This window comes from Zingiber officinale, chromosome 3A (genome assembly GCF_018446385.1).
Source record: "Zingiber officinale cultivar Zhangliang chromosome 3A, Zo_v1.1, whole genome shotgun sequence".
Lineage (NCBI taxonomy): Eukaryota > Viridiplantae > Streptophyta > Magnoliopsida > Zingiberales > Zingiberaceae > Zingiber > Zingiber officinale.
In genome coordinates this window covers 7,392,959-7,537,137 of record NC_055990.1, presented here as the reverse complement: position 1 = coordinate 7,537,137, position 144,179 = coordinate 7,392,959, and the positions used below count along the sequence as shown (strand labels likewise).

Below are 144,179 nucleotides of genomic sequence, written 5' to 3'. Positions count from 1 at the left end.
TTTTTCCCCTATTGTTTACTCCATAATACGATGTTAATCGTATTAACATCGGTTTGTTTTTTAAAAAATATTTTTGACTGTTTCATGCTCGCCTTTGGAGTGTGGTATATGTTATTAGGTTATTGTACCATTTTTTTTGCGTGTTCATCTAAAAAATTGCATGCTTGTTCATACCTTTTGGAAACTTATATGCAATCATTACATCTGTCAAATTTAAGTTGTATTTTGTTTAAATCATGTGACTTACCAATTTAACTCATCTTATTCCACGGAGGGTTTGGCCAGGATAGACACAATTTGGTTTATCAATTTCACAGATAAAGTTTAAATTAAATTATTTTTCCAACTAGATAGTTAGAATCTGGTAAATTAGAATGATTTTTTTTTCTAATTTTTAGGGTCATTATGAAAGATGTATAAATAATATCATACTTTATAAGTCAATTATATCTTTTCACATCTATTTTCAAATTTAATTTTTAAAATTCATCTATCTATATTAATAATTAATTATATTTTTAAAATAACATGCATTATTAAATAACAAATAATATCATTTTCCATTAAACTCTACCCATGACTATCGATCATGATCGGTCCCAAACCTTGATAAAGGAGGAGGGTTATTGTCAGCCAGCGTCAAAACTATGACAAATATTCAATGAATAAATCCATTAAACTATTGTGCTAATGCTAGGTTGTTCCCTAGAAGGAACGCGTTGTAGGGTCCGACTATAATGTCTCGGTGAGAACCGCTACATCTCCAGAACTCGAGTGTAGTGTTAAATATGCAAGAGTTCATGTTACAAGATTCAACTATAATGTCTCAGTAAGAGTCGGTACATCTCCATGAGAACTTGAGTGTAGTATTAAATAGGCAAGAGTTTTCACACCATAGGTTGGATAAGAACAAATATGATAGGAAAACCAATAAACTAAGATTTGGAACATGCAACATAGGAACTCTCACCGGTAAATCAATGGAGCTAATAGATACGATGATTAGGAGAAGAATTAGTATTTTGCGTGTACAAGAGACAAAATGGGTAGACAAGAAGGTAAAGATGATAGAGAACTCGGGTTTTAAGTTATGATACATTATTGGAAAGAGTAAAGCAAGGAATGTAGTGAGTATTATTGTAGATAGTTTATTAAAGGATGAAGTTATAGGAATAGTTAGAAAAGGGAATAGAATTATAGCCCTTAAGATAATAATGACGAAAAAAACTATGAACATAATTAGCGTATATGCACCACAGGTAGGATTAGATGAAGCTACCAAATCAAGGTTTTGGGAGGACTTAGATAAAATATTTCACCAAGTGAAATAATTTTAATAGGAGGTGATTTAAATGGGCATGTCAGAGTGAAAAATGAGGAATATGAGAAAGTACATGGAAGTTATGAGTTTGGAACTAGGAATGAGAAAGGGAAAACTATATTATATTTTGCAATAGCATATGACCTTATATTAGCTAATACGTTTTTTAAGAAAAGAGAAGAACACTTAGTCACATTCAAAAGTGAGAATAATAAATCGCAAATTGACTTTCTTATGGTTAGGAAGAATGATAGAAAGATTTGTAAAGATTGCAAAGTCATCCCAGGAGAAAACTTAACCACCCAACATAGGTTAGTAGTGTTGGATATACGCTTCAAACATAGTATTAGTAGAAATAAAATATATACGATTCCTACAATTAAGTGGTGGAAGTTAAAGGATGAGAATCAACATATATTTAAGGAGAAGGTAGAAGTACAAGCATTAAGTGAAATATACGATGACTATAATACAACACGGGATAAGATGGTATCAAAGTTGAAAATAATAGCTAAGAGTGTACTCGGTGAGTCAAAGGGACATGCACCACTAGGTAAAGAATCTTGGTGGTGGAATGAGAAAGTACAAGAGAAAGTGAAGAAAAAACGAATAGCTTATAAAGAATTATATATTTGTAAGAACGAGAAAAACTTTAAAAAAAATATACAATAGCCAAGAAAAAGGCTAAGAAAGTAGTGAGTGAAGTAAAAAATGAAACTTTTGAACGATTATATAAAAAATTGGATACAAAAGAAGGGAAAAGAGACATTTATAGAATAGCTAAAGTTAGAGAAAGGAAAACAAGATATCTTAGCCAAATAAAATGTATTAAAGACGCATGTAATAGGGTATTAGTAAACGATGGAGAAATAAAAAAGCGGTGGAAGAGGTATTTTCATCAACTTTTTAATGAAGGTTTAGGCGACCAACTTAACTTAGGTAATTTAAGTAGATCAAATGAGCATAGAAATTTTAATTTTTATCGTAGAATTCAAACTTCAGTAAAACAAACTTTAAATAAGATGCATAATGGAAAAGCCGTTGGACCAGATGATATTCCGATAGAGGTATGGAAGTGTCTAGGGAAACAAGGTATTGAATGACTTATAAAATTATTTAACATGATATTGAAAACGAAAAAAATGTCTGATCAATGGAGGATAAGTACTCTAGTTCCCTTATATAAGAACAAGGGAGATGTACAAAATTGTGCAAACTATAGGGGTATTAAATTAATGAGTCATACTATGAAACTTTGGGAAAAAGTTATAGAAAAAAGATTAAAGAAGGAGACCACAGTGACAGAAAATCAATTTGGGTTCATGCTTGGAAGGTCGACAATAGAAGTTATACATCTTCTTAGACAATTAATTGAAAAAATATCGGGAGCAAAAATAAGATCTACATATGATATTTATTGACTTAGAAAAAACTTATGATAGTCCCAAAAGAAATTATATGGAGAATTCTAGAAAAGAGAGGTGTTAGCGTAACATATATTGAACTAATTAAGAATATGTATGAGGATGTAACAATTAGAATAAAGACTTCAGGCGGAGTGACTGAAACATTTCCAATAAAGATAGGGTTACATCAAGGATCAACTCTAAGTTCTTATAATTTTACACTAATTATGGACGAACTCACTGCGCACGTTCAAGATACAGTACCGTGGTGCATGTTGTTTACAGATGATATTATTTTGGTAGATGAAACACGTGAAGGAGTAAATGCTAAACTAGAATCTTGAAGGGAAACACTAGAAGGTAAAAGTTTTAAGCTTAGTAGATTAAAGACAAAATATATGGAATTTAAATTTAATAATATTAGAAGTAATGAGACAATTGTTAATATAGGAGAGGACGAGTTGCCCGGAACTGAGAGATTTAAATATTTAGAATCATTTTTGCAAAATGATGGAGGGATTGAGAGAGATGTCTTACATAGAATACAAGCAGGATGAGTGAAATAGAGGGGAGCGTCGAGTATTTTATGTGACCGTAAAATATCTCTTAAACTTAAATGTAAGTTTTATAAAACTACAGTTAGACCTGCTATGTAATATGGAGCTGAATGTTGGGCTATGACTCGATCACATGAGCAGAAGATGAGAGTTGCAGAGATGAAGATGTTAAGGTGGATGTGTGGACATATGTAGATGGACAAAATAAGAAATGAGAGCATTAGAAAGAAAGTCGGAGTTGCATCTATTGAGGAAAAACTCTAAGAGACACATTTAAGATGGTACAGACATGTACTTAGACGACCAATAAATGTTTCAATTAGGTGGTGTGAAACTACGATAAACATGCATATCAAACGAGGAAGAGGAAGACAAAAAAAAAGACTTGGTTAGCAACAATAAAATAAGATAAAATTTATTTAAATATAGATGATGATATAATAGGAGATAGAGTTTAATGACGTAAAAGGATTCATACATTCATACAGTCGATCCCACCTAGTAAAAAAATGTTTGGTTGTTATTGTTGTTATATCATTTTCCATTAAGATTTACCTTTAAAAAATCAACCCCTAGCGTCAATTTATTATCCTAGATAAAAAAAAGATAAAGACTGTAATAAAATAAATACTAATTATTATTGGGGGTTAAAATAGATATGTATATATTATTTACAATTATTTAATCGGTTTGGTTAAATTCCCTTAGTTTCAGTAACATAAATGGAAAATGAACCAGACATGAAAAAAAAAGACTAACTGCTTTTCAATCCGAAACCATACAAATAAATCTTAACAACAATAGTTTTCAGCTTAGCTTAATTCGATTAGGCTCATTTAGGGAGTTTAAGCTCAACGTACACTCCCATACCTTGGATTGGATATTTTTTTAATATCAAAATCGGGGAGTTATGGGTATAAGATAAAACCCACCTTTCAAATTGAGTATTGTGATAATAATAAATTGAACAGGGATGATTATTTCGATTATAGATCATTGTGAAATATTTTTTCTTTAAAAGATAAATTAATGTGTAAGACTATTCAGATTACTCAAGCTCTAAGAAACATGGATTGTAGAGCAGCTGATTTGTCATGCAAAAATGTTTAGGTTTATGCAATGGGCAGAAACGAAGTCTTTTAGCTGACATCATGTGTATAAAACGCAGCAGCAGGGGCAAATGGTAAATCAGTTAACCTGGATGACTATCTCTCACTGATCGATTTAGTCCCATTAATTTTTTTTTATCAGTCATCAAAAGAAATCGAAAAGTAACAAACAATTTAGAAGTCTATTTTGATTGAGCTCTCTGTTTAGAGAAAAATTTTATATAAATATGCTATAGTTGAGATCGAACTATTATCATATGGATGACAATCTGAATATTCTATCATGACATTATAACCTTGGGATGTAGTAGGAGCAAATGGAAGCTCCTACCGATACGATAGGTAATTATATAGATGGTGGTTTTAATAGATTGAGTTAATTTTTAATAGATATAAAATATTTTTATTGAGTGTTTGTCCGTATTTAATTTATTCTTGGTACTACTGTACCGATATTTTACTCTAATAAATAATGACAAATGACAATCTAATAGCAAAGCATAATTGGTATGGAAAAAAAGTAGGTGTTACTATATAAGGTATTGAGATTGAAATTCAATACGTCTAAGTTATGTCCTTTTTCATATCTTGATCATTTGTACTATTAGTTAGTAGCCATTCATAATTTATATTTTTTGTATTGGTTTAGGGATAGATTAACAGAGTACTGAGGTGAGGGAATCACCTTTACCACATAATTAGTATGGAAAAAAAACAAATAATATTTTATAAATTTGGATTTACATATTAAAGTTCATCCATGTTAATTAATTTTCTCGACGAGTATCATGTTGACGAAGATAAAGGATGACAGATGCATATTTCAATAGAATAAGAGATTAATTTTAATTTTCAACGGCGCATGGAACAACTTCTCCTACCATTTAGCTAGGTCACTATAATCTGACCATTTACTTTTTTTTCTTCTTCTTCATGTATTATGGAGATGGAGCACAATCACAACCATCCATTCCAATTAAGTAATTAATTTTTAACCATTATAAATTAATATTCAGTTTTACAATATTAGAAAAAAAATAATATTAAAAAAAATTAATAAATCAAAATATTTATGTTTGTGGGGATTAAAATTAATGGTAGAAATCAAATTAATTAAAATTATCATTAAATTGAATAATTAAGACAAATTAATTAACTAATTCAACCAGGATTTAATAATGATAATAATAATAATAATAATACATTTAATTGTCTTTGAAGTAATAATTAATCGATTTAAAATAATTTATATTGTTGCTATCGTGGCAGGTTCCATCATCGCGACGGACCTGATGGTCCCGGTCACAATGGACGGACGGGATCTATCATCGCGAATCCAATATGTTTACAACGATGGAGGAGATCCAAAGAAGGTCGTCTAAAAACCGAAAAAACAGGTCGTCGCCTGATCCTGATCCAAGGCCGGCCGTCTCCTGATCTAAAGATCTAAAGATCTAAAGAAGGCCGTCTCCTGCTACAAAGAAGATCTAAAGAAGGTCGTCTCCTGTTCTAGAGAAGGCTGTCTCGTGATACAAAGATGATCTAAAGAAGGCCGTCTCCTCCTGATCTAAAGAAGATCTAAAGAAGGCCGTCTCCTGATCTAAAGAAGGTCGTCTCCTGATCTAAAGAAGATCTAAAGAAGGTCGTCTCCTGTTCTAAAGAAGGCTGTCTCGTGATATAAAGATGATCTAAAGAAGGCCGTCTCCTGATCTAAAGGAGGCCGTCTCCTGATCTCCTGATCTAAAGAAGATCTAAAGAAGGCCGTCTCCTGATCTAAAGAAGATCTAAAGAAGGTCGTCTCCTGATCTAAAGAAGATCTAAAGAAGGTCGTCTCCTGTTCTAAAGAAGGCTGGCTTGTGATCTAAAGATGATATAAAGAAGGTCGTCTCCTGATCTAAAAAGGCCGTCTCCTGATCTAAAGAAGGCCGTCTCCTCATCTAAAGAAGATCTAAAGAAGGCCATCTCCTGATCTAAAGAAGGTCGTCTCCTGTTCTAAAGAAGGCTGTTTCTTGATCTAAAGATGATCTAAAGATGATCTAAAGAAGGCCGTCTTCTGATCTAAAGAATATCTAAAGAAGGTAGTCTCCTGATCTAAAGAAGGCCGTCTCCTTCCTAGATCATGCCGCTCCTCTCTCCCTCCTTCCCCAAAACAATCCCTGAGTTCTCCCTGTTTCCTGAGCACGCCGAGCATGCTTGCCTATGTCCACTACTTCTTCGCTTAGAAAAAACAAGCGTTTCGCTGTTTGGGTTTCCCCCTGTCGCATTTCTCATCTGATTCCCTCCTACGAAGTCCTGGTAGATCCGGACTCTTGGTCCACTGTGGAGTTCGATTGGGTTGACATTTACCTGCTAGAAATTGTGGCATAGCTCATTGATTGAAAAGGTGTAATCTTTAATCTTTCTCACCTTGTGTTTTTGATTGTATTTGCTTCGGTTTCGGTGCAGTGATTTCCTGGTGTTTCAGAATTAAGTTTCTGGGTGAGTAGACTACGAAGTTTGGAATCTGGCAACTGAATCAGGTACCTACTTTTTTTTTTTTTTCATTTATCACTAAAATGAATGAGGCATGTTATATATATTTAATTGCTTAAATCTCATAATTACATATGGATTTTACTTTATAATTTGTATTATCAAGAATGATCCTTAGAAAAGAAATGCTGACTGCTTGTTCATGTTTTCTACAACATTTTTGTTTTATGTAATAATTGTGCTTGTAGCGGCCTTAATACTTATATTCCATTTTGTCTTTCAATATGGTCAAACACTTGTAATCTACTGTTTGCTTGTTTTTTTTGATATTAGGTAATTGTTTAGTTTCTTTTAATTGATGTTTAGCTGAAAGAAACTGTTGAAAATAAAAATTGTATTAACTTTCAAAAACATAAAATATAACTTAATAAAAGAAAAATTCTACCCTATTATATTTTCTTAAATTCCCCTAAAAACATGGTATAATAAATATGTGGTGTAGCTTATTGATGCACAAGGTACGATCTTTACTCTTATTAAAGAGTCTCTCATCTTATTCATTTTTTATTATTGCTTCAGTATTGTGATTTCCCAGTATCACAGAATTAAGTTCCAGGAATTCAAATTTCTAGTTTAGTTTGTATTATTAGCAATCATTTATTATCAAGTCCTCTATCCAGTTCTATAGTAAAAGTTTGAGCCAGATACCTAGTTTCTTTTATCCTAACTTAATCAAATGAAATCCAATCACAGCAAGAACAAATGCTTTGATTTTTTTTTTTTCAAATCAGAGAAAACCTAAACTAAGAAAAACCAACAAGTTCCAATGTCTGCCCATTCTTTGTATTGAAAAAACACGCAACCTAAAAAAGTGTTTTGACATGAGTTCTCACTTCTTTGTATTGAAAAAACATGCAACATAAAAAATTGTTTTGACATGAGTTCTCACAAAAAGAAATTCCGTGATGTCTAGGCATAGTGGGATCCACTGCCTTCAAGCTTTCTCCAGGTTCAGAACTTATTCTCCAAAAGCATGTTTAGATGACACCTGAAATCAAGAATGTCAATTCCAATTTATAGATGTAAGTTTATGAGAATTATAAAAGACCAATCAATGCTACCAACACTATAAAGAGGTAAACTTGTTCTACTAGCTACAATCTTGATCTTCTAGTTTCTTTTATGTATCCATTTATTTTATTCTCAGAGAGATGCCTTATTTGTCATATTTAAGCTTTATTGTTTCATATTTTGTTCTTGCAGACAATATCTGTCTCACTTTTTATGAAACTGTGCCCTACCTAAACACAAAATTAGATCAATATTGGTGTGAATAATTACAACCAAAGATGCATTGTTTAACTACTTCCATCTGGTTGGAAATCCATATTGGTATTTCTAATTTCAGTAGCACTGTTTATCTTATCTCAAGATCGGATAACCTTATCTTTGTAATTTACTATGCATTTCCATCTTCAAGTTTATAAATTAAATGATAGTGGATATAACCTAAAAGCAAGGCCAGAACTTTATTGTATGTGAGCTAACTAAAAAAAAACATGGGTGGGTTACACCAATGACTTCCACATGACCTGTATGTTATGAGAGAGGGAATGGAGGCTATACGCTAAAAGGGACTCAAGAAACTATAATTTGCATTGATTACTTTGTTTTTCTTGGCCTTGGAAGCTTTGAAATCTGGTTTTGTCAATAAACAAGTGTGTTAGGAGTTTTAGATTATTGAAGTTATCTCTTGGTGGTTTTATATTTATTAATGTCTTCTAAAACCATGACTTGATATTCCTAAATAGCTTGTAAGTTGAAAATTGTCATGACATGTTTCTCTTGGTGATAGTTTATCTTGTTTGCGATATTTATCTGCTTATCGAGTCTCATTGTGTTATAGTAGACTGATAGGAGTATCATTCAATAGTATATCACTACTTCCTTTTCCTATTTTCTACCTGAGATCTCAAATGATATTTCTTTTTCTTCTCTTAAACGTCTGCTATTGTGAGAGTGCCTTTGTGAAGACTGCCTTAGCTGATTTCTTTCTTTTACATTGTTTCATATTCTAATTTGGAAGACATAAATAGCGAGTGATCCGGCGGTAAGAACAGTGGCCCCCCCATCGAGGGGAGTCAACGCCACGTGGAGGTCAAAAGGTTGACAGGCCGACCGGCCGAACGGAGTAAGCGACAACCCTGCGCAGAGTTGGGTGTCCGACGTTCCAAGTAAACAAGATCGTTGAGCCGAGCGGTCGGGCCGACCGCTCGGCTGAAGTATAAAGTAGCCATGCTGAGGTTTCATCTAAGCACCCGAGCACCCGATTTGGAAGCTCCCGAACGGATCCAGATAAGCGTCGGGTCGGACGCAACAGGAGGGCCGAGCGGTCGGATGCTCGGTATGTAGGAACAGAAAAGACAAAGGGACGAGGGAAACAACCTCTGACAGTAGACATGACTAGTGATCAGGCCATACTTGGGACCTTACAGAAAATTCCATTGTCCCATCAGAAAGGTGCTCAGACTGTGCAGCATGGTGTCAGGCAAGGTTTTCTGACGAGCCCATGTCGAGGTATGGCAGGAGGACACGTATTCACCTCGGTATGCGTGCTCGAGCTCCTCCACAGCCCTATATAAAGGACCCTCATTCTTCATCGGAGGTACGCATTCATGCATACTACGACCTTTAGAGCTGCTTTTTCCACCATTCGCTTGCCTGACTTGAGCGTCAGAGGGTCGCCGCCGGGAACCCCCTCCCGGCCCGACTTCTGTGCAGGTTCGCCCGAGCTTCGTGCCCTTAGTCGAAGATCCACGTCAGCCGTAGGAGAGGGCCCCGTGCCCAGCGTCCGTTGACTCCGCACTCGGACAGGATCAATTTGGCGCCGTCTGTGGGAACGCTCCTGCATCCGAACGGAAGCAATGGACGAGGCTGGATGACCGCACACAGCGATGCTCTCCAAAAAGGAGCTCGACGCTCTAATCAAGGCAAAAGCAGCTAAGGTCGTGGAGCAACAAAAAGAGAATGCGCAAGCCGAGCGGCTGAAGCAACAAATAACGTCAGCATTAGGTGGCCTAGCGGAGTCAATGATCCCCGAGCGGAGGTAATGATTCCCGAGCGGACGCCTCCCCTGAGACAATAATCCAACCGACATTCAAGGGGCAGCACCGCCGGGCGGACGAAGATAGATGGGGACTTGGATCAACCATGAAGCGCAAATTATCTCCAGCCTTTTCGGGGCAGGCTGAAAGGTGCACCAATATAATGTGTGCTGTATATTTTCCGTTTGACTGTATATTTGAAATGCAGGAAGCAAAATGATTAAAACGCAATTGGCATTATCCGTCGAGCGGCCGATCTCCATGATGTATAAGATCCGAGGCACCGACTCAATGACGAAGGCCCCGCGCCGTTCGGCCGGAGGTATAATAGCCGAGCCCAAGGCTCGAGTATGAAGGCCCCGCGCCATTCGGCCGGAGGTATAATAGCCGAGCCCAAGGCTCGAGTACGAAGGCCCCGCGCCGTTCGGCCGGAGGTATAATAGCCGAGCCCAAGGCTCGAGGACGAAGGCCCCGCGCCGTTCGGCCGGAGGTATAATAGCCGAGCCCAAGGCTCGAGTACGAAGGCCCCGCGCCGTTCGGCCGGAGGTATAATAGCCGAGCCCAAGGCTTGAGGACGAAGGCCCTGCGCCGTTCGGCCTGAAGGCAAGGTATATTAGCCAACTTAAAATTAGCCTTAAAGGCCGACGAGCTCCGTCGTTAAATATCGAGAGACGAATCGGCGTTTATAAATAAGCCGAGCGGAAGACCGACGAGTTCCGTCGTTAAATATCGAGAGACGAATCAGCGTCTATAAACCCTCCGAGCGGAAGACCGACGAGCTCGTCGTTAAATATCGAGAGACGAGCCGGCGTCTATAAACCCTCCGAGTGGAAGACCGACGAGCTCCGTCGTTAAATATCGAGAGACGAATCAGCGTCTATAAATAAGCCGAGCGGAAGACCGACGAGCTCCGTCGTTAAATATCGAGAGACGAATCGGCGTCTATAAACCCTCCGATCGGAAGACCGACGATCTCCGTCGTTAAATATCGAGAGACGAGCCGGCGTCTATAAATAAGCCGAGCGGAAGATCGACGAGCTCCGTCGTTAAAAATCGAGAGACGAATCAGCGTCTATAAACCCTCCGATCGGAAGACCGACGAGCTCCGTCGTTAAATATCGAGAGACGAGCCGGCGTCTATAAACCCTCCGAGCGGAAGACCGACGAGCTCCGTCGTTAAATATCGAGAGACGAATCGGCGTCTATAAATAAGCCGAACGGAAGACCGACGAGCTCCGTCGTTAAATATCGAGAGACGAATTGGCGTCTATAAACCCTCCGAGCGGAAGACCGACGAGCTTCGTCGTTAAATATCGAGAGACGAGCCGGTGTCTATAAACCCTCCGAGCGGAAGACCGACGAGCTCCGTCGTTAAATATCGAGAGACGAGCCGGCGTCTATAAACCCTCCGATCGGAAGACCGACGAGCTCCGTCGTTAAAAATCAAGAGACGAACGAGTGTTTGTAAACCCCCACGGTAGAATACAATAAACGGGGAACGAAGGGGCTTTCAGCCGAGCGTAAGGGAACGAAGGGGCTGTCAGCCGAGCGTCCTAGTTACGCGAAATACTTCGTGAAAAACCCCTCCTCGGGCGCTAGAAAGGGGGAAGCGAATAATAAGGAGGGAGCGCAAGAATGAAGAGAAGCAAATCAAAGGGTTACATTAAAGAAAATAGGGCCGAGCGGCCTAATTACAAAAAGGAGCAGTTTTTAGTCCGAGCGGCCGAATAACATACAAACTCCCTACTCTAAATATTCATAAAGGTCGGACGGGATGTTGTTGAGGAGAGCCGTCTGGTCTTGAGCTGGGATGGCAGCAAACTCGGGAAGTTGGCCCTTGGACTTCAAATAGGTTGTCGTGGCATCCATGGCAAGCTCGAAGGCCCGATACATCCGCTCGCAGACCTTCTCCGAAAATTCAGTGGAGCGGATGTAGTTTTGTCTCAGGGCAGCTACCCGGCTCGGTTCAGCTTCTTGATATTCCTTGAGAGCCGCCCGGGAAGCATCAGCTGCTGCCTTGTGTTCTTGTAATGCAGCCCCGAGCTTTGCCACCTCGTCCGAGCGGGCAGTCTTCTCAGCACCGAGCTGCTCCATAAGCTCCTTGACCTTCAGCTCCAGACCCCGAGCCTCCACATTCTTCTTCTCCAAGTCGGAGATAGCTGTGTTCTTCCGGGTGGTGGCCAGCGTCAGCTTCTGGTCAAGCGACTTGATTTTCCGCTCGGACTCGGCCAGATGATGGGCTTGATCAGCCGTCTTCTTTTGCTCGGCCGATAACTGGTCCCGAGTCTCCTTAAGCTGCCTTTGCAGCTCGGCATACGTCGGGCCCAAAGAGCCAGACGGACCGTTCGAAGCTTTCAGCTGCTTCAACTCTGCTTCCACCTCAGCCAGACGGCTGGAGACCGCTATTTCCTCGACCCATCGCTGCAATAAATACAACTATTGTTAACGACCGACCGGAAATATCATATAAACGACTTGGAAGGAAAAAATACTTACCCCAGTGGCCTGCTCCATGTGGCTATCGGCCAATTTGCTGAGGGGGATCATTGCAACCCGCGCCCGAACGTCCGCCCACATCTCAGCTAGTGGGCCCTTCATGGTGATTGTGTGCTCGAGCGCAGTGGGCCGATCGGCCTCTGGAAGCAGTTCTTCGGTGGGGAGATGGAGAGTAACTCGGATCGTGCGACCGCGACCAGGTGTTGTACCGGCGGTTGGAAGGGGGTCAGAGGTCGGCGCAGAGAACTGGAAATGAATGGCCGAACGTTGGGCTGAATGGCGAGCGGGCGGAAGGATGCTGATTGGAATAGCCTCCACCGGAGCAGCTGGCTCTTCCCAGTCCGAAGGTGTCTGGTCGGACGAGATGGTTTCGGTCACCGGCGCCTTGCCCCGATCAGATTCAGTTACCCGCTCGGATGGGTGGACCGTGGAGGTTGCCGACCGCACGGAGGTCTCCACTCGACGCCTCTTTTGTTGAGGCTGCTCTTCTTCCCGAGCGGAACCTTCCTCGGGGGTGGTTGGTTTTCCAGAAGGGGTGGCTCCATTGGCCACATCTTGCTGAGAAGGAGCGGCCGACTCAGCTTGAGTCCCGCTCTCTCCTTCGCGGGAGCCGACCGGCTAGATACCCAAAGCTTCCATTTCTCTGGTCGCCGCGGCTTCCAGAGCGACCGCCTTTCTCTTCAGAACACCGGCCATGACCGAGTCCATGATGATGTCCGCTGCAAAGAAAGGAACAGAAATCAGTTAGCAATCAAAGCAAATGTCCAACCAAAGTTCTTACCGAAGTCGGTCGGAAGAGGAGTCCGTATAGGACTCAAGCCGAAGATGTACATCACTCCCTCGTGAAGAAGCTTATTGATGTCAAGGCGCAGACCGGCTAGCATGTTTGCGGCGTGGAGGTAGTCCGGTCGGGTCTTGAATTTCTTCAGCTCGGGAGTGGGGGGCAAGTTGACTTGCCATTTTGTCGGGAAGGGGGCCTGATCAGGCATACGAATATAGAAAAAATAATCCTTCCAATGTTTATTGGAAGAAGGAAGTTTGTTGAAAAAGACCAAGCCGGGCCGAGCTTGGAACATAGCCTGCCTCGGCTTGCTTGGGGTAATAAAATAAAAGAAGACCTCCGATCGGAGGATGTCATGAATCTTAACAAAACGACAACACACAAAGGAGACGAAGGTATTGGGTACTAGACTTCCGGCGGCGAAAAATTACGCATACATCTAGATAAAAGGATGTACAGGAACGAAGATTGGCTACAATGGTCTCGGAAGACACAGAAAGCTACATGCGGCGCGGAAGGATGAAGTTTTAATTTCAAATCCTCCGGGATTTCAAATTATCTATCGAATATCAAGTCCCATTGCTCGAATCGGGATGCGTACGGTGGTGTACCATGGGCCGAGCGACTGATCTTCAGGATTGGAAGAACTAGCCATGGGCCGATCGGAAGGAATCAAAAGGGCAAAAAGGCAGAAGAAAAACAACAGTAAACGAAAGGAAGTTTCAAGGATCGAAATTGAGAAAGAAATGCGGAGGAAACGCTGGAAAGGAAAAAGGAAAGATATAAAATCTTGCTGCGGGGAAAGAGATCAAAGAAGAGGCGCCGGAGAGCGTCGGAAAGCAGAAACGGGATCGCCGGAGCTCCAAAACGCAGCGGGCGATGGTCGAAATTGCGGAGGCAAGTGAGGAAGAGAAAGGAAACGAAGAGTTTATATGGTGGAGGCCGAGCGGCCTCTACCGTTGGATCCAGGTCACGGGAATCAAAGCATGCATCAAGCCGTCCATTTCGAATGACTTCGATCACATCAAAACACCACGCCACCGCCGCCGTACGCCGATGGCAGTGCTCCACGTGGCGTTCAATCATTCGAAGCAGTTAATGAAAGCATGCTCAACCTTAATGTCGAAGATTGGCACATAGCACGAGGAGATCCGGTGAATGCCATGGATGGCTGAGCGGATTATACCAGCAAGGAGGAGCCGGTCGGCCAGACTAGACCGATTCTTAGTCCAGTCAGTCGGACTATTCGCCTCCTTCGACTAGACTTGAAGGGGAGGTAAGTGATCCGGCGGTAAGAACAGTGGCCCTCCCCCCATCGAGGGGAGTCAACGCCACGTGGAGGTCAAAAGGTTGACAGGCCGACCGGCCGAACGGAGTAAGCGACAACCCTGCGCAGAGTTGGGTGTCCGACGTTCCAAGTAAACAAGATCGTTGAGCCGAGCGGTCGGGCCGACCGCTCGGCTGAAGTATAAAGTAGCCATGCTGAGGTTTCATCTAAGCACCCGAGCACCCGATTTGGAAGCTCCCGAACGGATCCAGATAAGCGTCGGGTCGGACGTAACAGGAGGGCCGAGCGGTCGGACGCTCGGTATGTAGGAACAGAAAAGACAAAGGGACGAGGGAAACAACCTCTGACAGCAGACATGACTAGTGATCAGGCCATACTTGGGACCTTACAGAAAGTTCCATTGTCCCATCAGAAAGGTGCTCAGACTGTGCAGCATGGTGTCAGGCAAGGTTTTCTGACGAGCCCATGCCGAGGTATGGCGGGAGGACACGTATTCACCTCGGTATGCGTGCTCGAGCTCCTCCACAGCCCTATATAAAGGGCCCTCATTCTTCATCGGAGGTACGCATTCACGCATACTACGGCCTTTAGAGCTGCTTTTTCCACCATTCGCTTGCCTGACTTGAGCGTCAGAGGGTCGTCGCCGGGAACCCCCTCCTGGTCCGACTTCTGTGCAGGTTCGCCGGAGCTTCGTGCCCTTAGTCGAAGATCCACGTCAGTCGTAGGAGAGCGCCCCGTGCCCAGCGTCCGTTGACTCCGCACTCGGACAGGATCAGCGAGCTAAATATATTTTGAACTAAGTTGATATTAATTGCTTATACAAGCAGCAGCAGCAACAACAACAATAACAACCAAGCATTTTCCCACTAGGTGGGGTCGGCTATATGAATCCTTTTACGCCATTGAGCTCTATCTCCGATTATATCATCATCTATATTTAAATAAATTTTATCTTGCTTTATTGTTGCTAACCAAGTCTTTTTTGGTCTTCCTCTACCTCGTTTGATATACATGTTTATCATAGTTTCACATCGTCTAACTGGAGCATTTATTGGTCGTCGAAGTACATGTCCATACCATCTTAAACGTGTCTCTCGGAGTTTTTCCTCAATAGATGCAACTCCGACTTTCTTTCTAATGCTCTCATTTCTTATTTTGTCCATCTTTGTATGTCCACACATCCATCTTAATATCCTCATCTCTGCAACTCTCATCTTCTGCTCATGTGCTCGAGTCATAGCCTAACATTTAACTCCATATAACATAGTGGGTCTAACTGCGGTTTTATAGAACTTACCTTTAAGTTTAAGAGATATTTTACGGTCACATAAAACACTTGACGCTCCCCGCTATTTCACCCATCCTGCTTGTATTCTATGTAAGACATCTCTCTCAATCCCTCCATCATTTTGCAAAAATGATCCTAAATATTTAAATCTCTCGGTTCCGGGCAACTCGTCCTCTCCTATCTTAACAATTGTCTCATTACTTCTAATATTGCTAAACTTAAATTCCATATATTTTATCTTTAATCTACTAAACTTAAAACTTTTCCTTTCTAGTGTTTCTCTCCAAGATTCTAGTTTAGCATTTACTCCTTCACGTGTTTCATCTACCAAAATAATATCATCTGCAAACAACATACACTATGGTACTGTGTCTTGAATGTGCGCAGTGAGTTCATCCATAATTAGTGTAAAATTATAGTGGCTTAGAGTTGATCCTTGATGTAACCCTATCTTTATTGGAAATGTTTCAGTCACTACGCCTGAAGTCTTTATTCTAATTGCTACATCCTCATACATATTCTTAATTAGTTCAATATATGCTACGCTAACACCTCTTTTTTTTAGAATTCTCCATATAATTTCTTTTGGGACTCTATCATAAGTTTTTTCTAAGTCAATAAATACCATGTATAGATCTTGTTTTTGCTCCCGATATTTTTTCAATTAATTGTCTAAGAAGATGTATAACTTCTATTGTCGACTTTCCAGGCATGAACCCAAATTGATTTTCTGTCACTGTGGTCTCCTTCTTTAATCTTTTTTCTATAACTTTTTCCCAAAGTTTCATAGTATGACTCATTAATTTAATACCCCTATAGTTTGCACAATTTTGTACGGCTTCCTTGTTCTTATATAAGGGAACTAGAGTACTTATCCTCCATTGATCAGACATTTTTTCCGTTTTCAATATCATGTTAAATAATTTTATAAGTCATTCAATACCTTGTTTCCCTAGACACTTCCATACTTTTCAATCCAACGGCTTTTTCATTATGTATCTCATTTAAAGTTTGTTTTACTGAAGTTTGAATTCTACGATAAAAATTAAAATTTCTATGCTCATTTGACCTACTTAAATTACCTAAGTTAAGTTGGTCGCCTAAACCTTCATTAAAAAGTTGATGAAAATTCCGCTTCCATCGCTCTTTTATTTCTCCATCGTTTACTAATACCCTATTACATGCGTCTTTAATACATTTTATTTGGCTAAGATCTCTTGTTTTCCTTTCTCTAACTTTAGCTATTCTATAAATGTCTCTTTTCCCTTCTTTTGTATCCAATTTTTGATATAATCGTTCAAAAGTTTCTTTTTTTGCTTCACTCACTACTTTCTTATCTTCTTTCTTGGCTATTGTATATTTTTTTTAAGTTTTCCTCGTTCTTACAAATATATAATTCTTTATAAGCTATTCATTTTTCCTTCACTTTCTCTTGTACTTTCTCATTCCACCACCAAGATTCTTTACCTAGTGGTGCATGTCCGTTTGACTCACCGAGTACACTCTTAGCTATTATTTTCAACTTTGATACCATCTTATTCCGTGTTGTATTAGAGTCATCGTATATTTCACCTAATGCTTGTACTTCTACCTTCTCCTTAAATATATATTGATTCTCATCCTTTAACTTCCACCACTTAATTGTAGGAATCGTATATATTTTCTTTCTACTAATACTATGTTTGAAGCGTATATCCAACACTACTAACCTATGTTGGGTGGTTAAGTTTTCTCCTGGGATGACTTTGCAATCTTTACAAATCTTTCTATCCTTCTTCCTAACCATAAGAAAGTCAATTTGCGATTTATTATTCTCACTTTTGAATGTGACTAAGTGTTCTTCTCTTTTCTTAAAAAAACGTATTAGCTAATATAAGGTCATATGCTATTGCAAAATATAATATAGTTTTCCCTTCCTCATTCCTAGTCCAAACCCATAACTTCCATGTACTCTCTCATATTCTTCATTTTTCACTCCGACATGCCTATTTAAATCACCTCCTATTAAAATTATTTCACTTGGTGGAATATTTTATCTAAGTCCTCCCAAAACCTTGATTTGGTAGCTTCATCTAATCCTACCTGTGGTGCATATACGCTAATTATGTTTATAGTTTCTTTCGTCATTATTATCTTAAGGGTTATAATTCTATCCCCTTTTCTAACTACTCTTACAACTTCATCCTTTAATAAACTATGTACAATAATACCCACTCCATTTCTTGCTTTACTTTTTCCAGTGTACCATAACTTAAAATTAGAGTTCTAAATGATCTTTGCCTGCTCGCCTATCCATTTTGTCTCTTGTACACACAAAATACTAATTATTCTCCTAATCATCAGATCTACTACTTCCATTGATTTACCAGTGAAAGTTCCTATGTTCCATGTTCCAAATCATAGTTTATTGGTTTTCCTATCACATTTGTTCTTATCCAACTTATGGTGTGAGAACTCTTGCCTATTTAACACTACACCCTAGTTCTCACGGAGATGTAGCGGCCCTTGCTGAAACGTTACAGTCGGACCCTGTAACGCGAACTCTTGCATATTTAGCACTACACCCGAGTTCTGGAGATGAAGCGGTCCTTCCCGAGACGTTACAGTCGGACCCTGCAACGCGTTCCTTCCAGGGAACAACCTAGCATTAGCACAATAGTTTAATGGATTCATTCATTGAATATTTGCCATAGTTTTGACGCTGACTGGCAACTTAACGCAATCCTCCTCCTTTATTCGGGCTTTGGACCGATCATGACTGATCGTCTTGGGCGGAGTTGTAACACAACAACCTATTCAATTTTTTTTATTTATAGGTTGTAACACAACAACCTATAAATAAAAAAAATTGAATAAAATAGACGATATGAACTAAATAGTTCTATAGGTGAAATAAAAACAATGGGTGAAATAAAAACAATGGGAAATTGGTTTCAACTCTAAAATATATAGGAAACCAATGTTGCAATTATGATTTAATCATAATGTCCATGAAGTGCATAAGGGAAAGAAAATTTTGAAAATTTTATCCAATAAAATAAGGTTACCAAACACTTTTGCAAGTGCAATATTCAAAATGTCAAACAAGAAAAAGAAGTAAAAAAATATGAGTCATTAACTCATGGAAAAACTATCAACTAAACTTAGCTAAGCGATCAAAATTCAAGAATCAAGCCACACCACGAAAAAACTATCAGCAGAATTAGCCTAAAACACAAAAGTCAAGTTGGAGATTTTTCATTTTTTTTAGCAATTGAATGTTTATTAGTCCATCCTTGGGCTACAATTTGAGTAAATTAGTGGAAAGAAAAACCTCAATAAGGAAAATTACCAACAAGTTAATCAGAATCAATATGAAAAAAATGTAATTAAATATATTTCCATGATCAACATATATAGGAAAGAAATCACAAGAAAGTCAATTTAAGCACAAGTATCACATAATTTATTTACTTTTCGTAAATAAAATTATCGTTGTCCTCAAGGAGATGATGGACTCTGAATGCAATTTATCTCAACGTCACAAACTAAAGTGATTGTATTTCTTCCCTAAGTGTGGAGAACCAATCTAGGCAGATTATTGCAGATTTGTTGTAGATTTATTATAGACTTGATTTGATACTGTATAATTAGGAAGATTTGATTTGATAAAAAACCACACTAAGATACTTTACATGCTAAACAAATGCAACGAATAAGGAAAATCTAGAAGCAAGAAAAGACGGCTTGCATGATTTGTGGAATCAAATTGAAAATACAATAAAACTAATAATATTTAACACTAATACACAGTACTATAATTCCTCTTCTCCAATAAAATTGAAATAGTATTATAAAGAATTTTGCTACAATGTTAAAAGAAAATACTTAAACATCCAAAAATAAACTTGTTACTCCCCAAACATTTGGATCCATCAATTGAAGCAACAAAACGAGCTTATAAGCAAACCAAGCAATGATCAATATAGACATAGAAATTGAGATTAAAGGAAGTGTAGTTAGGAACACAGAATGAAAAGAGAGGACAGACACTGGCGAATGATGATTCCATTAGTGCAGTGGAGGACCCTAATAAGATTATTAGAAGAAAATAAGAGATGCAAGGAATATCAAAAGCAAGAAAAACATTAGCTGAAACATTTGTTCATACAACAATTGTAAGAGTGGTATGGAGAAGAATGGGAAAGAAATATTTTGTATGCGGTGCTAGAGCTACAAGATTTTATATTGCAAGAACCAAGAATTGTGAAGCAGATGATGTGCTCACAATCTAGACTCAATTCACAAGCTGCATTGATCATAGTTGAGTACATATCGATCACAGAGAAGCATATCCCAATAGCAAAACAAATCTTTTGCCTTTGGTCATCAACTAGGTACTAACCCACACAAGAGCTCGTGGATGCAAAAAGTTAAATATGGCAGCTAGCCTTAAACCCACACACAAGCCCAAAACTGTCAAATGCCCCACTCATGTGATATTATTGTCCATGCTAAAATATCAGAGAACTCCCAATTGTAATTTCACCATTGTAGCTACATAGTTGTCTTAATCTCTTAACATAAAATGTTGAGTAATTAGTAGTAGTTACCAATGATGGACAAATGATTTCATCTAAACTCATATATCTATTAGGTAATAGAATATATCAGCCATTCTAGCAACCTTTTACCATTAATAACATGATTTCAATATATCTATTAGATAATAGAATAGATCAGCCATTCTAGCAACCTTTTACCATTAATAACATGATTTCAATATATCTATTAGATAATAGAATAGATCAGCCATTCTAGCAACCTTTTACCATTAATTTCAAAATCTACACACTTTGTGATATATGAATGATCAGATTTGTTAAAATATAAAAGCCTTCAATTATGTTGTCTTAAGCATGCACAGATAAATTAATTTGTTAAAAGATAAATTTCAATTACTTATAATTATACACATTCAAATTTAAAATGTCACTAAAATGTCATTTCTATAAAAATCAATAGATACATAACCCATAATAAAAAGACACTAATCTAAAACTTGAACAGGTAAATAATTTCAATAAATAATTACCTAATAAAATTAGATTAGTAATTAAACTAAATAACTTATTAAGTTATACCTAGCACTGTAAACCACTAATTAAATTTCAAAAATCACCTTCACAGAAAATGTTGTTCAGTATTGTTTCCTCGTGATGGATCCAAAACTAGCTCGAGGGCTACAAGAAATAGCAATAACCTAACACAGAAAACTATGAGCTTTCATGTTGCAAGCTCGGTAGAGACACAACATAAAAACCAAGAACCATATATCTTATTTTAAAACACCTCCACTGTCTTCTTCAAGAGTCTGACTAATGCTTGATCCATCATAATTCCATTTAAGTAACTCAGGTACATGTTCTATAGACCTTCATCAATAAATGATCACCATGAATTAGAGGCTACAAGTAATAATACTTAGCTTAGCAAGGAGGATACTCTGAGCTTTCATGTTGCAAGCTTGACGAAAATATAAATAAATACCAAGGACCATACACATACCATTGTATCATAAATTCTATCCCTTTTATAAGCTTGACTAATCCTTGATCCATCATAACTCCATTTAAGTAGCTCAAATAGATGTCCTACAGTTATTGATATTGCTGAAAATGCTCAGTGTTTCAAAAGCTATCAAAAAATGAGAAATTTGTTTAAGAGGTCAACACTAATTTCCCTTTCCAAGATGCACTTTGGAAACATTTAGTTTGACCCATAATGTCATAGTATCAGGCACCCCAAACATGGATTCGTACCATATATAAATTATTTTTTAAATTAAACCAAGCTTCATGTTAGTGACTATTTTGGGGATCAACTGCTTATACAAGCAAAACAAACAAAAATATTGATTGCTTTAGATTTGGGATATGGAATATAAGAAGACTCACTCTCCATTTTGTATTTACAAGAGACAAAATGGATAGAAGAAAAGACAAAGATGAAAGATAACTCAGGGTTTGAGTAAGATGAGAAATGGTATAGATATTGTTGTTGATAGTTCATTAAATGAAGTAGTAGTAGTAGTAGTTAAAAGGGGATAAAATTATATTTCTCAATATAGTAGTGGTGAAAAAATTATTAATATAATTAACATATATGCACACCTCAAATAGGATTAGATGAAAACATCAAATCTGGATTTGAGGAAAACCTAAATAAGATAATACAAAAATTCACCAAATGAAATGATTTTGGTAGAAGAAGATATAAATGAGCATATAAGAGTGAATGACCTCCTTTCCTTGTTTGAAATGCTAATTTGCCTATGACTCACCTTCTAATCTCTGTCACAATTCATCCGCTATTCTCTATTGTCGTGTACTCTTTAGAAATCTTGAAATTTTGATATATACATATGTTCAAAATAATCAAACTCTGTACTCCCATTTACTCATATTCTTTGTTTGGCTATAGTTTTTTTTATTAATAATGATCGTCTCTCACATTTGTACTCTGTACATTTATATACATATAAATATTATGTGATTCTGATTATGATTAAATTATAGCCCTAAATTGTCCAAAATTTTAAAATTTTGACATCATCTGAACCAAGGGAGTTCGAAGAACCTTTCGATGTTGTTGGTATGTATGATAGACCTTGGCCTTTTAATGAGCTTGTGCCAAATTGTCTTGACGTTTTGAAGATTTAAAAACTCAACTTTCAATTTAGGTTATGGAATGAGGGCATGATTGTATTTAGGAGGCTCCCAACAGTGTAATGGTGATTTTAAGTGATTCTGAGATTCCTAAGGCCAGTTTTGGTTAAATTCACTTAGGCACTTAAAAAACACATCTGACTAAATTTATTGCACTCTTTAGATCATCCTGAGTGTAATTATGCCCTAGATTTCATGATCTAGATAGAAAGCTGTAAGTTTTTGAAATTGACACAACTTTAACAATCAAAGTTTATTATATATTGGGTAGAAAATTTAGCAATGGACTATTAGTGAACGAGCAGCCGATTGCTGATAAGGAAGGAGCATAATAGAAAACAACTACTTTTGTTTAGTGAATATGAAAGTTGTGCAGGCATTTTGGGTATTATGGATACCTAGCTATGCGGTTTAGTAAATTGTTATATATTATATTATTGGTACATTCGACTTCTTGTCAAGATTGACTAGTTGACCAAGCTCGGTTAACCAAGCTTGATTTGACTCGAGTTAGGTTTTAATTTTTCATTAATATGTTAGTTGGCGAGTGAGACTTCAAGTGGGTAAAGGTTGATTGAATATTTGATAATTGATCACTATCAAGGTTCTAAAATTTGCTAGGCGCTAGTCAGGCGCTAGACCAGCGCTTAACGCCTAGGTCACCTAGGCGGGGACTAGGCGTCGTTAGACGGATTCCACGGTATCAACATAAATTGCATAATAAATCACATTCTATAACTCCAATACAATAACATCAAATTTAAAATGAATTCAAAATTACACAATTAATAAAATATCGCAAATTTATTCTACTTCTTCTTGTTCTCCATAATTTTCAACAACTTGTTCTTCATCGAATACAAACTCAATATCATCATCAGACACAAACTCAAGGTTATATTTCATTTTTTTTTTAAAAATTGGGCTTTAAATTTAAAAGTCCAAACTAAAATAAATTATGAAAATCATGCACTATTTATGCGACACTTAGACGATTCAACCGATTAGTTAACGCCTAAGGCCGCCTAATCCCGCCTAGGCGTCATGACCGCCTAGACTGACTGACTAGCATGTTTTCGGTGCAACTAACGGGCGCCTAACTTCTAGGCGGCTCCTAGGCGGCCGCCTAGGCCGATTTTTAGAATACTGATCACTATGTTAGTTGGTTCAGCGAAGAGTCAAGTAAGTTAAGGTTGATTAACAGTCGATCAATATGTTAATTGGTTGAGCAAAGAGTCAAATAGGTCAAAGTTGAGGAAGGTTGACTAAGGTTGATTGGATACTTATGGTAGAGAAGTCCAAGTGAATCATGGTTGATTAGACATGTAATAGTTGAAAATCTAATAAGGAGTTGACATAAGGTGAGAAGTCCAAGTGGGTTGACCGAACACTTGGAGTTCAACATAAAGTTGACATGAGACGAGTGCATCACGGTTGATCAAACACTTAATAGTTGGAAGTCTAATAAGGAGTTGACATAAGGTGAGAAATCTAAGTGGGTTGATCGAACACTTAGCAGTCAGAAGTTCAACATGAAGTTGACATTAGACGAAAAGTCCAAGTGAGTATCGAATACTTAGACGTTGGAAGTCCCACAAAGAGTTGACATGAAGTGAGAAGTTCAAATGAGTCGCGGTTGACCGAACACTTGACAACAAGAAGAAATGGATCATAGAGGAAATTTTAAAATTTGAGACAAATGACAAGATAATCAAAATTTGATTAATTTAGTGCTTAACAATATTTTATATAAAAGGGCAGCCCGGTGCAGAAAGCTCCTGCCATGCGGGGCCTCAGGGAAGGATGCATTGTACGTAGCATTACCCTGCTTTTTACAAGAGGTTGTTTTCAGGATTCGGATCCGTGACCTTTGTCACAAAACGATAACTTTACTATTGCGCCAAAGCAAAAACTTTTTTTTTAACAATATTTTATATAAATTAGGTAAATTTAGGTATGCAAAGAATCTATAGAGCAAGTTTGCCAAACTTTATGAAAGTCCATTATTGACACAAAATGAAGATGAGCCTGAGAAGCAAAGGAAGACACTTGGCTCAAAATTCAGCAGATTTTGAAATTGAGAGATGCTTAATTTTTGAGATTGAGAAGGATGAAGAAACCTTTACCTCAAGGATTAAAGGGAAGGATAAATCAATGAAACAAGAAAGAGAGGAACTCTCAACATATGGTGTCAATAAAGAAGAAGATTATGTCATTCCTACAAGTCAAGAGAGTTCAAATTATGAAGGTATATCAATTTTATGTAATAAAAATAAAAATAGTGCAAATGTCTAAAATTAATCGAGAAGACATAAATGACATCCAAGACGAAGGAAAAACCAAAAGTAGTCGTCCTTGTCATATGAAAAGGTAAGAAGTACATTGTGCGCTTTTCATGCAATTAATGAAAATATTATAAGAATCAATGTCAAAGAGGAAGACATCAAATTAAAGATAAGGGAGAAAGCTCAAACTTAGGGGGGTATTTTGTGGTAGAAATAAGTTTATCAGGATAAAAGATATACTAGAAATAAGTTTTATGAATTTAGAGTTTATCATCATGAAAATATGATATATGATAATTCTAAAGATAAATTTAAATCATTTCATGCTAGTTAATAATCCCAAGAAGATTTGACATATGCTAAGAAATAGGAATGCCCAAAGCAATCATGAAAAATCATGAATTGATGGTTTAGAGGTTGAAAATAAAGTATTAGGTCAAGATTAAATAAATTAGAAAAGATTCTTACAAAGATTAAAAATATATTTAAACAAAGGAACATAACCTAGGTTTAGGTAGACAAGAATCATCAACCAACAAAACCTAAGGCTATGTTTCCTTCGAAAAATGGAAATGGAAAGGAAAAGTTGCACAAAAGAGGAAACATAGGTAAACATGGGAAACATAGCCTTAGGTTTCCATTTATTCGTTAGGTTCAAAACCTATGGGAAACATAACCTAGGAAAGGAATAGAGGAAACATGGGAAGAGGAAAGGAATAGATGGTTCGAAAAATGGAAAAAATTCATAGGGAATGGTAAGAGAAAGGAAAGAGAAAAGAAAATGAGGGAGAGAAAAGAAAAAGTTGCACAAAAGAAGGAAGAAAGAGAGATGGAGAAGAAAATAAAAATAAAAATAAAAATAAAAGTAAAAGAGAATGCACAGAAAGAGAGATGGAGACGAAAATAAAAATAAAAATAAAAGAGAATGCGTTGGCGAAGGAACGCTTTTGGGATGGTAATCTTCTACTGTCACTCGACATTCGGCGGAACGCCTCCATGGAGGTCGCTCACGCTCACCCTTGCGAGGGTCGTCGACCTCGCGAATGACCTTCAAGGTCACTTGCCCTCGTGGTGCCGTCAGAGGTATTTCCCCTTTGGGCATCGACCCTACGAGTGAGCTCCAAGGTTGCTCATGCTCGCTGGAACACATCCTCCTTGACGCTCACGACGCCCTCGCGAGGCCCCTGGCAAGAGTTGCTGGTAGGAAGAGGATGGTCGCCGATTGCAGTCGAGTGATATTGTGAAAAATAGTTGCACGGGCTGAAACATAGGAGGAAATTGCTTTTTGCTCGTTTTGGACGGATGCAAAAATGATGAAAAAACTATTCATCGATGGATTTATAAATCCGCTTGTCCATTAGGTAAAAAAAGAAAGGAATATACCTTCCCTAATTTTTTTTGGAGTAAATGAGAGAAAGGAATATAATCCATCTGTTTTTACGAAATAAACTAAGGAAAGTTTTTTACGATGAAAACTTTTCCGTAGTTTTTATTTCCTTCGTCCCAAGTAAGCAGAGCATAAGTTCAAGGAAAGCATGATCTCATACCATAGATTTTCATATAACTATGGAACTAACTTTAAATCTAAAGTGGAGTCAAGGTTGTAAGGGAGACGGGACTATCCTTAAAATTGACCTTGATGAGACAACAATAACTAAAGCTTCTAACAAGTGTCATTAGAAAGATATCTAAGTAGATTATTTATAATACGTACTTAATACACGCTCAAGGAGCTCTAATAGATATTGAGTTCCTAAAAGTGTGATCCCTTCACACTAAATGAGTATGAGAGCGTGCTAATCTTAATTAGAAGGGTAGTTAACATAATTATGATAACATTGATATCTTAAGGCATTTTCGAGATATAGAGATATCTTGAAAATAAAATTTTAAATTTTATATGTGAGGATTTTCTAGTGTGTTAATAAAATTTTGACTTTTTAAGTTGATCAAAATTGACATTATATGATAAAATTTAAAAATGTGCGGAATTTAAGATTTTTGGTATTTTTGAGGGAGTTAGGTCGCTTATGTCAAATTGTGATATTTGACTAAATGATAACACTCAAATTAGAAATCTAGGTACTTTTATATTATTGTGTCATATTTGCCATGGTTTGAATACCATATCACATGCCATAACAGTATATTACACATGTATCTTATCATGATAATATGTTGTTTATTTTTAATTATGAATTGATATTGCCATGTCATATAATACAAACATAGTTTTCTTTTGAAAGATATACATTTGATGTATATCATCATTAACATATATAGATTTTAATTAAGGATAAATGACATTAGTTGATATTTTTAAATAGGATGATCAAATTTAGAATATTTTGATAGAGATGCATGATTCTTTAATTTAGGGAAAATAAATGTTACGTAAGATTAATTTGTTAGTGTATTGAGATGTATTTAGGATAATAAACTAAATTTAAGATGCAATACATCAAATTGAGCTAAGTTTAATAATTACATGAATTTGATGGTGACAAAAAGTTGATCCATAAATCATGTTTGGAAATTGATTTAGAAAATCTTTTCAAAATTATTTTAAAAATCTTGGTGAAATTTATTGATTTATAAAAATCATCATTGATTAAGTTGATACAAAAGTATTTCTAACTTTTTGTCATTTTTTTGAAAATAAAATTTATGTTCTTAGAATTTTTTCTCTAATAGTATTTGACATAATTAATATTTATATGAAATTTTATGAATTTTTGAAAATCATAAAATCAACAACAACAACCAAGCCTTCCCACTAGGTGGGATCGGTTATTTGAATCCTGTTACGCCATTGAGCTCTATCTCCTATTATATCATCATTTATATTTAAATAAATTTTATCTTGTTTTATTGTTGTTACCCAAATCTTTTTTGGTCTTCCTCGTTTGATATGCATGTTTTATTGGTCGTCTACGTACATGTCCGTACCATCTTAAACGTGTCTCTCGGAGTTTTTTCTCAATAGATGCAACTCTGACTCTCTCTAATGCTCTCATTTATTATTTTGTCTATCTTCGTATGTCCACACAACCATTTTAACATCCTCATCTCTGCAACTCTCATCTTATGCTCATATGCTCGAGTCATAGCCTAACATTCAGCTCCATATAATATAGCAGGTCTAACTGTGGTTTTATAAAACTTGCCTTTAAGTTTAAGAGATACTTTACGATCACATAATACCCTTATAGTTTGCACAATTTAGTACGTCTCTCTTGTTCTTATATAAGGAAACTAGAGTACTTATCTTCTATTGATCAGATATTTTTTTCGTTTTCAATATTATGTTAAATAATTTTATAAGTCATTTAATACCTTGTTTCCCTAGACACTTCTATACCTTTATCGGATTATCATCTGGTCCAACGACTTTTCCATTGTGCATCTTATGTAAAGTTTGTTTTACTTCTAAAGTTTAAATTTTACGATAAAAATTAAAATTTTTATGCTCATTTGATCTACTTAAATTACCTAAGTTAAGTTGGTCGCCTAAACCTCCATTAAAAAGTTGATGAAAATATCTCTTCCACTGCTCTTTTATTTGGCTAAGATCTCTTATTTTTCTTTGTTTCACTTTAGCTATTCTATAAATGTCTCTTTTCCCTTCTTTTGTATCCAATTTTTGATATAATCGTTCAAAAGTTTCATTTTTTGCTTCACTCACTACTTTCTTAGCTTATTTCTTGACTATTGTATATATTTTTAAGTTTTTCTCGTTCTTACAAATATATAATTCCTTATAAGCTATTTGTTTTTCCTTCACTTTCTCTTGTACTTTCTTATTCCACCATCAAGATTCTTTATTTAGTGGTGCATGTCCCTTTGACTCACCGAGTACACTCTTAGCTACTATTTTCAACTTTGATACCATTTTATCCCATGTTGTATTAGAGTCATCGTATATTTCACATAATGCTTGTACTTCTACCTTCTCCTTAAATATATGTTGTTTTCCATCCTTTAACTTCCACAACTTAATTTTAGGAATCATATATATTTTCTTTCTACTAATACTATGTTTGAAGCGTATATCTAACACTACTAACCTATGTTGGGTGGTTAAGTTTTCTCCTGTGATGACTTTGCAATCTTTACAAATCTTTCTTTCCTTCTTTCTAATCATAAGAAAGTCAATTTGTGATTTATTATTTTCACTTTTGAATGTGACCAAGTGTTCTTCTCTTTTCTTAAAAAACGTATTAGCTAATATAAGGTCATATGTTATTGCAAAATATAATATAATTTTCCCTTCCTCATTCCTCGTTCCAAATCCATAACGCCCATGTACTCTTTCATATTCCTCATTTTTCATTCTGATATACCCATTTAGATCACCTTCTATTAAAATCATTTCACTTGGTGGAATATTTTGTAATATTTCATCTAAGTCCTCCCAAAACCTTGATTTGGTAGTTTCATCTAATCCTACCTGTGGTGCATATGCGTTAATTATGTTCATAGTTTCTTTTACCACTATTGTCTTAAGGGCTATAATTTTATCCCCTTTTCTTACTACTACAACTTCATCATTTAATAAACTATCTATAATAATACCCACTACATTCCTTGTTTTACTCTTTCGAATGTACCATAACTTAAATCCCGAGTTCTCTATCATCTTTGCCTTCTTGTCTATCCATTTTGTCTCTTGTACACACAAAATACTAATTCTTCTCCTAATCATCATATCTACTAACTCCATTGATTTACCGATGAGAATTCCTATGTTCCAAATCTTAGCTTATTGGTTTTCCTATCATATTTGTTCTTATCTAACCTATGACGTTAGAACTCTTACCTATTTAACACTATACCCAAGTTCTCATAGAGATGTAGCGGCCCTTGTTGAGACGCTACAGTCGGATCCTGTAACACGAACTCTTGCATATTTATCATTACACCCGAGTTCTGGAGATGTAGTGGTCTTTGTCGAGACGTTACAGTCGGATCCTGCAACGCGTTCCTTTCGGAGAACAACCTAGCATTAGCACAATAGTTTAATGGATTCATTCATAGAATATTTGTCATAGTTTTGACGCTGGCTGACAACCTAACACAACCCTCCTCCTTTATCTGGGCTTGGGACTGACTATGACCGGTCGTCATGGGCGGAGTGAAAATCATAAAATCACTTGTAAAAAAAAAGGACAACATGGTGCACGAAGCTCTCGCCATGCGGGGTCCCAGGGAAGGATCCATTGTACGCAGCTTTACCTTGCTTTTTACAAAAGATTGTTCCTAAGGAAAATCGACTATTTCACGAATCAATCGATTGCTACCCATATCAACAGACTGCTATGATGAGCTTTGATTGAAATGAAATTATTTCAGTCAGTTAAACTGACTCCTAGGTATCTTGGTTATCCATAAACATATGATATGCTTGGATAAATATTCATAGAGAATTTTCGGGATGAAAATGAGAAGGGAGAGTTGAAAGGAGAAGAATGAGGATTTAGGTGGAGATTTTGATTCAAAATTCAATTTTTAACCTCGTGATTTAGATTTTAAAATTTCCTAAAGGTTTAAGGCTCTAAAATATTATTAGTGCAATGATTAAAGTGAGGCATGCTTTGTGAAGAGATTCACTTTAAAAGCATGACTAAGTTATGAAAGGGGAAGAAGAATTGACAGTTTGGTGGATGAATGAAGAATTGTATGGTTAAGGTTGAACATCGGAGAAAATAGAAAGTAGGGAATCTCTATTGTGATATTGGAAACGGGGTATGAAAGAGGATAACTGAATTTGAGGCATTTTTTATTTATATTAAATTGGGTGAATGAAGGGTTTAAGTTAGACAACTTTCATTTATACTTTGGCATAAGTAGTAGAATATTGGATTAATGAGTTAAACTAATTTAAATATATTGTCACAATTTAAAAAGTAGAGATTGTAGATGCAATCAACCTTTAGTTAAGGTTGACAAGTTTGACCAAGTTTAGTTACTAAGCTCGAGTTGACTCGAGTTAGATTTCAATTTTTGATCATTATGTTAGTTGGTTGAGCGAGACGTCAAGTAAGTCAAGGTTGATCGGATATTCAATATGTTAATTGGTTGAGGGAAAAACCAAGTAGATAAAGTTGATTGGACACTTGACGATGAAAAAGTACAAGTGGGTCATAGTTGAACAGACACTTAGGTCGGAAGTCTAATAGAGAGTTGATATAAGAAGAGAAGTCCAAGTGGATCACGGTTGACTGGATACTTGGCAGTGAGAAGTCCAACAGAGAGTTGACATGAAGTGATATGTCCAAGTATGTCATGATTGATTGGACACTTAGCGGTCGAAAGTTGAAGAGGGAGTTATAATGAGGCAAGAAGTTCAATTGGTTCACAGTTGACTGTTGAATGTTCAACATGGAGTTGGCAAGAGCAAATTCTAAGTGGGTTATGGAGGATTGAATATTTAATAATGAGAGAAGTTCAAATAGGTCATGAAGACGGATATTTGACAATGACGATAGGTCAAAGTAATGTCGAAGTCTCGACGTGTCAAAGTTAATCATATGCTTGGCAATGAAAAGTCTCGACAAGTTAACAGAATGTTGAGTAAAAGAAGTCCGAGTAGGTTGAGGTCAATCAAATGGAAAGACGAGTATTCAGCCTTTGTAGGGCTTATCGATTGATAATGTGTATCAATCGATCAATGAACTTTAAACATTTAAATTAAGGTATGATGGATGTTTCAAGGGTTGCTACAAGGTATTTTAGGATTTGTTAGAATAACTAGGATTTCTCCATAATAATTAAGATCGGCTAAGTATGAGACATAGGATTTTCTACTATAATATTTTACTACAGTAACTATTGAAGTTTGATTAATTGATTGTTAGTGCTGCAGCAACAACTAATAGAATGTTAGGGAATCGATTATTTAACTCGGTCGTCTATTGAGTAATAATTATAGGATATTAGGAAATCGATTGTTCAACTGAAAATGGATGTCCATTAATTGATTGATGAATTCAAAACGGATGTCCATCAATCGATTGATGAATTTTATGAATTGATTGATGACACTTTTGAAACGTATTAAAGGTTTGTAATTCTATTAAGGTAACAATCGATTGGTGGCATTCGACAATCGATCTTTGAGGTAGAAAATAAAGTCGTTGGGTTAACATGCTAGAGTAACGGTCAAATACATAGTGAATCAATTGACTGGTGTGAGTTGACAATTGATTGATGGACGGGAATCAACTCGACATTCACCCTGTAAAAGAGGATTTCAAAGAACATTAAAGGTGCTGATTCTTGAGTGTTTGAGGACGAAGTATTGCTGCATTTTCGGATCAACTAGAGGTATTCCAAAGCGATCAACAATGAGCAAAAGCACTTATATTTGTATTTGACTTATAGGTGTTGTATGAGGTTTCTTCATCTTTAGAAGGTATCAGGCAAGGAGAATACACAGTAGAGGACCGCTAGCATTAGGTCTTGGATAAAGTTGCCTTGGGAGGCGGGTAACCAAGTTAAAATTTGGTGTATTGCGTTGTAGTCCATATTCTTGTCGCTTATCGAAGTTTTCCACGACAAATCTATCAAAGTTGATATGAAGCAAAAAGGGGCTATTCACCCCTCCCCCTTCTAGGTCATATCGATCCTAACAAGTGATATTAAAGTGAGGTTGCTCTTCATCGAATTAATCACTCGTACAAAGCTAGGAATAGAATTTAAAACCTCCCTTTTTAAAGGGGTCAAATAGAGTTAAAAGGTTGATTAAGATACACATCTGAGTACTTCTCCTATTCGGATTTGGAGGCTCTGATCAATATAATGTGAGGTTTGAAAATTTCTTCATGGACATCAACAATTGGGTTATCCTAATAGAGAGATTTGAAGCCCCAATGAATATCAAAGGAAGACTTCTCAAGACAAAGAAATGGACTTTGGAGCAAATCTAAATATCTGAGACAAACGACAAGGCAATCAAAATTTTGGTTAATTTGATGCATAATAATATTTTATGTAAATTAGGTAAATTTAGAAATCCCAAGGATTGATAGAGTATGCTTGTCAAGCTTCATGAATATCATTGACACAACGAAGATGAGCCTACGAAGGAAGATTTATTAGCCGGAAGATTTGGAAATCGAGAGATGCTCAATTTTCAAGATTGAGAAGGTTGAAGGGGAGGATAGATCAAAGTACAGCGGAACGAGAGGAACTCTCAACATCTGGAGTTGATAAAAAAGAAGATTATGCCATCTCTATAAGTTGAGATCCTAAATCATGAAGGTATATCAATTTCATAAAATAAAAATAAAAATTATATAATTTACTTTGAGTCCAAGTAGAAGAGACTCTATAGGAGCAAATATCTAAAATTAATCAAGAAGAAAACTCAAATGATACCCAAGGTGAAGGAGAAAAAAAAGTCGGCCTCATGATCTGAAAGGGTAAGGAGTATTAAGGATATTATTAGAATCAATGTCTATGGGGGGACATCAAATTAAAACAGTGTTATAAATGATGCTAGGCTGTGGCGAGGCAGTCAAGACCGCCTATCACGTGGTGCCTAGGCGGTTCATTTTTTTTACATAATATTATAAATAATCATCATTGTTTATGGAATATATATGTAATTAAATGATGTTTATGTATAAATAAGCTTCATACAACATAGCACAATTTATACAAGGTACAAATAAATATATAACTGCAACTAGCATGATAATTAGTAAAAGAGTTATCTTCATATTAATACTAAAAAAATAATATTACTACATTTATCAAAAGCTTTTAAAATTTAAAGTTTCAATCCAACATGACAACCTAGACTAAACAAAATTAATCTTCTAAATCATCTATACATGCACCATCAACCACATCCTTAATCCTCATAATCGGACTCAAAATCAACTTCTTCATTCTCCTCCTTCGATATATCTAAATCCTCATCGAGCTCTTTAATGGGGAGTTATTAATGTTTTGGAAGATATATAAAATGTCTTAATATATCTAGGGTTTTTTTAAATCTGGTTGACTTTTGTTTACCTCACCTTTGCCTTGACCACCACTTCTTCCGGTGTAGACAATGAGTATGATTAAGGGAACTACCCATCTTAAGAAAGGTATGGACGGACAAAGCATCCTTTGTCCTTGCCCCTCGAGCGCTTTAAGCAAGAGAGACGATAGGGAGTGAGAGTTGCCGGTTGGGCTTTGGATTGCAATAACCATGAGGGCCTTCTTCTAAAGAGTGAGAACTCCCGACATACACTGCTATTTTGAGGTAGAATCATACCCATTCTTTGTTGATTCTGCAAGGAGAGAAAGTTGTTGATGAAACACTTGTCTCTGAGGGTTCAAGGCCTTTGATTCGCCTACCCTAATAGAACTTGAGTCTAACTACTACCTGAGATTCAGTCTCGCATGACTAGAGCAATAAGAACAGCTGTGCTTGACCCTAAGGGTTGGTATAGAGCAATAAGAACAACCCTACTTTCCCCTAAGGTTGGTAGATCACACGATGTCACTCTCTTTCGAACTTGACTTCTCTTCTTGAGTCAGTTCTATTTCAATTAGGAACTGTACAATAGCTCAATTTGAGAGTCCCGTCCAAGGCCCTCTTTGCTTCCCATGATTGTAAAATGCACGAAGCGACTCGCTTAGCCTTTGGGGATAATAAATTGAGCCTACTCTTTTGTCAACCAATATACGAAGTTATAATAATAGGTACTGCTACATGGGCTAAGCTAGATGATGCCTTTTTTTCCTACTCTTTCCTTTCATTATTGGATATTGGTAAGGATTAAATCTAGCTTCCTTATTTGACCAATCACATTGTCCTTTTCCCTCTGTCTGCTTTGCCAATCGGTAAAACTCTTTCCTATCATAGGCTAGAAGGCGGGTCTTTAGAAAGCTTTAGGGTCCCTCGACCTTGGATGGTCCGTGCAATGTCAAACATTCCCTAAATAATATATCCTCGTCGGGCGACTACCCCGCTGTTCAGCTTCCTACTCATAGGCGCTAGAGGGTCAGGTAATCGTAACGGAGAAGGCAGAAGACTAGACCAAGACCATCTAACTCGGATGTGGACAGCGGTAGTTGATGGAGTAAGGGTGAGATTCAATGCCCAGGCAAGTGAGGACAAGCACATAGATTGAGAAGGTCTCTTGTAGATTGACTTATTCAGCAAAGAGGGGCTAGGTGGTGATCAGAATAGGGAGGCAGGCTTCAACACAGTCGAATATGACCTTGCTCCAACTCAAGAAGAGCGGAGACCTACAAAGAGGAAGTAACTCGCCGCTCAAGTGTTATTGCTCCTTAGTTGCCCGTCTTGACCGCTTCGGATGAGACTTGAAGGCCAATAAGAGTGTCACCGAACAGAACCTCAGCTAAAAGGTAGGTGCAGAGCCTAGTTCTTGATTAAAGGGGATAGGCTTAAAAAGCAAAGGATTCTCCTTCGCGAGACCTTTCTTTGACTAACTTGGCCAACTTGCTAGGAATTTTCACTCCTATGCGTTGGTCCTCTCATCTCCATTCCTTAACTTAGGTAGTTTGAGTGGGACCACACCTATTGACTACCCTCTTGATATGGGAAGAAGGATATTACATTGTGGAAGGCTGCAAACCTATCTTCTGTGTCTCCAAAAGGAGGAGCTCTCTCTATAGGTAATTCGAGGAAAGAGAGAGAAGTAATTGGAGAGTAGACAACCAGTTTTGAACTTACAAAAGATAGAGGAATTAGGCTCCTAATAGGGAAGGCTCTCCCTCTACCATCAGCTGGGCAAATAAGGAGAGGACGAGTGCCTATGCGCTATTTGCAAATCTCATGGGACATAGTCAAAGAAGCAGCAAAGCGAGTAGGAAAGTGTGGGAAGTTTCTAATTCAAATGGGTAGGCAGGCTAATTATGATCCGCACACAAGAAATAGATGCAAGATACATATAGTATAGGTAGATGTGCAAGCAACAAAGCAAGCAAGATTGTGGTAGGTGGGCAATCGAAGGGTGAAGAGTGAAAGGAGCAATAGAGAGTGAGGCAATGGAAGCAGGAAGTCAAGCAACTTGTGGATATGCTAAGGGCTAGTGGTAAGAGATATGAGCTGCCTCCGTCCAATAGCAGCGGTCAGTCCAATCTCGACCGAGCATAGAATTTCAGGAGTAGTTAGATTTCAGTGTAGCTGGTCCGTGACTAGGCTAGCTTTTCTGGCTGGATCAAGTTGAGGGTACACCAGATCCAGACTTTCTGGTCATAGGTCCTCCCGCCGTTACTATCTAACTTGGTAGGAATTCTCTTTATTCTGCTGTCCCTTCCTACTCAAGACAGGCGGGAAGAGAGGAAAAGAATGACTATTTGGTTCACTGCCCCTTCCTCTCTCGTCCTGCTATATCTTTAGAAGACGAGCCTCATGTACTCCTGCATGGCTTTATCTGCTTCGGACCATAATGGGATCTTGGGCGGAGGAGCAAGCAGTAGTCAGAATTTGAAGCTTTGATTAGGAGATGAGAGAATGAGATCAGTGGGAAGTCTTGAACATGCGAGCCCTATCCTTTTCCCCTTTTCCTTTCACTCTGGGCATAGCAAGGAGTGCTTGGACTCGGCACCACACCGGGGCATACACTTGAGTTTTTTGATCTGTCCTATTTATCCGTAGCTGGAAGTAGCCTCGTTGGGCTATCTGTCTAAGTGGCCATGAAGAGGATCCAAAGCAGTTTTCACTCTTCTACAGTAACTCTTGCCTCTGGTCTTCGCTTGCATGATTCATGAAGCTATTGTTTTCCTTGCTACTAGGGCGAAGGGAGGAATTCCCCGGATTGGACGGAACTAGCATAAACCAAAGTGGCAAACCGTAGAAGTCTCCCGAGTCCCATCATCGAAGTCAAGTAGACCTTGAATAGGTGCCATTAGCGAAGTCAAGAAAGGTAGACTAGGGAGAGCAGTGTGCCATCACTCTAGCAACGATGAGCAGTACTATAACTAGCTGCTACTATGAGCAGAATTAGCATCAATAGGAAGACAAATATAGCCAAGGAAGGAAGCACTAAGTGATCAGTCCCCTATCGACAGATGAATTGTCCGTGACTGATTCTTTGGTTTAAGAAATGACAAGGGGCACTTTACCTGCGATAATTCCTTATTAAATTGAACTAGTGATGAAGCCCTTAGCAAAAAGCTATTCCGAGCTTAGATTCTTGTACGATGTCAAGATTTATAATTTTTCATCGCCTGTACAAGAGTTTCGTTAGGAAGCAAAGGGGAGGAGAGGTGCTCCGCGATGAATGACGGGCCTAGTCCTTTGAATTTGAAAGAGTGCCTAGGCGATTTGCAAAGATTTCTCTTTACAGTTAGAATGAATTGACACTGTTGCTTTGCTCTCACGCGCTCAATGAAGCTCTTTCCCCTTGTTCTCCGACGATTGATGAAGGTCGGTTCCAGAATCTATCCTTGCACTTGCTGGTTGGGAAATAATAGGCAGCTTCGGATTACGGTCTCAACTATTATCACAGCCTTGCCTTGGGTCTTGGAGCTGCCACTCTCTTGTAGCATGGTACTCTACTCTTTCTTAGTGATTGCAAAGATCGTGTAGGGATTATATTGCAAGCTTTCCCTTCTTGCAAACCAGCTCAAAGAAAAGAAAAACAAAATAGAATAAAATTAGAACAAAGATCAGTGCTGCAAAAATTTAAAAGAGCAACAAAGACTAACTTCCTTCTATATTATACAGCTTATATCTTTGATTCGTGTAACCCCAAAGGATGCACCTGGCCTATGCTTACTCTAATAGAGAGGGCCATCGTACGCACCTAACATTCGGATCCAATGAGTCTTAACACTGAGAATTGACTATTTGTTGGTCTACTCCTTTTATGAGCTTAGCCCATTGCCGAGTCTAGTTATACTTAAAAGGGACCTAGGAATTGCCTATGTGCTATACAGAAAGGGTTCTTTTTCAAAGCTTGACGAAACTTGGGACTGGTAGTGAGAGTTGAGGAAGGGAACTTGGGACTGGTAGTGAGAGTTGAGGAAGGGAACAAATGAGACTAATGGCAATGAAGGGTGAAGGATAGTGTGACGGCCTTAAGGATAGAGGTCATGCATGCAGCTTCCGGTAGTACTGTCGTGCTCTTGCGAATGGAGGAGTCTGACTAAAGAGGTTAGCTCCTTATGGGACCTCAAAGGCGCTAAGTGAGAGTACTAATGATTCATCTTTCGTTGCGGTGAATGGGATTTCAAGGAGGATTCAGAGTAGGGATTTCCAGATCTAGACTGGAGTAGACCTTTCCATCAAGGTATATGAAGTATATGAAAGTGAGGTAGCCCCTGAATTTAGCTTATCGGAAAGTATTTACTAATGAAGTACCTATTACATGATCTACTCTTTCATCTCTGAGCCAACATCAGAAAACATAGCCAGAGCGAGAACTTGAGCATTTCCTTAAGTGCAGTGTGGAGGATCTTTGATTCTTCCATTCTGTGAGGCATGGTTGTAAAAGGCGGTAGGCGGTAGGTGGTGGTGGGGCGGTTAGTGACCGCCTAGGCTGTGGCTAGACGGTTGAATTTTTTTACGTTCCTACAATATAAAAAGCTTCTTACATGGTCATTTTTATAATGTTTATGCATAAATAAGTTCCTACAATATAATATAATTTATATAAGATACAAATAAATATATAAATGCAACTAACAAGATAATTAATAAAAATTCATCACCATATTAATAATAAAAAGTAATATCACTACCTATATCAGAAGTTTAAGTTTAAAATTTAAAGTTTCAATTCAGCATGGCAACAAGTCAACAAGGACTAGACTAAACATAACTAAATAAATCATCTACACATGCATCATCAACTACATTCATAATTCTCTCATCATCCGACTCAAAATCAACATCTTCATTTTCCACCTCCAATGTATCTAAATTGGAGCCAAAAGGAAAATAAATATCTATCAGTTTCATCTAGTCTCTAAAACCCATTAGTCTCTAATAGTGGTTACCGTTCTTATGCCATCAAATTTATAAATTTAAATATTCCCCCATCTTTGAAAAAATTTCTTTGATGCCGGTAGATTTGTCAGATGTTCTAGTGTTGCTAAAGAATAAGCTCTTCAATTTCTTTTGAGAAATGTGGTTCACTTGGTTTTGTTTTGATAGGGGCTTTAAGGTAGTATTCTTTTCATAAATTCCTGGTTATGGTGAGGAACTACATTTTCATTACTGAGTTTTTTTTTGCAAACTTCTAATTGTTGTCTAGTCCTTTATGTTTTTTATGCTTCAATCATATCAGCTTTCCATTTAGTTTTGCTTGCAATGATTTCTTTTATGTGGTGGTTATTTGCTTGGCATTTTCCATACAAAATCATTTCTTCTATGGTATTTTTCTATACACTTATTACTTGATATTATTATGGAAGGAACACTACGAGGTTACTTATTACATAGTTGGTTAGAGACATTTCTGCCAAACTGAAGCTAGCGAGTGAAACAAATCTGCACACTGCCTGCCTAAGCCATTACGGATCCGAAGGAAGTAGTTCAAGCTCCTCAATATTCTCTCTGTAATATTTGTTTCTTTCAATTATTATGTGATCCTGACTATGTTGGGATCAAATTATGGTTCTTTTGCAAGTTAAACATGAATACTTTTTAACAAGTTCATGATGATTATTGGGTGCTTCTTGAATCTGCTTATGATTACTAATGGCTCCTAATGTATAATAGAAATGATTCCTTGTTATTCAAATTGTAGACCTATGATTCATTGTTTTTTTTTCATATCATACTCAGTAGATTAGAATTCTGATAGGATAATAAATGCAATCATCAACCAATTTCTAATGTTTCTTGTTTCCGCTGCCTTTTGTTAGGATTCATATGGAGGACACAGAAGCAGCCTGGAATAAAGCAGAGAACTATGTGAATAAATTCTGAATGTTTATGTTAGTTTTTAAGTGTTTGTGTTTTGAGTAAATATGATTTATGTAGGTGGTCTGTTTTAATACTTTGTCTGAGTGTGGAGACGATCTTAAGTTTGATGAGTTTCAGCTACAATAGAGCATAAAGCTATCAATAGTTTTGGATCTTGAAGGATATTGCTAAGTTTGAAAATTTGATCCTTAAAATTATAAGAATTCATTTATTGTAATTTAGGTAGGGTGTATTTGAGTATGAATTTGTAAACAAGATCAAGATTTTTTTTATTATATTAGTAAGAACAAGAAAAATTTAAAAAATATATAATAGTCAAGAAAGAATTTTTTTTTATATTAGAGGGATTACTATATTGATTTTGAAAAATATTTTCAATTAAATATGCAGGTAAATAATATAAAGATAGAGATAGAATACCTGGAGCCAGAATAAGACTTTGAGATTTCATTTCTGTTTAAGACTGGATAATTATAATAATAAAAAATTATTAGCTTTCACATTAATGAAATAAAAAATTAATATTTATAAAAATTATTAAAACTTACCTTATGAATCCAATGAATCCACTCAAATATTACCAGCAACGCTGTTGCTAATGTTGCGAGGAATGCTCCCATTGACCCATCCCACTGCCAATTCTTACCAGAAGCCCCACAGTATGTGTACACCATACTGGCAACCAGTATTATCATAACAATACATTTGAAAACAAAATTGACAACTGCAAACAAAAATATAAAATAATTATAATATATTTATATATAAAATAAATTTTAAAATTTTTACCTTGCCAGTGCATATCCGGGACTTGTGCCTCCTTCTTCTCCGGCGGGATGCGTGCAGTCGCCGCCGCGGCCGCCTCAGTCGCGGCTTTCGCCGCCGTAATCGCAGCATTTGCCGCCTCAGTCGCGGTTTTCGCCGCCGTAATCGCAGCATTCGCCGCCTCAGTGGCGGCTTTCGCCGCCGCGGCCGCTTCAGTCGCGGCACTCGCCGCCTTAGCAGCCTCACTCGCCGCCTTAGCTGCCTCACTCGCCGCAGCAGTAGCCGCATTCGCTGCCTTAGCCACATCACTCGCCGCGGCAGTAGTCGCATTCGCTGCATTAGCAGCCTCATTTGCCGAAGCATTCGCCTTCTCCATCGTCTTCTCCGTCGCAGTCGCCGCCCCTGCGGCCGCCGCCGCAGCAGCCTCCGCCGCCGCCGCCGCAGCATTCGCCGCCGCCGCCGCAGCCTTCGCCGCCGCCGCCGCAGCCTCCGCCGCCGCGGTTGCTCTTCTCACCGCGTCCACCTCTGCCGCAGCCGTCTCAGACCCACTCTGTGCGACGCTCTCGGACTCTGTGGCAATATCTCTGTCATCCTCGGCCGCCGCGGCCGCCGGAGGCATCATCATGGCTATTCCGACCAACATCGTCAATATCGCCATTCTCTTCTCGGTAGTATCGAGGTTTTGTCGGCTTCTAGGTAGTTTCGAGGTTTTGTCGGCTTCTCGGTAGTATTGAGAAACACTTTGCGAGATAATTTGAAATGAAAAAAATGAATTTTGTTTAAACAATTTATAATAAAAAATAATATATAGGTAAGAAAAATTTTAAAAAATATATTATAGATAAATGATGAAATTCTCTTTTTTCAGACAAATTAACTTTTAATTAATTTTTAATGTAAATTATGTAAAATAATTTATTTGATAATTCTAAGCAAACAATAAAAAATTAAATCAATTTAAAAGTATGACATACATAAAAATTTAATTTAGGCATGATTTTGGAACAAAATATAGATTTCTTCTACCGAATTTATCAAAAATCTACTCGAAATATATTTTTATGATATTTTTTAAATTTGACTCTTATGATATCTAAAGTGCCAATTTAGTCTATTATATTTTTGAACATGTAAGCATGATTTTTGTTTTAAAATCTTCTATTTCCATTTTCCATTTTTTATTTTTCATTTTTATCTTGTCGAAATCTTCTAATCGACAAGATGTTGCTAAAATTCCTTTTAATTCATTATTTTCTTTTTCTAATTTACAGGAATTTTCGATAATACTTTTATAAACTGAAATAATTTATCAGGAGTAAAAGATTAAACCCGACTAACCTTGTCGATCTCAAAATATGATGTTCCCCCTGTAGAGCTGTTTTCTTCTAATGTTGCTCCCCCTTCTTCGATGCTTTCAATGCTTATCTCAGGTGAGCTTGCTTCGTCTTCTTCTTCGTGACTTGCCATTAGCGCAAGTCCGGCGAGCGCTTCGATCTTTGACTTGGATAACGTTTTGTCCCACGTTGTCTTTAGATTTACTTTGTCTGGACTAGTCTTTTGTCCTTGCTCTTCAATTTTGGGTAGGTATCTTTCATGCGCCCTTCTTCATTGCAGTGGTAGCATCTTACTTTTCTTGTTCTTCTTTTACCCTGCACTTAATTAAATTTATTAGATTTAAATAACTTTTTAAATTTCCTTACCATGAACATTGTTTCATCCTCATCGAGAGAAGATTCAGAATCTAGTTCGTCCATTCTTGCCTTTAAGACAATGTTGTGCTTTGACTCATTCAGATCCACACATCTTGTTTCATGAACTTTAAATGTTGAAAATAACTCTTCTAAAGTACTTATAGATCTTTAGAGATATAATAAGCATCTACTAATGATACTCATTCAATAGTCCTAGGAAATGCGTTAAGCGCATACCTTAGCGAATCTCGGTTGATTACCTTTTCTCTGAGATTCATGAGTTCGGTGATAAGTTCCTTGATCCTTGAATGAAGGTGTGTGACAGTTTCTCCTTCTTCTAACCAGAGGCTGCAAATCTGGTTCTGAACCAGGTCCCGTTTCACGAGTTTAGCTTCAGACGTACCTTCGTGTAGCTCCAGGAACTCCTCTCAATGTTCCTTTGTTGATTTGTAGGTGCCGATTCTATTGACTTCTTATGGAGGTAGCACACTCAGTCAATAGATAAAATTCGGCTCGTCCATTTGCTACAAAGTCTGCTTGCTCCTTGGTGCATTGATACTCTTTTTTGTCCTTTGGTGTTTCAAAATCATATTTCAATATTAGTAATAAATCAAAGTATGTTTGAAGAATCATCTTTTTTTTCCAAATCGTGAACTCCTCCTCAAACTTAGGCGGGTAGATACTCGGTCCGACCTGTTGGAGCAATCCCAATGGTCCGTGTGACTATGTGTTTTAGTGTTTGGGCAAAGGGTTTAAGTTAGGTTCACCCTTGTATTTGATATGTGTATTTGAGTTGTGCAGGATTGCAGGATACACATATGACTCAGGTTGATGGCTTTAGGTCGGGTGAAGGATCAAGCATCCAAGGGACCGTGGACAAGGCAACGAGGACAAGGGCCGAGGGAAGTGACTTCGAGGCATACGCGAAGGATGACATTGGGGACAAGCCGCGGGCTTGAATGCATCTGAGGGACGAGAGCCAAAGGAAGTAGGCTTAAAAGCAAGAGGTCAAGGCTGCAAAGAAGCATCAAATGAGTCGTAAGGGTGAGGGTCCGAGTGCTGAGAAATTGTACTCGGGTACCAGTCGACTGGTGGTTCCATCAGTCGACTGGTGTAATCGACTCGCAGTCGACTGGGAGCGAACAGAATGCTTCTATTCGCTTGGTCAGTGTGGAACAATTGACTAGTATTTTTATCAGTTGACTGGTATCGAGCCCTTGGGATGTAACAGTCGAATCTCCACAGAGGGCAATCGATTGATGGTTTTTACAGTCGACTGGTAGGCGGGGTTTTCCAACCCATGACTTATATAACCAAGGCTTGGGAGCTTGGTTATAGTTGACGAAATTAGTAGTGGTAAATCCTAATTAGTAGTCTACTAGTTCTCAAGTGCTTGTGAGTTTTGTGGTGAGGTTTCTCCACCCACAAGGAGCGATTTGAGATAGCCGGAGTTTGCCGGGGGCTAATCCACCTTACAGACAGCTGTGGAGTAGGAGCAAGATATCTCCGAACCACGTTAAATGATCGTGTAGCTTGTTTTGCATTCTTTTCTTTGTCTTTAGCTTTATTTTATTCATATTAGTTTATATTTTCACTGCACAAGTAACATTGTAGAAAGAAGCGATCATTTGGGGGCGTCATCTATCCAACCCCCTTCTAGCCGACCGTCCGATCCCCTACATGTGGTATCACAGCGAGGACGGTCTCCATTGGACTAACCGCCAAGGAAGCAAAAGATGACCGACTTGATAGCTCCTCCAAAGTTTGAAGGAGGAAGCTTATAGGACATCACGTATTGGATGATGAAGATGGAGGTTTTCTTTGATACGGATTGGGACACCATGATGGTGATCAAGGAGCCGTTCGAAGTCCTAAAAGACAAGAAAGGGAATAAACTCCGACCACGATATTGGACGAAAGAAAAAACCTCACGGTCAAAGGCAAATTCAAAGGTAATATCAATTTTAATTGATATTTTACCTAATGACATGATGAGTTGTGTAGGTGAATATAAGAACGCCCATGATTTGTGGAGCAAGATAAAGAAGGTTCCATGGGAAGAACCTTTGTCTACACAAGAGGAGGAGAAATCCAAAGAAAATGATGAAGTGGCTCAAGTTGAGGAGGAGTCAACGGAAGTTGAGCCATGCTCAACATTCGAGGAGGAGAAGGAAGATGAGGAAACATCCTGAAAGGTTGAAGAAGAAGCCAAGATGGATGAAGAAGAGGTCTTGGAAGTAGTCAACCTAGTGAGTATCTCCACCGAAGATAAGTCGAAGGATCACATTGTGTGCTTTGGATGCAATGAGATGGGACACTACAAGAGTAGATGTCCATTGGTTAAGAAGAAGGTAACTCCTAAACTCAATCAAGTTATTTTAAATACTAACAAGGGTTGTAGGAATGAAGAAGTCCAAAAGAAGAGGATGTGCATTAGATGCTTCACGTGTGGGGAGAAGGGTTACTACCACACCAAATGCCCTAAGAAGAGGGAGATCAAGAAGCTTGCGTATTTAAAGAAGTGGGAGAAGAAGAAGAAGAGCTCAAATCAAGGGGGAGCTTCAAGGGTAAGGTAGGTATATCCTAACTTGAAGTTTAATTCAAATTTAAACTCCTCCGTGCATGCTAGAAATAACTGTTATTATTTACCCATGCAAAATTTAGGTTTCAAATATTATGATAGAAATAGGGGCATTGCAGATTATAACCCTAAGGAACCTATGCATGATAAACTTAGACATGTTAGATTCTCACTACCTAAGGAGAAGAAGGTAATGGAGAACCAAGACATTAATCCCAAGAAGGGGAGACATATGCCTAGGAAGGGTAGATCTAGGAATGTCTAATGTGGACAAGTTAATTCTAGGGTTAGGAACCTAGAAAGGGAAAATCAAGCTTTGAAGGCAAAGCTTGATCATTTGAAGAAAATCCTAAATAGATTCAATATTGGATCTAAGGGTTTAGATATGGTTTTGGATAGTCAAAGACCCAAAAATGATAGATTAGGTCTAGGATACCGATCTAATGTCTCCAATGCTAAGGGAAAGTCTTATGTTAGGGTTGCATATGATTATAGTAAGGAGAAGCCAATAAATGGAAAGAGAAAGTCATTTAATGGTAAGAAGAAATTAACTAAGGACAAGGTGTCCAAGGTTAAGAAAGTTAGGTTTATAGGCCAAGTGTCACCAAAGGTGTACTGATATGGCCTAGCTATTGTGGATGACTCACCTAGGGAGGTGGCTAAGGCTAAGAGCTCTAGGGGAGCTCAAAGAGTCAATTTGGGACCCATGGCCAATGGATCTCAAATAAATTTTACTTGGGAGTCTAGGGGAGTCATGGAGTGTGTCAAATGGTTTGGAGACGGACTTGAGTCTCAAATCTAGGGAATTGACATACATGGATTGTGTTTCATGCATGAAAATATGACATTGGGGTCATATTGCATGATAATTGGTTTTGGATGTATAGATGCCAAACAAACCAATGCTAGGGATGCATTGTGGTTTAGTATGGGCAAATACATCAAGAGGAAACCAAAACTAGGATTTTAGGTCAAGGTTTAATTAAACCATTTGACTAGTTTTGGATTTTGTGTCAATCTTGGGATTGGTGATAGATACATTTTAAATGTATTTTTTCCCAAGTAGACATGGGTAAAACAGAACTCTCCACAAAATTTAAATTTTTTTTTTGATATCTATGGAATTATTGGTGCATTTCTGAAATTGGGTTCAGAATGTAGGATAGGCTGAAAACAGTGTGCCAGTCGACTGGTAACAGTAAATATCGAACACAGAATGATCCTGTGTGTTGTTTCGATAATGGCAGTCGACTGATAACAGTCTGAAACTGTTTTTCATTACTGATTTTGACTAGGTCAGCTTGTATATGTATATGAGATCCATGGGGGATGAATACACGAGTTTAGAGTCAATTTGGATTACAAGTTTTCAACAATTGGGATATTGTTAGAGAACTTTTTGGATGTTAGGCAAAGGGGGAGAAGTAAGGTTTAATTAGGAAAACCTTAATGCCTTTGAGTAGGGGGAGCCTTGTGATAGATTCTTAAAAATCCCTATAGTAAAATCCTAGCTCAATGGGGAGCATAAGTGTAGGGGAAGCCTTGTGATAGGTTCTTAAATAGCCCTGTGATGAAAATTCCTAGCTCAATGGAGAGCATAGGTATAGGAGGAGCCTTGGGATAGGTTCCAATGCATGTTTGTATTTTTGTTTCGGCAGTGTAAGTCCAAGGTGTAGCCTTGGCAATGTAAGTCCATTCGGCAGTGTAAGTCTAAGTATATATCCTTGGCAACGTAAGTCCATTCGGCGGTGTAAGTCCAAGTGTGTAGCCTTTACAACGTAAGTCCATTTGTTTTAGCATGTTTATTTGCTATTATGTTTTCCCTAACTTAAACGTATTGCCAAACATCAAAAAGAGGGAGATTGTTGGAGCAATCCCAATTGATCCGGTGATGAGGAGGGGCCTGTACGGCAGAGTGGTCAATGACATGGTGGAGTTCAAAGTCGAGGCGGTCTACACCTCGGGTGTTTGTCCAATCGGGCAACCCACTTGCCCAATCGGACTGAGGAATATCTGGTCCGACATTGCTATAGCCCGGCAAAGCACCGAGCTTTCGACGCTCAAAAAGTAAGTAGTGGCGAGCTGATGGCCGAGCGGCCAGCCCGCTCGGACTTATAGCGAAAACATAGCCATGGCCGAGCAGACACGGCTCCTTCGCTCGACAGGATGGAGCCAGGATAGTGGAATATTGGCTGAACATGGACCGAGCGGCCAACCTGCTCGGCTCCAGGGACAATAGCACCAGGACAAAGGCGGCTAGCTAAGCGGTTCTCCAGCTCGACCTCAGGAGGGATAGCCGACCGAGTTGGCTAAGATTGATCAAGCGGTTCTCCCGCTCGGTCCAGTAGTAGACAAAGGGAGTAGCTGGGAATATCCTCCTGGGAACTAGTGTCACTGACAAGTGACATGGTTGACGACATGGTCAGACAGAAGATCGTACAGCGGAAGCTTCCACTGTCTTGTCAAAGATATGCTCGGGTCATTACGGTATGGTGTCAGGGACGCCTTTCTGACACGTCTTTTCAAGGTATGCTTTGAGAAGCGTGCACACGCTCCCCGGGAGACCTATATAAGGGCCTCCAAGTTTCGATGGAGGTATGCTCATTCTACAGTAGCTACTGTTGCTTTGCTACTTTCATTTCTTTGCTTTCTTGCTGCTGTCGTCGGAGATCTGATTTGAACGTCGGAGGGCCAACACTGGGGAATCCCTCCCTGGCTCGGCACTGACACTTTGTGCTTGCAGGCTCGTCTCGTTGGAGGTCCATGCACGGTCAACAGGAGCGCCATGTCCCTAGCGTCCGTCGCCCTGACTCTCGGACAGGATTACCAACGGTCCGTGCAACCTTGTGTTTTGGTGTTTGGGCAAAGAGTTTAAGTTATGTTCACCCTTTTATTTGATATGTGTATTTGAGTTGTGCAGGATTGCAGGATACACATATGACTCAGGTTGATGGCTTTGAGTCCGGTGAAGGATGGAGCATCCGAGGGACCATGGACAAGGCAGCGAGGATAAGGGCCGAGGGAAGCGACTTCGAGGCATACGCGAAGGATGGTATTGGGGACGAGCCGCAGGCTTGAATGCATCCAAGGGACGAGAGCCAAACGAAGTAGGCTTAAAGGCAAGAGGTCAAGGCTGCAAAGAAGCATCAAATGAGTCATAAGGGTGAGGGTCCGAGTGCTTAGAGATTGTACTCGGGTACCAGTCGACTGGTGTAGTTGACTGGGAACGAATAGAATGCTTCTATTTGTTCAGCCAGTGTGGAGCAGTCGACTGGTACTTTTACCAGTCAACTGGTATCGAGCCGTTGGGATGTAATGGTCGAATCTCCACAGAGGGCAGTCAACTGATGGTTTTTACAATCGACTGATAGGCGGGGTTTTCCAACCCGTGGCCTATATAACCAATGCTTGGGAACTTGGTTATAGTTGACGAAATTAATGGTGGTAAATCCTAATTAGTAGTCTACTAGTTCTGAAGTTCTTGTGAGTTTTATGGTGAGGTTTCTCCACCCACAAGGAGTGACTTGAGATAGCCAGAGTTTATCGGGGGCTAATCCATCCACGGATAGGGATCGTCCACCTTACGGGCAGCCATGGAGTAGGAGCAAGATATCTCCGAACAACGTTAAATGATCGTATAACTTGGTTTGCATTCTTTTCTTTGTTTTTAGCTTTCTTTGTATTCATATTAGTTTATATTTTCGCTACGCAAACTAACATTGTAGAAAGAAGCGATCATTTGGGGGCGTCATCTATCCAATCCCCCCTTCTAGCCGACCGTCCGATCCCCTACACAACCATCTCTTTTGCTTTGATCAGTGGTTAGTCCTCCTGAAGTGGTTAGGTTCTGATACCACTTGTAGGTCCCTTGACAGCAAGCTAGAGGGGAGTGAATAGCCTATATAATAAAAAATAAAAAAAAACCTTTCTCGAACTTTACAGCTTGATAGACACTTGTATAAAAAGTAATAAGTAGTAAACTAAAGACAGAGGCACAAAAGGAATTACTTGGTTTGCAATCAGGGGATTGTTAATCCAAGGAAGTTAAAACTCACTAAAGTCTCATTCAGGCGGAGAAGCCTTTTACAGCAGTTAAAGCACTCAGTTGCAAATCTAGACAAAAGGAAGATTGTTTACAAATATTCTACTTTGATACTGGGATCAGGGCTATATTTATAGCCTTGATCGTGGTGCCTGTAAGAGTTTCAAGTGCCTGGATGTGGATAGAATTTTATCCTTGTCGCAACGACTCATGATAGCTGGTGTTTCGATAGACTTTCTGGTCCTAGAGCCTGGACCAGCTCCGGGCACCCAGATAAGGCTGAACTGCTATCCGTAACGCCACTGAGCCGAGGTGCCCCTAGGCCATCCCTGGGGTCTCGGCGCCCGGACCAGGTCTAGGCACTTGGACTGAAAAGTCAACATTATGTTGACTTTCAGTCCCAATCTTCCTCTCCGATTCCGCTCGTATTGGTTCGGGTCTTCCGCTCCGGCTCCACTCACTTGAGTGATTTTGGCCATCCAGAATAAAACTCACCTGAACCTAATTTTTGACCTTCTCGAGTAACCTTCTGCTCCGACTTCTCATCCCTCAGAAACACTGTGCACGTCCTTCTCGTTCAGTAGCGTACTCTTTCGTATCCCTTATCTCTCGGATGCACTGAGCCCGTAGGCTCTCTCCCATGCCATCATTCTCACTAGCTGTATCTTTCGCTCAACTTTCTGTGCTCTTAAGTTCCTATACACTTAGACACAAGGGTTAAACACCAACAGGACTTAACTTGACTTGATTGATCACATTAAAACTACCTTGGGGTACTTACAAACATGTCAGTTATCCTTTGACCCGGTTACATGGTCCGAACCCATAATGGGTCATTATATGACAAAAATAGGTGACCCCCATGTGAGGTTCGAAGGATAATTTGTTGGATGATGTGACGGTCAAAGTTTAAGGTTGGTCCAACATAGTGGCCCACTAGACGAAAGGGCCCGACTCCCCAACCAGATGCCTTAGGGGGTTATGCTCCCCTCCACATTTCGATCAGATAACCCCAATTAGACATCTCAGGGGCTTGACTCCCCAAGTGGGTTTTGCTCCCCTCTGCACTCCTATCGGACAACCCCGATCGGACATCCTAAGGGCCCGACTCCCAAATCAGATGCCCTAGGGGGCTCTACTCACCTCCACATTTCAATCAGATAACTCCAATTGGACATACTAGGGGCCAATTCCCTAATCATATATCCTAAGGGGCTCTGTTGTCAATTCTACAAGTGCTCGATAAAGTCATCAAGTAATAAAAAGATATCAATCCACAAAGACTATTGATCAAGCACTAGTGACTTCACAAATTAAGTTATCTAGACAATCGATTGTTGAGTTGGTCATGAACACAATTGTGTGTGTGAGAGAGAGAGAGTAGGAGAGAGAAGGAGAGTATGAGGATAAGAAGTGAGAAGTTGGCTTTTTTTGGGGGGGGGGGGGGGGATTCTAGGATTCGGGTTCACTATAATGCTAGTTAATGTCCTTATGAATTGATCATTTCTATACCTCCATGTTTACACTCTTGTAGGGATTCTAACCAAAGTACTGATGCAACCTCGTGAAGATTGCACCGGAGAGTTTACACCAATTTTCAATGTCATTAAGTAAGGAAGTAACTCTAGAAAGTCCTGTTAAAGTGATATCCTTTGTCACTAAGGGCTCTTGGTTATACAATCTCTTGAGTTATCTCAATTACTTCCTAACGTTAGATTAATATAATTAAGCGAAGAGGTAACATAGAGAGTCTGGTTAAAGGGATACCTTCTGTCACTAAGGCTCCCCGGTTATACAATTTTTAGAGTACATAAGTCATTTCCTAACATTAAGTTGGGAAAACCTTCCAAACTCTAATTAGATACTCCTTTTGTAGTGAAATGACCTCCTTTCAAGAGGATCATTCTTGAAAGTCCGCTTAAAGGGATACACTCTGTTGCAGGGCCTCACAGTTATACAATCTAGTGTTTCTCCTCTACAAGATGACCAATCCACCATAATCCATATGCACACACCACACACATATTTAAAACATTCTTACAATCCAAATGCAAGAAATGAGGAGAATAAATACTTATCGAGGAGATTGACGGTGTCTTTGGGATGTTTCCATGCTTTGGAGGTGGATACATCGTTGATTATGGCTCTTAGATGAGGTTCTAGGATTTTCCACAAGGGGAGAACCCTTCCTCAAGGAGAAGGGAAGAGCCCCATATCCAATATAGGCCAAAAGGAGAAGAAAATCCCCTTTTAAAGGCAGGGGCACAACCCCTGCCTATTCCGCCACACAACCATACCTCTAGGCATGGCCGTGGCGTTCGTGTCGCAGCCTAGGGCAGACATGGTTGTGCCTTGAGGTACGACCAGGTCTTGTCTTGTTTTGAGAAAATAAGGCACAACTGGATCGTGTGTCTCGTTGGGAAGAGAGGCATGATGGGGCTATGTATCTAGCTAGGAAAAGAGGCATGACCAGGCCATGGATCTTGGGTAGAGTGAGGCATGATTGTGATTCAAAACACACCCTGTCCGTGAGTTTGTCTAGACGCTTCCTTTGGCTAGCTCTGGGAGACAAGATCGTGTCTCCAAAGGACACGATCGTGTCTCTAAAGGACATGACTGTGTCAGCTGGTACATGTTGGACCTTGTGATTATTTTGATGTGATCAACCAAGTTAGGTTAGGTTCTGTTTGGTTTTAATCCCTGTGTCTAAGTGTACAGGAGCTTAGGAGCACAGGAAATCAAGTAGAAGACGCAACTAGCGAGAAGGATGTCACGGGAAGGGAGTCGATGGGCTCGGTGCATCCGAGGGACAAAAGGGTTGCGGAAGAGTACACCGGTGGATGAGAAGAACATACGTAATGTTTGAGGGATGAGAAGCCAGAGTGGAAGCTTACTTGAGGAGAAGGCCATAAATAGGATTCGGGTGAGCCCTATTCCGGTGGCCGAAATTACCTAGGAGATCGTAGCAGCAAAGGAGCGAAATGGAGCTGCAAGTGCTGCTGGAGGCGCCTTCAAAGGCTGTTAAAGGTGCCTCCGCGCCTTCTATGGAAGGCACCTTCCATGGATGGAAGACGCCTTCAATGAACAGTGCAAAGACACCTTCCAAGGATATGGAAGGCGCCTTCGGCCAGTCAAACTAGACGTTGGTAATGGATAAAGGTTTATCCACTGTGCCACGCTGGAGGCGCCTTCCTAGCCCTTTAGAGGCGCCCTCAAGTTTCAGATGAGATTTTCCAAGGGCTATAAAAAGACCCCTGGAATAGGAAATTAATATCACCTCTTGTTTTCATTTCCTAGCATATTCCTGAGCTTTTTAAAAGTGTAATATGCTTCTCCGCCTACACAAAGAAGATCTTTTAGCGCTTTCTTTTACCTTGGATTAACAACCACCTAGGTTGTAACCAAGTAATTCCTTTGTGTCTTTTTGATTTATTAGTTACTTAATTTTAGTTATATAAGTGTGCTACTAATCTGAGTTGAAGAATGAGAAAGAGTTTTATTTTTCTATTTCAGGCAATTCACCCCTCCCCTCTTGCCGACTCCGCTGCGCCAACAGTACATGGTTAAGCGAGCTTGCCCTCACACTTATTCTAGACTCTCGTGCCGTTCGACAGAGCTATAAGTGAGTCTGCCCTCATGCCTATGTTCCAGACTCTCGCACCGCTGAGCCGAGTTATAAGCGAGCCTCGCCTCATGCCTATGTTCCATGTTAGTGTAATTTCACCTGGGTCAAGATTGACCAAGTTGATTAAGTTTGTGTTGACTCAAGCTTGAGTCTTAATACTTGAGTTATGATGTTTAACAAGATATACAGATTGCAGGTGCAATTACCCATTAGAGGAGATTGGTGGTATAATTCCTCTCTGGTCAAGGTTCGACCAATTTAATGTAAAGAAGAGTCAAGTAGGTCAAGGATTATCAGATACTTGACTAAAAAGTCCTAACTGGAGTTTAGACAAGGAAAAAATACAATGGGAAGGTTTGCAGAAGATGTAAATCCAAGTAGGTCAGTTTGACCAGACACTTGGTATGGAAGTTCCAGTGAGTGAAGTCGGGTAGTGAGAAAATCTTAGTGACAGAAGATAGGTGATGGAAGAAATCTTGGTGAGTGAAGTTAAGTGAAAAGCCCTAGTGAGAGGCTAGGCAGATGGAAGTCCTAGTGAGAGAAGCCAGGCAGTTTGGAAGTCCTGGTGAGTGAAGTCAGGTAAATGAGAAATCCTGGTGAGTAAAGACAGGTGAAAATCCTAGTGAGTGAAGCTAGGTGTTGGAAATCCTGATGAGTAAAGCCAAGTGAAAAGTCAGGGTAAATGAAGCTAGGTAGTAGAAATCCAGTGGGTAAAGGTTGACCGGACACCTAATATTTAGAAGTCGAAGTGGGTCATCGTTGATCGGATACTTGGCACGAGGAGAAAACTCAAAGTGGGTCAAAGGATTGACTAGACACTTGGTGACGAAGTCCCAGTAGGTCAAGGTTGACCAGATGCTAGACACGTGGGGGTCTCAATAGGTCACGCTTGACTAGATGTTGGGATTCAAAACCCTAGACTTGAGTTAGTCAAGTAAGGATTGATCAATCAATCAGTCGATCGATTGTACCATAATAACCATGATTTTGCTACAATATTTTGATTCATAATGCATGCTTTTAATGATCTTCTCATAGGTTAAATCCATATTTACATCATTTTCATGCATTGCATTTATTCTTGGATTTAATTGCAAATTATCTTATAATTATGGTATTTGATGTTAATATTTCGATATATTCTTTGTAAGCATCAAAAGGGCCATAGACCTGATTAGATCAGATCGAATTTATGCTCAAATATGGGGCAAATCAAGGAGAGTCAATCCATAATTAATTTGGACCGTTCATCAAGAATAAGAGAGATCTAAATCATCCATCAAAGATCTGATCCATCCAAGCCAAGTGGAAGTAGATCACAGCCGTTGATGAAAATCCGAAGGTTTTGATCCAGATTTGAATTTATCCAGCCGTTAGATGAGATCTGGAGCATTTTCAACCGTTGATTGAGATCTAAGGAGATTTAAAAGTCGTGAGAAGCTACAGTGACAGTGGGTTCGGCGTTTCTCTTCTCGGGATTTTCTTACTGTTGATCTTCGTCTTCCTTAGCAACGCCTGATGCTTCCGCTTCACTTCCATATCTGAGAACCGGATTTCTTCATCTCCGGCAAACTTCGAGCTACCGGCGACCATCGTACAGAGGTTAGAGCGCATCAAAGGGAGTTTTCCTTGATCGTAATTTTGTACTTGTGATTCCCTATCTCGTCAAGGATCAAAGGGAGTCTCCTCGATCTGGGATTTTCATCCTCCAACGGAGACAACGGCGGACTTTTCTCGATGTTTCTGATTTCATTCCGTCCATCATTCCGCCTAGACTTGACCACGGTTCAGAACCGCCGGTTCGACGGTTCCAGGCAGGTCGACCCTTAACCTTAACCGCCCAAGACGGTTACGGTTCACGGTTCAGAACCGCCGGTTCACGGTTCGGTTCACGGTTCGTTACGATTCGTCACGGTTCAAGATTAATATGTTAAAAAAATTAAAAATTAAAAATTAAACATTAAACATTAAACATTAAACATTAAAAATTAGAAATTAAAATTTATTAAACAAAGGGCTTGCACTTATTTAAGTTGCCTACGTATCCCTTTAGGGGAATCAAAGCCCACGTAGTTCTTTTACATTTTTTATCCTTTTACATTTTTATTCACTTCCATTTCCTGTTCCTGTCGTATTTGTTCCTTCAGTATCAAAATCTTCAACTTCGTCATCTGAAAGCTGCATTCCTTGGATTCTTTTCTCCGCTCTGGTCCAATCGTCGAGTAATGCTTGGGCTTCCAAGGAGTCGGGAGACAAAGTTGATCGTCGTTCATCTAATATGTTGCCGCCGGCACTGAACGTCTGCTCCATAGCAACAGTTGACACTGGACAAGCTAAAATTTCTTTTGCGATCACGGAGAGAACGAGAAAGCTTTGAGCCTTCTGTGACCACCACTTTAAGATATCGAAGTTTTCGCTATCTGCTTCATTAAAATCAAAAGAAGTCGTAAAATAATTCTCAAGTTCCTGTGTGGAACTTGAGGATACCCGTGGACGTTTTGTCCGTTCTTTTAATAAGAGTTGTGCTTTTGTAAGTTTTAAATTACTACTAGTAGTTTGTTGAATTTCAGAAATATTAATTTGTGTTCCATATTTTGCATAATATTGATTATAAATATCATATAAATAAATTCTAACATTATATATAATATTAGCTGGATCAGGGGAAGAAGAATCTTTAATTGGAATTAAAACATCATAATATAAAGTTAACATTTCTTGTAAAACTTCTAATTTAAATCTAGGATCTAAAGCAAATGCAATTAAATAAATTTCAAGAATTAAATAAAAATATTTTTCCCATTTAGTTTTCATAGCTAAGATGCAAGGAGATAAAGATTCATTATTAATATGTTCATTTAAAACTAATACTATATTAGAAAAATTTTCTAAAACTAATTGAGCAGTGGGATAATAAACACCGGAAAGTTGTTCGGTTGCATCATTAAATACTTTTAAAATTTCACAAATACTACTGCAAATATTCCATTATTGTGAAAATAAATATATATTAGCATTAGTGTTTTGTGCAAAAAATGAACATAATAATTCTTTATATTGAAATGAATCTTGTAATAATTGGTATGTTGAATTCCAACGTATTGGTACATCACGTGGAAATTTTTTAGGTCTCATTCCATTAATTTTACAAAACCTACCCCATTGTTTCATTATAGATGGATGAGACCATAAATAAGAAATTGCAATTCTAATTGGTTTAATATAATTTTCTAAAATTTTTAAACCATCTTGAACACATAAATTTAAAACATGGCATACACAACGAATATGAAAAAATAAACCTCCAATAATAGGTTGACAAACAAATTTTAGATCATCTATACAAGCGGTATTAGAACTAGCATTATCTAATGATATTGAAAATATTTTATGAGTTAAACCATATTTTTCTAAAATTAAACATAATAATTGTGCGATATTATGAGCATTATGTGATTCATCAAAAACTCTATAAGCTAATAATCTTTTTTGGAGGTTCCAAGAGTTATCGATCCAATGGCAAGTCACACCCATATACGAATGTGTTTGCCAATGATCACTCCAAATATCGGAACATAAAGAAACTTTATTATCTAATTTACTAAATTCATCAATTAAATTCTTTTTTCCTTGTTTTACTATTTTTTTAATTGTACGAGTAAGTGTAGTCCTAGGAACACGTTTAGCACATGGATTAAGAGATTCTTTACAAAAATCTTCAAATGTGCATTTAGATCCAAAACTAAAAGAAAGATGTTATACGGAAACAAATTTAGCTAATGATTCTCTTAATTTATTATCCGAATATAAAAATAAACCGGAATCGGTACTACCGCTAGTTGAAGAAAATCTTGATAATTGTGTTTGAGAACGGTCGAGTCCATATTCCGTCGGGTGCTTCGTTTCTACATGTCGTTTCAACGACCCATAGCCGGCTTGGAATTTGTAGGAAGCATTGCAGTGCTTACATTTTGCACGCATTTCTCCCGACGGAATAGTGACCTTCTCAAAATGTTTAGTAAAATAGAAGACTTTAGAGGAGGAAGTTCCGAACCTTAGAAGTAATTGCATCGGTACTTCCTTGTGTTTCGGGTGTCGGATTCGGAAGATGCTCGATCTCATCATCGTTGGATTGACTGTTGGGGTCCTCCTCCCGCGGATTCATTATTTGCTTTCCCTTCCGAGCTCGAGATGATGCACCTCTGCGGCCTCCTTCCATTGTAATTGAAAATTGAAAACGAAAGCGTATAGAGAATACGAAATGAGATTAAGAGTAGAGAAGATGTGTGTGAAAATGATAAAATGAACTCTCTATTTATAGAGTTTTGATAGTAACGGACACTAAATCATAGCCATTGATCAAAAAGGTCAAATGATCCTAACCGTTGAAAAAAATACCTAAAACCCCTTCCCAATGGCTATGAACCGCTGAACCGGTGGTCCGAACCGGCGATTAACCAACGGCCGTTCAAAAAAAAAAAAAAAAATTTGCAGCTGAACCGCCGGTTCAACCCGCCGGTTAACCGGCGGTTCGCCGGTTTTTACACCCATTGAACCGGAACCGGCCCGGCAACTTGCCGGGCCGGTTCCGGTTCGGCCCGGCGAACCGGGTCAACGGGCAACCGACCCGTTGACCCGGTTACGGGCCCGGGCCGGGTCCGGGCCAGACCCGACCCGGGGTCGGGTCTAATTCCGCCCACGACTCCTGAGTCGATTTGATCAATCGATCAGGTGAGCAAATTCTAACTACAATACTCTGATTCATTGTACTTTGAGTTCGACAGCCGATCGAGAGCTTGAAGGGAGGTACCCTGGAGCTGTTAGCATCGTCTGTACGAGCTGGGAGCTTGTTTCTTCTTCAGAGAACGCTTGAAGGGAGGTTCCCAGGAACGCCTTTGTGTCACGGCAGAGAGGAGTTTGATCTTAGGTTTGGTATGTGGAACGTGTTTGTTTTTCTTTACCTTTGATTTCAAGATCACTTGCTCAAATCTTATGATATGATTACTTGCATTTGCAATTTGTTTTCTATTCATTATTGCATTTTATCCATTCCTTAGCTGAAAATAGAAACTCTTGATGTTTACATTTGAAACGTTACAATTTGAATCGTGTTAGGTTTAAGTTCACATAAATGGATCATGTTTAGTTGAGAACAACCCTTCTTTGATCTTATTTTTTATTGTACTAGTGCACTACTGAGAATTAGATGAATTCGATTCGTAATGTAAATCTAATGGAAGTGCCGAGTTTACCTTGTTGATGCAAGAATTTAATTTGAATCGAGCCTAGAGTACTCACACATTTATTAGTTATCCTTAGAAAAAATACAACTTGAGACTTCTTACTACAACTCTTATCTTTAGTTTCAATGAGTTCCAATCTTTATTAATTTTGAAGTGTCACATGACATGAAAAATGGTCGACATCATACCAACACCCAATCGATCAGTCTATCGATTGGAGGCTGCTCCCACGAAGAGCACAGTGTGCTCCCCAATCTTTTAGCTAATCGATTGGGATACTCCAATTGATCTGTCGACTAATTGGGGCTGGGTTTCTCGCGATGACAGGAGGATGTTGGAATCAATTGGTTAATCGATTCCGGGGTCTTCTATGAGAACACAGAAGTGCACTGGATCAATCAGTCGATCGATCCGACTACTCTCAATCGATCAATCGATCAATAGATTGGGAGATGACCATTACATATATTATGACTTTTGGATGGCTGAGATTGCTCAGATCTTATGTGGTAATCGATTGGGAGTAATCTCAATTGATTGAGAATCCTAGATCATGGAGTATAAAGGCAATGACGAGATTTAAACGCAACAACACTTACACGATTCTCTCCACCACTTCTTGGATGATTCAAGGCGAAGTGTTGTTCCACTTCCGAATCAACAAGGAGAGACTCCAACCAACAAGAAGATAGCAAGCTAAGCAAAAATTTCAGTGTAAAGTGTTTTTACTTTCATTGTGCTTGTATTCTTGATATATTTATCTGTGTGAGATTGTATGAGATTTCTCCACCTCTGATTGTTTCGAGAAGGAGTATTTTGATAGTGGATGTATGTGAGAGTGTGGATCTTTGTATTAGTTATCTCTTCTTGAGGTAGATACCAAGTAAATCCTTCTGTTAGCATTGGGAGGCTTGCTTCGAGTTTTTCCACTGCATCATCATCATCGAAGCGAAGAGAGAGAGAGCTATTCTTCCCCCTCTAGCTCCAGAGTGTCCTAACAAGTGGTATCAGAGTGAGACCGCTCTTCACCGGACTTATCGCCAAAGAGGGCAACGAGTTAGAGGAAGAAGAAGAAGTTGAAACCCTAATTTTAACAAGATAAAGGTTATCATAAAAAAGGAGCTCAACTTCAAGATGAATTTCTGAGATGGACTCAGATTTGACACAAGGATGCCTCCACCGTTCACATCTACAAGCTTTGATTCTTAGAAATCTAGAATCAAAAACTTCTTCATGATGAAGATAGAGCAATGGTTTGTTCTAATAGAAGGCTTTGAAGCTCCAAAAGATTCAAAAGGTAAAATTCTCAAGAAAAGTAATTGGAGCAAGGAGCAAATGCTAAGATGTGAGGCTAATGATAAAATAATCAAATTATTGGTCAGTTTATTATCGAGCAACATCATATGTAAAATTGGGGATTATCAAGATGCCAAGGAGCTTTGGAGCAAGTTGGCAAGAATCCACGAAGAACCCTCTACTACACCAAATCAAGAAAAATCCAAAGAGGGCAACTCATTGGATCAAGAAAAAGAGGAAGGAGATTCGGAGGTTGAGAGATGTTCATCATTCGAAGAGGAAGAAAGTGAAGAAGAGTTATCCTCAAGGGAGCACGAAGACAAAGGCAAAGGGGGTATACTCCTTATTTCACGTGCATAAGGATGAAGATGAAGAGGTCTCCACCTCTAGGATTAAGGGGGAGTTTCATTCATTGCCACCGAATCAAGAGGAAGCCTCTACTTCTAGGTTAAATAAATAGGAAGATGTTGTCACCTCCACAAGTCAAGCAAAATCAAATGAAGAACTAAGTGTCATCCCTACATGTGAAGATATACAAATTTCAAATTGTAATAATAAAAATTATATTATATGCTTTGAGTGTAGAGAAAGAAGATACTACAAAAGTAAGTGTCCTAAGTTGACTAAGAATAAGGGTCAAATGGCACACAAGGCTACGAAGAAGCCAAAGGAGGTCGATTCCGTAGTACGCAAAGGTAAGGAGCACATTGTGTGCTTCTCTTCTGATCAAAATGACTATTATCTAAGTTAATGTCCTAAGGGGAAGAAATCAGCCAAGAATAAAGGAGGAAACTCAACTCAAGGTATCATTTATTGAACCAATTCCTTTGAGTCATGATAAAAAGCATGCTAGTTCAAATCTTTATCATTTTAATACAATTTATCATGAAAATAAAAGGCATGATAGGGTTAAAGAAAAACATGTGGCATATTATGCTAAGACTACCTCACCTAAAGTTAGGAAGGTAGATAATAATTTAGGTAATAATTCTAAGGATCTTAGATATAGGCCTAGAAATAGAAATGCCAAAGGAAATCTAGAAAAATCCACATCTAAGGATTTAAGAATGGAAAATCAAGCCTTGAAGTCAAATCTTGATAAATTGAAAAAGACCCTAAAAAGAATGGAGAATATCTTTAAGGAGCAAAATGGACAAAACCTAGGAATAGATATGGAAGAGTCATTCAATGGCCATAGAGGTTTGGGAAACAAACCTAAAACCAAAAAAAATGAGCATCCATACCATAGAGTTTCATATAGTTATAGAACTAACCATAGGTCTAGGGGTCAAATCAAGATTAAAAGGGAGGTCAACCCTAAAATTAACTATAAAAAGGCCAATGTGACTAAGGCTTCTAAGAAGTCTAAGAAAGTCACAGGGAAGTATCCCTAAAGTTGACCTAGAAGAGTCTAACATGACCAAGGCTTCTAAGAAGCCTAGGAAAGTCATTAGAAAGGCATCAAGGGAAGTTATCCCTAGTGAATACCTAGAACATCCAAGGATCACCAATCAATTTTGAGTTCCTAGGAGTATGTTCTCTATACCCTAGATGAGTCTAGAGAGTGTCAACTTTAATTGGAAGGGCAGTTAACCTAATCTTGAAAAGTTGACACTAGGAGAGCATTTTCAAGGTAGTTGTACTCTTTGAAAATGAAAATGTCTAATTGGTTACTCTTATTGGAGGAGTAAAATGTGTCAAAATTTGAAGATTTGGACCTAATTAAATTGGCACAATTCAGTTAAAGGCAAAAGAAATGCGAAAGTGGGATTATGACATTTTTCTTAGGAAGAAAGAGGCAACTTAGGTCTATTCTTTAAGTTTAGCAATTGGTTTAAGAATAGGATTAATTTTGGCTTAGCAATTAATTAGGGATACTTAGATAGATAATCTATGTATATTATTTTTACTAAATTGTCATGTTTTGTTTGTCCATCATATGTCATGATATCATATTTTGTATTTATATTTGTTATGAAAAATAAAAATATCATATCATGTCATACATACATCATGTAGCTATAGTAGATTTTCTTTTAAAAATACTCATTTTAATGTATGCCATAAATCATCATGCATTTTTTAATTCTGTGTAATTAAGGATAATGACCTTAATCAGCAAGTGACATCCTAGGTGGATGATCAAAGTTTAAAATGTCTAGATAGAAATACATGATTCCTTAGTTTATGGCAAAATCAAAATCTACATCTCACAAAGATCATAAGTTGACTTGTATGTGTTTTAGTGCATATTAGATACAAGTGATATGTTAAGCGGATGAACAAAACTTAAGATGTTGATTTAGTGCATGTTTTTGAGTTTTAAATTCATCAAAACATATAGTTTATATGTTATCCAATCATTGGGAAAGCTAATGTATGAGTTAGGTGCAATTGACCCAAGGAACATGGTTGGAAATTGATTTTGAAAATGATTTTAGATATACTTTGAAAAACCTTGGTGAATGCTATCTTTTGATAGAAATCACTATTATATAGTTAGACACAAACTTAGAAGAAATATTGAAGTTTTCAAAAGTTTCTAATTTTGTGTCAATCTTTGAAAATAAGATGTATTTTTATTAAAAAAAACTATTTTTTCTTGATAGTATATGACATAACTAATGTCTACATAAAATTTAGTGAATTTTTTATAAATGTAGAATTAGTTAGAAATTTCTGAAATTCGATATGATTTTGAAATAAAAAATTTTAGAAACTTAATTGATCAGCCGATCGATTGAGCATGTTCGATCGATAAGCTAATCAATGGAACTTGGGTTTCTGCGAGCAGTAGCTTGTCAAATCGACTAGTTGATCAATTCAACCCCACCTTGATCGATCAGTTGATCAATTCAAGGGCATTTCCCATGAATAGAAGCTCGTGGAATCAATCAGTTGATCGATTGAATGGCTTTGATCGATTGAATCCCAACTTCAATCGATTGGAAAAGCTAATTTTGGCTGAAATGGTCCAATTCATGTCCATTAAGCCATGTTTAGTCATATTAACCATCTCTAACCCTATAAAACTCATTTATGAATATTTATGAGTAGTTTTCATGATGAAAACAAGATTGGAATGGTTAAGCAAGATTAAGTTGGATTTTAGGATGAGATTTACATTCAATATTGATTCTTGAACCTCAAAATTTCAAATTTTGAGTTTCCTAAAGTTTTAGGAACTCCAGGTCATTGATGGTACAATGACAGATGGTTAAAGCATATTTTGAGGGGAAGTTACTCCTTAAAGATATAAATTATTTTTCTTTGAAACAAATAGGAGGTTGTAAACTTTCATTATTATGAATGCTCTACGATGAGCATTGTGTGATAGAAGTATGCTCTAAGATGAGCATTGGGCATAATGAAGGGTATGAGACTTTTATAGTGATGTTGTGAATAACAAGTGAGGTTGTGAACAACATGAGATAACTCTTAAGGAAAAGGATTTTTAATGTCTGCCAAAGGGGGAGAATGCAGGGTTTAAGTTAGGAAATTCTCCATGCTCATAGGGAGAGATTGTGAAACCCTTATGTTAAGGGGGAGAATGAAAGAAACCCTCATTCATGTTTTGGCATGAAGAAGAAGTTGAGGTTATGGGTTTGACCTAACTTAAACGTATTGTCAAACATAAAAAAATGAGAGATTATTGGTGCAATTTCCCCTAGTCAAGATTGACCAGGTTGACTAAGTTTGAGTTGGCTCAACCTTGAGTCTTGATGCTTGAGTTTTAATGTTTGACAAGATATGGAGATTGCAGGTACAATTATCCATTAGAGGAGATTGGTGGTGCAATTCCCCTCTGGTTAAGGTTCGACCAGTTTAATGTAAAGAAGAGTCAAGTAGGTCACGGATGATCGGATACTTGATTGGAAAGTCCTAACTAGAGTTTAGGCAAGGGAAAAGTCCAACAGAAAGGTTGGCAAAAGATGTAATTCCAAGTGGGCCAGTGTTGACCAGATACTTGGTGTGAAAGTCCTGGTGAGTGAAGCCGAATAGTGGAAAATCCTAGTGAGAGAAGTTAAGTGATGGGAAAAATCTTGGTGAGTGAAACTAGGTGAAAAGCCCTAATGAGTGAAGATAGACAGATGGAAGTCCTGGTGAATGAAGCCAAGAAGTTTGGAAGTCCTAGTGAATGAAGCCAAGCAGATGGGAAATCTTGGTCAGTGAAAATAAGTGAAAATCCTAGTGAGTACAGCTATGTATTAGAAATCCTGGTGAGTGAAGGCAGGTGAAAAGTCTTGGTAAGTGAAACCAGGCAGCGGAAATCTAGGTGGATCAAAGTTGACCAGACACCTGGTGTTTAGAAGTCCAAATGGGTCATCGTTAACCAAACACTTAGCACGAGGAGAAAAGCCCAAGTGGGTCAAAGGATTGACCAGACACTTGGTGACAAATTCCTAGCAAGTCAAGGTTGACGAGATGCTAGGCAGAAGGGGGTCCCAACAGGTCACGCTTGACCGGATGTTGGGATTCGAAGCCCTAGACTTGAGTTAGTCAAGTAAGGGTTAGTCAATCGATCAGCCGATCGATTGAATCAGCACCCAATCAACAAATCGATCGATTGGAGGCCGCTCGCGCGAAGAGCACAATGTGCTCCCGAATTGATCAGTCGATTGATTGGGATACTCCTAATCTATCGGTCGATCGATTGGGGTTGGGTTTCTCGCGATGACGCGAGGAAGCTAGAATCAATTGGTCAATTGATTCCGGGGTCTTCTGTGAGAACACAGAAGCGCACTAGATAGATCAACCGATCGATCTAGATGCTCTCAATCGATCGGTCGATCTATTAGGAGATAACCATTACACAGGTTATGACTTTTGGATGGTTAAGATTGCTCAGATCTTACGTGGCAATCGATTGAGAGTAAGCCCAATTGATTGGGAGCCCTAGATTGTGGAGTATAAAGGCGACGGTGAACTTCAAACGCAACAACACTTACACGATTCTCTCCACCACGTCTTGGATGATTCAGGGCGAAGTGTTGCTACACTTCCGAATCAACAAGGAGCGACTCCAAGCAACAAGAAGATAGCAAGCTAATCAAAAATTTCAGTGTAAAGTGTTTTTACTTTCATTTGTGCTTGTATTCTTGTTGTATTTCTCCGTGTGAGATTATACAAGGTTTCTCCATCTCCGATTATTTTGAGAAGAAGTATTTTGGTAGTAGATGTGTGTAAGAATGTGGATCTTTGGATTAGTCATCTCTTCTTGAAGTGGATACCAAGTAAATCCTTGTGTTAGTATTGAGAGGGTTGCTTCGAGTTTTTCCGTTGCATCATCATCGAAGCGAGCTATTCTTCCCCCTCTAGCTCTGAAGTCTCCCAACATTCTAGACTCTAGTATCGCCCGGTCGAGTTATAAGCAAACTTACCCTCGCACCTGTCCTAGACTCTCGTGCCACTCGGCCAAGTTGTAAGTGAGCCTGCCCTCGCACATATTCCAGACTCTCGTGCCGCTCGGCCGAGTTATAAGTGAACCTGCCCTCACGCCTGTTCTCAACTCTTACCATATCTATGAACTATTCGAATGGGCAATGCTCCCAGCAAAAAACTCGAACAGCAAAACTAGGACCGAGCGTCCAAGCCAATGATACTAAAGAACACAAGTGTCTAGTCAGTTGAGCTTGTAATCTCCTTCGACTAGAATTGAATGAGAGGCTAGTGATACGGAGAATAAGGTGGGACCCCCGAATTGGGATTCAACATCAAGAAAATCGGCTGATGTGGCAGTCAAAGTCAAGAAGGGGTCAACTCTCGAGTCATATCAGTGTTATGCCCCAATAAGTCTAGTGTCACCATAGAGTCTCTGGCCGATTGGACCAAAGGATCGATCGGACACGCTAGGCACATTACTCAGTTGGACCGGACTCTATGTTCAAGTATAGCAGCCAAATGCAAGATAAACCTCCATCATAAAGTCTAATAGGACATCTTGTCCAGGCGCATGTCAAATCTCCAACATAAATCTAGTTGAACTTAACACCGATTAGATCCACAGGGCTCAACTCCCCACATTGCAGAGGTGGACTCCCAATCTACAATCGGGGCCTTGCTCCCTACTTAAATATAAGGTTCCCATCATAAACCCAGTAGGCCCCAATGTCGGTCAAACCTTAGGCTCCACAGCATGGCTCCCTAGGCGCATGTCAAATCTCCAACATAAATCTGGTTGAACTTAACACCGATTAGATCCACAGGGCTCAACTCCCCACTTTGCAGAGGCGGACTCCCAATCTACAATCGGGGCCCTGCTCCCTACTTAAATATAAGGTTCCCATCATAAACCCAGTAGGCCCCAGTGTCGGTCAAACCTTAGGCTCCAGAGCATGGCTCTCAGTATATTTCTGATCGACTAAAGAGCCAATCTAACTCCTTCTAAAAGACAACATTATCATAGAATTGTAACAACTTATTAAAGAATATGTCATTAGTCTCACATACTTCAACATCATCTTTTACCTCCACTGGCACTCAAACGGGCTCTACTGTTTCTGTTCAATCCTCTTACAAGAACCCTATGGTTTCCATGTCAAGATCATTTATCTTGACAGATGATCATTCGAGTATTGAACATGATGAGAAGCCAAGGAAAACCAGCAGACGTGTGAGAATGATTGATTTTAGGAAGAGGGTTGGGGACAAGCAGGAAGAGAAGAGATGACATATCGAAGAAAAAGGCAGGCATATTGTGCAACGATGCGTGAAAATACGAGAACAGGCGTTATAATTCAAGCTGACCTGAGAAACAATGTAGGTGAAACAGATTTATGGTGAAAGATTCTATCAAAATTGAAGCTTGCCCAAGCACGATCTGTTTAGAGATGTTTGTTCAACGATGGCTAGCAATGTATACAGATGTATAACAATCTTATTTTTTCAATTCTTGCCATTATTTCAAAGTTATTGCATACTCATTTTTACTTGCTGCACTGTACAGGCATAAGATGATGGCGTAACACCACTGAATATTTAGTTAAGAATATTAATTGATTTCTTGGGGATGAAATGTTGTTACCAAGCCAACCCGTCAAGGGACCAACTACTTTTACTAGTTTTTTTTTCATTCCAATTAACAGATGGCCAATCCAATCTTATCAAAATTTTCCACCTACCACTAGAATAAATATGAAAAGTGCAAATGAGCGTTTGTAGACAACCAAACATTACGAATAATTCAAGAACAGCGAACATATGATATGCCATACAAAAAAATTAAACCTTGGATGTATGAGAGTCCATCTCATCTCTTACCATCACCATGGCCTGCGAGGCAACAATTAATGTTCTGGCTGAAGTTTGATCATTTAAACATGCCCTGGGAGGAAACTAGTTTTTATTTTTTTAAAAAAAAAAGGTTGGCAGACCTGGGAGTCAACTAGTTATGTTCTGGCTGAAGGTTGATCATTGAAATTGAATTGATAGCTATCTAAAAAATATAAGGTAGGAATTTCTCTCTGAAAAATTATATTAAAAGCTACTTTATATATATATATATATATATATATATATATATATATATATATACACTTGTGTGCTTCCCCACTTTGGCAATTAGCAAAACCATGAGCACAAAAAAAGAAAGCATATAGAAATATTTCTCCCAACACAGCGATGGGTTGGTTTAAATGACTGCAAAAAATTGCCAATGAACCATCAAATCTTTATATACAATGATTATCAACACTAAGAGGGCCGTTAAAATAGAGAATCTACCTTTTTAAAATACAATGATTATGCTTAACATTGTATATATCATCAAAACCCAGGATCAATGAAAATTCCCTCAATCATCCGTTCGTATTAGAGTAACCAAGCAGCCAATATTCATACTGATTCATAACAGAAAGAATGGAAACATAGAGAAAGAGATTCATATTTCCGAATCATATCTGGCTTGGCGGGATCATGTCCAAGATCTTAAGCATGAAAGCATACGTAAAAGCGTCCTCCTCCAGTTTCTCAAACCTGCACTCCAAACAAATAGAAGAAAACACAATACTAGTACTAGGTTTCGTCATCTAGAAATACAAAAATTGAAAGATAGCTGGATATGTGAACTGTAAAAATACCAATGTCAACAGTTGACACTTGCTCATCTCTTCACTATTCCTCGAATTTGCTTTTCTGCTCCCTCGATTATAAAATATATACTATATTTGTATTGTACAAGTAGTTTCCTTACACTCTAACATTCTGATGCATAGAATATGATAAGTATTACAGTCAAATTCTCCCCTCAGGCTAAGGGGCACACGATGATTACATGCAATTTTAGAGCTCCTCTCCATCACAATCACTCAACCTCTGTTTCTTTCTACTGATTGCCAGTATTTTTAAAACCGCACTGGCACTTGAACTAGTGAATCATCAGGACTATAGATCAGTGATTTTTCTATTTAAATTAGCACAAAATCCAGTTCAATTGGATTTCCTTGAATTTCCTAAACCAGAAAGATTGACCAATGATTCCTGAGTCGTTAATTCAACCAGATGATCCAATCTAGTTGAATCTCAAAAAATACTGCCCGTTGCAACATCATCCTCATTTTTTTTCCTCTTACTTCCCCTCCTATAATCCTCCCCCTCTCTGCATCTTCTCATTTTCTTCACCGTGTAAAGAGAAACCAAACAACACTTTGTTTAGTACAAATGTTCCTTTGCTTCCAACATTAGAAGAGTTCTGTTACGATTCCTCCTCAATTATCAGAAATTGTTCTGTTTTCAAAACCATCAACATGGAAACAACAAATTTGACAAATGGACAGTTTCTTGGCCTTCTTTGTATTAAGGCTTTCTGCACAGAATAATCAGGCTGTATGGACCAAGAAGCAACTTATGACTAAAGTTATTCTTCCCCATTTTAACAGAAACGTTGACACAAATACAAACTCCATTGAGAAAGTTCCATTGGTATCTACAAATTTTAGTTTTAATTGAGACCAAGAAGCAACTTATGACTAAAGTTATTCTTCCCCATTTTAACAGAAGAGTTGACACAAATACAAACTCCATTGAGAAACTTCAGTTGATATCTACAAATTTTAGTTTTAACCAACTCATCAGGCTGCATCTAAGCTGATGAGTTCCATCCATATGCAAAAAGGAGAAAAAAGTCCCAATTGAGGCAACATGAAGATGTATATAAAATAATAAGATCTGCATGCCCAACTAAATTTTATGCAATAGAATATAGAAATAACAGAGATTAGAGAATCTATTTACTGGGTCTCATCTTTTCTCATTTTATGTTTTGCACATTATAGTCCTACACATAAAATTATTGTTATTGAGTGAATTTCAGTTCAAATAGGCTTCACCATCTACATTAAGTGCATAGGACCCCAAAGTTGAAGCTTCAAAATTAGTCTAATAGACTAATTACAACCATAATAATTTGCATCTCCTTATTTGAGTCAGCTAGATACAGACATTATGCTACCATCTTTATGCACGGCCAAACTAACACTAGCAATCCCAAAGTCTAGGGGTGTAAATGAGCTAAGTCAAGCCGAGCTTAACTATGTTTGCGCTTGTTTCTTTTATTATCGAGCTTGTTCAAGCTTGTTTATTAAAAAATCAAATTGAATTCAAGCCAAGCTCAAACTTTTTATCGAGCTCAACAAAATCGTTGTTGGCCTTATAATTTAGGTAAAATGTTGATCAAATGCATGAACCTTATATTATTTTTTATTTGTAATATATTAAAAATTCCTTTTATATATTTCAATAAAAAAATTAAAATAAATTTAAAATTAAGTTTTATACAAGTTAATAAATTTATTCATAAATTATTCACGAACTTTGTTCATGAATGTTAATGAACTGAGCTCACTAGCGTCCAAGCTTGTTTGTTTCATATATACTTTTATCATGCCTAACATCAAGCTTATTCACAAACATCCATTGCATTTACAACCCTGCCTAAGTCATTTAGATCATATTAAGGAGTTTCTTTTCTCACTTGTTTAACTATGAAATATATATTATTTGAACGTGCCTATTATTTTAACATATGGAGGTCTCCTTAAATAACCAATTTACACTAATATGTTTTTACATCCATCCCAACATTCTCATGCCCGTTACTTTCCATAGACTTAAGAACGCATCAGTGCTGCCAAAGAATGCATCAGTTGATAAAACTCCATTTTAACCCTCTAGCCTTTTTTCTATGGATGATGACTTGATAGATGTAATTTTGACAAAGATAACATTATGATATTCTTCTTAACCAAGAGTGTGCATCATCTGGATAATTTTGAAAGGAATGAGAATAGAGAGGGGTTAATAAATCCAAGTAATTACCAAGTAATGCAGACACTTATATAGTTACAACTATTAATTATCTGATTAATCTCTTGAGGATATGAATTAACTAAATATATATACGTATATATTCGCATTTTAGTTGTTATTTTTAAGAGATTTGATAAGTTGTCTTTTCTTATTTTCTAGATGTGCTATCATCTATAAATTGGTTGTACAATACGTTTTGATTAAGTTGAATAAAAATTTAGCCCTAATTTCCCCATAGTATTTGATTACCTAAAAATCTTAGGGACAAATGCACAAACATTACCTCCTAGCTATTGTTTGTACAAACTCGTACATCGCTTTCCACATGCTAACCATATGACAACTTCCAACCACTACCCATACCGCCCACACTATCTACCAATTATTGTTTGTACATGTCCATGCATGACTTTCCAGCTGTTGCTGTATGATATTTTCTGGTTATTACCCGTACCATACATTGAGAAATTGAAATAGCTATGAATGACTTTGTTCCTTCTCCACAACATTTGGCTTCACCTCTCATCAAAATTCCACTCTCTCCAACCCAAGTGGAATGTTGGACAACGGTTAAATCCTTATTACAAGTTATAAACCCACTGGGAACAATTATTGCCACGATGATGATATTGGAAAGAATGATTATTTATCTAATTATTTAATTCAATGAACAACAAAATAGGAGAAAATTTTCTCCTCTATGGGACAATGAGGGAAATCTAGGAACTAGTGAGGGAGATTTATTTAAATAAGGAGAATACTTCAAAGATGTTCGAAATAGAAACTATTCTACATGATTTGCATAAAGGAGACTTGATGGTGACCCAATATTTCAACAGTCTGTGTTATTGGCACCAGATTGATATTTGCAAAGAATATTCATGGAATTGCCCTAAAGACAGTTAAGTATAGACAAATAATTGAAAAGAAAAGAATGTACAAATTTCTATTCGAGTTCAACAAAAACGTTGATGAAAGTACAAGGAAGCATTTAGGGAATGAGGCCACAACTCAACCTTCCAGAAGCCTTTTAATAGATTCAGAAAGAAGAAAGCTCGGAAAAGGTGATGCTGGGGACTCCAACCATAACACCTCAAGTCAGAAATTTTCCCTAGCTACTCGTGGGCCTCATAATCAAGCCATTGAGAATTGATAGAAAATGCAAAACTCATATTGTGAACATTACCACAAGCTTAGTCATACCAAGGGAACATGCTAGAAGATTCACGGGAAACATAATCATAGGTAAACTCATATACTTATCCCACATTAACTACTCGGTTAGTATGATAAGTCAATTTATAGACAATCCAAATGAAAAACATATGAAGGCAATCTATAAGATCCTAAGATATTTAAAATTAACACAAGGAATGACTTAAATTTCGATAATTCAACAAACAAAATCATTAAGATATATAGTGATGCTAATTGGGCAAGATTAGTAGTACATCAAAAATCTAACTTCCGACTACTACACATATCTATGAGGAAATTTAGTTACATGATGTAGCAAGAAAGAGTTGTGTCAAGAAGTAGTATAGAAGCCAAATTTAGAGCAATGACACATGATGTATGTGAAGAGATGTGACTACGAAGACTCTTGAAGAACCTATAAAGAATATGAAGATGTTCTGTGATAATTAGCCACCTATCACTATTAGTATTGCAAAGAACCCAATATATCATGATAGAATGAAGCACGTGCAGATTAATAGACACTTCATACAGGTAAATATAGATAAGAGACTAATCAAGTACTACATTTGCCAACTAGTCTTCAAACAAACATCACTGAGGCTCTACCAAGGAACCTTAAAGACTTACTTCAAGCAAGGGTTAATTAACAACAAGAGCCCACCTTAAGGGAGAGTCTGGAATATTAAAGAATATTCACGCTTCCTTATATAATTATAGTTGTTAATTAGCTAATTAATCTCCTAAATGATCCTTGAAAATATAAGGTAGTTATTACTCGATTCTCTTCATATTATCCTTGACATATATTTCTGTATTAATTGGTTGCTGTTTTTAGGAGATTTGATAAGTTGTCTTTTTTTTCTCAATGTGGTATCATCTATAAGTAAAAGGATGTACGATAAGTTTTAATTAAATTGAATAAAAATTAACTTCAATTTCCGCACGAGACTGTTATAAAAGATTAGAGCGCTGCTTATAAAAATAGGATCACAAACACTACCTCCCAGATTTAGAGAAATGACCAGCACCAAGTTCACATTTAAACAATAGAGTATTGTTGTCAGTCTTCAATTCCCTGAGCTTGGCAACAAATTTTGCAGGTTCTGAGTACATTACGCGTGGATCTGTAAAAGTATAAATGTTTAGAAGACATGATATGATGCAAGAACACATGAGAACTAATACAAATCACATTACCATTTAAACCAGCAGTAATAAGAATGTGTGGGTAGTGTTGTTCTTTTATCTGTAAAGATTGCATCAATGTTAGTATAAACTCAAAGGAAAACACAAAGGCAGTGCAAATTATAGTTTCCTGGAAACATATACATTACTGGATTCAGGTCTAGAGTTTAATAAGATGCAAACATGCTGTTTGAAGGATTGGGACTTGGGAGGGTGTTTTGAATAGATAAATAGTTGGACACCACAGCTCAAGTAAATCAAACATGATTTACAATGACAAATGTTCAGTTCACCAGTTGCATTTTATATAAAAAAGCAAACCACTCAAACAGCTTCAGACTCTTTAGGCAACCATTTGAACAACAATTAGCATGTAGCTTGCTCACTAGCTCACCAGGCGCTCAGAAGGTAACACAAACCGCCGCCTAGTTATTCAAAACAATAAAATTTCGAGTCTTCAATCTACATGTAGGCGCTAGGTGCAAACTAACTCGAGTGTGTGGCTCAAAAGCTCAAAGTGAACCATTGTCATACCTAGTGGGGGGATACAAGCATACGACAACTTAATTTTGCGTGGTTTGAAACTCCCAAGTTCCTACTCCACGGCCTAAAATCCTATCACAATCACCACTATCTTTTTCCTTACCGAACACCTTCCGAAGGTGGAGAAACCTTTTACAATATCTGTTCTTACAAGCAACACAAACAAGAATACAAAAGATACAAATGAAAATAATACAATAGAAATAAATAATTTAACAAAAGAATTTTTGTTTTGTTCGCTTTCTTATTGCTTTTGATTGCTCTTTGAAGGTTCTGGAATGCAACAGCACTTGTCCGCAAACCCTGAAGCATTAATGTGTCAAAATCTTCATGAAACCCTCTTTTGACTGAATGTCGCTCATTAGTCAACTACTTGCACTTCATCAGTTGAACTGATGAATCTCTCAAAATTCAAGCATTGCTCTAACTTTATCTATTCAACTTCTTCAAACTCTGCATCTCAGCTACTAGTCGACTACCTATCTCTTTAACAGTGAACTTTCACTGACCTTCATTAATTGACTCTCAAAGTCGACTCTAAAAACATTTTGTAATGTCTCAAAATGAGCCTAGTCAACTGTATCATCAGTCGACTGTGCCAATTAGTTGTATCATCAATCGAGTTGGAACACTTATAGTTGACTACTCGTACCACAAACTTGTTTAAACTCCAAAGGAATCCTATGGCAGTCGACTGTCCATACCACAAATCTATATGAAACCCAAATTTATGATTTTAGGTTTATCAATGGACTGATACCTTAGTTCTATCCATATAAAGGCTGACATCTCACCTTGCTTAATCCAGTTGACTTCAAACTTGCCTAAAATTCACTTCTCTAGGACTTCCACACTGTCTGGCATCCGATCAACCTTAACACCAAGACTTCACCATTGCCAAATATTGAGTCCTCCTTGACTTGTTTGAACATCCATTCACATGCCTAACATTCAGTCCTCCATGATCTATTAGGACTTCAACTACATGTCCAACATCCGATCCTTCATAACTTGTCAGGACTTCCCTTCTCATGCCTAGCATATGATCCTCTATGACCTGTTAGGACTTCACCTCTTATGCCTAACATCTAACTCTCTCCATGACCTATTAGGACTCCACTCATTATAAAGTGTCCAATTAATCATGACTCACTTGAAATCCAATTCTTGCTCAAATGTCAAACATATTGATCAAACATCAAAATTCAATTCGAGCTTGGTCAACCTTGACCAGAAGTTGATTGCACCAACAAAAAAATCTTGGTTGACCCAACAAATTAATTCAAAAAGAAAGAAGTCAGAACCTTTAGGATTCCCTTAAGAAGAGGGAGAAGCTTGTGTCTCATCAATAGCTGGAGAGATATAGAATCTACGTATTTTTCCTCTCAATTTTCCTGCATTTTATTTTTTAAAACTTTAATCAAAACTTCTTTTGGTGGCAGCTATTGCTCTCTTCACTTTGTTGATGAAAGCAGCAGCTATGGTAGTCCATGGCCAGTTACAACTCCAGAAACTCTTGGTTTACTAGTTTCAACAACTTGAAAGTTATTAATTTATTCTTTAGCGTATTCTTTCATTTTCTTTAACAATTTGTTTGCAACCAATTTGATTGGAAAAGTGCAATTCAGTAATAGAAAAGAATTCTTATCAATCCTAGTTCCAATCCTTAACAATGAATTCAGTTGAGAAATGAGAACTGAAATTCCATTTCTTATGTTTGGAATGATAGAATTGGCTTGGTATTATACTATAGAAATTTTCGGAAACATTATTTGTAGAGAAAACTTGAACATCCCAAATTTTTGGGTTAATTGTATTAATTTCCATCTTTTATTCTTCAAACATCTGATACAATATTAGATAGAAACAGATAATTTCATAAACGTTATGGTACAAAAAAAACTGTGAGGATTTACACGTTTACTTGACATGTGGTATTAGTTTCCAATACCTCAAACTCAAAACAGATGTTTAAAGACAAAAGTCTCAATCTGATAGATTAACAAATCATGATGATGATGTAGCATCACTCTAAACATCGAAAAAGAGCCAGCAATAGTGAAAATTGCCAAATGAAGTGCAAAATGTTCAGCACTTACATTATCAACCGGAGAATATGATTTCATATAGAAGTAGAATTCTTCCCTTCGTGGATCACCCCATTCCTACACCAAGCATCAACACTTTCTGAGGCAATTGAGGGATAAAAATAACATTACTAATGATAAACATTAAAGTAAAACAAACACAATAATTTTTTTACACCAAGAAGAAGGTATAGACAAAAAGACTCCAAAGAGAGTAGGATCAGAACATGTAAAATAGAACAAATTTAGTGTAGTAGTAAATCGTGTCTCACGCATATACTTTTTAATAATATTAAAAATTAAACAAAATACAACAACAACAACCAACTCTGAAGTTATAATCTTAAGTTCCTGGAAAGACAAGTAATCAATTCTAAAGTACTAATTAGGTAATTGTATAACAACAATAACAATTAAGCCTTATCCCACTATATGGATTATTTTACCTCATTAGACTCTATCCCCTACTATATTATCATTTAAATTTAAATAAATTTTATCTTGTTTTATTGTTGCTAATCAATTTTTTTTTATTTTCCTCTTCCTCATTTGATATAGACATTTGTCATAGTTTCACATCGCTTAATTGGAACATTTATTGATCGTCTAAGTACATGTATGTACAATCTTAAACATGTCTCTGGGAATTTTCCCTCAATAGATACAACCCCGACTTTCTCTCTAATATTTTCATTTCTTAAAAAGACAACTCATCATCTCCTATCTTAAAAAAGATCCGCTTATATTTTGTCTTTATTCTACTAAGACTAAAAACCTTCACTTCTAGAGTTTCCCGTCAAGAGTCGAGTTTAACATTTTCTCTTTCACGTGTCTTATCTACCAAAACAATATCATCTGCAAACAGCATACATTGTGGTACTATATCTTGGATGTGTCCAATGAATTCATGCATGGTTAGTGTAAAAAGATAAAGGCTTAGAGTTAATCCTTGATGTAACTCTATCTTTATGGGAAACGTTTCGGTTAATCCGCCTGAAGTTTTCACTCTTGTTATTACATCCTCATACATATCCTTAATTAGTTTAATATACGTAAACTAACACCTCTCTTTGAGTTCTCTATATAATTTTCCTTTGACTCTATCAAGAAGTTTTTTCTTGGTTGATGAATACCATAGTCTTTTTTCTATTACTTTTTTTTTTCAATATTTAATATTATGACTTTTTAGTTTAATACTCCTATAGTTTGTACAATTTTGTACATTTCTTTTATTCTTATATAAGGAAATTAAAGTACTTACCCTCCATTGAGCAAACATATTTTTAATTTTCAATATCATATTGAATAACTTGTGAGTCATTCAATACCTTATTTTCCAAGGCACTTCTATACCTTTATCGGAATATCATCTAGCCCAAGTTTTTCCATTTCGTATCTCATTTAAAGCTCGCTCTACTTTTGAAGTTTGAATTCTACGATAAAAATTTAAATTTTTATACTCATTTGACCTATTTAAATTACCAAAATTAAGTTGATCATCCAAACCTTCATTACAAAGTCGAGGAAAATACATTTTCCATTGCTCTTTTATTCCTCATCATTTACTAATACCCTATTACATTCATCTTTAATATATCTTATTTGGATAAAATATCTTGTCTTCCGTTCTTTCGCTTTAGCTATTCTATAAATACCTCTTTCCCTTCTTTTATATCTAATTTTTGATATAAGAGTTCAAAATTTTTATTCTTCATTCACTGCTTTCTGGGCCTCTTTCTTGGTTACTGTATAGTGTTTTAAGTTTTCCTCGTTCTTATAAGTATATAATTTGTTATAGGTTATTCGTTTTTCCTTCACTTGTTCATGTACTTTCACATTCCACCACCAAGATTCTTTACTTGATGGTGCACGTCCCTTTGACTCACCAAATATATTCTTGGATATCATTTTCAACTTTGATACCAGCTTATCACATGTTGTATTCGAGTCGCCATATATTTCTCCTAATACTTGTACTCTTACCTGTCCTTAAATATGTTTTTCTTGTCATCCTTTACCTTCCACCACTTAATTTTAGGAGTTGTGCATATTTATCTTCTATTGATAGTATATTTGAAGCGTATATCCAACACTAGGACACTACTAACCTATGTTGGGTAGTTAAATTTTCTCAAAAAATGACCTTGCAAGCTTTAGAAATCTTTCTATCATTCTTCCTAACTATAAGAAAATCAATTTGTGATTTATTATTCCCACTTTTGAATGTGACTAAGTGTTTTTCTCTTTTCTTAAAAAATGTCTTTGATAGTATAAGAACATATGCTATCGCAAAACCTAATATAGTTTTTCCTTGTTCATTTCTAATTCCAAACTTATAACCCTCATATACCCTATCATATTCCTCATTTTTCACTCCTACATACTCATTTAAATCTCCTCTTATTAAAATCATTTCGATTAACGGAATGTTTTGTAATACCTCATCTAAATCTCCTCTTAGATTTGGTGTGTTCATCTAATCCTACTTGAGATGCATAAATGCTAATTACATTAATAGTTTCTTTCGCCACTACTATCTTAAGAGTTGTAATCTTAACCCCCCTTTCTCACTACTCCTATTTCATCCTTTAGTGAGCTATCGACAACAATACCTACTTCATTTCGTGCTTTACTTCTTCTTGTGTACCATAATTTAAAACTCAAATTCTTTATAATCTTTACCTTCTCTCCTACCTATTTTGTCTTATGTACACACAAAATATTAATTTTTTCCTAATCATCATCTCAAATACCTCCATTTCTTTACTAGTGAGTGGGTTCTATGTTCCAAATCTTAGACCATGAATTTTTCTATAATATTTATTCTTATCTAGCCTATGGTGTGGGAACTGTTGCATATTTAACATTACACCTAAATTCTCATTGAGATGTAGCGGTCCTTACCGATACGTTACAGCGGACCTGCAATGCAAACTCTTGCATATTTAGCACTACACCTGAGTTTTCATGGAAATGTAGCGGTCTAAGATATCAATGCGTCCCTTTCGTAGAACATCCTAACATTAGCACACTACACTCGACTTCTAATAGAGATGTAGCCGTCTTTGTCAAGATATTATAGTCGGACTTCGCAATGCATGCCTTCCTGGGAACATCCTAACATTATCACAATAGTTTGATGGATCAATTTATTGAACATTTACCTGAAAGTCCAAGCTAGCAACTTAATGCACAACCCTCGCCCTTTTTCAACCGGGCTTGGGATCGGCTTTGGTGGGGCTATTAAAAAATAAACAAAAGAAAATAAAACAAACAGAAAAAAGAACATGTTAATATAAGACACCAATAATTATAACTAGACATGGGTAGGGACACTATTTCCAATATAAGAACTTCTAAAAGAAATGCTCACATGGATAAAAAGGAAGGTTTCGAGTAGCATCTATTAATATTACCAAAAACATTGTGAAAATACTTCTACGAGAGAGGTTTTTCTGCATTTTGTGACCATTTTCTAATGATCCGTGCAAATGAACAAGTTTATAATAGAAGTATGACCAAAGAGCAAATTTGTCAAAAACTAGATGGCAGAAATAAAGAGAGATGAATCAGACGCAAATCATCAAATGGCCTAACCATAGAAAAATAACAAATAACAATACCTCCCATTCAGATGTAGTCAATGGAATTGTTGGATCAAGCATAGTAGTCACCACGCCAACAAAGGGCACTCCACCTATGGCAACCTTGAATAAATCAGGCCGCATGTTCACAACCGCTCCAACCAGCAACCCACCTGCACTTCTTCCATTGATGCATAATTTTTCTTTTGAACAATAGTTATTTTCTATCAAGTACTCAGCACAAGCAATGAAATCAGTGAAGGTATTTTTCTTCTTCAACAACTTCCCATTCTCATACCACTGTCTTCCCATTTCACCACCTCCACGTATGTGAGCTATTGCAAATACAAAACCCCTGTCCACCAAAGACAACCTTGATGCCTTGAAGTAGGGATCTATACATACCTGAAAAATCACAAAACATTCAACAATCTAAACATAAAAATGTCTCACTTGATAACTAGAATAACCACAAACAGCCTATTAAATAATTGAATCATATCAAAGTGATCATCAGCCAATAAATTAGCATAATATAAACCAACAATAAGAATAAACAATCCATCATGTAAATTATATACACGTTTCAAATATAATCTAAAAAACATAAAATTAAGTTGTTATCAGTGCTACCTTCCACAGAAAATGGACAAGTCCACACGTCTAACATCCTTAAAGGAGATAAAACAATCATGCATAGCACAAATCCTCAGCAATATCTGAAAGTATTTTTTGTAATGGATGAGAGAAATAATCCAGTAACAGGATATTAGGTGAACATAAAGAATAAAGCAAGCATAGCAAGTAACATAAAATAACTAGCTATACTACAAGTACTATTGTGAAATGGCAACCAAATCATAAAACAGAATTTCATAAATCGTGAACAAAAACCTAGAGATTTATAGGATTTCCTTGTGGAAAGCAGTTAGTTACCTCATACGAACCATATCCATACAGCAGCATTGGGTCACTTCCATCAAGTTTTACACAATCTTTTCTATATAAAAGTGAAATAGGAATATGGGTACCATCTGAAGCGACTGCCCATTTCCTTTCAGTCACATAATTTGATGCATCAAAGCCACCTAACACCTGCAGATGGTAGATGAAATACTCTTTGTGATAACTAGGGAACACGTTGCATAAATAGGAGAACAAAAAGAAAACATGTTCCCATTTACTTAATACGACTAGCAGTTTGCAGAATAAAAAGCAGGACTACAATACGGAAGAGAAAGGTTCATCTAGAAATTAAGATACAAGTAGTGAATCTATGTGAGCCTTAAAATGTACAAACTTCAATATCTTTGTGATCAGAGAAAAATATTGAAAAACCACAACCATAGGTCACTATACAAACTTTCAGTTTATTCAGAAAATATAAAAGGAAGCCACAGAAAAAGGCACAGAATGCTTCCACAGAAATATTCCTACAAGTTTTAATACCATTATTTGTTTTAGCAGAGATAAAAGGATGCTACTTTGTCCATTCATCTAGGTTTTATCAAAAGTTCCCTTGTTTTGAATTTTTGTAGTAGCCTGATTTCCGTAGTACTAAAAAGCATAGCAACAAATTCCATCAGAGAAAAGACAAGTCAAACCCTTGTCACATCTGAGTTTTTCATAAGTTTGTTATTTGTTTGGTAATCTTAATTAATAATCCAATTTTAATTATCTGCATTGTTGGCAGAGATCAAGGTTTAAAGCATGGTTCCTTGGCAGAGTTTTGATCATTGGAAAAACAGTTTCAATATAATGCAGTGCCGCCGACACTCACTCAACATCCTTCAAAGCGTGCAAAAAATTTACTCAGATGAATTTTAATTATAATGGCCTTCAACTTAACTAGTTTACCTCCAAATACATGCCAATATAAATTAGAAAATCAATAGAATTAAACAATAAGATACGAATATATAAGTAACTCAACTAATAATTATATCTTACAAATACCAAAATAATTGTGGTTCATCAATTAGAAAAATTGGTTCTTGTAGCATTCTAACATCTGGTATCGAAATTGATTTCTCAATCTCTCTAAATATATATCATTTAAAGAATGCATCTCTATTTCTCTGACTCATTCCTTCTCTATACTACTGTTGGTGCTCCAATTGGTATTTAGTACTTCCCTTTTGCTCTTTTTTTTATACTGTTTCAGCTCCTCTCTATGACCAATGGAATCAAAGGATGGTCCTAAGAAGAGGATCTTCCTATCTCGATCGATACTGCATGAGACAGCACAATGACCTTTACCTATGTGGACTCAATATTAAAATTAGTGTGCAGCGGAACAATAAGTTTCTGCTGTGTTGATCCAAACTGAAAGACATTTGAAATCATGGTATAGATAGCTCTTGTTCAATTCCATATTATAAATTAGTTTAGTATTAAATAACAAATCATTGATCCAATTCAATTGAAATACTTGAACATTTCCGAGTATTATTCTAACTAACTTAAGCAATACCAGAAATCAGTTACTTCATCAGAGCTCCAATTCTACACCTTGATGATCTTCATATATTCCGTTAGAAGTGCAATCATGAGAACCTGAATCAAAATACTTCACAAAGGTTTTGTCTTGCTAAAATATTCATGTTCCTCAACTTTCACTAATGTAGTTGTCATTAATAGTTGCTTCTACTTTTGTTTTCTTCTATAATAAAGAAAAATTGAGAAATAAGAAAGAAATGTATTTCATAACTACTTATTATGTTGTTTCAAGTATGAAGTTATATCACTTCTAACAATTGGTAATCTACTATCTCATTCTTCTTTGTCTCGGCCTATTTCAACAGCGACAAAAAGAGAAGTTCTGTAGAACTCATAAATATCAATCTATCCAAACAAAAAAATGTGGAACCGCCACATTAACGCCCCCCATGCGACGGCTCCACGTCGATAGACGAAGGTTCATCAGGAGCATAGGTGTTAAGTGCATGGTAGGACAAACACAAGCGATGCATTCCCTGGGACTCGAACCCTGCCCACTACAGGCAAACTACCATGCATTTACCATCTGTGCCAAGCCTGGAGCCATTAGCCTATCCAAACAAAGATAGCCCTACAGTCTCTTTGCTCATTTGATCCTACGATGAAACATGTGACAATCAAACATGTTTCTATTTGCCTAAAAAAATGAAAGAAAAAAAAAACAATCACAATTCTTCTTTAACAATTTCTAAAGCATCACTCTTAACCAACATTTGTAACAGCTAAATATACATGGCTCGCAATAACAAAATAATGTAAAAATAATACTTCCATAAAAGAATCCTAGTTTATCCCATAAGAAACAATCATCTAGAAACAGACATTAGTGTTTGAACTATATAAAAAAAGTGCACTACCTTTTCAATCTTCTTTAGAACAGAAACACCTGTCTTCATGTCAAAGTCATAGATAGACAGAGGAGTTCTTAGAGAACTAAATGAAAATCGTAAAATGCTCGACGAAAATTCTGATTCTTCAGCATCTGCTGAATATACTGGATCAATGAAGTCAATTTTTCTACCATCTTGGAGTGCTCCAATTGCTTCCCCAATGGATGGAAGATTGTATACAGTTATTGTAGGTAAACCATTTTCACGCTCATAAATGACTATATGATTGATAAAAAGTTGAAAATCCTGTAATTTCACACTGAAATTATAAAAAGAAAACAGAAGTTAAGCAATTTGTCTTGATCTAATAAACTAGATGGAAAAAGAAAAATCAAAAAGTAGAAAAGGAATATAAAAAGTGTGCTACAATAAAAGATTAATTTTATATATAAACTTAAGCACATTGCCAAAACCCAGCAGCACCATAAAGAAGCAATAATGTAATATCATATACAGCACAACAATGTCAAGTAACATAAGGTGCATAAAATTTTGAATTGCTAAATTACCCATCCTCAATGTCGACACTCTACAATAGCATAACTACCTAATCTTGTCACCGCAACTGTTTCAGCAAAAGCATAAGGTCATCTCTAGTTGGATCAGGATATTAGTAGTCTTCCAGAAGGACAAGTGTAGCAATTCCAAAAGAAAACTCATAAAAACCCAACAATAGAATATGCTCTTTAGCTGCATCAACTTAAATAAGAAAATTGATAATTGGGATTGATTAAATAGAAACCATATTAGTCTTTATAAACGTGTGAAAGAGCACACATGTAAATGATGCATCTCTAGTAGACCTCAAATGCTATTTGGCTTAAAAAGGTAAATGATGCATTTTTCATTATAAAGCATTTGCTGATATCCTATTTGACATCCAGATAAGGAGAGAACAAATCATTGACAAGTTGACTGTTTAATATTAGAACAATTGAACGCAACTTGACATACAAGTGAAGAAATATATGAAATGATGATTTCACATAAGTGATTGTTAAGAAGTGTTCGAGCATCCACAAAGAGTTGATTGCACAAAATATCTATATTTCAAGATTTTAACAAATCACATTCAACTACTTGACAAGGATATGACAATCAATAAATATAGTAAGCTTACAATTCTGACAAATAATCCAATCTGGTTCGATTTTGTAACAAATCCATTACATGTTAACTGTTCATCCACTCTTGGTTAAATAGATAACATGCAATCCCAATATGGAAAAAATATAAATCATATGGCATGTCCCCACAATTGCCCGAGTTGGTAGTTATCCCTTATAAGGGTAATATTATATGAACTTACTTTCACAATGCAGGCTCCTGGGGAACGGTCGGACTATATTAGATCTATTGTACGCAATCTTAACCACAAAGTCACATGAAAGAAACTTTACCATTGCGCCACGACTCCTCTTCTAATTTGTAATAAATATTTTTTTTAAGAACATGACTAACTCTATATGTTACATTTGACCATTAAAGTTTCCAAAATTCTTGTTTACATTCAAAATCTTATTTTCACCAAAATACACATGACAACAATTGTCAATCTTTTGAGTCAATGCTTATTTTTCATTCTATCTTTGAAAAATATATAAATAATACTATGAAAATATTATATCCTAAATATGCCGTCATTATATTTTCTAAGAAATATTATTTATAAATTAACAAAAATATATTCTATTTATGCAATAAAAATACTAAATAGTTTGATTGTATATTAACATTAGTATATAAATATGTAAATTATATATAACAGCGTACAAAATTAAACCCAAAACATGATATTGTAGTTTAATAAAAGTATGAACACTAAAATAGTTTATTGTGAAATATGCACATTTACAAAATATGTATAATACTGAAAAGAACCAAAAGATTCAGATGAACACACAAGTATTAAAAACAGTTCTACCAAGTGAATCTATGCTACAATTACATTTACTTGAATTTAAGTAAATAAACATGGATCATCAAAAGAAACTAAGATAAGTGCATGGAACACAAAACAAAAATCAGCAATCAGTCTTAACAATTACCTTTCTCTGTGAGGAAGCAGAATTGTTGTTTCATTTACATTGTCAATTGGACAAACAAGTAGCTCTGAGTTGTAAAACTCATTACTTCTCCTCTTGATAAAGAAATGATTTCCTCGGTGACTAGCTGATGTATCAATCCCAGAAACACGAGGTGTTAAAGACACAAGGCCATTTTCTAGTTTTAAGATATTGAGATAGTAGAGGAACCGTGTAGTTTTGCTTTCAGAAGCTATAAACAAATATTGCTTGCTTTCAGAGGCTTGGAGATCAATAGAAAAGGTGTCATCCTTTTCATGATATAGGCAGACATCATTAGACTGATCATTTCCGAGTTCGTGAAGCCAAGCCTGATAAAATACTAGAATATGAGAATCGAGAAATTTAAAAGCATCTGTAAATCTAGATTTCACTCAAAACATCTAACCATAGTTCATAAGAGCATAAACTGACACTCTAGTTTAGTCTGTACAGCAAAGGTAAGAATTAGCATATGATGGCAACGCCGACAAATTGTAATTTACCTTCTTGTAGGAAAAAGAAAATGCTAGAGACCACTAAATTGGAAAGTAAAAAAAAAAAAAAAGGTTGTCATAGAGAAAACTAAATAGAAGGTTAAACAAACAAAAGACTAAATAGAGAAATCATCATTATCAACCATTGTACTTGTCCCAAATATTTAGGGTCAACTACATTGGGCTTATCCCTCAATTAAAATGCAAGACTATATAACAAACAATATTCCCCTTTTTTAATTCTTTGGCTAAAATTTTCTTTGATCCTCCTCTACCCCTTATATTTTCCACTTTAATCTATTCAACTCTTTTAACTAGAAAATTAATGTACTTTATTTCGTTTCATTGAGAGTTAAAGCTACAACTAATTGCACCAAATACTAATATTGTTTTATTTTATCTTCTCTAGGATCCCGGGATATTCATCTTGAAATTTGCAATCTCTTGTGCATTATTTTCTAATAATATAATACTCTAGTTCTTTAGTACAACATTTTATACCACTAACATAAAAAGTTTTTCCTTTTATCCTAAGGGGAATATAATGATCATACAAGATTCAAAAGGTTCCTCTTTATTTCAACCACCCACTCTTTATCCTATGAATACTAGGATGAAAACCAAGAGCTAATACAACAAGCATTGATAGTGATAGAGGTATGATATAATCTGGTACTTTTGTGATTCCAGACACATTTAAGTTGGGTAGTTCAGACTAATCAAGGCAAACACTTTTGCCAATTCAGGTTGGTGCAAGTATTTGACTGTGTTGTGTTTTCTGGTCAATGCTAAGGGTGTCAACTAGACGTGTCTATGTTGACCACAGCAAGACGTGTGATGGCCAGTAAGAAGTCGGGTCAGTCCTAGACCAAATTGGTCGCGATCTTTCATAGCATGAGCCTCACCAGAGTGGAGTTGAGCCGAGAACGATTAGTGCCTTTCAAGCTTTTTAAATATTTGATTTTTCTAAATTATTTTAAAATTTTCTAAAAAAAATAATAAAAATGTAAAATTGATATTAAATATAATTAAAAGTATTTAATATTTATAACTAGTATTAATAAATTGTAGAAGAAAATATTTGTAGCTAGTATTTAATATTCTATTAAACATTATTAAAAGCATTTAATATTTATAATTAGTATTAATTAATTATAAAAGAAAATATTTGAGTAGACTTAGCCGACTTGCCATGCTAGGGCCCAATCCCATGTCGGGTTGGGCACAACCAATTCAAACCTAGACCCATGAGACCATTGCCCAACACAAACCCGCACTTGGTGTCATGCCCAACCCAACCCATTTGCATTTGTGCTGAGCACAGCCTAAATGTGCCAGTCAAACCATGGGCGATTAGCCCAATTGACACCTTTGTTAATGCTAATTGTTTATTTGGTGTATAAAATTTCTAATTTTCTGTTTCTATAGATATTTAGTTAATATAATTGTTAAATAATTTGATCATAAGATTTATTTAATTGAGAGTTGTTCAGGCTTTAATTGTGTTTTATATTTATCATTAGTATGCATACCTATTTAATCCAAAAACTTAAACCCAATTTTTTTTAGCACAATGGATTAAAATCTCCAACCTACATATGATTCGGTTATAAACAAGTTAACCCATTTAATTAAATGAATTATACTGACTATACAAGTCAAAAAGGAATCATGTGACATGATTCATTTAATTAAATGGGTCTTACAAAGTTTGCATGACATGACCTGTTCAAAACCAACAATTTTATAATAGGGCCAACCATGGAGTTTATTCCCTATGGGTGGAGTTTATAATAGGGCCAACAATTTTACAAGTCATAAATGGATTAACCCATTTATAACCTGATCCATTTATTTGTGATCATAAATGGGACCTCATTTATAAACCAAACATGTTTAGCTTAGACCCAAATCCACCAAAAAATGTGGGTTAGCTCATGTCGTGTAAATAGATCGTATTAACTTTTCCCACCCATGCATATATTATATACACAAAACTCCACCGATTTTGTGTCACGTTTAGATATTTGACAAGTATACCCACCTAACTAAACATGTAAGTTCAACATAGTTAAAATGAGATTGAATTTGTGCAGTAGGTAAAATCACAAGTACCCAACTAACTACTATGAACTATCCTTATCTTCATGTAACTATAGAAGCTTGTCGAACAGCGTAAAATGTCCCACACTTGATCATGTTTTTTTTCCTATTTGTGTGCCCTTATATTCTTCGTGTTTGTGTGATTGTCACATTCTAATAACTAGTTAAATAGCAGTATCACATCCCAAACAACTAATATCTGAGAGGTCATCACTTTCTAATTTCATGTTAGTTTGAGTAGAAATGAGATGATGAAAAGATACAAAATAATGTCAAGACATGGTATGAACTTCAACCAATGACTTAAAGAATAAGAACCTAGTAATATCATGCACACAAGGGCATACATAGGCTCAAGCATTCACACATATAAAAGGGCGTGCTCAAGTAGGTAGAAACTGACTTGATGTCCAATAGGATATGCAAAAAAAAATCTTAATGTAATCACCATCTACATTGATGACTGTGCTAACTCTTTGGTTATTTAAAAAGATAAGTTGGCACTTGTAACTTTTGACTATGAATAACACTAGGAGTTTTTTATTATGGATTTGGTGATTAATAGATGCTTCCATATCATTCAATCCTTTTTTTGCTAACCTACCACTCAGTATTCATACAGACACTTCCTCTCTTCTTTATTTTCCATCATTCTGATCATTCACCATTATACAACTAGCCAGTGGAATTATAATATTTGATATTGCGCAAAATAAGATGCAACACCAAGTGATAAGCACCAAGCAAGACCAATTTCAGGGGAAACAATTTACTCCTTATCCTGAGCAGTAAAGTATGACATTAATTCGTGAGTTGAGCTTCCATTAAAAAAAATGAGTACGGCAAATTGCAAGTGTAACGAACAAATATTTACAGTAAAATGAAAATGAAAATAACACAAACACCAAATAGTAAAAACCTTGTCAGGTCGAAGGATCTCATCCATTGTTATGTAAACCAGGTTACCATCACCAGCCCACTCGATGTAAGATGTTATGCTAGTTAAAGGCTTCCCTAAAAGAGTCCCTTTCTCAATATCCATGATATAGACAGTAGATATCTCATCGCCTTTAGTGTCTTCTGCATAGGCTACTAACTTGTTATTTGGGCTGACCTGAAAGGAACCAAAAGTTGACAATGATTAGAAAACCAGAGTGCAGCATAGTTTTATCAGATATTTATAGATCAATGAATGTGCATACTTTAAAAGCACCGATGCTGTAGTAATCTTTCCCTTCAGCCTTAATATTCTCATCCAAGATTACATGCTCTTCAGGAGCTTCAGATTCCACGGACATGATGTCAGTCACAGAAGGAACAGCATTATCTTTTATAGGCCGCCGGCAATGCTGAACATATTCCTTCCCTTCTAATGTTCTCTCATAGTAATAATATCCACCTCTCCTAATTGGGACTGTAATGTCATCCTCCTTGATCCTTCCTCTTATCTCAGAGTATAATATATTTTGATACGCTTTCACATCTGAAAGTGATAGTATGTCAGCAGCTCAAAGTATGAAATAAGGAATATCATGGTCAGCATTTATCTTTGTGATAATTATCACAAAAGTATGACAAGACAGGCAAGAAAAAATTCAGGAGAATTTGATGATTGTGCCCAGATTTAGTTGGATGGTTCATACCCTACAAGATTGTGCTCATGCCAACCTAGTAAACACAACTAACCCAAGCCCAGGCTGGGCCTCATCTTGTTAGAAATCTGTCATGTCAAGCATGGCACAAGCCTGTTAAACTCAAAAACTTAATATTCTTTATTTTAAAACCATTATTTAATTATTCAATATTTTAAAAGTATATCAAAAATAACAAAGTTGTAAGTTCTATGAGGGATGAGGAGTGATTACCTCATCCACAACACTTCTCCAAAACCCCCAATGTATTTGTGCTGTCATTACAATACAAATGATTTCATCACAACATATGATCAATTTATAGTATTCATACAATCTCGATTGCACAACACATTAATGGGCCATGAGGCGAGGTCTGTTAATGAGCTATCTCTCACTCTCGAATCTTTAGTCCAAGCAAATCAAAGTCGAGTTGTGGATGTGAGGTGGCAATCAGTAGAGATGGACCCAGAACACATGATCACCATCATGAATCAGATTTTCTGTGTTGAACATGAAACATGATGAGGACATGAATCTCAACTAAGATCGTAAAGAGCATACCAATTTTGAATGAGGATGGGGGAGGGATGTTGTGAAAGACAGCAGGTGAGGGTGGATATTTATAGGCACTGTGAACTCGCCATTTGCTCAAACAAAGCATGACCCAGCTTCACAGGAGGGGGCCAAGGATTGAGCAGTGGCCGGACCCAATTGACACCTTTAATCTTGCACGAAGAGAAATCTAAAATTTTTTTTAGAAAGTAGTTTTCTGCCTTTTAAGATCTGGAAAAAAAAAATCACTTTTTTTGTTTGTTTTTCCAGCCCCATCGCAATTTGCTCTGCTCCTGCCATGATTTGCCTAGGACTCCATTGCATGTTCAACGAATGTTCAAAAAATACCAGATTTCCAATTTCTCTATCTCCCAGATCAAGATCAGTGCGATAAACAAAATGGATACGCATCCGCACTGGGAGCGAGACAATAAAGACTCACCGGACATTAAAAGTTCCGTGTATGCATTCTCCTCTTTCAGGTAGCCAAGAACCTCCGGGTCAGTTCGGGAGTCATCGCGAAGCCAGTAGTAGTTATCAACTCGGACGTCGCCAAACATCTCCATCTCGTGCCTCACCTTCTTCGCCACCGGTGGTTTCGCCATGGATGGATTGGGGGCAGAGGAAGAGAGGGTGGAGAAAACTCTTTGGTTTTCGTGTGAACGCTGAAGGTAACCGACAGGAGAGGGATGGGAGGCAGCGAAGAGCAGAAATAGGGCGGCGCAACGGCGGGTGAGAAGAGGGCAAGGGCCAGAGAATGATCGCAGGCGGAGCATTCAAATGCGACGCCGATTCAACCAGGGATAATCTGGTCAAGGCAAGTTCTCATACGCATGATTTCTATAATAATTTTATATAAATTATAAAAATATGATTATGGAAATAAATATATTAAAATAATTAAATAAAAGAATTTATCTTCTAATGAGTAAAAATTAAAAGGCGGAAAATACTATTATGTAAATTGTAGCAGCTTATAACACTGTTAAATTAAAAAAAAATTATTAAGTTTGTCAAAAAAAAAATCAAAATCACATTGACTGCTGCAGCTGTTATAGAAGTTAACTATTAATTACTATAATAATTATAATAGTCATTAATTAGTTGTTATAATTATGACAGTCACTAATTAATTCTTCGATTAGCTGCTATAATTTATAATAGTGACTATATAATAACATTTTTAAAAAAGAATATTTTGGTAAAAAAATATAATGGAGTTATCTTTTTTTTCCTAAATGATACAATTAAGGATGTTTATTATAACAAATTTTATTATAGTATATATATATATATATATATATATTTTGATGAATGATGATATTAATGAAATTAAAATTTTAATTAGAGTATAGATTTTTCTAATCTAATTATAAGAGATTAAAAAGAGAAGAAGAGAGGAAATTAAACTTCAAGATCCAGACTTCACTTTTTTACCCAGTCTTCTTACTTCTCTAAATAAATTAATGAAAAATAATTGTATAAAAAAATAAAATCTTAAAAAAATATCATTCGTCTTCTTTTTTTTTTCTTTCTTTTCTTTATTAGAATTATATATTTTTTGAATCTTTATTAAAACAATCTTAAAATATATTGTTTAGGTTTTAAATTAAAACAATCTAATCATAATAAAGAGTGTTCATAATGAGATGTTAAATTTGAGGACCCAAAAAATTAGGGGCCTTAGGCCGTAACCCTCGGTGACATGTCTTAGAACCGATCCTGACACTAAGCACTAAAGAGTGTTCATAATGAGATGCATACTAAGGCAAGACAAAGGGTGATATGAAACAGCTTAAATAGTTTAGTGCATCTAAGAGATCAAAGGTCTAGCTAATAAGGTAAATTCTAAGGTTTGGTGCATCAACGACAATGAAAACCTAAAAGTTTGGGAGATTCTGTGAGTAAAATGTAACCTTGGAATTTATATTTTAAGGCGTCGTCATCATTATAGATAATGTGTTTAGCTGGACAGAGTTGGACTATTTAGCGGCTTGAATATAATTTTCAATCAAGGGACTATTTGTCATAAGTCATAGTCTAGATTGAGCTTGATTTTTGGGATTTTTTGTAGATTCATTCAATCGAAAAGTTGAATCCAATCAACAAGAAGTTCAATCGATCGGTGAGTGACTGAATGCAAGGATTCAAATAATATATTTATATCTTAGACCAATAGTTGATTAAAACAATCAATCAACGGCCTAGAGAGCCATTGTCTACTTAACAACTATATTTTGTCTAATCAGTTGACTAAAGGGTGTTTTAAGTTGATGATTGAAGGCAAACAAAATACAGTTGTAAGAACTGTTTCTTATATAATTCCTTGGAGGACTTTGAACTAGTTATGGGTTGCATGAAAATATGCTAAAAATCCTTCCTAATTTTGCTTAAAGCTTTTAAGGGCTTGGATAAAGTTGAAGCCTCAACTCAAGCACCTTAGTAATCTTCTTCTACATTAGCTTTACATTTCATTTTTATTGAGAGGATTGATTCAATTGTTAAAAAAAATTGGAATTTTGTAAATAAATTTACCTTATTACTTACTCCTTGTCAAAGGATGATTTATAGTGGAAACTCACGAGGGCGATACACTAGACGTGGCACACATGCACTCCATAGTATTTGTACATGCGACTTAGTTACATCAGTGAGTAGGAGAATAACATTCAATGAAGGTACTGCTAGGATCATTCCTTGAACATGTTCTTACCATCATCCTCTTAGCCTCTAGGCTCAGCCAAATAATCATCCAAAGCTTGTTGCGAGACTTTCTAGTCTTTTGTTGCTTGGCAAAGCCATATGGTTTTCAGAAATGCTTGGCCAATAATCATCCAAACTGTCGTTCAGAACCGTGGCCAAGTCCTCATGGATGCAAGCAGGCAAGGGGGTCTTAAGCATGTTGGTTTCCAACCAGCGTTCTATATGCAGAATTAGGTAGCATGATTGTAGAATTTGAGAAGCAAGCATTCAGAGGGAGACTTGAAAGATATAACATGATCATTATTCTAGAGTTTTTACATTCTTTGGAGAAGATGAAGGGCTGAAAAGTTTATATGATGGCCAAAGTAACCTTAATTGGGAACTGCTTGTTTTGGAGTTCCAGAGGCTCAAGGCAAGGTTAATGTTGGCCATTGGAAGGGCATGCAAACTAATCCACTCCATGCATTCATACGAATCTTCCAGAAGCTAGTTGCTCTTCATGACTGTCTTCTAACTGCACAAACTAATAACTGAACATGTGCACTGTGATCTAATTCATACATGCAACTGTCAACTTTGGCACTTTCTTTCTCTCCCTTATTTTATCAATTGAGATTCAACCACTTTCCTTCCATCATAAGGTAGTCTTCCAATCTTGACCAATTACTTCTTATCCATCTCAGGTCCAATTCACAAGATTTACTTTCCACATAGACAACTAAAGCAAAGCACCAGCTGAAGGCAACGCACCGGGCTGCTGACAAAGATTTGTGTCAGATAGATTTGAATAACAAGCACAAAATAAAGTTTAGGTGGCTCAATGCCTTTTGATCACATGGAGCAAAAGATAGATGATCAAAGTTTTTCACATCTTCTGGCTTTATCTGAACACCTTTAGGGCTAATGACATGGTGATGACTCTGCACCATGAATCCGAATGCATCTTATAAATTTGTCCATCTGGATCAAGCAAGAAGGCATCTCTCGCACTAGTAGAGAATTGAGGAGCTTCATCTCATCCAATGGAGGTACTCAACAGCCGCCGCGTAGTTGGAATTCCTCTCAAGAATCTCCAACATGCCTCTGCAACAGATTGCAGAAGATTAACTCTTCATTCGGCTTCGTGTGGCCGTTCACGATACAAGCCAAGTATGTTTCATCTTGTTTCTTTTCCCCCTTGACTGCTTGTTAATTTTTCTATTTATAAACTCTCTTTCAGAAACTCAAAAGGATTTTCTCTTTCTTTTTTTTCAGGAAAGTCTGAACATGTGGTCGACTGGATGAACAAGTTCAGCAAGAAGGCAGAAAGTATTTGTGATCATGGTACTCAACTTAACTAGCTAGTTCAGTTCAGTTCATCTCATGCAATTCAGTTCCATCATTTGTTTTCTGATGTGCATTGCAGTGAGTTTAGGCGCCAACTTTTCAGAAATTCTGAAGGGAAAGTTCAGCCTGGGGGCTAAGATCCTTCAAGCCGGAGGTCTCGAGAGGATCTTTCGGAAGAATTTCTGCGTCGAAAAGGGGGAGAAGTTGAGGAAGGCCTTCCAGTGCTATCTGTACACCACTGCTGGTCCTATTGCAGGGCTGCTCTTCATCTCAAACAAGAAAATTGCATTCCACAGTGACAGATCTCTCAGGCTCACTTCTCCAAAGGGAAACTTGACCAGAGTGCCCTACAAGGTACATGAATTTAATCGATAAATGAAGAAACATGTAAGCAATCATTTAAGATGAATACTGACAGTGATCAAATTGAATTGCTGAGCAGGTTTTGATTCCAGTTGGGAGCATCAAGAGAGCCATACAAAGTGAGAACTCCGAGAAGCCAAGTCAAAAGTACATCCAAGTAGTTACAGTAGATGACTTTGAGTTCTGGTTCATGGGGTTCCTGAGCTACCAGAGATCCTTCAAGTGCTTGAAACAAGCAGTTTCAGATTCTCAAGTTGGATATCTGCAGCTGACTCAGTGATCAAGTGGCCTGAGACTGTACCTTGAATCTTTTCTTCTTTTGGTAGATAGAGTGGAGAGTCTCACAGCTCCTTGTTGTTATGGGACTGAATACCCTTCATTCATCTAGTTTTGTATAAATAGATGGGATGGAGTGTTATTTCACTCTTTCAATGAACAGAGGAATTGACATGGAAACATGAATTGGGGAATCGTATCACTCATGGCCTAAATTAATGAAATTTAACAGGAAACTGTTCTAGACGTTGAGTAAAGTTGCAGATGGAGATTAGCACTTGGTGCAGCATGCTCCAAAAATGCTTTTACACATTTATACGGCCAGTAAGATGGGACCCCTGAAGTAGGGTTTGACATTAAGAAAATTGGTTGATATGATAGTCAAAGTCAAAAAGGAGATCAACTCTCAGGTCGTATCGATATCATGTCGAGATAAGTCCCATGTCATTGACGAATGCTCTGACCAATCGGACCAAAGGGTCGATCCGACACGCTAGGCACATCATTCGGCTAAACCAAACTCTATATTCAAGTATAGCGGCCGAGCATAAGATAAACCCTCGACATAAAGTCCAATCGGGCATATTGTCCGAGCGGATGTTGAATCCCCAACATAAACCAGGTCGCTCAAAGGTTAGTCGGACCTTAGGGGCTCAGCTCCCCATTTCTTCAAATGCAAAGCTCTCAACTTACATCCACCCCACCCAGCGCGGTCGGACTTACGAGATCCAATTCCCCACTTCTCATGAACATAACTCCCAGCATACAGCCGGTTCAACCCCAACGTTGGTCGAACTTATGAGCTCAGCTCCCCATATGAGCATGACTCCTAGTCTATAGCTGGTTGGTCTAGAGCCGATCAGACTCTCTCTAGGAGACAGTATCATCAGAGAATCGTAACAACCTGTTAAGGAATATGTCATTATTCTAACATATAGATGCAACAAAATCTTCTTTCAACCATGGAGAAGCTATCGTACATCCTTAACTGTTTGACATATTCTGACACTAGACATTTTCTACCACTTCATTAACTATAAAGGCTATGAGGGGCGGTATAAAAAGGGCAGTCATCTCCGTTGTCTAAGTACGCGCATGAAGGCATACGCATCCGCATACTCGCGCATTTATACTATTGTTCTACTGTTCATCATCTCTTCTACTTTTCGCGCGACTATTATACTGACTTGAGCGTCGAAGTGTCTACGCCAGGAACCCCTCCTTGGTTCTTGCTCTAGCGCTCCCCTTTGCTCTCTTTGTGGTGTGAGCATCAAGGAGTGCCAAGAAGGAGTATTAGATGTCATCTCTTCTCTAACTCAGAGTTTTCTCTCAGTCGACAACAAAGTCATCTGCCTAGCGTGTCATCTTCACCGCTTTCAAATAAGATCAAATTTGACATCGTTTATGGGAACTTCACCTAAATTTGAAGCGCAGAGATAGAAGAAGTTAGATGACTTACTACAATTACCATGTCGCAAGAGGATTTGGAGTTAGTGATATCTTTCCGAGCGCAGAAGTTGGTACAACAACAACAACAAGTAGCCGCATATCACTTACCACATGTCTCGGCTGTGTCGATGGCAAACCCTCACACTAAACTAGGGACCCGAGTGGAAAGCCAAACTGGGTTCCAACCAATTCATCCAACGGCTAGCTTCGTGCAACCACCTGTTCAACCAATCGACCTTCCACCCGTGACGCCTTCCCCGATTGCATATCACCGGACACTGTTCCACACTCCATTCGATGAAATGGGCCGAATAGAGAGGCATCAAGTGTCATCTTTTGGAGATGCACCTGTCTGGGACCCACCAAAGGGGAAGGCGCATGTCCTAAATGGTTCTCTCGAACGGATGAGTATATCGTTCTCACAAGAAATCTTAGAGGACAAGCTGCAAGCCACTTCCGCCCTTTGACAATCGGAGAATACGGAGGAGTGACTGACTCTGAAGATCATCTACTTAGATTTGAAAACACAATCTTCCTTCATCAATACATGGATGTTGTTAAGTGTTGAGTATTTCTTACCACTCTTTTCGGCTCGATACAAAGATGGTTCAGCCAGCCCCCAGCTGAGTCCATTTGCTTCTTCAAAGATTTTCGCAAAGCCTTCTTGCACCACGTTGCCAGCAGCAGGAGATATCAGAAGATCAACCTGAGCCTGTTTATACTTTAGCAAGGGGCCAAAGAATCCCTGCGAGTATACATCAAACGATTCAACCAAGTGGCACTAAATGCTCTGTCCACCACTTTCAAAATATTAATAAGCACATTCTCCCAAGGCCTTTTAGAAGGAGAATTTTTCCAAGTCCTCGTCAAAAATCCCTCAAAGGACATTGACAATCTGCTGGAGAAAGCGGTCAAATACATTAATGTAGAGGAAGCTTAGGTTACTCAAAAGGAGACAACTGTCTCAACTCCGATCGGCCAAGCTAGTCGAAAACCGCTACCACCTCTAGAGCGCCCCAAAGACTCCAGCCTGAATCTTTTGCCAATCCGGAAAGAAAGGGCAGTGCAGGAAGTAGATTAGTCATCGCCTAAAAGACATAGACATTTTTGTGACCACCATTAATCTCCTCATCATAATACCATTGAGTGACATCAGTATGCCAAGAGGCTTCGTCGAACGGCCGAGTCAAGAGAAGTGAATAAAGGATCATCCTCGTCCTCCTCTTGAGAATCTCCTTTAAGAACATAGTAAGAAGAGTCTGACAGATGCTCAAACCAAATAGCGGATTGACAAATTTGAGGATCAAAACATCTGAGCGGCATCTTCACGTGAAGTCTCATCCTAAACAAAACGTTGATCAACAATAATTAAAAGGAACAACACCCAACTGGCAAGTCAAATCTGATCGACGAAAGTCAAAATAGGCGTCCGACTAGAAAGCCCAAAGGACCAAAATTTTAAATCAATCGATAGTGTTGGAACAACTCCAGTTGTAGGAATGCCCTGATAGCAGCTCTGCCATGCCACTTGGCTCATCCATCCCCGCTCGATGGATTAGGATTATCAGCTCAAGCCATCTCAAAATAAGTATGAACTTAAGTTTTTAAATTTAAATTCTAGAATATCTCCTTATCAAACAGGAAGTCCAGATCTCCAGGGCATCTGGGTCATACACCATGCCCCTAGTTCTCCAAGGCATTCGGGTCATACACCATGCCTCCTCAATTCTCTAGGGCATCCAGGTCATACACTGTGCTCCTAGTTCTCCAAGATATTAGGGGCATACACTGTACCTCTTCAGTTCTCTAGGGCATCTGGGTCATACATCGTGCCCTAGCTCTCTAAGGCATTTGGGTCATACAGCTTGCCTCCTCAGTTTTCCAAGACATTCGGGTTATACACAATGCCTCCTCAGTTCTTCAGGGCATTCAGGTCATACACCATGCCCTCATCTCTCCAAGGTATTCAGATCATACACCGTGCCTCCCCAGTTCTCCAAGGTATTCAGGCCATACATTGTGCCCCCAGCTCTCTATAATATTTGGGTCATACATTGTGCTTCCTCAATTCTCTAGGGCATTCGGATCATATATCGTGCTCCCAGTTTTTCAAGGTATCTGAGTCATACACAATGCTTCCTCAATTCTCTAAGGCGTCCGGGTTATACATTGTTCCCAGTTCTCCAAGGCATTCAGATTATACACCGTGCCTCCTCAGTTCTCCAAGGCATCCGGGTCATACACCATGCCCCAACTCTCCAAGGAATTCAGGTCATATATCATACCTCTCCAGTTATCTAAGACAATCGGGTCATAAACCGCACCTTCCTAATTATTTAAGACATTCGGGTCATACACCATTCCTCCTAAGTTCTCCACCATTCATCCTCAACTCTCCAGGTCATACACCATGCCCCCAACTCTTAAGGCATTGGGGTCATATATCATGCCTCTCCAACTCTCCAAGACATTCGAGTCATACACCGTGCCTACAATATCAAATCTCAGACTCTTATGTCGTTCGGTCGAATTATAAACGAGCTTGCCCTCACGTCTGTTCCAAACTCTCATGTCTCTCGGCCGAGTTATAAGCAAGCCTACCCTGGCTCCTATTCTAGATTCTCATCCTGCCCCGCCGAGCTATAATTGAGCCTACCCTCGTGCCCGTTCTAGACTCTCGTTCCACTCAGCCGAGTTATAAGCGAGTTTGCCCTTGCGCTTGTTCCAGACTCTCTTGCCGCTTGGCTGAGTTATAAGCGAGTCTTTCCTTGAACATATCCCAGACTCTTGTGCCACTTGGCCAAGTTATAAGTAAGTCTGTCCTCGCACCTATTCTAAAATCTTATACCGCTCAGTTGAGTTATAAACAAGTCTACCCTTGCGCTTGTTCCAGACTCTTATGTCGCCTGACCGAGTTATAAGTGAACCTTCCTCACTCCCATTTTAGACTCTTGTGCTGCTCGGCCGAGTTATAAGTCAACCTGCTGATGACCATCATTTGTTCACATTATTTAAGATCCTATACTTGAGTTTTTAAGTTAATTATGTGTTAAATCTACATTTATATCATGTTTCATGAGTTAAACTTATTTTTGGGCTTTAATGCAATATATAATTTATTTGTGAAAGTTGTTGGGTTGTAAGGTTGCAAATAAAGTCCCACATTGAAAATACATAGGAAAAATCATAGATTTATAAGGGAAAGATATCGCTATTGGTATGAGACCTTTTAGGTATAGCTCAAAAGTAAAACCATGAGGGCTTAGGCCCAAGGTGCACAATATCATACCATTGTAGATATATAAATTCTTTTTGGTCCAATAATTAGTATCAACGTCTAGATTACCAGAATATCTAACCGCCGACTGTACATAAGAGTTATGGTCTAATTAAGCCATGTGAGTAGAATATTGACCTCGAACAAAGGAATTAGGGGCTCCTATGTCTGAAGCAAGAGGACCAGACACCAGGCAAGAAGTCCTAGTTGCGGCTAGGTAAGGAAGTCCTAGTAGGTCGGGTGGACCGAGGGGCAGAAAGACTTGATGGGTCGAGAATCAAACGCGGGAAGCCCGTGGTCCTTCATTTGAGGGGGGATTGTTGGGTTATAAGGTTGCAAATAAAGTCGCACATTGAAAATACATGGGAAATATTGTATATTTATAAGGGAAAAATATCTCCATTGGTACGAGACCTTTTGGGTAGAGCCCAAGAGAAAAACTATGAGGGCTTATGCCCAAAGTGAAAAATATCATACTATTATGGTGATATCTAAATTCCTTTTGGTCCAATATAATTATGGTTAATCATTTAAATATGGTCTTTGTAGGTAATAAAGGAGCCATGGACTCAAGTCATATCAATCCAAATTGGGCTCAATTATGATATTAATTGGGGAGATTAAGTTTTGAAGCAATCTAAGTCGTCCATTCATGATTTGAGGAGATATAGGCCATGCATCACGATCTGGTCCATCCAAGTCAAAGGAAAGTAGATCCTATCAATAGATTAAGATCTAAAACCTTTGAACCATATCTGAACTGATCCAATCGTTGATTAAGATCCGGAAAAATCTCAGTCATCCACCCAAATCTGAGATTAGATTAAAATTCCGTGAGAAGCTACAGTGTAGGGGCCTTCATCAATTTGCTATAGTGGGCGCGAAGCAGAGGAGATCGAGATCAGGATCATTTTCTACTTTCCACCTCCGATCATCACCGAAGCTCCATCCACCACCTAGGGGTTAAGGTTTTTTCTTACCTCGTCCACTCCATCAAGCTTCAGTGATCCATCATCTCCACCATTGGGATCGTGATTCACGGGCGTGAAGAGGAGACGGGTAAGCAGAGAAAGGAAGAAGATGACTAGATTTCTAAGCTGAGGTTTTCGTCCATCTCCGGCGATATACTTTCCATGAAGGGCTTTTTCTTTCAACTCTAGTGATTTTCCCGGTGACGTCGCTTGTTCTTCGATCACCATCGCTGAAATGCATCCATCTCACATCCATCTTAATCAGACTATCCATTCGACGCCAATCTTCATCACCGAGCGTTCTTTCTAGCTAATCCATTCTGATACAAGTTAGGGGAAACTCTAGCTTGATCTGTGAGCATCATTCTAATCTCCATGTTTCCCTATTATTCATCTATTTTTATGCAATGGAGTTGTTGATAAATGTTTGGTTTGATCCCTCATGCATTTGTATTTGAATTTGTTTTACTATTGGTTTTTGCTGATTTGCATTTTAGTGACTTAAATATTACTGCTCTTGTTTGATTTCTATTTTGCAGTAGCTTAGGCTAGTCTAGATGTCTTGTTCTTTCATTAGTTCTTATTTGTTGCAATAGGATTGATCCAATTTCGGTTACGTTTATGATACAATAGTCATGCATTCAAGTTGCTTCAATTTCCTTAAAATCTTGTTTACATAGCATTGTTGGTTAGATAAGATGTTGCATGAAGATTATGTTTGCCCTCATTCATAAATAATTGTAATCCTAAGATTAGAATTCACCTACTACATTCCTTGTGAAATACGATCCGAGTTGTCCTATATGTTGGGTCACTTCGGAGCTAGAGGGGGGTGAATAACTCGTAGCGCTCGTTCGATTGCTTCGTAGATGATGATGTGCAACGGAATAAACTCGAAGCCAAGCTCTCCAATGCTAACAAGTAGATTTACTTGGTATCCACATCAAAAAGAGGTGACTAATCTAAGGATCCACACACATAAGTACTTTTCACTAAGAAAGAAACTCCTTCTCGGATAAAATCAGAGGTGGAGAAACCTCGTACAATACTCTCACAATAAGATACAACACACGCAAGAAAAAAATACACAAGAATACAAATAAAACCTTCTTCTTGCTTGATATTGTTGATGTAGATTGCCTCTTGAACCCTAGAAGTGCAACAACACTTGTCCCCAAGAGCCTCTAAGAACTGGCATGAAGAGATGTGAGCTCAGTGAAGAATATCGGGAGAAGTCTGCGGAGAAAAAAACTCGCCAACGGCTTTATACTCTGCTCTCCTAGGCCTCTCAATCGATTGGGTCTGCTCTCAATTGATTGTCACATTAGATCAGCATAATCGCAGTCGTCCAAACCTCGCTACCTGTGCAATGGTCATATCCCAATCGATCGGTTGATCTATTAGGGAGGCTTGAATCGATCGACCGATCAATTCAGAGTACCTCTGTGCTCTTCGCTAGAAATACCCGGAATCGATTGACCGATCGATTCAGGCTTCCTTGCAACCTCATGAGAAATCTAACCCTAATCGATCGATTGATCAATTGGCGGTACCCAATCGATCGGCTAATCAATTGGGAACCTCTCTATGCTCACGAGAATGTCTCTCAATCGATCGGCCGATCGATTGGGCCCCTTTTTCTAGCAACACTCTCCCAATCAATTGACTGATCGATTGAGCTCTCGTTCAATTGATCTCCTGATCAACTTGACCAACCCTATCTTGTCTAACTCAAGTCTAAGGTTCTCAAACCCCCAACATCCAGTCAACCTTGATCTGTTGGCACTTCGTCATCAAGTGTTCGGTCAATCCTTTGACCCACTTGAATTTTTTTTCGTGCCAAGTGTCCAATCCTCCTAGACCCACCTAGATTTTCATGTGTTTGGCTTCACTCACTAGGACTTTCTTAATGCCTAGCTTCACTCACTAGGGCTTTCACCTGGCGTCACTCACCAGGATTTCCATCTGCCTAGCTTCACTCACTAGGGCTTTCATCTGGCTTCACTCACCAAGATTTTCCATCTGCCTAGCTTCACTCACTAGGTCTTTCACCTAGCTTCACTCACCAGGACTTTCCCATCAATTGTCGGTCAAGACTAACCCACTTGGATTTTCATCTTCTGTCAACCTTCCCGTTGGATTTCCCAATCAAGTATCCGATCAACCTTGACTTACTTAACTCTTCTTCATATTAAACTGGTCAACCTTGACTAATCTCCCCAAACGGACGATTGCTCCTGCAATCTCCATATATTGTCAAAACAATTTTCATATATTGTCAAATATCAAAACTCGCATATTACGACTCAAGCTTGAGCAAATTCAAGCTTAGTCAACCTTGACCTAGGAAAATTGCACAAACACTATACTATATTAGTGTTATTTTATTTGTGCTCATTTCATGAAAAAATTAGGTTTATCAAATTTGGCATTGTTGCTGGGGAATGTTAATAGTGTTTGATAATTTTAGCACTGGTTTCTATTTTTACATAGTTTTTTTTAAAAAAAAATATGTTGTTGAATGCTTTAATGTTTAGATATTTATGTCTTTGATTTTATATTTTATTATGCCTTCTGATCTTGTTTATTAGTGTTTTAGTGTATGAACAGAAAATTTATTTCACCATAGATCCATATTATCAGTATTTTGAAAGTATGATGGAGAGTCAGTACTATCAGCCTAAGCAACCTCAATACTACCATCCTGAACCCGATTATTATCAGCCTTCGACTCAATATTATTTGCTTGAATCTCAATACTAGCCACCCATAGAGTAACAAAATAGGTATGAGTCATTTCTAAATATCTACAGTTCTAATTTAGTGGATAATTTATATTTTAGGTATGAGGATGCACAAGGGCAATTTATGAGTCATATCTAACATTTTAGAAGCCACAGAAATTTCATGATGATTATATGTCTACCTATTCACATCCAATCCTGCAAAGTGAGCCAGCTCCTTGGGGGGCATTCCAGGACTATAGTGCTACTTATAGTCAAATGAAGACATCATTGCAGGAAACTAAAGAACTCCAGCAATAGCTAGCAGTACAAATGCAACAATAAATGATCTATAGTTACCGGACTCAACAACGAGTTAATGTAGCATGTCAGGCTTTATAGATACAATTGGATAAACTCACAACAAATATCGCCTAGCGACAAGCACAATTATCTAGTGAGGAGATGGATTGTAGAGCTTGTGACAACCCTGATCCTAATTCTAAAGCTCTATAAGACTCCTCTGATTTTGTGTGTTGTGATGATATAGTTGTAGTTGATCCGAACTCTGATAACATTATTATTGTTGCAGATATTGTTGATGCGGGTATTGTTAGTGATGTTGAGGAGGCAACTGAGTTTTATTATGCATTTGTTGATGAGGAAAGTGTAGGTACTTGCACGGTGGAAGCAATACTCCAGGAATCACCTTTTTTAGTTGTACCATCACCTGAACCAGAGCTTGATGATGAGAGTGTAGGAACTTATGCTGTGGAGAGAAACCCCCAAGAATCACTTTCTCTAGTTGTACATTCACCTGAGCTAGAGCTTAAGCCAAAGCCATTACCTAATTAGGATGAGGCGATATTCATTGCTCTAGGTACATTCCAACATGACAACGTTAGTATCTCTTGTGATCTTTTACAAAATTTTATAGAGGTACGTAAGATTGATTTTATTAGATGTGATGCATTTCTCAATACATTTTATGTGAAGATTGATTGTATTTCATTTCTTTCTTACCCTGCATGTGTGCGAGAGTTGCTATATTTTCTTGGCCCTGCAGGTCCAACAAAAATCAAGTTTCTGGAATGGATACTCTAACTGAACCTGCTCCGACCTCTAGGAAGAATTTTTCAAGAGTACATTGTGGGAAAAGAGGTGTTCACCTCAACGTATAGCATTCCACTTCCAGAGTGGATTTTGCACTTTAACCAACTTCAACCACTAGGAAGAACCATTTCATTATCGGTGTGGATTCTACTACTGAATTGCTTATAGTTATCTGGAATAAAGGGGAGTTTGTTCTTTATTTTTCTTTTTATGTATACTTTTTTTACTTTCACACTTTACTTTCATATATTGCTTTCATACTTTGCACTTTGTTTGGTCTAAATAGCATTTGGTTTTGAAAAAAATTCTCCATTTGTGTTTTAGTAATACCTTGAGAATCGTAAAAGTTTTTTAAGTTTAACCTTCAATTTTTAGGTCAATGGATATGATTGAATGCTTACTTGCATGCTATTGGTTAGTGTGGTGGTGGATTCTATTTTAATTAATTGAGTTTGATTGCCAATATTACCTAGAGAGGACTACTATATGCCTATACTTTATTCTCTTTTTGTGTGATAGAGCACTCATGACAATTGAACTCTAGAACTTGCTTTGCTTCATTTTGAAATCACAATAACATTTATATGCATGAACATGATGAAGGATATTTCTTTCCTATTCTTTGATTTATATTCCCATTCTTTGAATTCTTTTCCTTTTGAACTCTAATTAAATAAATCTTTTGTCACTATACATTGCTTTCATTCGATTGAGAGTTTTGGTTGAATTCTTGATGAGTTATATTACCGAGATGGACAAAGGTTTAAATAGGGGGTGAATTACATATGCTTAATGTACATAGATGCTTCCTATTTTAAGTGTGGGGGGTAAACATATTCGGTTTGAATGAGATTGTTCAAGTGTGGTTGAGTTATCAACAAGACAAATGTTGTAAAAATAGATTTTCCAGATTCAAAGAAAGAAGCAAGGGTGGAGTTGATTTCAAAAGTATGGAATGGGAAATTAGGGAGTGGTCGGCTGTTAAAGTTTGAATAGTTCCTCAATCAAAATTATTTGTATTGAAGCACTATATTTTGTTGATCAGAGGGCAATGGTGTTCTGTTTTCCATGAAGCTGACATTTTTAAGCCATTGAAAAAAAAGAAAAAAAAAATAGCTAGCTGAATTGGAAGAAAAAAGAAGACAGTAGGTTAGCAGGAGTTAACTTGGTTGAGTGTTAAGCCTAGAAGATCTTAAGAGTGGAGGTGTCATTAGTGAAGCCATTGAGGGGTCTCAAGTTAAACAAAAATTGACTTCCAGATTTAATAGTTTTTTAAATGTTGTTGGAAATGTAGTTTATCAGATTTTTAAGAATTCAGCAGACTTAAAAGTTTCCAGTGGATTCAACCGAGATTTTTATGTTGCAACTTCCTTAAAACATATGTTTGAAACTTGTTAAATTGAATAATTAAAGAACTGTAATTCTAGATTTGTTGAGCAGAGTTATTGAATTCTACTATTGAACTCGCCAAACTGGAACTTGTTTATTTCCCTGGTTGTTATTGTTGTTGAAGAAATTGATTTGACATTTTGAGGGAGCCCAACATTTGTGGTGAGGTCAAAATAATTCTTTCAATGAAGCATACTTGGTAGATACTGGAACCATTCATTATCCAGAATTGAAATATAGTAAAATGCATTATAGGGAAGAAACTTGAAGGAACTATTGCGTATCAAGTTGTTTATAGGTTTTTAATTAGAAATTAAGCTCAAGTGAATCTTTTGGGCTTTAATTGTCATTTGTTATACTATTCCTCTGAAAGTACTAGAATTTCCAAACTCTGAACTTCCAAGAATCAGAGTTCTGAAACTAAACCTATGGAATCTGATTCTAAAATGCAGAAATTAGAATTGTTTGAAAAGGAATGTGGGAAATAGTTGCTTCTTTATCTAAACATTTTTTTGTAAGCTTCTGATAAACCAGAGATAAAGTGGAGCACTTGATTTTCCACTACCATTTGGGTTCCTAATCTCCTCAAGCCTTCCAAAGCATGCAACTATAATGGATATGAATTCTGAAAATTGCTAAGCTTATTTCAGTGCTGAAACCAGTGAATTAGCATGCTTTATAAGAGGTCTACATGGATTATATTTCTGGGAAGTACTATGAATGCTGAAATGATGCGCAAGGAGTTCGAGATTCTATCAAAAACAGATAGTATGACACCAAGTCTTTGCTGCTGAAAAGGTTTTAGAAAAAAAAAATTGAAAACTCCTTTGAATCTGATTTTTTTAGGAAGTTGCTGAAGTTGCCAGAATTTGTATTCTGGATTGCAGTGCAGAAATTGAGAACGATACTAATATGTAGGAGTGAGCATCCTGTTAATTCGATATATTGGTATTAATTTTGTATAATTTTTTTTATTATTTTAAAACAAATTTAGTTAATTCGGTGTTAACCGAAATAATCAATTTTTAATTTAATCTGATTGATTCAGTTTTAGTAAAACTTTAATTTGATTTGGTTAGCGAATATTAAATTGGTTTTCGGTTAATTCAGTTAATTTATGACCCGAATTAATTGAATGCTCACCCCTACCAATATGACATGTTCCACCATTGTCTTCGTGTATTTAGCTTCATTAAATATGTATGCATTAAATGGTCTTCTTCTTTCATGTTGCCTACTCATAAATGCTTTGATACTCTATTGTTGAACTTGGGAACTAATAGGTTTGTGTTTACAACACCTAATGCATCTGTAGTGTGGTTTGTAGGAATTAATTTGTTGGTTTACTTGAGATACATCTTAAGTTGAGAAGATCATGGGAGTATAGATGTCATTATGTAAGTCATTGTGGAGTTTGAAGTTCATAAGGAAATTATGAACCAAAATTGACAGGAATTTAGAATTCTGTAACTTGGCATCTGAAATCTCTGCATGCCAAATCTTCATGTTATTTCTGATCAGCAATAGCTTCAAGTTAAACTCCTGTTAGCCTAGCATCAAATATTAACCTTTGATGAGCTGAAATCTTGATGATATAAGCTGAATTTACTTCAACTCTCAAATGCTGAAACTTAATCCATCAAGTTGAATTTGTTTGTGCTGTTGAAAAGTTGAGTTGTAATTCTGGAAGTAAAGTGTTGGAATTTGTTAGTTGAGCGACTAATGTTTGTGATGATTCGAAACCTTTCTACCAGTGAAGTGTACTTGATAAATATAGGGTACAATGTGCTATCTGGAATTGGAAAGATGGGAAAATAAAGAAAAGAAACTAAAGAAATTATTTTGTGCCAAAGTCAACTGCAGTTCCTTATTAGAAACAACCTTAAATGAACATGTTGCAGTTTTGATGTAGAAGGAAGGAATTTCTGGTTCAAGAAACTAGGATAGCACAAGGAAAGTGTACCAAGCTAAAGGGATAGCGTGCCAAATTCTTTGGGTAGTTGTCCAATTGAAGAAGAGCTTGACTAAATTTTTTATTTTGCCAATAACAATGGTGTTCTTCACCCTCCAAGTGCTCATGACCTATGAGCATCGAATTGGGAACTCATCAGGTTTATTCTTCCAATACTCTCACTTTCTCATTAATTTTTTTTTCCCTTATCCATTTTGTTTACTTCACTTAGTATCTTTTTGACTCCATTTAAATTCATAATAAATCCTTTTAACTCATGCTATGCTATGTTTTTATAGTGATAGAGAAATAGAAAATGAGCAAGCTTATGGTAGTAAAGTATTGCGAGTTGTATTGAATGAGCTCCACTTATACACATGATTGTGAGAGTTAGAGTAGGTACATTTATCCAATGAGATTGCATCTTGCTTAGTTATTTCAAATGGATTAAAATCACCATGCTTATTGATTATTGTAGGGAATATATTCATGATTGTTTTGATCTTTAGATGATCTTAGTTAATTACCTTTTATGATCTTCTAAGTATTGTTAGAAAATTATATGGGAGATGAATTTTAGTTGTTTCTTTGTTCTATTTGCTTGTCCGGGATGTGCAATAATAAGTGTGGGAGATTTGATAACCATCATTTTGTCACATGCTTTAGGATCATATACTTGAGTATTTGAGTTAATTGTGTGTCAAATCGACATGTATATCATGTTTCACGAGTTAGACTTATTTTTATACTTTAATGCAATATATAATTTATTTGTGGAATTATGGTTAATCATTTGAATGTGGTCTTTGTAGGCAATGAAGGGGCCATAGACTCAAGTCAGATCAATCCAAATTATGCTCAATTTTGAGATTAATTGGGGAGATCAAGCTCTGAAGTAATCTAAGTCATCCATTTGAGATCCAAGAAGATCTAGGTCATCTATCATGATCTGATCCATCCAAGTTAAAGGAAAGTAGATCCGAGTCATAGATCAAAATCTGAAGCCTTTGAACCAAATCTGAACCGATCTGACCGTTGATTAAGATCTAGAAGAATCTCTACCATCCGCCCAAATCTGAGATCAGATTTAAATTCCATGAGAAGCTACAGTGTGTGGGCCTTTGTCAATTTGCTACAATGGCCGCGAAGCAGAGGAGATTGAGATAGGTGTCATTTTCCACCTTCTACCTTCGATCATCGCCGGAGCTCCATCCACCACGTAGGGATTAAGGGTTTTTTTCCTACTTTGTCCACTCCATCATCTCCACAATTGGGATCACAATTCATGAGTGTGAAGAGGAGACAAGCAGAGGTGGTGCAAGGAAGAAGACGACTGGCGATTTCTGAGTTGATGTCTACATCCATCTCCAACGATCTACTTTCCGTGGAGTGAAGGGCTTTTTGTTCCAACTCTAGTGATTTTCCTAGTGATGTCACTTCTTCTTCGATCACCATCGTTGGAATGCATCCATCCCGTGCCCATCTTCATCAATTTGAGCTACAGTGATTGACAGAGCTACAAATTGGGGTTTACCATTCCCTTCAGAATTCTATTTCCATCAGCCCATCCATTCCGCATTAGTCTTCAGCAGATCATCCATGCAATGCGGATCTTCATCTCCGAGCATTCTTCCTAATTGATCCATTATGATACAAGTTAGGAAAAACCCTAGCTTGATTTGTGAGCATCATTCTGATCTTCATGTTTCTATATTGTTCATCTATTTTCATGCAATTGAGTTGTTGATAGATGTTTGATTTGATCCCTCATGCATTTGTATTTGAATTTGTTTGACTATTGGTTTTCATTGATTTGCATTTTAGTGACTTAAACATTACTGCTCATGTTCGATTTCTATTTTGCAGTAGCTTAGGCTAGTGTAGATGTATTGTTCTTTCATTAGTTCTTATTTGTTGCAATAGGATTGATCCAATTTCACTTATGTTTGTGATACAATAGTCATGCATTCAAGTTAGTTTAATTTCCTTAAAATCTTGTTTATATAGCATTGTTGGTTAGATAAGATATTGCATGAAGATTAGGTTTGATTAGATTGCACAGTTCATATTTCCATGAATTGCTTGTGTTCATAGTTTAGTTGTTTACCTTTCTGTTAGTTGCATTTAATTCCATTCTTGTTTCTTAGCCCTAGCAATTGCAATAACGAAAACCCAACCCCCCATTCATAAATAAATGTAATCCTAAGATTAGAATTCACCTGCTACATTCCTTGTGAAATATGATCTGAGTTGTCCTATACTACATTAGTGTAGAAAGGAGTTTCAGCATTTTATTTATACCCATTTCATGAAAAAATTGGGTTTATCACCTGCCCTCGCGCCTATTCTAGACTCTTGTACCGCTTGACCAAGTTATAAGTGAGTCTACCCTCATGCCTGTCCTAGATTCTTGTGCCACTCGGACCGAGTTATAAGAGAGTCTGCCCTCGTGCATGTCCTAGACTCTCACGTCGTTCGGTCGAGTTATAAGCGAGCTTATTTGCACGCCTATTCCAAACTCTAGTATTGCTTGACCAAGTTAAAAACGAGCGTGTTCTCGCGCCTGTTCCAGACCCTCGTGTCGCTCGGACAAGTTATAAGTGAGCATGCCCTCATGCCTGTCCTAGACTCTCATGCCGTTTGACCGAGTTATAAGCGAGTCTGCCCTCGCGCCTATTATAGACTCTCGTGCCACTTGGCCAAGTTATAAGCGAGCCTGCCCACGTGGCTATTTCAGAATCTCATGCCAGTCAACAAAGTTATAAGTGAGCTTGCCCTCACACCTATTCCAGACTCTCGTGCTGCTCGACCAACTTATAAGCGAGTTTGCCATCGCGCCTATTATAGACTCTCGTGCTACTCAACCGAGTTATAAGTGAACCTACCTTTGCGTCTGTTCTAGACTCTCATATCATCCAACCGAGTTATAAGAGAACCTACCCTCATGCCTATTCTAGACTCTTGTGTTACTCAACCTAGTTATAAGCGAGTATGCCCTCGCGCCTGTCCCAGACTCTCGTGCCAATTGGCAAAGTTATAAGCGAGTTTGCCCTCGCACCTATCCTAGACTCTCATGCCGTTTAACCGAGTTTGCCCTCGCGTCTATCCCAAACCCTTGTGCCACTAAACTGACTTATAAGCGGGTTTGCTTTTGTGCATGTTCTCAACTCTTACCACAACTACCAACTATTCGGATGGGCAATGCTCCCAACATAAAGCTCAAACGACAGAACTAAAACTGAGTGTTTAAGCCAATAACACTAAAGAACACAAGTGTCTAGTCATTCGAGTTTGCAATCTCCTTCGAAGACTTGAAGGGGAGACTAGTGATACGACGAGTAAGGTGGGACTCCCGAAGTGGGGTTCAACGTCAAGAAAGTTGACTGATGTGGTAGTCAAAGTCAAAACGGGGGTCAATTCTTGGGTTGTATCAATGTCATGCCGAGATAAGTTCAGTGTCACCGATGAGTGCTTTAGCCAATCAGACCAAAGGGTTGATTGGGCATGCTAGGCACATCGTTCAGATGGACCAAACTCTATCAAACTGACATATTGTCCGAGCAAATGTCAAATCCTTAACATAAACCATATCGGCTCAAAGGTCGGTTGGACGTTAGGAGCTCAACTTCTCACTTCTCCAAATGCAAGGCTCTCAACTTATATCCGCCTGGCCCCAGTGTGGTCGAACTTACAGGGTCTTGCTCCCCACTTCTCATGAGTGTAACTCTCAGCATACAACAGGTCGGCCCCAATGCTGGTCGGACTTACAGGCCCAGCTCCCCACATGATCATGGCACCTAATCTATAGCCGGTTGGCCCAGAGCCAGTCAGACTCTCTCTAGGAGACTGCATCGTCTGTTAGGAAATATGACAGTATTCTGACATATATATGCAATGAAGCTTTCTTCCAACTATGGGGAAGCTATCGTACATCCTTCTCTACCCGACATATTCTAACACCAGATATTCTCTGCCACCTCATTAATTGCGGAGGTTATGAGGGGTAGTATAAAAAGGGGTTCTCTCTGTTGGCCAAGTACATGCATGAAGGCATACGTATCTGTATACTCACACATTTACGCTATTGTTCTATTGTTCATTGTCTCCTCCACTTTTCGCTTGACTACTATACTGACTTGAGTGTCGGAATGTCTGCGTCAGGGATCGCCTCCCTGGTTCTTGCTCTAATACTCCCCTTTGCTCTCTTTGCAGTGTGCGTAGGAAGGAGTGCCAAGAAGGAGTGACAATTGTCATCTCTACTCCAACTTAGAGTCTTCCCCCAATCAATGACAAAGTCATCTGCCCAGCGTGTCATCTTCACTGCTTTCAAATAGGATCACACATCTTTTGTTTTCATGATCTACTACACCGCACCATACATGCTCCCACACAATCTATAGTTTTGTATATACATTAATTCAAAATGAGTTAATATCTATCTATTCACCATTTGGTTTCATGCATGAAAGGAGGCTTTTATGATGGTTTTATACTTATTTTTTTAGATGACACCAGGTAACTGAATTTATGCTATTAAATTATACAAGGAGGTTAAATCATGCATAATAGAGGATAAACCATGCATCAATTATTAATCTGCCAACCTTGTTCATCTTCTGCAGGGATGAACCACCCTCCTCCGAGCTCACAAGTGTCTTCATTTACCATGCCCCTATGGGCATAGCTGAGGTGATAAATGAATGGAGATTTGTCACTTGAAATTGAGGGGTCAAACCTTGAGGTTGATGAGGCGTAAATCCTTGCACCTAGTATAATTCACCCTCATCCACTTACCTCCTTAGTCATTGTGATTTATCTCCTTCATGTTGGTCTTGTGGCAAGCCGACGGAGGCGCTGGGGTAAGCGCTTCACTTTTTGCCACAAGTGTCCTCACCAATCTCAGCACCAAATTCCCAAAATAAACACCACCAACATAAGCTCCAAGTGCCTTCATGATCTTCTCTGTTGTTCCTGGAGCCAATATTGAAAGAGGATTAGGAGTAAAATGACACTAGGGAAAGCAAGTAGAGATGATATGAGCTCATAGCACAGGAGTCTGCAGCATGGAAGAAGAGCTCACGACTCTTCATGGCTATGTCGATGCCATTCCATGCGCAATATAATCGAAAGTTCATCTAATCAAAGGCATCAATGTGGTTCACAAGCTTGCGGTCGAACATCTCTTGGGTCATTTTGAGAAGAATTGCACAGCAGTGGAGGAGGCAGCAGACGTTGGAGGGGCCGGTGGCAATCCTACCATTGTGTAGCAGAAGCTTGAGACCAGCTCAAAGCCACGGGGACCTCCATTATCCTTAGTCCTTGCCCTTTGTTGGGCTTTTAAATAGGGATGATTTTGAGCATAGACCGGAGTGTGCATAAATTGTGTTTCTAATTTACTTAATAAGCTAATCAGGAGGAAGGCCATCTACCTTCCCGATAGTCGATAGAAGTCCAAACATTTCACATTTCATTGTGTTTCACTCCATTAGTAATCTCATTTCCATTCTGTTCCGTTCTAATTTATCTATACAACCTAACACACTTGCGTTTCTATTAATTTTAAAACCTTGTTAAATGGGGTAAAATAAAACTAAATTTTTCTACAAGAGATGATAGGGACCATATAACAAAACTTTCAAAGAGAGCCTTATCAGTGAATATTCTGATCAAATGCCGTAGATGATTAAGTCATCAGTCAACGAATGATACAACTCTTGTGTTCTCCAGAGCTTGCTAGTGTGGATGACGGGGATGGATCTAGGTGAGGGCCGAAGGGGGTTGAAGTGCTCGCCAAGATTTGCCGGAGAAGGACCCAAGGAGGAGTCCGTGACATGAGAAGTTCGGCCTCTGATAGTCAAAGAGGAGGTCAATGGAGAGTGGTGGAGACCAGACGGTGGCTCTTTTAGATCTCTCAGGTGGCGATCGGGACGAGGAGGATCAGGAGGTCATCGGACTGGCCAAGTGGAGTTGGATCGAGTCGAAGAAGCTGTGGCAGATCGTCGGCCTGGCCATCTTCAGCAAGGTCTCCCTTTACAGCATAAACATCATAATGCATGCCTTCGTTGGCCACCTCGGCGACCTCGAGCTCGCCTCTCCATCTCCTTCGTTGGCCACCTCGGCGACCTCGAGCTCACCTCCATCTCCATCGCCGCAAGGAATTTTGGCGACAGAAGCGCAAGCAGAAGAAGGTTTTCATCTATTTTTTTTTATAAATAAAATACATATGCCTCACTTTACTTGCAAACTAAAAGATTCAGCCCAAGCCTAATAGGTCATCTATTTTTTTTTCTTCGTTGCACTTGGCTGCTCTCCCTCTTCGTGATTCCGCCTCACTCCTTAGCTCTTCGTTCGTTGCACTTGCCACCGCCTGTTCATCATCCGTCGTTCGCGGTTTGTCATCCGCTGTCCGTCAGTTCGTCGCCCGCCAACTGCAGCATCCACCCACTAGGTCCGCCGCCTCCTTCTCTCGTTTTTTCCTCTACTTTTGTTTTTTTCTTGTGTTGATTAATTGATTAGTCATTGGATTGCGTGTGACTTTGTTCTCTTGATCTCTTCTATTTTAAATTATTCTATTGACTATCAACTACCAAGTACCAAGTATGAAAATCAATATTATTCAATGCTATTCGAGATAAATAGTAAATTCATTGTGTTGTTTTCTCATCTTCTCGCTTATTTTACGGAGTTATTGTCTTATTAGGAAGGCCCCCACCAGGCCAAGTATGAAAATAAATATTATTCAGTACTTTTTTATTTCAATTTAAATTAGGGGTTTTAGGGTTAAAATAATTGTGAATATTAATTTAATTACATAATGTATATGACTTTATTTTTAATTATTTATTTATGTAGATTATGGAGAAGTTTTTTAAACCTAAACGTTTTCGTGAGGGTTCTTCCAATGATCCTAATATTAGTGAGGCTGTGGAAATTCAATCTCATGTGGAATTATATTTAAATGATATTGTTAGTGATCTGGGATTACAAAAATCAATTGAAGAGTTTGATATTTCTATTCGAGATCAAGTACGACGAGAGTACTTGACTAGGGGTCGTGTTAACCAATTGAGTATATGTATCCAAAAAGATATTTTGGTAATCAAGAAAGGAGTTTCCAAGATAGTTGGTATAAAATATATACATGGCTAGAATATAGCATATCAAAAGATGCGGCGTTTTGCTTTTGATATTATCTTTTTAAACCATCAAATAAAGGAGGTCGATATAAAGAAGATGCCATTGTAAAAATAGGATTCATTAATTGGAAAAATGCTTTAGAAAAATTTAATTTACATAATGGTGTCGTAGATAGTTGTCACTGATAGGTCCCTTGGCGGCCAGCTAAGGGGGAGGGGGGGGGGTGAAAAGCCCCTTCACAAATCAAGCAAAAAACCTTTCTCAACTTATAACTTAATTAAAATAACACTTGCAAAAACATAGAAGGAAACAAACTAGAAAGACTAGGCTCAGCAGATTTATTTAGTTACAACTGGGGAGGTTGCTAATCCAAGGCAGATTCATGTGGAGAAGCTTCTTTACAGCAATGAACGCACAAAACAACAAAGCTAAACAAAAAAGGAAGTGTGTACAAGTGTTACTAGGATATTTCTTGTTTTTGTTAACTTCTGGGAGCAGGGCTACTTATATAGCCCTGCTCGGGGCGCCTGGAATGAGATAAAATTCTATCCCCGACGCAACGTTGAACCGCCAAGTTGATCTGGATGAGTTTCAGGTTCCGAACGTTCGGAGTCCGGGTGCCCCAGACTGGTTCGGGCGATCGAGCCCCAGAAGTCAAGCTTTTGCTGACTTTTGGCCCAAGCCTCCTTCTTCAGTTCCACTCGCAACGGTCAGGGTCTTCCACTCCGGCTTCGCTCGCTTGGGTGATTTCGGTCATCCGGAATAGGGCTCACCCGAACCCAACTTCCGGCCTCCTCGAGCAAACTTCCACTCCGGTTTCTCATCCCTTGGAATCGCTGCTTGCTTCCTTCTCGTCTGCCATCGTACTCTTCCACAACTTTTCATCCCTCAGACGGCAACGTCTTTTACTCCTCGAGCAATCTTCCGCTCTGACTTCTCATCCCTCAGAAACACCGCACGCTCCATTCTCATCCGTCGATGTACTCTTCCATAGTACCTCATCCCTTAGATGCACCGAGTCTATCAGCTTTCTCCCGTGCCGTCGTTCTCGCTAGCTGCGTCTTTTGCTCGACGTCTTGTACTCCTAAGTTCCTGTACACTTAGACAAAAGGTTAAACACAATATGACCTAACTTAACTTGTTTGATCACATCAAAACTACCTTGGGGTACCAACAATCTCTCCCTTTTTGATGTAAGCAACCCAAGTTAAGTTAGGGTAAACCAACATAAAGTAAAAGCAAAGAATTTACAATTAAGTGTAAAAAATTAAAAAGCAAAGCTACCTTCCCCTAGACTTAATCTTCCCTTCTCCCCCTTTGATCACATAAAAAATGAGGTACTTCAAAAGTCTAAGGGTAACTTGTCAAGAATTTTAAGTCGTTTAAAAAACTCTGAATTTTAAAAGGATGCTTTGCAAAAAACTTGATAACAAAAAGTTTTAAGGTGTTCCAAAAAAAAATTCTAAGTTAAAAAAATTACAAAAAAAATGTTTGAGTTATTATTCTGACATCTATTTAAAGTATTATTTAATCATCATTAAATACTTTATCAGTTAGTCAATTAAATATTTTATTTCATTAATTGGCTTCCAAGCTGTGGCGAGGTACTAGGCCTTATTGGTTATTGGAGAAATAACTTCTTTCCAGACAAAACCTTTTAAAGAAATTAAACATTTAATTTTCTCTCTGAAAGCCCTAAAATAATTTTGAAAATCTTGAAATATTTTCTTAAAAATGTATAGAGCATGCATGTTAACAAAAGAAAAATACATTTTCAAGATTTATAATTTAAAAAAATTCTTATTTAGATAAATAACTCAAAAACTTTTCATAAAAATTTTCTTAGTTAGCAGGGATAACTCTTGCGAAATAATTAAAAATTTTAAATAACAAAATTCAAATGTTACAAAAAAATTGAGATTTTTTTCTATAGATAAATATTTAATTCCTCTCTCTAAAAAAATTGAGATCAAATTAATTTTGAACAATAATTAACTTAGAAGAAATTTTGTAGTAAAAAATTCAATTGTAAAAAAAAATAATACAAGCATGATCTTAGAATCCAAAATAGATTCCTTACTATCGGATTAATAAGAAAATTTTAAGTTTTTGCCAATTCTCTAATTTTCTCATTATGATATTTAAATTTCCATTTTAGTCTATAATAATTTCTAAAGTTCGAAGCAGATAATTTTGAACATGCATAAATTTTTTAAGTTTGTATATGTTCTTTTAACATTTCATTTTCTATTTTTAATTTATCGAAATCCTCTAATCGACAAGTTGTTGTTAGAGTTTCTTTTAACTCATTATTCTCTGTTAATAATTTTCTATTTTCTATTTTTGATTTACAATAATCTTTCGACAAGATTTTGATCAAATTAAACAATTGGTCAGGAGGTAGAGACCGTACCTGACTTTCCTTATCGACTTCTGATGCTCCCCCCTGTAGAGCAGCTTTCCTCGGAGGTTGCTCATTTATGAAGAACTTTCTTTATCTTTAGGTAGATACTCGGCTATGAGAGCAGTTTCGGTAATTTCCTTGTTTTTTGCTTCTGATAACGACTCGGAGTTCATCGAAGAGTTGGATTTGGCTACTTTAAGTTCTTCGTAGAGTTTTAAAAACTTTTCCCAAAGTTCTTTTGAATTCTTGTAATTAATTGTCGATTCTGTCGACATCCTGGGCAGGTAGAACACTCAGAAGGTGGAACTCAGCCTTACTGTTAGCCACGAAGTCATTGCGTTGCTTGTCAGTTCATCGATGCTTCTCGGTTTCTTTTCCTTCTTTGCTTTTGGGCATATCAAAACCATACTTAATTGTTAGAGAAATATTAAAATTGGTTGTAAAATAAACCTTCATTCAACGTCTCCAAAAAGCGAACACCCCCTCGAATACTGGTGAGTAGATGCTAGCTCCGGCCATCGTTTTTGCTTCAATCAGCGGTTAGTCCTCCTGAAACGTCCTGACTCTGATACCACTTGGTAAGACCCTTGGCGGCTGGCTAGAGGGAGGGGGATGAATAACCCCTACACAAATCAAGCAAAAAACCTTTCTCGACTTAAAACTTAATTAAAATAACACTTACAAAAATATAAAAAGAAATAATTTAGAAAGACGAGGCTCGGCAGATTTACTTGGTTACAACTGGGGAGGTTGTTAATCCAAGGCAGATGAAGTCACACTAATTTCTCCTTCAGACGGAGAAACCTTTTTACAACAATAAACGCAAAAAACAACGAACCTAAACATAAAAGGAAGTGTGTACAAGTGTTGCTAGGATATTTCTTATTTTTGTTAGCTTCTGGGAGCTGGGCTGCTTATATAGCCCTGCTCGAGCCGTCTGGAATGAGATAGAATTCTATAACCGATGCAACGGTCAACCGCCACATTGATCTAGATGAGTTTTGGGTTCCGGGCGCTTGGAAGGGTTCTGGGCACTCGGAGTCCGGGCTCCCCGAGCCCCAGAAGTCAGCCTTTTGCTGACTTTTGGTCTAGGCCTCCTTCTTTGGTTCCACTCGCAATGGTATGGGTCTTTCGCTCTGGCCCCGCTCGTTTGGGTGATTTCAGCCATTCGGAATAAGACTCACCCGAACCCAACTTCCATCCTTCTCAAGCAAACTTTCGCTTCGGCTTCTCATCCCTCAGAATCGCTGCTTGCTTTCTTCTCGTCCCCCAACGTACTCTTCCATAGCTTTTTGTCCCTCAGACAGCTGCGTCTTTTGCTCCTCGAATAATTTTTCGCTCCAGTTTCTCGTCCCTCGAAAACACCACACACTCCCTTCTCGTCCACCGGTGCATTCTTCCACAGCACCTCGTCCCTTAGAGGCACCGAGCCTGTCGGCTCTCTCCCGTGCCATCCTTCTCGCTAGCTGTGTCTTTTTCTTGACGTCTTGTGCTCCTAAGTTTCTGTACACTTAGACACAAGGTTAAACACAACATAACATAACTTAACTTGTTTGATCACATCAAAACTACCTTGGGTTACCAACAGTCACAATAATGCTAGAGTACAGTTTGAAACTTTTCAAGATCAAGGACATAGTGTTTCAAATATATTACGAGCACATGGGCAAGATATAGAGGTTTCTTATCGCACCTGTTTAACAATAAAGTTGGATGTGTTGGATTGAGATGCGCTAGAGGGGGGGGGAATAGCGCTCGTGACTTTCACTTTTCGTATTCAGAAAACTTACGAGTAAAAGCAGCGGAATAATAAATAACATAACACAGAAGGACCCAAGTATTTTTTACTTGGTTCGGAGCCTTGGGCGACTCCTACTCCAAGGCCCACGCTCGTTGAGCGTTTACTTTGGGCAATCACTATAAGCTCAGAAAAAGTATAATTAAGTATTACAATTAAATGCACTAAGAATTTATACCGACAATAAGAAATCGTAAAACTGAAGCTTCAGGTTGTCGGAATGTCGTTACAGCTTTCCCGGATCGTCTCGTTAATAGTGCGCTGAAGAAAGATGGCTCAGAAGTTATTAATCCAAGATGTTGGTTGAGACTGCCTTATAAAGGCTGTTGAGGGTGCCTTCAAGCCCCTTGAGGGCGCCTCCAATCACCGGGTCTGTCGCTATGTGGATGAGAGCCGAAGTGGTCTATGCCTATCCACCCGAAGGCACCTCTAACCTCTTGGAGGGCACCTTTAAGGCTATCCGAGGCGCCTCCAGCTCCTTTGAAGGGCGCCTCCAGCTCTGCTACGCTGCTCCTTCTGCCTTGCACCCGAGGCGCCTCCAGCTCCATGGAGGGTGCCTCGGGTACTGTTCATCCGAGGTAAAGTTTGCTTCTTTGTCCTTGCAAGATATGTTAGTCCCAAAAATACTCTACAACATAAAGTTAGCGCATAATAATGAATATAAAAAGATGTTGACAGTCACCGGACTATCTAGTTCTGACTTCGGATTTTCGACCGGAAATCCTAGGTCGAATCGACGCCTTCTGTTCCCTCAGTGGGAACGTGTCCTCACCTACTCCACTCAGGAGAATATACCTGTTACCAGTCCGGTCCTCAAGACCGACTGAACTTTTGCTCAGCGCTCGAGTCTTCAGGTCTTTCCGCTGGACGTACGCTCCACGACCCGCCCAAACTTTCACCTAGTTCGCGACACCAGATCTTTTCACTTAGAGTCCCCGACTCTAGAACTTTTACCTGAAGACCTCGACTTGCCAAGTTTTCCCACCTAGGGTTACCATCCCCTAGGACCTAGGGTTACCACCTCCTAGGATTTTCCTGTCTGCCTAACCACAGTTAAGACTTTCACCTAAGATACCTTAGGACTTTTCCTGTAAACTTATTCAACACATTAGATCACAAATAACTTTAACTTTGAATCCTTTTCCATTATCAAAACTCAGGTTCGATCGTCGGATGCTTTCCGCACCAACAATCTCTCCCTTTTTGATTATGACAACTGAAATTCAAAGTTAAGTAAAGATAATGCTATAAAGAATTTTCAAGAACAAATGCAAGCATAACTGAAAATAACAGTACAGGCATAAATGCAAGCACAATGAATTTAAATGCAAAGCTCCCCCTTAATAAAAGCTAAAAGTTTTAAGTGAAAAACTCCCCCTTAATTAAAACCTAAAAGCTTTAAGTGAAAAACTCCCTCTTAATTAAAAGCTAAAAGCTTTAAGTGAAAAACTCCCCCTTAATTAAAGCTCTTCTTTTTAGAATTTTCATATTTGAATTTTCATATACTCTCCCCCTTTGCGATATATCAAAGAATCAGCAAAAATAAGGTACAATAGACAAGTTGAGAAGTTGATCATAAGCCTTAGTTTAAGAATATAGCTTTAAAAGTACATAGCTAATAACTGTTTTAGCTTTTCAAAAGGTTTTGATAAAACTTAGCTTTTAAAATTTTTAAACATAGCTTTAACAATTTAGTCTTAGAAAAACTTAGCTTTTAGAAGAAATTTTCTTGTAGACTTTTTAGCTAAAAAAACTTTATCAAAGGTTAAGTAGGGAGCTTAGGTCTTAAAAATAATTTGATTTTGGAGAAAGTACTTAGCTTTTCCATAAAAATTTTTAGAAACTAAGTTCGGAAAGAAGTTTGAACGGTAACTTAGCAAAAAAAATTAGTTTAAAAAGAGTGAACAAAAATATTTGATAAAACTAGAAAGATTTTAGAGTTTCAAAAATTTTTTTTGCTTAGCTTAAATAGTATCAACTTGTAAAACTTTGGCTAAGGCCACTTTCACTTAGAATCAAAAACAAGTAAGTCAAATTTAGTTCTCTTTTCCAACTGTCCTAAAGTCCAAGCATGAGTAATCAACAATATTAAAACTAAATTTTCTTATCCAAATATCTAACCATTAGCTACTAGTTGCTTACCTAAAAGGCAATAGCTTTCACTTAGTTAGTCAAGTTAAGTCAGTGATCCAGTTAGATTTGACTAAGATAGGATAACTTAACTTGATTTATGTAAATTGGTATTTATTGCCAGACTTATGTCGATGCACAGACATAAGTATTCTTAAGTCCAGGCAGTATCCTATGTATCTCACACCATTCTAAGTGTTTTCATACACAAGCAAATTAAACCTAGTGTGCTTGTGAGATGCTCTGGTTGAAACTAGGGGTACATGATTTCTAGGGGGTAAATTCCTAGGCTAAGTCCAAAATTTTTGAAAACTAACAAAATTGAGATTTTGAAAACTATTTTTCCTAGAATTTTTAAAGATAATTTTAAAATTAGACTGATTTTAAAAACATAATATTTGAGATAGTAAACTAGAAAGCAAAAATAATAATTTTTTTTTAAAAAGTAAGCTCTATTCTACCATGCACATTCCTATTTATCTTCTAAGTGCACTGAACTCAAATTCAAGTAAGGGCTTTGTGAATATGTCAGCCAGGTTTGATTTGGACTCAACATAGTTAAGTACAATATCACCCTTAGCTACGTGATCCCTTACAAAGTGGTGTTTTACTTCTATATGTTCAGTCTTTGAGTGGTGAATTGAGTTCTTTGTTAGATTGATTGAACTTATGTTATCAATTGAAATTTTCATATTTTGATATTCTAGTTGATAATCTTTTAGGGTATGCATCATCTATAATAGTTGAGATGCACATTCTCCTAGGGCTATGTACTCAGCTTTAGTAGTGGATAAAGTAACACAGTGTTGATTTCTGCTTGACCAACTTACTAGGCATAGATCTAGAAATTGACAGCTACCACTTGTGCTTTTTCTATCTAGTTTGCACCCGGCATAGTCTGAATCAGAATAGTCAATTAGATCAAAGGTGCAAATCCTAGGGTTCCAGAGTCATACATTTAGGGTTCCCTTAATATATCTAAGTATTCTTTTAACGTTTGTTAAGTGTGACTTTTTTGCACAAGATTGATATCTTGCACACATACCTATACAAAAAGGATGTCACGTCGACTTGCAGTTAGGTACAGTAGACTTCTTATCGTACTTTGATAGTACTTCAAGTCTACTGGTTTTCCTTCTAAGTCAGATTCAATTTTAATGTTGGTAGCCATTGGGGTATTTATATTTTTTGAATTTTTCATTCCAAATTTCCTAATTAAATCCTTAGCATATTTTGTTTAAAAAATGTAAATACCATCTTTGGTTTGTTTAATTTGTAGGTCTAAGAAAAAATTGAGTTCTCATACTAAGCTCATTTCAAACACATTTTCCATTAACTTGGTAAATTCTTTTAAAAATTTAGAGTTGGTGGAACAAAAAATTATATTGTCTACGTAAATTTAGGCTATAAATATATCTTTTTCTAGGATTTTTACAAACAGGGTTGGATCTATTTGACCATGATTAAACCCTTTAGATATCAGATGATTTGATAAACGTTCATATCAAGCCCTAGGTGCTTGTTTTAGTCCATATAGGGCTTTCTTTAACCTATAAATATGGTTTGACTGGTTCAAATCCTCAAATCCTAGATGTTGACTTACATAGACCTCTTCCTTGATGAACCCATTTAGGAATGCGGATTTCATATCCATTTGGTATAACTTGAATCTTTTATGTGCTGCATAAGCCAGCAACATCCTAATAGATTCAAGTCTGACAACAAGTGCATAGGTTTCATCATAGTCTAACCCTTCTACCTGGTTGAACTCTTTTGCTACTAGTCTGGCTTTGTTTCATATTATTTCACCTTGATCATCTAATTTGTTTCTAAATAACCACTTAGTGTCAACTATGGTTTTGTTAATGAGTTTAGGTACTAGTTCCTAGACCTGGTTTCTATCAAATTGGGCTAACTCCTCTTGCATTGCTAATATCTGGTCTGGGTCTCGTAGGGCTTCGTTTATAGTTTTGGGTTCCATTTTGAAAATAAGGACTATTTGACTTAGGTTTCTATAAGATGATCTAGTTCTGACCCCTAGAGTTGGGTCACCCAAAATTCGGTCGGATGGGTGATTGGTACTTGTTCTGGTTGGTCTTATATTTGGGTCAGTAACTGGTTCTTATGATTCACTAGGTTTAAGTTAAATTTCTTCATTATCTTCTATATTTCTTGAGTTAATATTTTTTGTATTAATATTTTCATTTAATAGGTTAGACATTTTATCTTCTTCATCAAAAATCACATTGGTTGTTTCTTCAACTATTAGGATCTCTTTGTTATAGACTCAGTAAGATCTACTAGTTGTGGAGTACCCTAAAAAGATTCCTGGTGTTGATTTTGATGTGAATTTACCTAGGTAGTCTTTGGTATTAAGTATGTGTACTTTACATCCAAATACTTTTAAATAGATTAAGTTGAGAATTTTATTATGATAAATTTCATATGGTGTTTTATTTTGAATTTTATTTGAGTGTCTTTTTCATTTTCTATTAATTTACAAAAGATTTTAAAGACTGAGTAGGTTTCATCTTTAGTTTTTAGAAATTTTAGCCAAGTATATCTTGTGTAGTCATCGATTATCACTAAGCAATATTAGTTTTGCTTAGTGACTTGGCTCTATGTGAATCAAACAGGTCTAAGTGTAGGAGCTCAAGTATTGAATTAGTTCTATTTAAGTTGGTTAACTTATGAGTTGGCTTGATTTGTTTACCCTATTGACAGACATTACAAATTGAACTTTCTATAAATTTTAGTTTGGGCAGACCTCTAACCAAGTCATTTTGACTCATTTTTGAAATGAGTCTTGTATGAGTGTGACCCAATCTTTTGTGCCACAACTTAGTTTCCTCTTGTTGTGTCAATGGACACTTTAGTGAAGAGGATAGTAGGTCAATTGTATAAATATTCTTTTTCCTAATTCCCTTAAGTGTAATTTCAAGATTTTCAATGTTTTTAATTAAGCACACAGATTTTGAAAATGTGACTAAGTATCCTGAGTCACACAACTGACTAATACTAAGTAAATTAAAATTGAATTGATCAACCAATAGAACCTTTCGAATATAAAAATTGAAACTTAATTGGATATTACCTATTCCGATTACCTTAAGGGTGTGTTTGGTTCGGGGTTATTCTTGATAACCTTGGTTATCCATCCAAGATTATCAACGAAAACCTTGTTTGGTTTAGGTAATCGATGATTCTCGAGTAATGTTCCATGCCCGACACGTGAGCAAAAGAGGCATGCAACCCGGAATCAGAAAACCTCGAAAAACTGATGTTTTTCTTGATTCTGGGGTTAACGAAATTTTTTTACCCAAAATAATCTCGAATAAGATAAAAATGTGATAAAAATAAAAATATAATAAACAGAAAAAATAAAATAAAATTTTTTAAAAAAATAAAAAAATGTAAAAAAAACATAATTTTTTTTAAAAATATAAAAAATAATAAAAACATAAAAAATAGAAAAAAAAACGTAAATTTTTTTTTTAAAAAATAAAAAATGTAAAAATAATAAAAAACATAAATATATAAATAAATAAATATATATATATATATAATAAAAAATAGAAAAAATTAAAAAATATATAAAATATATAAAAAATATTAAAAATGAAAAAAATAAAAAAGTTTAAAAATTAAAAAAACTTTAAAAATTTTAAAAAATAAAAAAAATGGGAAAATAAAAAAATGAAAAGGAAAAAAATTAAAAAAACACATAAAAATAAAGAAAAACGTGAAAAGGAAAAAAATAAAAAAACCTAGTGTTTAAATAATAATAATAATAATAATAATAATAATAATAATAATGTCTGGTTGGTTTTGTAACTATGGGTAATATAGTAAAATATTAAACTAGGTTATTTATTAAAACCTTCAAACAAACAAGTTTTTGTTGCATTACCTAAGTTGAACCAAACAACATTTGGTTATGTTTTATTCCCCATAACCTTGGTTATGTGATTACTTGGTAATCACATAACTAAGGTTATACATAATAACTTGAACCAAACGCACCCTAAGGGTTTTGTCGTTGCCGAATGAAACTGACCTAGGTTCTTGAGTTTCAACTTAGTGAATTTCAATCTATCTCCAGTCATGTGCCTGGAGCATCCACTATCTAGCATCCATTGATCCAAATCTTTATGTTCCTGCATATAAAGTATTTGATCCAATTTAATGGATTCAAGAGATAGTTTGATTGAAATTAACTCCTTAATGTTCCATTTCACTTAGTCTAGATGATCAAACATGGTATTTCTATGGGTGATTGTGAGATGGTCTATTAAGTTATTCAAGTATGAATTAGATTTAGTTTAATTAATTAGATTAGATTATTTAATTTGATTAAGTTAATTAATTAGGTTTAATTTGATTAAGTTAATTTGATTAAGTTAATTAATTAGGTTAAGTTAATTAAATAGGTTAGTTTGATTAAGTTAATTACATAGTTAAGTTAATTGAATAGTTAAGTTGATTAATTAGGTAATTTTATTGATTTAATTAAGTTAATTTATTAAGTTGTTAAATGAATTAGGTTTAATTAAATTCGACTAAGTTCATCCTTAGGTCCATCTCACCCATTTCTAAGTTATCAATCAGGAAACCTTATGTATTTTTGTGAGATGACTAACTTCAATTTAGATTATATCTAAGGATTAATTTACATTTGAGTTAGACTTAGGTTTTTCAATTTATCAATTAAATACACATTTCAAGGATCGGCTCCCGGGCTGTGGTGAGGCACTAGGCCTTCTTGGGTATGAGATCATCGACCACTTCTAGACAGAGCCTTTCAAAGAAATTATATATTTAATTTCCTTTTTGAAACTCCTAGGACTAACTATTCACGTGTAAATTGCGCCTAATCTAAGCATGCATAAAAATAAAGCAGAAAATAACAACCATCAAACGATTCTATTTATTTATAAAGATAGTTTTTCTATTGGCTCCCCTTGGATCATAACCTCGATATGGTCTATCAAGGTAATGTATTTGATCCTTGGGTACCCAATAATGACCTAGTCCAACTTGATTGACCAAGTTAGACTTGGGCACCCATGCTTGGACTACCTTTCTATTTGGTCTGTTAACAAGTGATAGATATGAACGATATTTCTTTTTAATCTTAAATCCTAGTCCAAATCTATTGTATACAACCTTCTATTTTCCAAGAATCAAATCAAGATTCTTGGAACCCAGTGTAAACCGTTCCAACGTAATCTTCAAATTCTTTACTTGAGTTTTCATATTGGAATTCTCTTCCTCAAGCTTTTGAACTTGAGTTGAGGTTTCAGTCTGAAAAGGGTCAGTCAAGAATTCAAAGTTAGTCACTTCTTTAAGGGATGTTACCTTTTTTAGAAGTGATTTGATCCGAACATTGGACTTAGCTAATTTATGCATCAGATAATTAATTAAGTTATATAATCGAGAAGTACTTACAGAGGGGTTAGGCCATTCGGAAACGGATACGGATCCGTGGCTTCTCTCGGACTCAGCTTCCGATTCGTCCTCGCTTCAGGATTCGTTGATTTGGTCCTAGGCCGTCAGTGCAAGGTAGCTCGTCTGTTCAAGCACTTCATCAGACTCTTCTGATAATGAATCGTCCCAGGTTGCCTTCAGAGTTTTCTTCTTTCTTTGTTTCTTTGCATCCTTTTGATTAGGACAATTGGCTTTGATATGTTTCTTTTGGTTACAGCCGTAGCAGGTTACTTTGAACTTCATCTTGGAACTTGGTTGAACTTCCTTGGACTGGATCACCTTTTTGACATCTTTCTTGTTGAAACCCTTCTTCTTTTTGTAGAGCTTTCTCACCAAATTTACGAGTTCAGCTGTGATGTCATTGTCGTCATCATCCGAGTCTGGTTCTTCTTCTGACTCCGGTTCGGTCCTGTGCCTTGCTTTAGGTTCCCTTGTTCTGCTTGTACTTGTAATTAAAGCAATACCATTTTCGGCCAATCGAGCGTTAATTTGTTCATGCAATTCAAATTCAGCAAACAATTCGTCTAATTTAATTGAAGAGAGATCCTTGGATACCTTGTACGCATCTACCATTGATGCCCATAAGGTATTCCTCGGGAAAGCATTTAGGGAATACCTGATTATGTCTCTATTTTCTACCTTTTGTCCGATTGCGTGGAGACCATTGAGGAGGTCTTGGATGCGTGCATGCAATTAGCTCATCGTTTTACCTTCCTGCAACTTTATATTATATAATTTATTAAGAATGAGATCCCTCTTACTTACCTTCGTATCTGATGTACCCTCGTGTAGCTTAATCAACTTTTGCTACAATTCTTTGGTGCTCGAGAAGGGGTTGACGCGGTTCAGCTCCTCCTTGGTTAGGCCGCACTGAAGTGTACAGGTTGCTTTGGCATTTGCTTCTACCTTTTTTTATTAGAGAGATGCATCCCAGTTCTCACAGGATATCAGCTTGCCGTCGCCGTCAGTTGGGAATTCAAGACCAGTCTTGACGATCATCCATACTTCAAAATGAGTCTAAAGATACGACTCCATTCTGGCCTTTCAGTAGCCGAAGTCTTCTCCGATGAAGAGCGGAGGTCGGGCTATACTGTAGCATTCTTGAAGAGCCATAGAAACTTACACAAGAAAAACAAAAAGAAACTTATCCCAGGACTTGAGCCTGGATTAGTAGTGCGGGTTAAAGGAAAAACTAACGCGCGATCTCGAGTGGTGTTGCACCAACTTCGAGAAAAATTTGATTACGAAAAAAATCAAAGGGTGGCAAGAATACCGATTCTGATTGCCTCCAAACAACTGAAAATCACCATGAAAAATAGGCTTGATTGGTGGTTGCACCAAATTAAAGCGACCCCGCTCTGATACCAATTGTTGGATCGAGATGCGCTCGTGACTTTCACTTTTTCATATTCAGAAAACTTACGAGTAAAAGCAGCGGAATAATAAATAACATAACACAGAAGGATTCAAGTATTTTTACTTGGTTCGGAGCCTTGGGCGACTCCTACTCCAAGGCTCACGTTCGTTGAGTGTTTACTTTGAGTAATCACTGTAAGTTAAGAAAAAGTACAATCAAGTATTACAATTAAATGCACTAAGAATTTATACCGACAATAAGAAATCGTAAAACTGAAGCTTCAGGTCGTTGGAATGTCGTTACAGTTTTCTCGGATCGTTTCGTTAGCAGTGCGCTGAAGAAAGATGGCTCAGAAGTGATTAATCCAAGCTGTTGGTCGAGACTGCCTTATAAAGGTTGTTGAGGGCGTCTTCAAGCCCCTTGAGGGTGCCTCCAATCACCGGGTCTGCCGCTGCGTGGATGAGAGCCGAAGTGGTCTACGCCTATCCACCCGAAGGCGTCGCTAACCTCCTGGAGGGCGGCTTCAAGGCTGTCCGAGTCACCTCCAGCTCCTTTAGAGGGCACCTCCAGCTTTGCTATGCACGCTCCTTCTGCCTTGCACCCGAGGCGCCTCCAGCTCCATGGAGGGCGTCTCGGGTATTGTTCATCCGAGTCAAAGCTTGCTCCTTTGTCCTTGCAAGATATGTTAGTCCAAAAAATACCCTGCAACACAAAGTTAGCACATAATAATGAATATAAAAAGATGTTTGACAATCACCGGACTATTCGGTTCTGACTTCGAATTTCCGACTGGAATGTTGGTTAGTCCTAGGAAAATGTACCGGTTCCACTATACAATTTTTTTTTTGTACAAGTGTCGAAACCTTTCCTTAAATAACCTATTATATTCTTTAGAAGTTAAATTAGGAATCACAGACGGAACTTAACATCATTGATTACAAATTTAACTTATCTGTTCTTAATGGTTTAGATTTGAATCGCAAGCGGGACTTAACACTATTGGTTCAAATTCACCTATGTTATTAATTCCATTAAATATTAATTTCTAAAATTGGCTTCCAGAACTGCATGGTGAGGCACATGACCTTCTTGGATATGGGAGCAACCACCACTGCCTAGACAATGTCTTTTAAGGAAAGCTAATATTTAATTTCCTTAAATAACTCTAGGTTAACCAAAAGGAACAATCGAATCACAAATTCGAAAAAGAAGAAAATACAAACTCGAAAAACTTATTCGAAAAACTAGATCTAATGCCTCTTGTGTTTGGAATTCATACAAAGAAAAATAAACTAGCATGATACGGAAAATAAATACTAGTAATACCTTTCTTTGTGAACTTTTAATGACCTCTTGATCTTCTACCGTATTCCTCTTCTAACCTCGGACGTTGTGTGGGCAACGATCTTCCGAGATGAGAACCACCAAGCACCTTCTTCTTCCTTCTAGGTTTCGGCCACCAAGAGTCCTTCTTGATGGATAGGTTCGACCACCACCAATGCTCCAAGGGATGCTAGAGACTAAGCTTCCTTTCTTTCCTTCTTCTCCTTGCTTGATCCGGCCACCAAGAGAACTCCACCAATGAAGAAGTTTCGGCCACAATAAGGAGATGAGAGAAAAAGAGGGGCCGACCACACCACCAAGGAAGAGAGGGAGGAAGAAAAAGAATAGAGTTGTTCACCATGAAGGCACCTCTACCCCCTCTTTTATATTCCTTGGTCTTGGCAAATAAGGAAATTTTAATAAAAACTTCCTTAATTCCTTTGCCATGAAAAAGAAAATTTATTTAATTAAAAAAAATATTCTTTTCTTAATTATAATGGCCGACCACTTTTAATCCCCAATCAAGGAAAGTTTAATTCACACAAGAATTAAAACTTCCTAATTTATTTTCGGAAATTTATAAAAAATTTCTCTAATAATTTTTCCCTTCATGGTGGTTTGTAAAAAGGAAATTTTATAAATTAAAATCTTTCTTTTAAACATGTGGATGATTTCCAAAAAGGAAAGTTATCTCTAAAAATTAAAATCTCCTTTCAATCTAGAAATAAGGAAAGATATCAAATCTTTTCTTAATCTTTTGTAGAAACTAATAAAAGAAAATATTTAATTTTTAAACTCTCTTTTAAATCATGAACATGGTTAAAAAAGGAAAGTTTTCTCAAAATTAAAATCTACCTTTCAATCTAAAAATAAGGAAAGATTTTAAATCTTTTCTTAATCTTTTGTAGAAAGCTATAAAAGGAAATATTTAAATTTTAAACTCTCTTTTAAAACCATGGAATCCACATAAGAAAAATTTTAAAAAATAAAATTCCTTTTTATTTTAATAAGGTCGGCCACCTAAGCTTGGGTTCAAGCTAGGGCCGACCACCTCATGAACCCATGAACCATGCCTTTGGCCGGCCCTAGCTTGGACTCTAAGCTAGCTTGGCCGACCCCTATAGGATGGGTAAGAAGGTGAGTATAGGTGGGTATAATACTCTATAATTAAGAGGCTACGATAGGGACCGAGAGGAGGATTTGGTTTTGGTCTCCCGATGAAATTAAGCATCCCGTGTTCGCCCCGAACACATAACTTAATTTCATCAATAATAATTCATTCCACTAAAGAACTATTATTGAACTGCCGCACCAATCCCAAATTATATTTTGGGCTCCTTCTTATTATGAGTGTGTTAGTCTCCCTGTGTTTAAGATGTCAAATGTCCACTAATTAAATGAGTTACTGACAACTCAATTAATTAATATCTTAGTCCAAGAGTAGTACCACTCAACCTGATCGTCATGTCGGACTAAGTCCACCTGCATGGTTTAACATGACAATCCTTATGAGCTCCTCTTGGGGTCATTCTCAACCTAGATTACTAGGACACAGTTTCCTTTTATAATCAACAATACACACTATAAGTAATATCATTTCCCAACTTATCGGGCTTATTGATTTATCGAGCTAAATCTCACCTATTGATAAGTCAAAGAAATAAATACTAAATATATGTGTTTGTTATTATATTAGGATTAAGAGCACACACTTCCATAATAACTAAGGTCTAGTTATTTTATCAAGTCAGTATAAAAAGAACTTACCTAAAATGGTCCTACTCAATACACTTAGAGTGTACTAGTGTAATTTATTAGTCAAGATAAACTAATACCTAATTACACTACGACTATTCCGATGGTTTGTTCCTTTCCATCTTAGTCGTGAGCAACTGTTTATAATTTATAAAGAACTGATAACATGATCTTCTGTGTGTGACACTACACACTATGTTATCTACAATATAAATTAATTGAACATCTACATTTGGTATATATAAATGTAGTCACTTGACCAATGTGATTCTTATAAATATTTATACAAAAGCTAGGCTTTTAGTATACACTCTAACACGGAAACCCTAGGTCGAACCGACGCCTACTCTTCCCTCAACGAGAAACGCGTCCTCACCTACTCCACTCAAGAGAATATACCTATTGCCAGTCTGGTCCTCCATGTTGGTGCGGGAAGCATCCGACGATCGAACTTGAGTTTTGATAATGCCAAAGGATTCAAAGTTAAGGTGTGTTGTTATCTAATATGTTGAATGAGTGTTTCAGGAAAGTCCTAACTGCGGTTAGGCAGGTGAAAACCCTAGGGGATGGTAACCCTAGGTCCTAGGGGGTGGTAACCCTAGGTGGAGAAAAGTCCTAGCTTCGGTTAGGCAAAGGGAAAACCCTAGGGGGCGGTAACCCTAGGTCATAGGGGGTGGTAACCATATGCGGAAAGTCTTGGCAGGTCGATGGCTTCAGGCAAAAGTCCTAGGGGGTGGTAACCCTAGGTGAAAAGTCCTGGTGTCGCGAACCAGGTGAAAGACTGGACTAGCCGGGAAGCGGATGTCCAGCAGAAAGTCAGGAAGCATCAAGTGCTGAGCAAAAGTCCAGTCGATCTGGAGGATCGTACTGGCAACAGGTAAATCTCCTGAGTGGAGTAGGTGAGGATGCGTTCCCCGTAGAGGGAACAGTAGGCGTCGGGTCGACCTAGGGTTTCAGGTCGGAAATCCGAAGTCAGACCCGGACAGTCCGGAGACTGTCATAATATTCTTTATCATATTCATACTGTTGTTTTATACTAACTTTGTGTTGCAGGATATTGTTTGGGACTAACATGTCTTGCAGGTACAAAATAATGAAGTTTTCCCTTGGATGAACAGTGTCCGAGGCGCCTCCATGGAGCTTGGAGGCGCCTCCATGGAGCTTGGAGGCGCCTCGGGTGCAAAAGCTGACCTGGCCGCGAAGCAGGGCTGAAGGCGCCTCTGTTGGCTATGGAGGCGCCTTAGAAGGCACCTTGAAGACCTATAAAGGCGCCTTCAAGGTGATAAGCGCAGAATGATCAACGCTCATCTACACGGTGGACTCGGAGCTATGGAGGCGCCTTCGGAGGCTTTCAAGGCGCCTTGGATGCCCTTTATAAGGGGTCTTCGAGCAGCAGTGAAGATCAACAATTGACAAGCTTTCCTTCTGCTGTGTGCTGCTTAAGAATGACTCTAAAGTGCTGTTGTAGTCGCCGACGACCCGAAGCTTCAGTTATTATTTTGTTGTCGGTATTATTTCAATTCCAGTTATACTTATTTCCTTGTACTTATTCACGATATTTTAGTTGTTACCCACGAAAAGCGATCAAGGATCGTGGGCCTTCGAGTAGGAGTCGATCTAGGCTCCGAACGAAGTAAACGACTGTGTCTCTGTGTTTGTGTTTATTTACATTTCCGCTGCGTATTTTACTCCGATAGTTTTTCGATAATCGAACGAAATAGCCGCGAGCGCTATTCACCCCCCCTCTAGCGTTTCTCGATCCAACACTCCAAACCGACTGGACTTTTGCTCAGCGCCCGAGTCTTCAGGTCTTTCCGTTGGACATCTGCTTCACGACCCGCCCAAACTTTCACCTGGTTCGCGACACTAGGTCTTTTCACATAGAGTCACCGACTCTAGGACTTTTGCTCAAAGACCTAGACTTGCCAAGTCTTTCCGCCTAGGGTTACCACCCCTAGGACCTAGGGTTACCACCCCCTAGGGTTTTCTTGCCTGCCTAACCATAGCTAGGACTTTCGCATAAGATACCTTAGGACTTTTCCTGCAAACTTATTCAGCACATTAGATCACAAATAGCCTTAATTTTGAATTCTTTTCCATTATCAAAACTTAGGTTTTATCATCGGATGCTTCCCGCACCAATAGGATGTTACGCGATTTCTTTTGAAGCAGGGACTGTCTTTCCATGGACATCATGAGTCAAGTAATTCTTTAAATAGAGGAAACTTTCTTGAATTGCTTCAATGGTACAGTCAATGAAATGAGGAAGTTTCAAAGGTTGTTAATCAAAATGCTCCCGGAAACAATCAAATGATTTCTCCAGCAATTTAAAAAGACCTTACGTGTGCTTGTGCCTCGGAGATCACACTTTCCATAATCAAAGATATTGGAAACAATGTTTTCTCCTTAATGGTTGATGAATCTCGAGACATTTAAGTGAAGGAGCAAATGAGAGTTGTTTTCAGATATGTGAATAAAAGAGGACAGGTGATTAAACGATTCCTTATAATTGTACATGTATTTGACACTAGCTCTCGTTCTTTGAAGGATGTTATCGATGCTTTATTTGTGAAACTTGGATTATCATTATCTAGATTGAGAGGTCAAGGATATGATGGAGCTTCAAATATGTGGGGTGAATTCAATTGATTGAAATATCTCATTTTGCAAGAAAATCCATATGCAAGATATATTCATTGTTTTTCTCACTAATTATAGTTAGTTATTGTTGTTATTGCCAAGAGTAATCTCATGTGAGTGATTTTTTTTTAACTATGTCAATATGATTGTCAATACGACGGGAGCATCATGCAAAAGGAGAGATCAACTTAGGCAAATTAAAAATAATGGGATTGTTGCAATGTTGGAGGGTGGAGAGATTAGTACAAGCAATGGCAAAAATCAAGAAATTAATTTAGTAAAGCCAGGAGATACTCGTCGGGGATCACACTATTTGACATTGGCTCGTCTATTATCTATGTGGCCTTCAGTGATACAAGTGTTGGAGAATATTTGTGATGAGTCTAGTTCTTTTGATAGTAGAGGGGTTGTCGAAAATTTGATTCAGAAAATGGAGAATTATGAATTTGTTTTCATGTTGCACTTGATGAAGATGATATTGGAAATGACACATGAGTTGTCACTTATGTTACAACAAAAGGATCAAACTATTGTCCAAACCATAAGTTTGATTAAGAGTGTGAAAGATTAATTTCAAATATTTAGGGAAGAAGGATGATATACAATTATAGATAAAGTCAACACATTTTGTGAGTTGAATGAGATTCCAATGCCAGAGATGAAAGACAATTGTTTGATTGGTGGTTGTAGTAGACGTAGAAGGCAAGTCATCACCAATTTGTATTATTATCGTGTAGAGATTTTCTATCAGGTATTATTTCTTAAAAAAATTATTTTATTATTATTATATTCGTTAATAAGATTTTATTTACTTATTAATTATTATTGTTGCAAATTACAATGTTAGATTGTTGATTTAGTTATACAAGAGATGAATACTCGCATTTCCGAAGTTGGCACAAAATTGCTTAATTGTATAGCATGTCTTCATCCAAGGAATTCTTTTTCTGAATTCAATATTCAGAAACTAGTTCGACTTTGTGATTTATATCCTGAGGACTTCTCAACAAATGATCATATAGTTATTGAGCAACAACTTCAGAATTTCATTCATAATATATGACAGGACCCAAATTTTTCTAGAATTGAAGATTTGGGAAGTTTTGCTCAGAAAATTGTTGAAACTCTAAAAAATCAAGCTTATCCATTGGTTTATCGTCTGATTGAGATGGCATTAGTTTTACCAGTTGCAACTGCTTCTATTGAAAGAGTATTTTCTGCGATGAAGACGATAAAGACTGATTTAGGTAACAAAATGAGAGACGAGTGGATGAATGACAGTCTAGTCATATACATCGAGAAGGATATCTTTTCAACAATTAAAAATGAGCAAATATTGCAACGTTTTCAAAAGATGAAAAGCCGCAGGATGCAATTGCCTCCTCTTTCTTATCCAAAGGCCACCTAATATGTCACCAAGTGTTAACCAATACTTCAATAAGCAATAGTCTAATTGTAATTTATTAATTTAGTATTTTATCTTTTTATGATGCCAAATTGAACTTTTTGTTATTAAATATATTTATTATGTTACAAAAAATATTTTGTTAGCCCTCGTTAAAATTTATCTCTGGATCCACCCCTGCGGATGACGAAGTAGCCTTGAAACGCACTTCAATAGAGGATTAAACTGACATTGAGGAGATCTTGATATGCCACTCTGACGCTCAAGTTAGGATTTGCCTGAGGTAATATGGAGGAAAAAGAAAGTGGAGAAGGAGACCTGGTTCAGTTGTAGAGAGTTCGGATCCTTTGTACTTACCCCCTCTCTTGGGTTTATATAACTATTAGAAAAGCATCTCTACATTGGATGATCCCTTGGCCACACATTCCTCCATCATCATTGTATACTCTCGTGAGGAGACCAGATGTGATAGCAGTTAGTTTCCTCTTTATTCATCAAACACCACGTGCTTGTAGGAGAGCATTTAGAAGACTAAATCTGACAACCTTGTAACCACCTCTCCGTTCATCAGGTGCCATGTATCACAGAATATTCACAGTCACTATCTACCTTTCTTGAGAGGACTGGCCTTGTTTTGGGTTTGCAAAGAAGAGGTCCATCATAAGGACAAATGTCGAGATAGGATCGATGTTGAGTGGCCTTGTGAGTAGACGAAGTCAGTGACTAAAGCCGAGATGAGACGTCAAGATCTGAGACCAAGACATAGGAAATATGACAACTAAGACTGAGCCAGATAGGTGGTGTTGAGATATGAAGCTGAGCTAGAGTGGATGTCGGTGACTGAGACCCAGATGTAGGTGATGTCAGCAATTAAGACTGAGCTAGGTAGGTGGTGTCGGGATCTAAGACTAAGCTAGATTGGATGTTGACGACTGAGACTTAGATGTAGGTGTTGTCAATGACTAAGGCCGAGACATAAGCGATGTGGCAACTAAAGCCAAGCCAGATAAGTGGTGTCGAGATCTGAGACTAAGCTACAGTGGATGTCGATGATTGAGACCTAGATGTAGGTGATGTCAACGACGAAGGACGAGCTCAGATGTAGGTGATGTTAGTGACCTAGGTTGAGCTAGGTAAGTGGTGTCGGGATCTAAGACTGAGCTAGAGTGAATGTTGGTGACTAAGATTTAGATGTAGTTGATGTCAGCAACTAAGGTCCAACTAAGTAGGTGGTGCCAGGATTTGAGAGCTTTTGCAAAGAAATGATTCTCAATGGGGCGATTGTGTAGCCTCCCTACCACATGCCATAGGCCATGTAGAGTTTGAGCATGATTCAAGAATGAGTGAATGAGACATTGAGGTTGGTGTTGAGCGACCTTGAGAGTAAACGAAGTCAGCAATTGAGGTCGATACAATATGACATAATTTGAGATTGAGTTGGAAGCGATTTCGGCTGTTGAGGCTGAGCTAGACTGGTAGTGCTGAGATCTAAGACTGAGTTAGAAGCAGGGTCGGGAGCTAAGACAAGGAGGATGTCTAGATCTGAAGCTAAGACGAAATGCATCAGGGTTGGGTGCTAGGAATTAAAGGATGTCTGAGTCGGAAGACGAGACAAGAGTAGTGTCGACTACTAAGGCCAGAATAGGTGTCAGGATCAAGAGCTAAGATAGGAGCCATTGTGTTGGTGCAGGGTGCACTAGAATCAAACTCGAGTTTTGATGTTGTCAAAGGTTTAAGTTAAGTCTTGTTGTGATCTAACAAGTTAACTAAGTGTGTAAGTTGTTTACTCAACCAATGAAAACCCTAGTCGCGGCTAGGTAGGGAAAGTCTTAGCAGATCGTGGACTCTAGGCAGGAAGCCCAAGTGGGTCAAGAGGATCTGATACTTGGCAAGGAAGCTCGATAGGTCTGGAGAACCGAAGATTGAGAAGAAGTCTTGGTGAGCTGATCCGATAATAAGCGGCAAAGTTCAAACAGGCCTGGAGGACTAATGTTTGGCAGGTAGGTTGAGGTAAGCAACTGAAGAGGAGCGACGGCGAGGGCGTTGATCCAACTGAAGAAACCAGAAAGATTTTTAAGTTGAGATTAAGATAGTATTACTGTCAAATACTTGTTGGATCGTGAAAGTCGATAGAGGAGGAGTGAATATCGATCGAAAAATGTTTAAGTGAGTACACAGCGGAAAGATGAAAACACAATGCTAACACGAACCGTTTTACTTGGTTCAGAGCCTTGGTCGACTCCTACTCCAAAGCCCGCACTCGTTGAGTGCTTTCATTGGGCAATTACTAATAATTCGTAAAGTTATTACAAAAACTAAGTACAAGAATTATTAGAAAGGAATACCGACAACACTAAAAAGAAAAAACTTGAGCCACTTGTTGTCGGAGTAGCTTCGCAGCGTCGCAGGAGCAAAGCACAGTAGAGCAAGCGTTGGAAGATCTTGTTATGAGTTCGTTCTTTGCTCCAGGGTGCATCCTCCTTATATAGGAGGCTCCGAGCGCCCGGATCCCTTCCGGACACCTGGAATATGACATAGCCCGTCCAACCAGAGTGCTCCATGTGGCGAAGTAATAAGAGGATAGAACTTGCATTCCAGGCGCCTGGATCCCTTCCGGGCACCCGATCTCTATTTTCCAACGACTTGCAAAAAAACATTAGTCCGAGCCAAAATGCAAAACTACCCTACAAAACAAAGTGTTAGCATAGTACAGTTATAATAATAATAAAAGCAGTAATTAGATTCCATCTCACCGAGATCGGAATCTAGTCAAGATCTGAACTTAGAGTTTCGAAATAGCTCTAAGTTGGATCGGCACCTAAGTTCCCTTCCCGGGAACGCGTCCTCACAGTCACTCCCCTTCAGTGACTTACCTTAACTTACCTGTCAGACGTCCGGTTAGCCCTTCGATCCGTCTGGACTTCGTGTCAGCTATCAGGTCAGCCCGTCGACTAGTCTAGGCTTCGTGCCAGCTATCAGGTTGACCCGTTGACCTAGCTGGATTTCGTGTCAGACATCCGATCAGCCCGTCGATCAGTCTGGGCTTCGTGCCAGTTATCAGTCAACCCGTTGACCTAGCTGAACTTCTCCTGCACACTTCCTCAAAGTGTTAGATCACTATGAAACTAACTTAACTTACTTTGTCATTCATCAAAACTTGAGTTAGACCATTAGTGCTAACCGCACCAACAATACTATGCATGCATCATATAACTGTGCTAACCTTTGTTTTGTAGGGATATTTCTATTTAAATCTATTTTGTAGGAACCAGCTTGATTGGTCGACCAAACCTAGGGATCGGTCGACTGAACCAGGTTAACTCAGACCATAGATCAGACTAAAGCAAAGTTCGGTTAATACCTGATCGTTCGACCGAACGAGCAGATCGATCAATCGAACCATGATGACATGACAAAGATTAAATCAAGCCTAAGCAAAGAAGGAAGTCAGGCTAATCGATCGACCGAACCCAGTGATCGGTTAACCGAACGATCACCTCATTAATAATGAATTAAGTGTGAATCTCGATGAATAGGGAAAGTTCACTGTTTGGTCGATCGAACAATGTGATCGATCGATCGAACCATTAAAGCTTATAAATGCGCAAGGATCGAATCCCAACAAAGAAGGAAAGCACCGAGTTCAGTCAACTGATAGGAGGTTCGGTCGATCGAACGGATCAGTCGATCGATGGATTTATCAACCGACTGAATCATGCTTATAAAAGGGAAGCTCAAGGTTTGAGGCAACAATCAAGTTTTCTGTTCACCTTTGTGCAAAGGCTCTATTCGTTCTATTGCTCTGTAACACATCTTCAAGTAAGCTACTACTCCGACAAGGCACCGACAATCTTCATCTATACTCATTTTCGGTATACTTTAATTTAGCTTACATTGTACAACAACAACTAAGCCTTTTCCCACTAGGTGGGGTTGGCTGTATGAATCCTTTTACGACATTGAGCTCTATCTCCCACTATATGATCATCTATATTTAAATAAATTTTATCTTGTTTTATTGTTGCTAACCAAATCTTTTTTGGTCTTCCTCTTTCTCGTTGGATATGCATGTTTATCATAGTCTCACATCGCCTAACTGGAGCATTTATTGGTCGTCTAAGTACATGTCCGTACCATCTTAAACATGTCTCTCAGAGTTTTTCCTCAATAGATGCAATTCCGACTTTCTCTCTAATGCTCTCATTTCTTATTTTGTCCATCCTCGTATGTCCACACATCCACCTTAACATTATCATATCTGCAACTCTCATCTTCTGCTTATGTGTTCGAGTCATAGCCCAACATTCAGCTCCATATAACATAACAGGTCTAACTATGATTTTATAGAACTTACCTTTAAGTTTAAGAGGTACTTTACGGTCACATAAAATACTCGACGCTCTCCTCCATTTCACCCATCTTGCTTGTATTCTATGTAAGACATCTCTCTCGATCCCTCCATCGTTTTGTAAAAATGATCCTAAATATTTAAATCTCTCGGTTCCGGGCAACTCGTCCTCTCCTATCTTAACAATTGTCTCATTACTTCTAATATTGCTAAACTTAAATTTCATATATTCTATCTTTAATCCACTAAGCTTAAAACCATTCTTTTCTAGTGTTTTCCGCCAAGATTCTAGTTTAGCATTTACTCCTTCACATGTTTCATCTATCAAAATAATATCATCTGTAATCAACATGCACTGTAGTATTGTGTCTTGAATGTGCGCAGTGAGTTCATCCATAATTAGTGTAAAAAGATAGGGACTTAGAGCCGATCCTTGATGTAACCCTATCTTTATTGGAAATGCTTCAGTTACTCAGTTTGAAGTCTTTACTCTGGTTGTTACATCCTCGTACATATCCTTAATTAATTCAATATATGTTACGCTAACACCTCTCTTTTCTAGAATTCTCCATATAATTTCTCTTGGGACTCTATCATAAGCTTTTTCTAAGTCAACGAATACTATGTGTAGATCTTATTTTTGCTCCCGATATTTTTCAATTAATTATCTAAGAAGATGTATAGCTTCTATTGTCGGCCTTCCAGACATAAACCCAAATTGATTTTCGGTCACTGTGGTCTTCTTCCTTAATCTTTCTTCTATTATTTTTTTTCCAAAGTTTTATAGTATGACTTATTAGTTTAATACCCCTATAGTTTGCATAATTTTGTACGTCTCCCTTGTTCTTATATAAGGGAACTAGAGTACTTATCCTCCATTGATTAGATATTTTTTTCATTTTCAATATCATGTTAAATAATTTTGTAAGACATTCAATACCTTGTTTCCCTATGCACTTCCATACCTCTATTGGAATATCATCTGGTCCAACAGCTTTCCCATTGTGCATCTCATTTAAAGTTTGTTTTACTTCTAAAGTTTAAATTCTATGATAAAAATTTAAATTTCTATGCTCATTTGACCTACTTAAATTACCTAAATTAAGTTGGTCACCTAAACCTTCATTAAAAAGTTGATGAAAATACCTCTTCCACCATTTTTTTATTTCTCCATCGTTTACTAATACCCTATTACATCCATCTTTAATACATTTTATTTGGCTAAGATATCTTGTTTTACTTTCTCTCACTTTAGCTATTATATAAATGTCTCTTTCCCCTTCTTTTGTATCCAATTTTTGATATAATCATTCAAAAGTTACATTTTTTATTCCACTCACTACTTTCTTAGCTTCTTTCTTGGCTATTGTATATTTTTTTTAAAGTTTTCCTCATTTTTACGAATATATAATTCCTTATAAGCTATTCGTTTTTCCTTCACTTTCTCTTGTGCTTTCTCATTCCACCACTAAAATTCCTTACTTAATGGTGCATGTCCCTTTGATTCACCAAGTATACTCTTAGCTACTATTTTCAACTTTGATACCATCTTATTCCATGTTGTATTAGAGTCATCGTATATTTCAACTAACGCTTGAACTTCTACCTTCTCCTTAAATATATTTTGTTTCCCATCCTTTAACTTCCACCACTTAATTCTAGGAATCATATATATTTTTTTTCTATTGATACTATGTTTGAGATGTATATCCAATACTACTAACCTATGTTGGATAGTTAAGCTTTCTCCGAGGATGACTTTGCAATCTTTACAAATCTTTCTATCCTTCTTCCTAACCATAAGAAAGTCAATTTGTGATTTATTATTTCCACTTTTGAATGTGACTAAGTGTTCTTCTCTTTTCTTAAAACATGTATTAGCTAATAAAAGGTCATATGCTATCGCAAAATCTAATATAATTTTTCCTTCTTCATTTCTCGTTCCAAACCCATAACTCCCATATACCCTCTCATATTCCTCATTTTTCACTCTGACATACCCATTTAGATCACCTCCTATTAAAATCATTTTATTTGGTGGAATATTTTGTAATATTTCATCTAAGTCCTCTCAAAACCTTGATTTGGTAGTTTCATCTAATCTTACTTGTGGTGCATATATGTTAATTATGTTCATAGTTTCTTTTGCCACTATTGTCTTAAAGGTTATAATTCTATCTCTTTTTCTAATTACTCCTATAATTTTATCCTTTAACAAATTATCTACAATAATACTCACTCCATTTCTTGCTTTACTCTTTTCAGTGTACAATAATACCCATTCCCTATCCATTTTGTCTTTTGTACACACAAAATACTAATTATTTTCCTAATCATCATATTTACTACCTCTATTGATTTACTAGTGAGAGTTCCTATGTTCTATGTTCCAAATTTTAGATTATTAGTTTTCCTATCATATTTGTTCTTATCCAACCTATGGTGTGAGAACTCTTGCCTATTTAACAGTATATCCAAGTTCTCATGGAGATGTAGCGATCCTTGTTGAGACGTTATAGTCAGATCCTGTAACGCGAACTCTTGCATATTTAGCACTACACCTGAGTTCTGGAGATATAGCGGTCCTTGCCGAGACGTTACAGTCGAACCTTGAAACACGTTCCTTCCGGGGAACAACCTAGCATTAGCATAATAGTTTAATGGATCCATTCATTGAATATTTGTCATAGTTTTGACGCTGGTTGACAACCTAACGCAACATTCCTCCTTTATCCGGGCTTGGGACCGGCCATGATCGGTCGTCATGGGCGGAGTTTTAACTTGCATTGCACTTAAATTCAAATAAAATAGTAGGATGTTACCATCTTATTCTTTTCATTTGTATGAATTGCTTCTTTTTGAAGGTTTTGGAAAGAAGAATTTTAGTGGATTGTCCAATGGTGCGATCAAGAGATCGCAGATCTTAGAATAGGAGTTGACCTAAGCTCCGAACCAAGTAATTGAAACGAGTTCTTTATTTTCCACTGCATTACTCTTGTTTTAACGCTTAAAAAAAAATTAACATGCGATATTCACCCCCCTCTTTTATCGCATCTTTCGATCCTTCACATTATAGTTGACTTATACTTAATCAAACTTGAATCTCTAGGATAAACTTATTGAGCCGATTCAATTTGACTCGAGTCTTATTTGAACAGAGTCCAATTTCTTTTGGATCATATTTGACTTATTTTGACTTTAATTTTGACTTTGACTTTGATTTTGACTGAGAGATCAACATGACGTTTAACTCCATAAGACACATGGCGGTTTCAAAAAACCAGCACATCAGTGACAAAGAAATAAGTAAAACAAATTCCATATAGTCCAACAAAGCTGCTCCCAAATCCTTCAACAACTATACATAAATTAAACCCTTATCTTGAAAGCACTAAAAATGTCTTTCTCATAACTAAAATGATTGAGCAAAGCGGAAGGTTGGGACATTTATAGCTGGGACAAACGTCTTCATTTCAGTTTTGTCTTTCTTCAAGCACACCCAACTTTCTTCTGCCTACCGACACTAACAGAGAATCTTCCATTATTGTGCTTGTTAACTTGGTTGAATCCAGCAAACACTCCACTTATCATTTAGGTGTTTCATGTTTGTTCAACTTTACATAACTTAAAAGTTCCCTTTCAGTTTCTGAAGTAAGGAGCTTCATATATAAGAAGAGGATCCTCAAGTGAGCTTTAGATTGTCAGCCTTCATCTAAAGAAATTATGGTGATGACTGATGATTAATTAAAAGAATCAAAATTTTAATTTTAATAATATTTATATTATATATAAACTTGGTTCCATGCCGAGGACAGTTCTACAGCAAAACACATGTTTAAGGAGGCAATATAAAACTAATTATTATTTTACTATTTAATTAAAAATATGAAACTTTTAATAACTAATTTTAGTAAAGTCAAAAATTAAATTATGTTAATATTTTTTTTCATATTAAAAATAATTTTAAGTCTAATTAATAATTTTCTTTGGTTGTTTTTTATATAAAAAATATGATTCTCTTTAATCCGACATCTTAAGATTGTCAACACTGCGAATAGAGAAACTTTTATATATAACTTGGGTCAGCGACATTAGAAAGTATAATTTTCTTAGTATTTTAGCTAAGATCAAGTGTAGTATCTGTTCTTATCAGTTTAATTTCTGATATAAAAAAATTAAATGAGAGAGTGCTCGTTACAATAGCTTACTGCTGGGGTTCTCGAACGTCGCCGTTGCGTTGTACTACTGCATGGGTCTGGCGCACTCTTACCAAGTCCAATTTATGAGCTTTGGACACAAATTTACGTATATTCATATATTATATTACACATGTAATATATGTGCGCGATAACTAGTAAAAAATTAAGGATAAAAATCTAAGAGCGTCATTTTTTTTTCAAATCATCAAAAAGACCCTACTTTATTTTTTTTTATCAAAAGGGCATCCTATGCCCCTTGTAAAATGATACAACTGTCCTCTACTATACTATTCTCATTATTATATTTCTCCTATATTTTCCTCTTAAATCTTGAATCTGAGGCACATTGTAGTAACTATGATCCCGTAGTTGTTACATAGTTATAGTACCTACAACTATAATTGAGCCACTATATAGTTGTAGCAGCTATGATTTTGTAGCTCCAATAACATGATTTTTTTTCTAAGACTAAAATTGTTCGCAACCTCCGAAAAAGACTTTAAACGATGTTTTCTAAGTTGAAATCGAGTTGTTATGGATTTTAATCAATAATCAGTTGTAGATCTCTGAACAAGCATTGATTTGATATATTGTGTGCCCCTTGATTCAACTTTAGTTAAAAATTATAATCTCTCAAAGTTTAGAATTTAACATTTACGTTGTAGCAGCTACGATGCTGCCATGTAATTATAGTACTTACGGTTTCGTAGCCACTACAACGTGAATATTAAATCCTAAAATTTGAGAGGTCATAACTTTTGATTTAGGTTGAATCAAGAGACACACAATATATCAAATTGAAGTCCGTTCAGATATTTACAATTAATTATGGGGTGGAACATATAATGGTCTAGTTTCAGACTCAAACAATATCATTTAAAACCTTTTTTAGGCTCCAAATAATTTTAGTCTTAATTTTTTTTTTTCAAATTGTAGCAGCTACAAAATTGTAACTGTTACAACTGTGTGGCAGTTCAGTTGTAGATACTAAGAAACCGTAGCAGTTACAATACACTACGATATTGCCACGTAGTTGTACGAGTTATGGTTTCGTAACTACTATAATGTGAATGTTAAATCCTAAATTTTAAGAAATTATAATTTTTGATTCAGATTGAATCACGAAACATACAATATATCAATCCACCAATGGTCTAGTTTTAGACTCAAACAATATCATTTAAACCCTTTTTTAGGCTCCAAATAATTTTAGTCTTATTTTTTTTTTTCAAATTGTAGCAGCTATGAAATTGTAGCTGTTACAACTGTGTGGCAGTTCAGTTGTAGCAACTAAAAAACCGTAGCAGTTACAATATACTACGATATTGCCATGTAGTTGTACGAGTTACGGTTTCGTAACTGCTATATGTGAATGTTAAATATTAAATTTTAAGAAATTATAATTTTTGATTCAGATTGAATCACAAAACACATAATATATCAAATTAAAATTCAAAAAATATCATTTAAAGTCTCCTATGAGGTTCCAAATAATTTTAGTCTTAATATTTTTTTATATTGTAATAATTATGAAATCATAACTGCTATAATGCGTGATAGTTTAATTATAATATCTATGTAATCATATTTTTTATAATATACTTTAAGTTTATGATTTAAATGAGAAATATTAGAGATATAATAATACGACTAATATAATAGAGGATAATTAGATGGCGGTGGGATAAAAGCATACCCTTTTAATTTTTACTCAAAAATTAAACTATAAATGGGTACTTAATTCTGATTCATAAAATGTGTCCTCCACGTGGTGTGGACTCCACACCTCATATGTATATTTATTATCTTTTTATTGCTATTATTTTATAATTTCAATATCACTTTTAAAAAATAACATTTTTCACATAAGTAATTTAATTGATCACCATGCAACCTAAAATATTACCTATTTAAACTAATTTTATTTTTTAAAGAAATTGATCATAATTTATTTTCACCGTCAAATTTAATTTAATTTGTTTCTGTTATTTGTACTCTAATTGTTTCATGCGATCTAATTAAAATTTATACGTATGTTTATCAATTTTATTTTTTTATTGAAGTTAAATTATAAAAAAAATTCACATATATATAATTTGTCGATAATGTGGACTTTTAGTAAATTTCATCAGAAATTTAATTTGGAAATCACTAACTGTGCATCCCCTAACTAGAGTGAACAGGCAACAACAGCAACAGCCAGCCAGCGGAGCAGCTTCTGCTGCGCTCAGAACGCATTAGCAAATCACGTGCCTCGTCTCCGTTCCATGTTCACCGTTCACGCATCCCGGTGTTTAGGGTTTGGTGGCAGAATCAATCAGACTCGTATTGTTCTGGAGTTGCTCATTCTCTCCTTTTCGTTTCGCTGCTCTGCTGCGCGATTCATGACTTCCTCCGTCGCGGCCGCTGGCTCTTCTTCTTCTCCTCCTCCTTCCGCATTAAGCGGTGGCGGAGATGGCGGCAGGAAGGAAAGGAAGGAGGCGCTGGGGTGGATCGAGTGGTTCAGAGGATGGTGTGCTATCGTCTGGGAATTCCTCTTCCAGAGGATCGCCGCCAG

At 37.3% G+C, this 144,179-nt stretch overlaps 4 protein-coding genes, 1 long non-coding RNA gene and 1 pseudogene across 7 annotated transcripts in view; 5 read left to right on the top strand and 1 right to left on the bottom strand.

The window, feature by feature from the left end:
• The first annotated feature begins 5,765 nt into the window (after positions 1–5,765).
• On the top strand, positions 5,766–39,926 carry LOC122051134. 3 transcript variants are annotated; one of them, XR_006131330.1, is made up of 6 exons: positions 5,766–6,186; positions 6,220–6,471; positions 6,839–6,912; positions 7,839–8,001; positions 39,200–39,343; positions 39,653–39,926. It is a non-coding gene; the product is annotated as an uncharacterized LOC122051134 (long non-coding RNA). The 3 variants fall into 3 exon arrangements; XR_006131331.1 differs by having other exon boundaries at positions 5,766–6,471; positions 39,200–39,315; XR_006131329.1 differs by having other exon boundaries at positions 5,768–6,471.
• A 26,623-nt stretch (positions 39,927–66,549) lies between these two features.
• LOC122051132 (protease 2-like) lies at positions 66,550–88,926 on the bottom strand. Its single transcript, XM_042612090.1, has 11 exons — positions 88,541–88,926; positions 87,115–87,395; positions 86,832–87,026; positions 83,298–83,644; positions 81,217–81,508; positions 78,797–78,955; positions 77,900–78,265; positions 74,289–74,354; positions 71,659–71,707; positions 71,462–71,585; positions 66,550–66,930 (listed from the first exon to the last, which is right to left on the bottom strand). Exons 1-11 carry the CDS (start codon positions 88,872–88,874, stop codon positions 66,849–66,851), a joined length of 2,295 nt encoding a protein of 764 aa, XP_042468024.1. The 5' UTR covers positions 88,875–88,926; the 3' UTR covers positions 66,550–66,848.
• Positions 88,927–91,682: 2,756 nt separating this feature from the next.
• LOC122051133 (GEM-like protein 7) lies at positions 91,683–92,948 on the top strand. The gene is made up of 4 exons (XM_042612091.1): positions 91,683–91,950; positions 92,056–92,124; positions 92,207–92,481; positions 92,570–92,948. Exons 1-4 carry the CDS (start codon positions 91,824–91,826, stop codon positions 92,768–92,770), a joined length of 672 nt encoding a protein of 223 aa, XP_042468025.1. The 5' UTR covers positions 91,683–91,823; the 3' UTR covers positions 92,771–92,948.
• An 18,227-nt stretch (positions 92,949–111,175) lies between these two features.
• LOC122051131 (protein DETOXIFICATION 21-like) lies at positions 111,176–112,289 on the top strand. The gene is made up of 2 exons (XM_042612089.1): positions 111,176–111,827; positions 111,980–112,289. The coding sequence occupies exons 1-2, from the start codon at positions 111,509–111,511 to the stop codon at positions 112,141–112,143; spliced, it is 483 nt and encodes a 160-aa protein (XP_042468023.1). The 5' UTR covers positions 111,176–111,508; the 3' UTR covers positions 112,144–112,289.
• Positions 112,290–141,523: 29,234 nt separating this feature from the next.
• LOC122054254 lies at positions 141,524–141,692 on the top strand (annotated as a pseudogene).
• Positions 141,693–143,823: 2,131 nt separating this feature from the next.
• Positions 143,824–144,179, top strand: part of LOC122051130 (dehydrogenase/reductase SDR family member FEY-like) — a 5,331-nt gene continuing 4,975 nt past the window's right edge. Inside the window, exon 1 of the mRNA XM_042612087.1 lies at positions 143,824–144,179. This exon is cut by the window's right edge and continues 93 nt beyond it. Coding sequence (XP_042468021.1) covers positions 143,890–144,179 — 290 coding nt within the window. The 5' untranslated portion in view covers positions 143,824–143,889.

Excerpts from the sequence above, each read along its gene's own strand:
- LOC122051132 (XM_042612090.1), bottom strand. The coding sequence starts at position 88,874 with ATGCTCCGCCTGCGATCATTCTCTGGCCCTTGCCCTCTTCTCACCCGC. Across the intron at positions 83,645-86,831 it reads AGATCCTTCGACCTGACAAG|GCTTGGCTTCACGAACTCGG; the intron begins GTTTTTACTATT and ends GTATTTTATCAG. Across the intron at positions 66,931-71,461 it reads CATTTCTCTAAATCTGGGAG|GTTTGAGAAACTGGAGGAGG; the intron begins GTAGTGTTTGTG and ends TTTGGAGTGCAG.
- LOC122051133 (XM_042612091.1), top strand. The coding sequence starts at position 91,824 with ATGGAGGTACTCAACAGCCGCCGCGTAGTTGGAATTCCTCTCAAGAAT. Across the intron at positions 91,951-92,055 it reads CCGTTCACGATACAAGCCAA|GAAAGTCTGAACATGTGGTC; the intron begins GTATGTTTCATC and ends CTTTTTTTTCAG. Across the intron at positions 92,482-92,569 it reads TGACCAGAGTGCCCTACAAG|GTTTTGATTCCAGTTGGGAG; the intron begins GTACATGAATTT and ends ATTGCTGAGCAG.
- LOC122051131 (XM_042612089.1), top strand. The coding sequence starts at position 111,509 with ATGGAGAGTGGTGGAGACCAGACGGTGGCTCTTTTAGATCTCTCAGGT. Across the intron at positions 111,828-111,979 it reads AGAAGCGCAAGCAGAAGAAG|CTCTTCGTTCGTTGCACTTG; the intron begins GTTTTCATCTAT and ends CTCACTCCTTAG.